Source organism: Scophthalmus maximus, chromosome 10 (assembly GCF_022379125.1).
Source record: "Scophthalmus maximus strain ysfricsl-2021 chromosome 10, ASM2237912v1, whole genome shotgun sequence".
NCBI classification, from domain to species: Eukaryota; Metazoa; Chordata; class Actinopteri; order Pleuronectiformes; family Scophthalmidae; genus Scophthalmus; species Scophthalmus maximus.
In genome coordinates this window covers 22,185,737-22,290,038 of record NC_061524.1, presented here as the reverse complement: position 1 = coordinate 22,290,038, position 104,302 = coordinate 22,185,737, and the positions used below count along the sequence as shown (strand labels likewise).

General features: G+C 41.1%; 5 protein-coding genes across 7 annotated transcripts; 2 read left to right on the top strand and 3 right to left on the bottom strand.

The window, feature by feature from the left end:
* Positions 1-593: 593 nt before the first annotated feature.
* On the bottom strand, positions 594-10,206 carry nes (nestin). The gene is made up of 4 exons (XM_035608770.2): positions 9,228-10,206; positions 8,300-8,424; positions 4,585-4,658; positions 594-4,102 (listed from the first exon to the last, which is right to left on the bottom strand). Exons 1-4 carry the CDS (start codon positions 10,053-10,055, stop codon positions 1,257-1,259), a joined length of 3,873 nt encoding a protein of 1,290 aa, XP_035464663.2. The 5' UTR covers positions 10,056-10,206; the 3' UTR covers positions 594-1,256.
* A 2,045-nt stretch (positions 10,207-12,251) lies between these two features.
* capn7 (calpain 7) lies at positions 12,252-36,241 on the top strand. The gene is made up of 21 exons (XM_035607481.2): positions 12,252-12,632; positions 12,743-12,851; positions 14,418-14,575; positions 14,705-14,772; positions 15,380-15,619; positions 16,279-16,365; positions 16,648-16,774; positions 18,263-18,348; positions 19,096-19,189; positions 19,428-19,574; positions 19,843-19,949; positions 20,076-20,196; positions 20,622-20,766; positions 21,702-21,801; positions 22,487-22,622; positions 22,746-22,821; positions 26,005-26,150; positions 27,977-28,039; positions 28,168-28,298; positions 30,180-30,272; positions 32,189-36,241. The coding sequence occupies exons 1-21, from the start codon at positions 12,531-12,533 to the stop codon at positions 32,331-32,333; spliced, it is 2,481 nt and encodes an 826-aa protein (XP_035463374.2). The 5' UTR covers positions 12,252-12,530; the 3' UTR covers positions 32,334-36,241.
* A 4,130-nt stretch (positions 36,242-40,371) lies between these two features.
* On the bottom strand, positions 40,372-72,717 carry sh3bp5b (SH3-domain binding protein 5b (BTK-associated)). The gene is made up of 9 exons (XM_035607482.2): positions 72,335-72,717; positions 70,779-70,841; positions 62,687-62,815; positions 47,103-47,267; positions 46,683-46,813; positions 45,296-45,338; positions 44,429-44,648; positions 43,041-43,394; positions 40,372-42,191 (listed from the first exon to the last, which is right to left on the bottom strand). The coding sequence occupies exons 1-9, from the start codon at positions 72,410-72,412 to the stop codon at positions 41,941-41,943; spliced, it is 1,434 nt and encodes a 477-aa protein (XP_035463375.2). The 5' UTR covers positions 72,413-72,717; the 3' UTR covers positions 40,372-41,940.
* A 16,756-nt stretch (positions 72,718-89,473) lies between these two features.
* On the bottom strand, positions 89,474-94,944 carry mettl6 (methyltransferase 6, methylcytidine). 3 transcript variants are annotated; one of them, XM_035607945.2, is made up of 7 exons: positions 94,775-94,944; positions 93,848-94,427; positions 93,290-93,424; positions 92,617-92,787; positions 92,268-92,409; positions 91,515-91,670; positions 89,474-90,723 (listed from the first exon to the last, which is right to left on the bottom strand). In XM_035607945.2, the coding sequence occupies exons 2-6, from the start codon at positions 94,163-94,165 to the stop codon at positions 91,516-91,518; spliced, it is 921 nt and encodes a 306-aa protein (XP_035463838.1). In that variant the 5' UTR covers positions 94,166-94,427; positions 94,775-94,944; the 3' UTR covers positions 89,474-90,723; position 91,515. The 3 variants fall into 3 exon arrangements, with proteins under 3 accessions (XP_035463838.1, XP_035463839.1, XP_035463840.1); XM_035607946.2 differs by having other exon boundaries at positions 89,474-90,712; XM_035607947.2 differs by lacking the exon at positions 89,474-90,723 and having other exon boundaries at positions 91,098-91,670; positions 93,848-94,166; positions 94,259-94,427.
* eaf1 (ELL associated factor 1) lies at positions 94,579-102,414 on the top strand. Its single transcript, XM_035607948.2, has 6 exons — positions 94,579-94,859; positions 95,878-95,972; positions 96,602-96,738; positions 97,351-97,523; positions 97,709-97,921; positions 101,234-102,414. The coding sequence occupies exons 1-6, from the start codon at positions 94,757-94,759 to the stop codon at positions 101,281-101,283; spliced, it is 771 nt and encodes a 256-aa protein (XP_035463841.2). The 5' UTR covers positions 94,579-94,756; the 3' UTR covers positions 101,284-102,414.
* Positions 102,415-104,302: the final 1,888 nt, after the last annotated feature.

The window sequence follows — 104,302 nt, the reverse complement described above, 5'->3', positions numbered from 1 at the left end:
TCTATAATTGTCCCTTTCACATTTCACAGATTTACAGGACAGTATCACTTTGAGAATTTTCTGGGACATTTCCTAAAAAAGATTATGTAAATTAGTACCTATTGTTAGGAAAAAGCTATTTCTTGAAATAATGTTCCTATTAGACAAATGGGAATCATTGATCTTTATTTTTAAACTTTATTTTCCAAATTCTGGATTATATATTAGCTTACACACCTTTCATTATTCTTTTCCTGTGCACTCTGAACGAACTGTGACTGATTGACTGTGGGGGACAAAAGCAAAAAAGTGTAGAAGTGTACTAAGTCAATGCTGTTTCTGCTGTATTTTCACTATAATTGATATACAATTATATAGTGTTTTAACTGATTCATGCGGTGATTTGCCAAAGTTTGTATTTGCTAAAGAAAAGTTTACCAGATGCTACCAAGTCAACACAAAAGTCAACTCTGACACCAAAATACAGTTCAGGTAACAGTGGGTTATATTTGTCATCAGTTAAATCTAAGTGAGTTTCAGTCTGCATACCTGTACGTTATTCTGAAGGTAGAAGAGCTGTATTTGTAAAATAATCAGGCAAAGAGACACTGGAGTGTATCACATAATCTAAAGTTTATTTTGGACTCTCAATGTACCGCAGCAACAATACAACTTTTTGGATGGAAATAAAGAGTAAAACCAATTGTCTTCTTCTTCAGACCAATTGACAGAAACAAACAAAAAGTTCTCTTATTTAATCCGGTCATCTTGAACATAAACCTTATGCGACCAACCATTCATTCTGTTACAGGCAAAGATCAATTGCTGCCAGATGAAATTAGAGAACTCACAGGCAGAAGACACTAGCTGTTTGTTTGATACAATGTGAAAAGAATTCTTCCCTCCTGGTCTCATTGATTTCCATCAGTCAGTAAAATCAGATTAGGCAGCGATCAATAAACTCTTTGACCTTCAAATGACATTCTTCTGTTCTGTTCTCATGCCATTCGCTCATGCAGAAACTCCCAACCTCCTTCCACAACATGCACTCTGAAAGACTGAAAGGTCTGAATAATCAGGAAGATGAAAAAAAATTATATATCAGTTTACGGAAACAAGGCTCAGGCAAATGGCACATTGGTGGTTAGTGTCACAGAGGAGCGCACCAAGGCACGACTTTGGTTTCATAGCAGCTGCATCATACAGAAAATTTAATTTTCCTCCAACTAACACTGATTAAGTCTAAAACTTGTTGAACTCAAATTCCCGCTACATTTTTAAACTGTTTCCTCCCCAGACGACCAGGATTCACCCTCAACCTCAGATTCCTCAGAATGGACAAATTCCTCTTCAACAACATTTCTACTCAACACCTGCTTCACCTCAGACTGCTTTGGTTCCTGCTCTTTCTGAGCAGCCAGGGAGTTCCCATTAACCACATTCGAGTTGACTGACTTCCCCCAAACTAGGTTCTCACCAAAACCTAGATTCTGATTGGTTTGTTCATAACAGGCATCGTCTGGTTGATAGGTGGCACCGGTCTCTGAGGAGGACACCCAGAGGTCGTCCCCCAAACCGGAGCTGAAAACACCAGGGAGGATCTTGTCTTGTCCATTTGTGTTCAGTAGTTCAGTAGCAGATGTGTCCTTCACCACAAAGATATCCTTTTCATCAGGTACACTGTCGGGGGTGATCTCAAGTTGCTCCTCTTCACATGTCATAACACCCTCGTCAGAGCCTCCGTCCTCATGGAGGTGACTTTCAGCTGAGTCAGGCACATCATCACATTTTTGATCAGGTTCATTCTGATCTCTGATTTTAGAGTCTTCCCTCAGGTTTTCCTGGACTTCCCATTCGGCTGTTTCTGGAACCTCAGGACACACTACAATATCCTCAACTCGATCATCCTGAGACTCAGATGCTTCCACAGGTGCAACTTCTTTCAGGTTTTCTTGAGGTGCAGAGTCTGGGTCCACTGAATTGCTGATTTCCTCTGAATCAGGCCTGCTGAGAAAGTCTCTAAAGCCAGGGAAATCTTCTGTTACATCAGCATGAGTCAGCATGGACACATTGTGTTCATCCTCTTCCTCGCTTTTCTCTGGCGCACTTGTAACCTTGTGGTCATTATGTTGGACCTCCTCTTCAGCCAGAGTTTCTGTCTGAGGCATCACCACTGACAAATCACTGACATACAGGTTCTCATCAGGTGGATCTATAATCTTTGTGGAAGATGCTAGCTGGCCGTTGTCCCTCACTCCAGGTTCTGCACAGAACGACATATCATGTGTTTTTCCAGCTTCTTCTAGAAGCATCTCGTCATTATCACTGACCTGCTGCTGTGCAAAGTAAGCACTGTAGCTGTCTGTGGATAGGCTTTCTAATTCCTGTTCCACAAGTCTGTCCGTCTCTAACTCCTCATCGTAGTCCACATTTGCTGGTGCCATGGGTTTGGTAGATGCTTCGGTTCCTTCATCTGAATATTCTTCACTGACTTCCTTGTTCCTTTCTTCTGCACATTCTGTATCATACACTGATGTTACATGCTCACTTACAGTCATGCTATGGCAAACATCCCTGTCCTCACTATGAATATATCCCAGGTCATATTCCTCATCCAATGCTTCCACTTCAACTTCCTCGCACAGATCTTCCATAGTTCCAGATCGCTTAGACTTGCCCTCGTTCCACGTTGCACTTATCGTCTCTCCGATCTTCTTTTCCTGGTCACCTTCACTGGACTCGCTCTCATCCATGTGTGAGGCCTGAGCGTTTGCGTCAGTCTCGTTGCTTTTGTATCGAATCAGAGGACGAGTGTCAGCAAGAGTGTTATCCTGAGCGTAGCTGTCGCTCTCCAGCTCGGTCCTCCATGACACCGAGACATTTTGAGAGTCCTCCTCTTCATCATCTTCTTCTTCTTTGTCAAGAGGCGGGACAATCTCTTGGTATAACGCATCACAGTGTTCATCATCATCTACTTGTTTGTCTATCTCTGAATTGGCCACATTGTCGTCTTTGTGTTCATCCGCGGTGAAATCCTGGCTAAGCCCTCTCTTTCCCTGCCCATGTTCTCTTGCTGATAAGTCCTCCTCTGGTTCAGCATGTTGTTTTATTGCTTCATCCTTTTTTATGCCATCGTCTGCCTTCAGATCGACCTTCCTTTCAATTACACTATCCCACGTATCCATCTCTTCTCCATCAGGGTACAACAACTTATCCTCAACATCCGTCTCATTTGTTCCCACCATAGAATTGCTTATTTCCTGTCTTATCTCAACAGCATCATCATCTGAGCAGTTTTCGTCTTGGCTTAAGTCTGTCCATCGATTAAACACACTTTCTGCAGGCTCACATTCAGACGCTGGACTGCTCGTCCTGGATTCAAAGGTTTGTTCAAGTACTGCGTGAGTTTCCAAATCCGAGGTCTCCTCTTGCACATTCTCTACTGCTTGGGCAATACATTCTTTCTTTCCCAGTGCTTTAACTGGAACGTGTGGCTGTTGCACATCTTCTTTTTCAGCAGGACTTTCGGAAGGCACTACCTTATCAGATTCATCTGAGAAAACGCAGGACTTCTCTGTTATTCTGGCATGGTATGGTGTAAGGTTGAGTGCTGCACTCTGAAGATGGCTAACTTCATCAATGAAGGCCGTCTCATCACTGCTATGTCCTGACTCAACCTGATGACTGACAGCTGACTCCACACCTGGTGTTTCCTCTGGAGTTTCATCATCCACATTGTTCCAATTCACTTCACCTTCTTTGCCGTCTGATGTTATTTGAGCACAAGCCTCCTGCTCATTTGGAGGTGACAGAGGCTCAGCGTAGGTGACTTTCTCCTTAACCTCCTGTGGTCTGAAACTTTCAACAGCTCCATCCTGCAGTATTTTGGGGTAAGGGGCTTCCCAAGTTGCTGACTTTGTTACATCTTCTTGCCTAGGTTTCTTTGAAATCTTTGGGATGTCGTTGAAAGTTGTGGGTTTTCTGCCGCAGGGTGGTGTTGCAGTTATTGCTGTTGGTGCTGTTCCAGTTAGAACAAGGAGAGATGAAAGAGACGTGGTCTTGTGGCCGGCAGACATCTGCCTTCGGTATATCTTTTTAACCCCTCTGGGACAGAACGCTGCATCTGTGGAGGACAATAGCCGGACTCATGAATACACTATGAACTATGACAATGACGTACACTAATATCTGCAAAATATACAGTATCAAATAGCCCATAGAAATCTTAACATGACAGTGATACTGTGAAGAACCTGCCTCCCCAATGCATTATTAAATCATATGTTCTCAAAGGGGTTTGGACACTAATGGGGAGATATTGATTGCCCTTCCCTTTCACTGCTATCTGAGTTACCGGAAAGTAAAGCCATATGGCTCAATAACCTTTGGGGACCATCTTAGGTGCCCCCCACCCCCCACCCCTACCAAACCAGCACTCTACATTTAGACTAATTAAATTAAACATTGTAAAGACCCCCACTCCACTTTGAGGGGCTTTTCGTTTGTGAAATTGAAACTTAAAAAAGGGCGAGTATTAATTTATCAAGGAGTGTGGAAATAAAGGAGGGGATTTATTCAGCCTGTTGAGGTACTAAATCTAATTACCTGTGATGGTAATGTCTCTTGAATGGTTTGACAGAGAGATGTCCCCCCTGAGGCTCTCACTGTCCAGCAAAGCTCTGCAGAGATAGACGACAACAGAAACACAAGGTACAGACGTATGAATTGAACATACGTTCAGGATTTGGATGAGCCATATGATGCTGGCATGATGCGGCGCACAGAGCCGTGGATGGAAACCTGGAAGGAAGGGTGACTTCTTTTTTTTGCTTTTGAGCAGCAGGAACAAGCTGAGGTCTGTTGTTATGGTAATGACGGAAAGGCCTCGCCATTGAGGAGCCATCTGCAGCGCACAAACCTCTGCCATCAATTCCTCACACACACACACACACACACACATGTAATGACAGCAGATATTATGAGCAACCCATGCAGCACTTATACCATTGTTTCCATTCACACATGCACCACACCAGTCCCCATTCCAACACATACTCTCATAATCAGCTGCAGCATATTAACTCAACACCCCTTTATATATTAACTCCAAACTAGAAAATATACTTTAAGGATACCAACAGTTTCATGTACAGTGGATGACATTGAAATTTGTCCTCTAGTCCCCCCCCTTTACATTTCCCTCTGTTGTTATTCTAGACTCCCATTGCTCATTAATCGGTAGCTCTTTACCACAGGGTGAGGGTCAATTTTCTGAGGAGGTGGGGGAAGGACCAAGATGACGCCACCATAGAGTATAGAGCTGCATAATGGATAAGTTACTCTGTCCAGGAAAATAGAGGTGGCTGTTTCTATGGGACGACCTTCAGTCCAGACGTCTGCACCCCCGAACACCAATCTTTACTTGAAGGCTTCTCTCTGAGTTTCTGAGCAGCAGCCTTTGAATAGGTTCTAATCATCTAATCATCTGTATCAGAGTTGGCGTAGAAGTGATGATAGCTCAGCCGGATAAATGTTGAGCATCACTTTGATAGTGTTTGAGAACAAATATCTGATTCTGATACTAAAAGAAAAACAGCAAATTAGCCTATATTCATTATTTAAACACTAGAAATATGGCTGGATCTGCAAGATGCAGTCTTATTTACGTAAATAGAAAAATAATTCAAACAGGAATTCTTTAGGGAAAGATATAAATGTATAAAAATATACACAATGGGTGTCACTGACTGTCAAGACACCCAGAGGAAACAGATGTGCTGAGACATGTTGGTGTAGCTTTTAATTTACTAGCCCATATTTATACAAGGTCTTGCATTTTTAATGATCCACTTTACTGTCTGGAACTGGGGGGTTTTGTGGCAGACCATCATGGATGAGGGGAATAGTTTTTCATCTTTAACTTATATCTCCTTTACACGTTATATCCTTAGAAGTGAGCTACAATTTTTTTTTGTATCAATTAACCATTTTGATTGTTTTTCAATTAACTAATGGACACAATTGAGGAGGTGGTGGAGAGGAGGATGTTGTGCCAAGCTGACATCCATCATGGACAATCCCTCCCACCCCCTCCACGAGACTGTAGAGGCCTTAAGCAGCTCCTTCAGCAACAGACTGCCACCCCAATGCAAGACGGAGTGCTACCACAGGTCCTTCATCCCGACAGCTGTCAGACTCCATAATAGCAGTATTTAATGTAATACTCTATATTCAGAACCATTCCATGTATAGTATATTTCCTACATCCACCACATCTATGCAAATTCCTGGCAAATTCCTGGCATTCCATGTATATATATATATATGTGTGTGTGTGTGTGTGTGTGTGTGTGTGTGTGTGTGTGTGTGTGTGTGTGTGTGTGTGTGTGTGTGTGTGTGTGTATATGCATATTTAATAATAAGAAGAAGAATACTTATTATTTTCAACCCACTGCACATTACTTTCGCACTCTGAATATGTACATAGCTTTTTGAAAACAGTTTGTTCCTGTATTTTTAATTTTATTTTTAATACCCTATGTGATACTTCACTGCTGTGAATTAAGTGAATTTCCCCCAGCGGGATGAATAAAGTTTTCAATTCTATTTTATTCTATTCTAATGACTGTTTTGTCGATAAAATCCTCTTGTACTCTAAGCACTATACAGGCACAAACATGGACTATGGAAGGACTTTTTGCTGCCATAACATGTCTTCTTTCAGATCATTGGAAAGGAAACATCCCAAATACACATTAAGGTGTTTATTTAACTTCATTTGTCTGTTTGTGTCTGTAGATTTTAATTAAAATACCAATATTTCATTTATTTTATTTATTTTAGTTTTTCCTAAAGTTGGAAATCTCCACTACAGTATCACTTATATTCATCAAACCTTCCAGTTTTATTCATTTTGATATTCTGAAGGTTTTTACTGTTCCTGTCATTCACAGTATGATTTATAGAACATTTGATTGCTAAAAACATTAAGTCTGTTGATAGTATTGTCTGATTTATGGAGAGATAAAACAGATATCGAAATCACTTGAAGCATTAAACTCTAACGTGAACAAAAATGGAACAAGAATTTTCCGTCTGGCATTATGATGACAGAGGTTAGTTCCTCAGAGCATCTTCCTTGAAGATGCAGCTCCTCCTTTTTCACAGCGACGTCACCAACACAAAGTTATCTCAGTCAATACTCCATCTGCTGTTAGGGTTTTAAATGACAACGATCAAATCAATAGTCATGTTAGAATGGCTCCATCCCATCATCTTATTGATCACAATATATTTGATGGAAATGCTCAAAGAGCAGAATGTAAAGACATGTGAGTAGATCGTCAATATCTGGATAAATCAAACATCCGTTTCCCTTGGGATTTCATGGAAGCAAAACATACTTGACTGCGAGTGGGTAGAAAGACTGATTGCCCAATTTTAAAGGCGAGATATACAGCATATAAATTTAATGTAAAGTGAGTGTGTTGCAAGCATACCTCATACCGCAAGCATTGTAGAAACAGTAAGCTTTGTAAGCAAATCACAAACACATCTGTCAACCCCTAACAATTACTAGGTGTAGGATAAATAATCAATACAGCAATATTTTGCAATAGTCATCAATACTCTGTCACCACTTTAATGTTATTTTCTTTTGCGCTACTGAGGATCAAGTGTTGGCCTCTGTAGCAGTTTGAGTTTACATTACGTATTTTTTCTACACTTATATGTGATGTATCTGTGGTGAAAATATGGGAATATCATCATATCTTGGGTCACTCTGTGATCTCAACACGTCTGCCTACAACTACGCCAATTTGTCGAGAACAGCTCTGACACATAATACAGCTAAATTACTGGTCGTTGTTTGTACATTGCTGTAAAATAGCTTGATTTAGAGCAGTTCATGGATGTAAAAAACGTTTTTTTCACTTTGGGCCAGATCCCAGCAAGATGTTTCACCCACTGTGACCAGTCCTAATGCTAAGCTAGGCTAAATGTGTTCTGTCAACTACTCCATTACTAATGCACAGATGTGAGACTGATATAAATCCTGTTCTCTCACTCATTTTTCCAGAATACAAACAAATTGGGGTATAACAGATGGGATTTTTGTGTGTGTTGTATGTCATTCTAAATCTATAAGACCAGAGATGGTGACTTTGTTTTGGTTGGTCGAGGCACCAGCCTCCTCAAGCCTGCACCAGATGAGCAAGTGTAGATTGGAAAAGCATTTTGTGTCAAGTCTGTTAATTGAGGGGGCTTTAGGAAACAAAATTCCTTGAGCAAAAAAAAGCTGACAGTACAGCTTCAGTACCTGTACGATGCCACCTCCAGGCCTAGAGACATCTTCATCTGCAGCAGGCCTTGGTTCTCCAGGTGGAGATGGTCGATCTGCTGGCCCAGCTCCTCTCTCTCCACCTCCCGGCCTTCCAAGTGTGCCTGCCAAAACAGGAAATGAATCAGGAAAAGGAAGTGGTTAAAAAAAGACATGAAAACACTCTCCCATTGTAGTATATTGAGTCAAAATAAACCTGTCCCTGTTAGTCATATTCTGTGGTTTGTTCAAATGTTGGTAAGAAGAAAACATCTTAATTTAACCTGTGCCGATCTAAAGTAGGGATTAAGGTTGAGAAAATTACAGGAATGCTGTTTTAATGCAGTTGCACAAGTTAGTACATGAGGTTTGACTTGCCACTCTGGTTAATAATTAAACTTATTCTTACAGTCCATTAAACCATGTTACTGGTAAACCATGACAGCAAGAAAGCAGCATTGTCCTATAAAATGCTTGCTTTGGGTGCCTTGCCTCTAAGACTCATCCACTCTGGTCCTCAGCCCACAGCTGTAGTCTCTGTTCATACATGTGCAGCCATACATAGCAACTACATCACATTTGCAGATGACACCCAGTTTTTTGTTCTGATATTCAATGATGGCTAAATGGAGCACAGAAAACAAGACCAACAGCCTTGATTAAATATTTGACCTTTTAAGGCTTGACCTGTCTTATGTAAGTGACATGCAATAGTTGGTGTGTCTAAACAGTCACTGGCATAAATTGTACAGATACTGATTGCTAAATTAAAACTATAACACAATGATTACAGATGCATACATGTATAATATATTAACTCATTCATTCCCAGGCCTCTTATTAACTACATCTTGAAGATGAGTTTTTTAAGGCAAAACTTCTGTTTAGGTTCTGATTATTTGTGAGCACTTAATATATAATTTCTTACCTGCAGTTGCTGGATCTCGTGGCTGTGTGTATCTCTCTGTTGGGCTGCAGTCTTCTCCAAATGCAGCCTGACCTCCTGAGCTGAGGCTATCTCCTTCTCCAGGGCTTGGAGCCTCAGCTGGCTTTCACTCTTCTCCTGGCTCACTTGGGTCAAATGGATCCTGGTCTGGTTAAGTGACTCCTCCAGCTGAGCTAACTGGCCCTGATAGGCCTTTGTGGCCTCCTGGCATGCTCTGGTGGCTTTCTGGGAGTACTCCTGCCCCAGCTGAATGAGGTTTGGTGTTTGGTTGCACCTTTGAACCATGGCTGGCATTGTGGCTCTGGAACGGCTCAATGTAGCCTCCAGGTGGGCCACATCCTCCTGGTGGGTTTGAATCAGGTGCGTCATCTCATGCTCCAGCTGACTGACCTTCTGTCTCAACCAGATCTGTGCCCTCTGTTCCTCCTCCAGCTCCTTCCTGCTTTGCTCCACCATCGTCTTGGCCTTTGCGTGAGCTTGAGCCTCCTTCTGCCTCTGCTGGTCCAGGGCTTGGAACTCCTCAGTCAGCCTGCCAACCTCCATCTCTGTGTGGACCCTGTCACTCCAGGCTCCATCCAGATCCCGTCTTGCTTGCCGCAGCTCTTCCTCCAAGCCCTTCCTGCAGGTTGAAGCTCCATGATTACTGCGTCTCAGAGCTCCGATCTCCTCTGCAAGCATCCCATTTTCCTCCTCTAGGTATTTGACCCGACTCAGGTAGGTCTCCAGGCGTCGGTTCAGGTTCAACATCTGGTGCTTCTCCTCGCTCAGGTGGCTGTGATGGAAAGTTTTATGTACACTGTGCAGATCCATGTCAGTGTTCAATACCAAGGCCTCACTCAGAGGTAAACTGATTTTGATTTAGCTGGCAACTGCGACTCTGTGCCCAGGCCTTAGTCAGTGAATGTGTGTGTGTATGAGTGAGGCTCCAGTGAGGATCTGGTAGTGTGACTGCCAGTGAAAGGCTTCCCTTTCATACTAGAATTAATGAAGGGGCTGGGTTCATGGACCGTAGGGGAGGAGGAATGGAGAGGGAGGAGACTAGAGGGAGGGGAGGGGAGAGGAGATGAGTGAAGGATAAAGAGGGAGATATGAGATGAGATAGAGGGGTGGGTAGAGCAGGAGGGCTGAAAGAGATGTGGAAAGGCAGAGAGAGTGGGTGATGTAATTTCCAAGGTTAACTCTTTCACCACTGGCGCTTCTTTTTCTAAATGAAGATCTACATCAGGGTTCCTGCCACTCAGTTTGACTTACAGTATATCACTGCGAGTATGAAACAAGCATTAAGAGTTTTAGATATCAACATAGCAAAGATATGTATGCAGCAGATACAGGGGCTTTATATAACACATTAGAATATCAAAATTGAACTTGACAAAAAAAACATTTTTAAACCTTGCTTTTAAGGTACACAATGTTGGAGGGCAGGGAACTATAGCTTCGGGAAGATGCTTCTCTTCTTGTAAAGTTTAATAGAAAAACAAACATAAATTTGCAAAATGGTATGATGTGTTCAGTTTTCAGTTTTCTTTGCCTCTGTTGCAATAGGGGCACATGAGGGGAAAAATCATTAGCCTACAGTATGTTAACCCCGCTGGAAATGAAAGTGAATACACAATCAATAAAATCAATAGAATCAAATTGATTGAAATTAATTGTCCCACACAAATGTTACTTACAATAATAAAAGTCTCACATGTTTTATAGGCCTTGCACTGTTAGTTTGCTTCCTGAGTGATGCTAGAGAAAGCTACAGTTTGCGTTCCATATCTCCATCTAGTGGACGTCTCACAACATTGCAACAGTCTGTCATTACCCAGTTTTACTAGGTGATGCTGATAGCTGCATAAACAAAAGGTATCAACAACTTGCAGTGCATATTGCTTTATTAATGGCTTGTGATTTATTTGTGGATATTGCAATCCATAAGATGAACCAGTTAAGGACAACCAAACCACTTTACAGGCTAAAAATCACAACCTGACAAACGTCAACAACAAACTCTTGTGGAGAAAGCGAAACGATCCGAAACCACAGTTTGACATCTCGACACAAGCCTGTGCTGTCTTGGAGGGCAAGATAACAAACCTGACTGTGCAAAGCCATGACTGGTCAACGAGAAACCAGGAGCTGGAGACATGAAACCAGGAGGAGCTGGAGACATGAATCCAGGAGATGGAGACATGAATCCAGGAGGAGTTGGAGACAAGAAACCAGGAGGAGCTGGAGACAATAAACCAGGAGGAGCTGGTGACATGAACCCAGGAGGAGTTTGAGATCAGAAACCAGGAGGAGCTGGAGACATGAAACCATGAGCTGGAGACATGAATCCAAGAGGAATTGGAGACAACAAACCATGAGGAGCTGGAGACATGAAACCATGAGCTGGAGACATGAATCCAGGAGGAGTTTGAGACCATAAACCATGAGGAGCTGGAGACATGAAACCATGAGCTGGAGACATGAATCCAAGAGGAATTGGAGACAAGAAACCAGGAGGAGCTGGAGACAATAAACCAGGAGGAGCTGGTGACATGAACCCAGGAGGAGTTTGAGATCAGAAACCAGGAGGAGCTGGAGACATGAAACCATGAGCTGGAGAAATGAATCCAAGAGGAATTGGAGACAAGAAACCAGGAGGAGCTGGAGACAATAAACCAGGAGGAGCTGGAGACAATAAACCAGGAGGAGCTGGTGACATGAACCCAGGAGGAGTTTGAGACAATAAACCAGGAGGAGCTGGAGACATGAAACCATGAGCTGGAGACATGAATAGGTTGTTATGGCTTTAGCTGTACCAGCAGGTGTTAGTGAGGGACTGTGATGTGCCATTTTTTTAAAACTATAGAGAAATAGCTATTTTATATGTCACCACGCTCAAATGTTAGTGCATTTAACGACTGGATGAGTCGTTCGTTAATGTTACGAATGACTGGTAAAAAAATGACAATGGCACATGAACGCAACACTGTGTACACTGCGTCCTAGACTGCGACTGCGACTGCGCTAAATGTGTTTCCCGGAAATAGGGTTGTTTTGGTATCGGCTAGTACAGTAGTTATCTGTTACAAGGTAAAGCAGAGCTTTAACTTGACCGTTTTGACGACGGCAACCAGGACAATCGTCAGGATTTGTTTCACTATGCTTCGTCCGAGTTGACGAAGCCAACCGCGCTGTGTCCGAAAAGCAGATTTTGCTTTAAATTTGGTGAATTACGGGGGCTTGCGGTTAGCTAGCCTGCTCGCAAGCTAACCCGGAGCCCGTCCCTGTCAACAAGTTGCCTGCAGGATGGACTCCGCGGCGCTGGAGCTCGATGCCGTTAAATTTGCCAAAACTGCGGTCACATATGACCAAAATGGCAAATACAACGAGGCAGTATTTTATTATAAGGTAAGTGGTTATATTATTTGGACTCGGCAGGTGTAAACGGCTGCCACCTGCCAACGTTGGCAGTTAACTTTGCCTTACCTACAAGTTGCGTTTACTGTGTGTTGCAATAGGAGGCAGCCCAGGCCCTGATATATGCTGGCATGGCAGGGTCCAAACTGGACGGAATCCAGGACAAGGTCAATGAATACCTGGACCGGGTCCAAGCCCTCCACAATGCTGGTAAGCTCACCCGACCAGAGACACGGAGCTGGCAGTTAACACCATTGCTTCATGTACATTCTATTCTGTTATACCTTCCTTAAGCAAGGAGCAGCTGGTTAATCATGTTGCTTGATATTTACACGAGCTGCACACATTCACAGCGTTCACGCCCGGATACAGTTGTCCCTTTTCTGTCAGTTGTGCAGCTCAGTGATGCACATGAAAGGGACGGTGAGCAGTTCTAAGGCAACACACGTTTTGTAAAAATCTGTGGATATTTCCTCACCCTCCGTTGGGTGTAGCCCCGGAAAAACATATTTCGGCTCAGCCCAGGCTCCGTAAATCGAAAACAAAAGAAAGACACCACACAACACTGTGAGTGCAGTTTGTAGACATCACTCATCGACACATTTAGAGACGTGCTGGCGGGTGGCGCCGCAACTCTTGCAGTTCTGTCCTAGTGGTTTGAGGACGGACTCCCATACCCAGGGTCCCGGGGAATGGTCCGCAGGAGTTTTCACTGTCTTCTCTGCGTTTCCACTGCTTTTCAGCTTCTTTCGTGTGACATGTTACTGTTCGTCTCTCCTGCTCTCCTGCAGTTTCTCAAAAAATCTTGCAGATTTGAAGTGATTAGTAATAGGTTTAGAAATGAGGCGGCTGCAAGACATTTAACCCTAAATTGCCTCTGACGGCCCTTCCGACTCTATGAATGTGTGTGAATAGGTGAATGTGCCTTTCCTGTAAAGCGCTTTGTGCGGTTTCTATGACTAGAAAAGCGCTATATAAATACAGTCCATTTACCAAATGATTCAGAGGACTGCTGCTGAATGCAGCCTAAGGACATTACTTTCTCAGTCGAGTCTGACAACTTTTTTCCATGACTCTCCTCACACTGTGTGTGGGTGTGTGCGCGCGCACGCACATGGGTGTGACCACAGAGACTGAGGCAAACACTGGATGTCATTTAGAACTGTGTATATCTTTTCAATGTTTTCTTTCAGATAAACTTTGAACTTTCATCTAACAGCTGCTCTAAAACAATGAATGTAGTGGATGTAAAATAAAATAGTCCCATAACTTCTTTTTCGTATAATTTGTCATTTGTGTTTCTTCCCCCACCTCAATTTAGTTCAACTGATACACAAATTACATCCTCCACAATGGCCATAAAGTTTTAATAACACCTCCCTTAAACAGTAAAACTGAACTGGGAGGATGTACTTCAGGACTACGTTTATATTATCTGATCTTAAAGAACTATGTACAGGTAAAGCAAGGAGAAACCCAACTGGGCCATTATGGGTGAGAGTCGAACAGATGGAAAGACTGAACAAGCCATCAAACACACCACCCTGTCTTAATCTGGATGCCTCTCCAACCAGTCTAAATTTTCTTGAATTTGTCCCAAAAGCCACTGTTTATTTAAAAAAACCTGCTGAGAAAAAATTGTCCCGATGATAAAAAAAATTCTGTTTGTGGTCAATCAAAGTTACATCAACAATAACTGATAGAAGCAATTAGCAATCAGATAGTTAGAACGTTTGATCTGTTTTGGGTCCAAACCATTTCTTCCTTTGACCCCAGTCCAGGCACAGAAAAGCGACCCGTTGAAGTCCCGGCAGCAGGTGGACATGGAGCGCGCCCACTTCCTGGTCACGCAGGCCTTCGAGGAAGACGAGAAGGGAAATGACGATGAAGCTGTTGAACTGTACACTCAGGCTGTGGAGCTGTGCATTAAGACGGTAGCTGTCTCTCTCTCTCTCCCTCTCCCTCTCTCCCTCCCTCCCCATAGTGACTACCTTAATCTCTCTCTCCCCTCACATTATTCCTACTCTCTTCCTCATTTCTTTCTCTTTCTGTGTTTCCCACAGTCCAACGAGACATCGGACCAGGCGCTGCAGACCAAGCTGAAGCAGCTTGCACGCCAGGCTTTAGACAGGTAAATGTGTAAATCTCCTCTATCCAAAACCCGAATGTCCATCGGACAAGGCTGCTTGTGCCCCAGCAGTGGTTCCAGCAGTTGACAGGAAGCATTTCAGGTTTATGCACCCTGTTCTTCAGTGTACAGATTTTAAGTTTTGTTCGTTTTCCTTATGTTTGACTATTTGTTTTGCACGTTTCCTGCTCTTTATTTTTCTTTTCAAAGATTCAAACGATGGTTAATTGTGAATTTGTAAGAACTTAACTAGCAGATTGTTTTTGTTAGCAGATTATAACTTAATGTAATTTTTGTGACCAAGTGATGACCTTAATTATGAGCAAAACTGTTTGTTTATTGATGAAATCATTTTTGACAGACTTTGCTGTGATCGTTTAGATTGCAGAAGTTCATTGACAGCCACAGTTTGCTCAGAATATCAGGGTAATTTCTATATTGGCTGTGAATGACAAACAAAAGACCATGTTATTATATCTGTATTTTTCATTAACTTATTTTTATTTTTTTACTGATTCTTAATTTCATAGATACTTTATGAGGTACACCTGTGGTAGTTTTATGGGTCTTTGTCATAAATTTTTTTTAAAAACTCATGCTTTAACTTTAGAGCGGAAGGTCTTAAAGACTCCCAGTCCAGATCAACTCCAGCCCAGACTCAGGACAGGATGGGGCCCTCTGGAGCTAAGAATGCAATCGGTGGAAGTTCTGGGGGACCAGTCCGCCAGTTTTTCCCCCTCGGGCCAGACTTCTCCCTCCACGACCGACCTCAGCCCCAGCCGGTCCGGGCAGTCCAGTCGAGCGAGCCGCAGGGTCAGCGCTACACGTCTGAGGAGATCGAGGTGCTCAGGTGAGCCGACTGGTGGAATCCGTTGTCCAGTGGTACATTAGATCCTTAGATTTAACAGTAATTTCCATTGGGGAAAAGTCTTAGAAAGTTGACCAGAATGTGTTTGAAAGCAGTTCCTGCTCTATAAACAGCCACCAATTTTATTTTTGTCTGTTTGAAAATTGGTTCATTTTATTTTCAGTGTTTGAATATGTGACTTTTCACATATGACAATAAAGAAGAAATGACAATAAATTTGTGCAGGACATCTTTTGAAATACTCCCCTGATGTCATCTTAAGTGTAAACTAAACTGTCCACGTGTGTTTGGTCATTGAAAATATCCTTAAAATATATGCGTTGTGTTTATTTATCCCACGCTGGGGAAACTCACTTGTTACAGCAGCAGCAAGATTGAAAGGCATCAGGGAAGAGGTAGAAATATAACAACATATAGTAAAATATAGAATAAAAAAAGAATACCTATAAAAGAAAAGACGGTAAAAAGAAATGTGTTTAATCTCAAAAATCACGTAAAATTGAGAATATGCATGTCTAGTAACTTGATGCTAGCAACACCAACACAGATGAAAGAAATGTACAACCACCACTGGTTAATAATAGTTAGGTTTTTTTAATTCTATTTTTTTTCTCATTTATCTTGTCCTTCCTAATTTTTAGAAGTACATCTACAATCAATGGGATCGCCTACGTGCCCTTCATGAGTGTGGACCTGAAGGAGCGATTTGCCTTTCCTGTCCCTTTGACGTGAGTTTGGGTTCTGTTATTTAATATCATTTTTCTTTTTGATATTAGCATGTGTCAAAGCTAATATATGGCATTCACATTGTCAACTGGGGCCACTTAATGTTCAGCTTTACATTGTGAATTTCCCAACTTATTACAGTGGAACAACTTAAATTTTTAGTATCATTTTGAAATTGTTAAATGCAGCTTCAGCTCAGTCATGTCAGTGTCATCTGACAGAAATCAGATGACACTGAGAGACTACTGACGTAAACACAGTTTAATTATCTTTCCTCCAACCAGGGACAAAACAGGAAAACTGGCACTTTCACCCAAACAGAAAGCCATCTTCTCCCGCTGGGTCCGTCCAGACGAGATCTGCAATAACCCAACCATGATCATGTCTGTGTCAAGCTTCAGTATCAAACAGGTCAGAGGTCAGCACCCGTGTGTCCTGCACCAACAGATTCTCAGCTGTTTTTAATTGTAGTGTGATGAAACTTAGTCTGCGTCTGTGGAACATCTAATTTTAACCAATTGCTTAATGTGCATGTATTTTTTGAGGAAGAATGTGGCCCTGTTAACACCTGTTATTAGCATCCGTCCTGAGGGATCCGATCACAGGTGGACAGCCCTGTGCTTGTCAGTTCACACCTGACACACTGCAAAAAGAAACTGTCTAAATATAAGAAAGACAATACTTAATTTGAGAAAATTAGGACTAGAAACAAGTGAATTTAACTGCCAGTTTAGTAAGATAATTACACGTGGTAAGATTTCTTGAAAAAGGCAAAAATATCTAGTCATTAAAAGTTAAGTCAAATAAATGATTCTTTCTTTATTTGAGTGGAAAGATCTGAAAACCAGAGCCACTAAACAAGATGATTCTGCTCAATTCAAGAGTTGTCATTATTAAATTTTCTGTCTTAAAATGAGACAAAGCATTTACATTAAATTTAATAAAGAACACAGAATAAACATAGTCAACAATAATTTTTTTAAATACACAAAATGGCTTCATAGTGTCTATGTGACAGTCAGCTTGATGTACATGTCAAAAAAATCTTACAGTCTGCTCTTGCATTTAAATTATTCAATCATTATTCTTAATCAATACAACTAGTTATAAGGTTGTTAGTCTTGGTTAGATCAGGAGTTTTTACAATGCACATTTTGTTTTTTCTATTTTATTGACTATGTTATACAACAGTCACCTAAGCAAATTCCTTGTATGTGAGAACCTACTTGGCAAAACACACGAAGTGTCAAAATACTTTGGGTTTCATTATAAAACTGTAATCGGTCAGAGGACGTCAGGTCAGTAGTGGGATTTTTAAATGTGGTCCAGGACAGATTCACATTCACACAATGAGTGAATGTGACAAAAGAATGAGGCCATGTTCGTCCCAGACCACCTCTTAATGTGGTCAGATCTCAAACGTGTCCTCAATGCATCTTGGGCGAGTTCACATCTGAAATTAGAGCTGAACACTTGTGATGATATCACTGAGGACGGACGTTAATACCATGTCTGAATGAGGTCAGAGTTGTTTCATATCCCTAATGTTGCCAAATTCGATTATTTTTCAAACTTTCTATCCTTCTCTTATCACTTCTACCCTACCCAGAGTTCTCACAGGTGTTCATGTCTTTAAATGCAGCGAATAGACATCAGAATAGATGAGGGTCCTCATGGTAGACATGGTGAAATAACCGTTGGCATGTTTGAGCTTGTAAACAGTTTAGAAAATTATATCATCCAAATGCTGTTAAATATGTTCAACTGTCAGGCTCTTTTCTTTGCTTGCAATATTAAATGTGTGTTGTATATGTGTAAATATTTGCACAGCAAATGATCTTTGTTCAACACATCATTCCAACTTGTATAATGAATGTGACCTTCTCTCCTGTCATGCAGACGGTGGTGTCTGACTGTTCTTTTGTGGCGTCACTTGCCATTAGCGCGGCCTACGAGAGGCGTTACAACAAGAAGCTGATCACCAGGTACTGTGTGGTGCCTTTAGGATTTCGTCCGTCTCTGTTGTCCAGGGCAATCTTACATAAAACTTGTTTTTCCTTCACAGTTTTATGCGCGTCAGGGTAGAAATAGATGTCAAATGGTTTTTAATTCAATAAGAAACTAAATTCCCCCTTAAAATTGCTTGATCATTTTGTCATTAACTGGTAATCAGTTAAAAGGGTTCTTGTAGATGGCCGTAGTGGAACGGACAAGCTAAACAGAGCATTAACACTCTGTAGAACGCATACCTCCACCAACAGTGCCCTTAAATTCAGTCACGCTGCCCTAAATGTCACACACTCACAGAATCAGTCCACTAAATATGTCTTACTGTTTACATCAGATCCCAGATGATTCCCTGGGAAATTGTTGATAATGTCAAAAACGTCCTGCAATTTTCAAGAAAGTGATTAAAAAAAAAAAGTTCTTTCTTGAGTCCTGTTCCATCCTTCCACCAAGTTTCATGAAATCTGTTCAGTGTTTTTTTTTTCTGTAATCCTGCTGACAAACCAACGAACAAAATATAGTCTAGTAACAATCTTTCTTTGTGTCTTTTCTGTCTGTATGTCTGTGTGCTGTCCGTCTGTATGTCTGTGCCCTGTCTTTCTTTCTTTGTGTCCTGTTTGTCTTTCTTTCTTTCTTTCTTTCTTTGTGTCCTGTCTGTCTTTCTTTCTTTCTTGCTTTGTGTCCTGTCTGTCTTTCCTTCTTTGTGTCCTTTCTGTCTCATACAGCATCATCTACCCTCAAAACAGGCGAGGGGAACCGGAGTACAACCCTTGTGGGAAGTACATGGTCAAGCTTCACATCAATGGAGTTCCCAGGAAGGTAAAAGCCCGTCTCTCTGTTCTGTTAGAAGACCACAGGCACAGTATAGAAGCTTTACATATGCGCAGTCACATATTTCAGAAACAGAAGTTTTACTGTAGTTTTAATGCTAGTTTGCTAGTCTGTTGTCAAAATGATTTGACGATGATACATTTAAATATGAACAAACTAGCCATTGAGTAAATCATGATCGTCTATACAATGTCTGTCAAATCAACAACCCAATTCTCTGTTGCAGGTGATAATAGACGACTTCCTGCCGGTTGATCATAACGGAGAGCTGCTGTGCTCCTACTCCAGCAACAGGAACGAGCTCTGGGTGTCTCTGATAGAGAAAGCCTACATGAAGGTGATGGGAGGCTACGACTTCCCCGGCTCCAACTCGGTGAGTTAAGGTGGAGAAGCCGCAAATGCTACTACTTTCAAGCTACTGTAAAATAAGTAGGTGAAACTGCTCAGTCCAACACTGTCCGCAAAGACTGGATGAATCAAGTGGAATGGAAAAATATGAGCTTCGACGCTGTGATATTTGAAAAAAATCTTTATTTTATTATTAAATAGACAGAAACAGACATCCTACTAACCAGCGCCTGTTGTTTCTTGAGGAATTAGGCTAAAGCCTAGGCTAAGTCAAACTTTGTTGTGTGTTGCAGAACATCGACTTGCACGCACTCACTGGCTGGATCCCTGAACGCATCGCCATGCACTCTGACAATCAATCATTCAGCAAGGACGACACCTTCCGTATGCTCTTCCAGAGGTGAGCGTTCATGCAGCGTCACAGACAGAGTTGTTTTATTAGTTTAAAAAAACGTGTAAACTCCTCTCTTGGTCAGTCATGGTCTTGGTTACCTTGTTCTCCATCTGTATCTGCCTCTCGCTCCAGGTTTCACAGGGGTGACGTCCTCATCACCACGGCAACAGGAGTTATGACAGAGGAAGAAGGGGAAAAATGGGGTTTAGTGCCAACACACGCCTACGCTGTTCTTGACATCAGGGAATACAAGGTTGGTGTAATTAAAGTAGAATTAGTTTGTCATTATGAACACTAATAAATATGATGATATTCTTCATTTCATTTATTCATTCATTAATATGTCAAGATTCAATTTTTGCTTGTCATTCTGCAACACAAGATTGTATAATTACAGAAAATCTGCAAAGGGAATGAAAATTAGATGGAGATTTTTATCAAGCTCAGCCGGAAACAGGAACATTGTTTTTTTTTTGTTGTTTGTTTTTTAATTTTGTACTTTTTGAAATTTGATTCTTAAAACCCTGCTGTTGGTTTCGGTAACTGAGGTTTAAGTCTGGTAGATAATGAAATCTATTGGTCTCTTTGACCTGTGGATAAATAAATACATTTTTCGTCCTTCCAGCCACTTACATCCCTTATAATTGACACCTGTGTGCGGGTTTGTTGTCTTTGCAGGGGATGCGTTTCCTGCAGCTGAAGAATCCATGGAGTCATCTGCGGTGGAAGGGGCGCTACAGCGAGCGAGATGAGAAGAACTGGACACCCGAACTCCTCAAATACCTCAACTTTGACCCCAAGACGGCACAGAAGTTCGATAATGGTATACTCATTTTTTTCCCCCTGTCTTGAAGTTTATATTAAAATCAATCTGTAATTAAAAACATGCTCCAATGTAGAGCTTCTTCAAATCTATCAGAATAAAGCTGACAGTTGGATTGACTCTTCTTATATCCAGGGAAAGCAGAATGACTGTAGAAATGCTTATCCTTTGAGGGTCGCAGCTGGAGCCAATCCCAGCTGACATGGTGCGAGAGGCGGGGTTCACCCTGGACATGTTGCCACCCAATCACTGGGCCAACATACAGAAACAAACAACCATTCTCATCGATGGGAAATTTATAGCTTACTGTTAACCTAACCCCAACCTGCATGTCTTCGGACTGCGGGAGGAAGCCAGAGAAAACACGTTAACATGTTAACTCCATACAGAAAGTTCCCAGACTGAACTGGGATTCAAACCAAGAACCTTCTTGCTGTGAGGCGACCTTGCTAATCACTGCACCACTGTAAAGATGGAGGTGCTGCGCTGTAGGCGACCTGGACAACTGTGCTGCAGCATAAGTGTGTTTAATCTTATTGAAAGAGTAGACAATATTGTGCACACAACTTCAACCAGCTGCAGAAATTGGTGGGTTTGGGTGGTCATGCCGAAAAGATGCTCCATCACTTCCATTAAGCAGGTGTTAGTTTCCCAAGAGGAGAAACAGATTACCATCAGTGCAGAGTTAAGGGCCAGATGGCATAAATGATATGGAACAAGACATCATGAAAAGTTATTTTTTCTTTAAAAACACACATGTCACACGTTTTGTCCAGACAGTAATATCATTTCTACCATAGATGACCTTCAAAAGTGAGATCATACTCGATAATTAAAAATGTAGGTCATACTCACGAGTGGTGTCTTTGTAAATAATATATTTTTTTTTACTGAATTCACATTCCATATATTTTGCTGCCTGTGTTGCTTGCCAGGTGTTTTCTGGATCGCATGGGAGGACCTCTGTCAATACTATGATGTCATCTACCTGAGCTGGAACCCTGCGCTGTTCAAAGACTCCTCATGTATTCACAGGTGTGTGTGTGTGTGTGTATTTGTGATGTCTAGAATCAAATTTTTAAAAAAAAGGAAATTAAATTATTTTAGCCATAATTATTACAAAAGATAAAATATAGTTTGATTTCAAAAACAAATATTTCATCAACCATTTTGTTTACCCGGTACCCAATTGACCCCATCTTGAGGAGATTGTGACTGATAAGCGACGGCATCGCTTGCAATTTTTTAGCACCACAGGAAACATTGAGACATGTGCATGTAGGCGGTGTTTTTTTTGTGATCTAGCTGAAATTAATATCCAGTGTTCTTCAATCAACTCAAGCAATTATGGGGGTCGCAGGTCTCCGATATTTTGTGGGTCGAAAGCTGAAAAGTTTTGCAACCCCTCCTGTAGATTACTGCTCTCAGATATCTCACAGATACCTGTACAGGACTTTGGTATCTGTGAGATTTATTTTTACATGAAAAAAGAGTGCTTCTAAAAGCTTATAAAAAATACTTTTCTGAAGTGTCCAATATCCACATTGTTTTCAATTTGAGATGAAAATGTGTGAGTGTATCTGCTTGTACATGGAATTGCTCGCTAACAACCAGAGGAGCTGGCAAAAGAACAAAGTCCTGTATGTTAGGTACCCTGTATAGAGAGTTGACAGTCCCGACAGTGAAGTGTGTGTGTTGTGGTTCGTGTTATCGTCTGCAGCAGCTGGGATGGGAAGCAGGGCCCGGTGAAGGATGTCTACAGTCTGGCCAACAATCCCCAGTTCAAGCTGGAGGTCCAGTGTCCAGCAGGTGGAGCTGCTGTGTGGGTGCTGCTCACCAGACACATCACTGACAAGGTAGAGACACAGACTCAATGTATCTGTACTTTGCTCAGACCTCGATACCAGAAATGCGGTGACCTGATAATGCAATGCCTCGCTTTTTATCTAATTACTGTTTAACTTTGTTTGTTCATCCAGGATGATTTTGCACAAAACAGGGAGTTTATCACCCTTGTTGTTTACAAGACGGACGGAAAGAAGGTTTACTACCCAGGTACGGTTTGTCAGATGATTCAGAGGAGGATTTATCTCTCTGCGACACATAACAGTGAGATTTGTAAGGTGGCAACAGGGTTGTGAAGGGGTTAACTTGTTAACACACCCCTGTTGCTATATGTTGATAAAAACTAAAACTAGCATCGGAAAAAAATAATAACTGAAGTAAAAATGGACCTGTCTGGGGTGTGCCTCCCCTGTCGCCCAGTGTAAGCTAGGGTTAGGTCCCCCCCTGCGACCCTTAAAGGATAAAGTGGTATAGATAATGGGTGGATAAAATAAAAATGAAACCATATTAAAAATGGCAATGAACAATTCAACACAAACAAAAACAACTAAACTGAATTGCAGCAAAAATCGGCTTTGTTTTTACACTGTCCTATTCAACTTGACTTCTTCATACACACCAGATGAAGATGACACAATAACAGACTAGTTCCAGAGGGGGGCAGCATAGCGGATTCCAATCCAATTCCAATCCAATCCAGAAGAAGAAGACGCTTCGCTTGATGTGTAATCATAGACTGTACTTAAAAATGTATATAGTCACCAGGGGTCTCATTTATAAAACTGTGAGTAGGATCCTTACTGAAAGTGTACGTGCGCCCAAAAAGCCGAAAATGGCGTACGCCGAAAAATATTCAGACTTCTAAAACCGTGCGTACGCATACCTGTGCGCAATTCTCCCTTTATAAATCACATTACCTACAAGTGTGGGTACGTGACTCAGCCTCATATCCCGCCCTGTACACGCCCATTTTAACCATAAATAGTCGATGCAAATCACCTCATGAATGCTGATCCGACCCTGGCATCCAATTGTTCTTTCGTTCCTGACAGGTGAGAAGAATAAAAAACTTTAAGACACTGACATAGACTCGCCTGTAGGGAGGTGGAGGCCCGGAAAACAGCGTTATTTGGTGCCACAGCAGCGGGATCACTAATAAAAAGAAGCAGTGCGAGTGTTGCTGCGGCTGTCAACTGTCATTTGGACAGAGCGGACAGTGGGAGAAATTAAGAAAAAGTGGTTTGATCTGAAGCTTCACTAAATTCTACTCCTTTACCAACATGTATTTAATTTGTGTTGCTTGAGTATTATTTTAAATGGGCGATATAAAGAATCTCATTCATTCAAGGTGGAGGGGAATGTGTCCACAGTGACCCCCCCCACACACACGCACACACACGCACACACACGCAAACACACGCACACACACCGTCAATTTAGAGTCTCCAATTAACCTTACCCCGTTCTGCATGTCTTTGGACTGTGGGAGGAACCCGGAGAGAACCCACGCATTAACGGGGAGCACATGCAAACTCCACACAGAAAGGCCCTGGTTGGTTTGAACCGGGATTCGAACACAGAACCTTTTTGCTGTGAGGCGAAAGTGCTAACCACTACACCAGAAACAGAGTTGCAGTAGTGAATTTGCAGTCTGACTAAATGCTGCAATGTCTCAGGGCAAAGGGAAAGTTTCTCTGTGTTGTGCTGCTGTTGAGGAAGTAAAAGGAGTTGATCACCGGAGCGGGAAAAAAGAAATGCGAGCGCTGTGTGTGAGCCGTCAATCGCTATTCTCACATTTACTTTCTACAATCTGACTTCAGTTCACTACCTCACCATCTGTGTCGCTTATTCCCCTTGTCTCCAGAATGTGTGCACCCCGTACACATGGGTCAGAGTTTGCTTACGGTGTGCATTCTCTCGTCAAGTTTGTTTTTTATAGATCACAACCTTTGCGTGGGAAGTGGCTTACGCACGTTTCCAGCCCTGTTTTACGCCACGTTTATAAATGAGACCCCTGTGGTGTGGAAATGAAGCCAAGGCTGAGGTGCCTGTCACCTGTATTTTCTGTACTGAGCAGCAGAGGACAACTCCACCAGTTGTTTCTAATGAAGTCTATGAGAAAATGACTCTACTTCTTAGGTTCAGATTCAGGTTACTTTATTAACCCTTTAACTAATCCCCCCCAAATTTTTTAACAGACCCCACAGTTTTTTAATTATATGCCTCTACAAAATGGTAGAGATGTCGCGTCATGGTAAAAGTACCGAAATACAAACATATACCTTAAATAGGGAAACAAGTCAAATAAAATGCTAACTTTTCGAAGAAATTAACAGCAAAAATGTTTTGGGGCATAAATTAGATCCACTTTGTTTTTGGTGGTATGCTACAAAGCATTCCTGGTTGCTGTCAAACAGGGTAACATTGCATTTCTGGTTTTCATTTCAAAAAATTATAATATTGCATAAACAAGAAAAATTGTATGTCTAAGATTTTTCACATTCACCTCTGATTGTATGTTACAATATAAGACATTGCAGGTTCACAGAAAAAAAGGAGAATATCGCGCGCACACACACAGTAAAACATTTAAATTTTAGCTTTTTTATCTCAATACTCAACGGTGGAGCAACCCTATCAAATATTTTGTGGGTATCAGATTTACTTCTGAATCTATGCTGCAATTCAAAAACATTGCTGAATCGCATTAAAAAACTGGAAAATATTGCAAACACAGGACAACATTACATTTCTGCACAATAGCTTTTTGGGCAATAGAAGCCCCTTTATTTCTGAAGGTAAGCTGCAAAGCATTCTTGATTTGTGAAAATTTCACCAAGTCTGGGGAGATTTTCTTGTTTCTGACTTCCTGGTTGGAGGGGAATGAACAGGCTGAATGGTGGAGATGGCTCAATCAGGTTGATTTAAGTTCTACACTACTTTCAATAAGATATGGTGGCTTAAAATGTGCTATACCAAACGGTTGAGCAGGCAGTATTAATACCCATAGGTAGAGTTGTTTTGCAGTTTACATGAGTTTAAGAGAGCAGGCATCCATCTTGAACATTTAAGACCGCACTGACAATATTCACAGAGACAAGACAGAAAGACACTTCAGGCTTCACTAAAACCACAACTTTTGAAACAACAGTAAAAATCCCTAACAATAAAAACAACTCAGAGAATTTATAACGTCAGTAAACATTTTCCTTTGGAGTTTATGGTTCAATCTCGAGTTTCACGTCTTCTTCAATACAGCATGATGTTCTTTTTGTAAATTATGATCCATTTAGAGTCGAATAGACGATAAAGCACCACAGCGAGGATATAAAAAGAAATGTTTCCCCTCACCAATGTCACTGTCTGTTAAGTCTCTATGGTCTCCCTCCACAGCGGACCCCCCTCCTTTCATCGATGGCATCCGCATCAACAGTCCACACTACCTGACTAAGATTAGGCTGACCAGCGCCGGGACGCACACTTTCACACTGGTAGTGTCCCAGTACGAGAAACAAAACACCATCAACTACACACTACGGGTGAGGAAAACTCCAAACCGTCAATTTCTTTGTATTGTGATGCAAAGAGCACTCCCACACTCTCATCTCCTACACTCTTCTCTCCTCTTTTCTCCTTTTCTACACTCTCCACTCCTACACTCTCCTCTTCTCTTCTACACTCTTTTCTCCTACACTGTTCTCTCCTACACTCTCCTCTTCTCTCCTAAACTCTTCTCTTCTCTCCTCTCCTACACTCTTCTCTCCTCTTATTGCCTCTCCTCTCCTCGTTCATTGGTTCATATTTTAATATTTTTGATATCAATTTATCTGCAGATATATATTCTGCAATGAAAAATTGGCAATGATTCCTAAGAATTGAGGCTTGATTTTTTTGTTCACAGTTTAACCATAAACTATATTACAAAGAACTTTAAAGAAAACACAAATACAAATAAATACATAGAACTTGAATGAAGAAAATCTACATTTTTATATAAAATCCAAACCTCTTTTCTGCATTGTTTATTCTGTTTTCTTATACACTGCATATTGGCAAACCTAAACACATTCAATTTCATGGTGAAGACATTTATTAAGGCTAGAACAAGTCCATGAATGTCAGTCAATGCAATGAGCAGTTTATACAGAAAATAACTCTTTAATAAACGTGCACTCTTTAAATGTGTCTGCTGTAAGATGTGTGTTCACTGAATATATGTGCGTGTATGTATGTATTGTGTGTGTTAGTGGGACTGCCATTCAGTCTCCACCAGGCTAACTGTAAACGATCTCCCCTCAGCTCAGATCAGCGTTTCTCTTTGAGGAGAACTGATTCAACTCTCTGCTCTTGTACGCTGAGTTTTCACCAGAGATCAAAGCGAGAAGCAGGGAACGTGATGTCCTCTATAATGTTTCTTTCACCAGAACAGCACTAACGTGAAAGATCTATTATGTGAGCAGTTACATAATGAGCAGAATTAAAGAACAGCTTTGTTTTAAAGTGAGATACGCATCAATTAGAAATACGTTACACTTTGTACTAACACAAAAGCTGATCTATTTGGCAACCATTGGGTTGTATGTTCCTTTACATTTACATTACACTGATTTAGCTGACACCTCAGCTCAGTCTGAGCAGGTGAGTTTTCAGTCTGCGACTGAAAGTTTAAAGGGTTTCTGCTTTCCTGATGTCAATGTGGAGCTCGTTCCACCATTGAGGAGCCAGGACAGCTACCAGACGAGAATTAGTTGAGTGGTGGCTGCCCATCCCCCGCAGTAAGGGCGTAGCACCAGTTTGGCAGTAGCAGAGCGAAGTGGATGTAAGGTTTGACCATGTTCTGCATGTAGGACGGGCGTGAGCCATTCTCAGCCGGGTTTGCAAGTACCAGTGCCTTGAATCAGATTGGACCCCCCTGCTAATAGCCAATGAAGGGTGAGGAGAAGCGGTGTAGTGTGTGATGAATACCAGATCAGTTTGATTGTCAGCAGGATTACCAAATAACTACTGATCAGATTTCCATGACACTTGGTGGAAGGATGGAACATGGGTCAAGAAAGAACGCAGAGAATTTTGGGGAGAATCTGGACAAAGGTGCAGATCCAGGAATTAATTATCACTTGGTTTAACACTGAAATAGTACACATTACCAATTTCCTAAAAAATAATTAATGGTTGTTGATGAAAAAAATCTGACGTATTAAGCAGACTTGATTGAATTTAATGGTACTGTTGGGCTGAGAGATATTCTTGTTTTTATCTTGTGTCCTCTTTCTGTTTTTCTTTTTTCTTAAACCCCACCTGCTTACCAGGGTTCTTTTGTCAGACCAGCTCAGTGTAACATAACAGGTTTGTTTTCTCTACCCAGGTTTACACTGGATGTAAATTCACCTTCTCCAAGATCCCATATCCCTTCACTCACACCAAACGGGTACGATATCATCTCACACCTCTGTCCAAGTGAAACCGGCATACGTTTTGTATTAAGAGAGCCTATTTTCAATAGTTCCATGCCTAATTGATTGATTATCGTGTTCTGGTTTCTGCTTCTGTCTTCAGATCAACGGCCAGTGGAAGGGTGTCAGTGCTGGAGGTTGTGGGAACTATCATGACTCGTACAAACACAACCCGATCTATCAGATCAACCTGGAGCGGTCAGGACCGCTGCTCGTCGAGCTCCGAGGATCCAGGTCAGGCTCAACGCCAAGAACAGATTGGCCAGTGTAGTTTTCCAAGTGTCTTTGTATGTCACAGTATAATGCAAAAGAGGTTAAGTGTGCTTTTACATAATTATAAAACAAAATGTAAACTTTTCAAACAATGGCCAGTCAATATGCCTTCATAGATATAATGCAAGATTTCGACCAAACATTTTGACATTTAGATGGATATAAAAACCTGAGCGGCCATGATGCGCATTTGATGCTTCCACCAGTTCCATTTGATGTCACTTAATTTTAAATGAATCTCTCTGACTTATTAAGGAGTTAATAACAGGATGACTCAGAAACTTCTCCTCTGTGACATTAACAACAAATGATCTTATGGCTTTTTCTCTGCGTCTGTCAATTGCACGCATGCACACACGCACACAAACACACACGATTCTGACTCAACTCCAATGAAATGACAAATATTCTGCTGCACTTAACATTTCACACTTGAGTCATGAGGTCGTATTAATGACGAGTCTGTATTTTGTACAGTCATAAAAAATGAGTGCGACCGTGCTGCTGACCCTACTGTAGCTTCCTATATCCCGACTCTGCACCACAGCAGAACAAATAAAGATTAGGACCAGGCGACTTTTGGGTCGCGACCCACACGAGGGCTCGCTTGGCGGGCAGACACAAGATCACAGGAAATTTCTAACAGTGACGCATTTACAGTATTTGTCTTGTGAAATCTATCAATCAAATAGATTTGAAATGTTCTGTCACAATTTTTTTCATAGTGTAGAACTCCCCAAACAGATGTTTTTTCCTTCCACTGTCACCAAGTTTTTGCTCATTGTGAGATCTCTTGGGCTCCTCAATAATATTTTAAGGTCTTGACCTCACTATGTAAAGCGTCCTGAGAGAATGTATTGTATGTTGTGATTTGGTGCCATACAAAATGAAGCTGAATTAAATTGAATAACCGGTACAGATTTGGGGCTGTGTTGCAGGGCCACAACCCGATAAGAGATCTTAACGTGATTGCTTGTACACTATTCTTCGTCGTGCATTATTGGCACCTTCTGCTCCAGAGTTTTCCGTTTCCTCTCTCAATGGCAGATATTTAAATGTGGCGGAAAAAGCGAAAGAAGAGAGGAACCTACGTTGACCAATATATTCTTCATATTGATAGGTCATAAAAAAGTTGTCGTTTGATGTTCACTTTAGTTTGCAACTACAACGAACCCTGACCCCTGACCAGATTGAAGGTAAACGCAGTTCCAGGAATCATGACAAAACGCATGCGCAAGCAGTGAAAGAATGAACGACCTTGTTCTTATCGTGTTGTTGGTACCGTGTTGTCGGCCTCAGACATACCTCAACGAGGTGTTATGCTGAGTTGTGTCTGCCTGCCAAGTCCCGTTAAAAAACTTATGTGGCAGAAAGAAAGAGAGACAGTGGGGTGAAGAACGCTGCACACAGCTCTACGATCAAGCAGCGTTGCAAAACGCCCAGAGACGTTTTCATGTTGTTATGAGAATAATAATTAATTTGGACAATATTTGGAGTATGGCAGGTTGCCACAGTGTAGTAAAAGTATGGGAAACACATTAAAAATCAATCAAGTTTTTTTCCCCCTACACTGAAGAAGAAGACAATTGCGACACTGGCTTTAGGTTCAACCTGTTGAAGTTAGTGGGTATTCACTCACCTTGGTTTTCTGTGTGTGTGTATGTGTGTGTGTGTGTGTGTGTGTGTGTGTGTGTGTGTGTGTGTGTGTGTGTGTGTGTGTGTGTGTGTGTGTGTGTGTGTGTGTGTGTGTGTGTGTGTGTGTGTGTGTGTGTGTCTGTGTCTGTGTCTGTCTGTCTGTCTGTGTATATGTCTGTGTATATGTCTGTGTATATGTCTGTGTAGGCAGTACAGTGTTGGCTTTGAGATGGTGACCGTGTCGACAGTGGGGGATCCGGGTGCAGCAGCCTTCCAGAAGAAGAACAGTGGAGACTACAGGTACGGTTCGTCTCAGAAACGGGCATCAGTGTGTGAAAAAGAAGCAGCGCTGTAAAAGTTAAAATTCAGAGTCATCTGCAGGACTCTGTCCTGAGCTGAGCCATCAGCACAGAAATTGTCACAGTCCATCATTACACAACAATAACGTGAAATCAATTTCCAAGCTCAATGTACAGACACAGTGATGTGAAACAGATACAAACATATATGTTCAACTTTTGATTAGCAAATGGTCATGACATTGAAATGCTTGTAGCGATTAAACATCCCAGTAATTAACATTACATTATTATGAAACCACACAGAGATACCAGGGCTCCGTAGCCGGTAAAAGCGATGCTGCACTGTGATGGAAAATAATTTATACTGTGCTTTTATTTTTATTTTTCTCTTGGTAGTTCATCTCTCTCGTGAACACGATATCACAAGAACGTGATAGAATGTCTTCAAATTTGGTTAAAAATGGTTCACTGAGACAAGAACAGTGCCTGTGACGTTTTCACAGGATGTCACACAGGTCAGACACACGTCTGGAGAAATAACACGTCTTCATGAACAGAACATAGTGTTGTCAGCTCCTCTTCACATCAAGATAAAGTAATCAGACGGGACGGAGAGAAATGCTTTTTCATAGGAGTGAGTGATCACTTTACTGTACAACCACCAGTGTAACAATGCTGGTTACATACAACAGTTACACAACTGTTCCTGGTCTCACTCTCATTGTGGGAACTGTTGGGTTTCTCTGTAATAATGTCAGGTCTCCACCTCACTATGTAAAGTGCCTTGACGTAATGTATGTTGTAATTTGGGGCTATTTAAACTAGAGATGTTCCGATTCCAGTATCGGAAATGTCCCCTATACTACTGAAAATGCTTGATCGGGCATTGGCGAATGAGCGAATCAATGTCCCGATCCGATACCACGTCTCTAGTAGTTCCAGACTAGAATGTCACTTGATAGAGCACATTACTGCCAAAGCCCAACAGCCCACCAAATTGTACACTCTCCGATATCAATCCACTAAATATTAGGGATGCACCGATTTATCGGCCGTACATCGGTTTCGGCCGATTGCCGTCATGTTGACTGCCACTGGCCTACCAACAATAAGGATAACATTCACCGATGGTCGTGGCCAATGTTTATCTGTTGCGTCGCATTCATTTTGTGCTGGCTACATGTTGCGTTCGTTATTTGCGGTCTGACTCTGACAACAGGCCAGCTGAGATCCGTGTCTCTCTGTGTCGCAACGTGTGCTGTGAAAGGGGCGTGGCCAGCTCTCACACCGCAGTGCAGACGGAGACCTGCTCCGTGTGACAGCGGCAGAGTGAACTAGTCCAAAGTCTAGTTGTACTTCACCAAAATCAACGGAGACAATGGTCGTTGCCACAAGTGTGACAAATGTTTTGCAAGTAAAGGCGGTAACGCAACCGATCTGTAGAAACAATTAGTGAAAGTGAAAGTACATCTAAGCCCAAAAGCCCTTCACAGCTGCAGCTTTTTGGAAGGATACTAAATATGCCAGATTTTTTTCATTGAGATTCATGAATTATTCCCTGGAAATTGGTGAAAATGTCAAAAACAAATGCACCATCTCCCAATGTAAAAGAAAGTGATGAATAATTCATGGATCCGATAGGTTCTTTCTTGGCCCATATCCCAACCCTCCACCAAGTTTCGGGGAAAAATCTGTACCGTAGTTTTTTCATAATCCTGCTGACAAACAAACGGACCGGGGGGACACATAACCTCCTTGATATGGAGGTAATACAATTTAATTTCCACTCAAGTTGTGTTGCCTCCCTCTCTGAACTGTCAACTTCTGCTAGAGCCTCACAGCATCTCACTCTCTGTCTTTCTCTCTCGCCCCCCCCACACACACACACACACACACACACACACACACACACAGGTGTGGTTTCTGCTACATGGATGCGGACCACGTGCCAGCAGGCATCTACAACGTCATCCCCACCACCTTCCTGCCCAAACAGGAAGGACCCTTCTTCTTGGACTTTGCCAGCACCGCGCCCGTCAAGGTCTCCCAGCTCCAATGAAGATGGAGCTGAGGACGAAGCAGGGATTAGAGCAGAGGGAGGTACTTGTCAGGGGGTCGAGGGAAACTCCTGATAATTTCTATTTGAATGTGATGAGGTGTCGTGGCCTCCATGAAGCCCAAAGAAGTCCGAATGTGACTGGTAGCCTGAACTAAGCAGCATATCTGACGGCCTGTCCCTGTCTTCTACCGCTGACGTGAAAGGACATATTGTGGGCTTCAACTTCTACGTTGACTTGATTCCACATTGTTATGTTGTATCTTCATAATAAGGAGTCAACAAGGGGATCTTGAGTTTGGAGTAGTACCCATCAAACGTCAAGGAGCTTTGGGACGGAAAAAACATTCTTTTGCCAAAAAAATTAAAAGGAATTGATGAAAGTGGTATGTCTGTATGCCATGATAAGATAGACACCGTATTATCTGTATTTACCTCCACCAGATCAATTCATCCGCATCAACGTCGTGCAAATCTGACCGATTTCATGAGACAACAGTGATCATATAACCACACATTGGAGTCGACAACAGGGTTGATATGAAATCCAGCTGCCGGCCAAGAGCTGAAGAATCTGCAAAGTTCTGTTTTATTGCTGCAATGGGCATTTCTTTTGTACAGAATTTAATCCATGGTACTGTTACCTGGTGTGCCACTGGAATTTGAGAGATGTTGAAATTTTTAACATAGTTAGTCAGAGCCCCTTATTTCCAGGAGTACATTATGCAAATTGTCACCACATGCGGAAGTATCAGCCGGTTTATTGAGGAGCAGTGTTTTCCAGCTCTCTCTACTGGAGACTTTGGACTTTTTAACTTGGCAAAAGGTTTACTTACATACAAAAAAAAAACTATAACACACTAGAGGAAAAGGACAAGTATAATAAGTTTCCTTTAATGCCACAACGTACGTTGATATCTTGAAAATGCCCCCGTGCAAAATGCCAACCTACATAAAGAAACGTTTTTCCCGGCTGGTCTGCACTGACCCTTCACCTCAGATCCATCCAACAGAAAGCAGAGTCACCAACAATTCAGTATGTGTTTCAAAGCAGAACAATCGACAGACCCTTGTGATGATGTGAATTGCGGTGGAAAAGTTACAGAATATGTCCAGGATCTTTTTATCATGTTTGAGATGCTCATTACAGCAAAAACTACTTGGATAAGAAGCAGCTGCTTGACTGAAGGCCTCAGTTGTTCCTATCCCAAACCTGGTCAGACTTTCTCTCCTTCCGTTCGTCCCCCACAAGTTGAAATATTCTGGAGTCGCTAAAAAGCAATTAATTTATTGAGCCTCTCGACATGTTGAAGGGGACAGTTTGTTTCCTCAAATTACCTTGAAGATTGTTTTTTTTTTTGTAAAATCTCAGGAGCAGTGCAGCAGAGCAGCACCACAGCACAACAGGGTATCCAGTATAGCAGCAGTTGAATTATTTCACTTCCTGTTGTCTTTGGATGTGACGGCTGAGTGAGAAATATCAGCCTGATTTCACTGACAGGTATCACACACCTTAAGTGTTAATACCTGTGTGTGTGCGTGTGCGTGCGTGCGTGCGTGTGTGTGTGTGTGTGTGTGTGGGTGGGGGTGTGTGTGAGAGAGGGTGAGTGCATGTGCATATGTTTTTATAGAAAAAAGTTTGAAATGTATTGCCAAGAACACATCCACTGTTTACTTTTATGTAATTGAACTGCACTTTTTTTTTATTATTATTATATAATTTCTCCCCTGGTTTATTGTCACAATCTGTGTAAATGAATATGTCACTTCTTCAACACAAGCAGTTCCAGCAGCTCATCAGATTTCTCCTTGTTTGTTTTCAACATGAAAAATCTTTTTTCCGATGATTTCTTTTCTTTGCATCAATAGCAAATCTTTGAAGTTCCTCGCCAACAGTGTTTGTTAAAGTGATGGAAGTGCCCTGGTGGATTTTGCTGAATGAAACTTGGACTATTTGTCCTAGTCCGAGTCTGTCCGATGGCTTTGGGTGTTATATCTATAATGACCGTTATGTCGCACCAGTTGTACTGTCTTTTTAACCGCGGAGCGGAGGGTCAAAACTGAACTTCAGCCTTCTACTCTGTGAGGATGCAGGTCACGCTAACCTCAGCTGTTACTCCCTTAACACCAAACGTCAAGTGAATTTTTGCATTGCGTTAATCGTGCAAGTTTGGCCGCCTGATCATTTATATTTACTAGTAAACATAACTTGAGAATACCCGAGTACGTACAGACTAAACACAATATAAATTTTATTGCTAACATTTTGGTAAATTCTAAGCTTGTCACAAAAAATCGCAGCATTCAAATACTGATTTGGACTTCTTACCATGGCAACGGTTGAAGCTTCGAATCTTCAAGACAATTGTTACTTAAGGTACATTAAGTTAAAACTGATGCAGACTACTACAGCAATCCCGCAGTGAATCCTCCTTTTATGATCCAGTTTTTGTGGAAAATGTTTGAGAGAGGTGTTGATTCAGCCTTTAGACGTGCTGTCCTATTGTATAGTTACAGAAACACCTCTCTGTATAATGTGATGCAGTTCAGAAACACCACAAGCTACGAGCTCCAGAATGATCACAAGACTAAGTCAACACCTCACAAACAATTTCACCACAAACTATGAAACCTGGACTGGTGTATTAGGCTGCATCAGGTTTAGAGAGTTGTACCTAATAAACTGCCACCTGAAAGTACTACCGTGCTATTTATTTATCTTCGCCACATTGAGTAGATGAAAAATCTACTGGTCAGTTTGTTAAAAGGTCTTGAGTGTAAAAAGTCAACTCTCACCTTTGAAACATAGTTCGTCACAATCATCTCAACTCATTTAGAGATTTCAGCTGCATGTCCCTTGTCGTGATGTGTTTTTTTAGCAATGAAAAGTGCTCTATAAATGAAATTTATTATTATTATTATTATTATGTTGTTGACAACTGATGTGGTGATGCAGTTGAAAGCTTAAGGAAAAAAAGCACAGATTTGTCCTTCTGTCACCTTATCACTGTGCCTTATTTCCTGTCGCTGACAGCCGACCTTTGTGCACTGCTCCCTGGTCACAAATGTTCCCCCCTTAGCGAAGCATATCTGATCGCAGTAGGTGACGTTGCCCAGCGTTACATAAGCGGGGAGACTCCATGTCCTCACAAACCTTTTCTGTGTTTACAGAGCACGGTCGTGAGCCGCCGTCAGTAACAGCTTCCACTCCTTACTCAATAAAATATAATAGAAATAATAAACCAATTGACGGTGATATGAAATGCAAATTATCAAAATTGTTCTTGATATTTGTTTGTTTAAATTGCTCGATTTTCCTATTTCGATTAGTCAACGATTTGTTTCAATGCATGGGCCCCGTGTCATTTCAGTGCAGATTGCGTTAATAAAATGCAATGCAGTGTATCTGGACAACATGACACAAACATTTTCAAAATAAAGTACACAGAACCTCATTTTAGGATTTTACCACAAGCTTTGCTACACAGCCGTTCGTTTTAAAATCCAGACGTCACACAGTTGCTCACAGAGACTCGACACAGACGAACTCTGCGTGGTGACACTTTTCTCACTTAAAATCACTCTGAACCCACGATTCAGACTAAAATACATTAACGGGTGTGCAAAAAAGGCTGTGATCGTCCTTTCGGAGTGATATAAACCTTTACATACCCATCGCCAAGCACTAAAAGTTAAAGTTAAAATTGATGAATTTGAACTTTTATGAGTTCCCTTTCTGTGTTTTCAGCTGTGATGATTTAACTGACGAGTCAACTCATGTAAAATATGCAGCAGGACAATCTTGCAGTGACCTGTTATGTGAATGACGATGTAATGTTTTGCAGAACTTGCACTAAATGTAGGGGGAAGACGTGACATGTTCACACTTTGAATACAGAAAATCACATCTGCGTCCGTCTGCTCTTTTTGATTTCTGAGGGAAGCGGTAAAACGGACAGGATTCTCTAGTCTGTCGATCACTTTCCAACGTATGTCTCACACACTCTCACACGCACACACACAGAGCATCATGAGCAGTCTTATTTTTAAAAAATCCATCTCGGTCTGGCTCTAGTTTGGGGTTTTGTGTCTCGGTCACGGACATGTCGGAGGAGCCAGGGGCCTCCTGATGATAAGATTACCGCTCTACCTCCATACCGCTTTCTGGGAGAGGAGTAGACTTATTTTGTGTGTTTTATTAAGTGCCAACATTCATTACATTACATTCATTTGGCAGACGCTTTTGTCCAATAAGTGCATTCAACCATGAAGATATGACCCATCACGTTTCATGCCTTGTGTATATGTTGTCACTGCGTGAGGTAAATCTTATGTTTGTTACGACTTTCAAAAGGGATTTTGGTCAAGCATCTGAACATGCTAAATGGCCAATTGATGCTAATTTATCCTCATGCCTGGGGTTGTTGGCACCATGGGACTTTCGATCGTTCATATATTCAAGCATGATACAAAGCAGTCACACATCAACACCGCCCTCGTAAGTGATCACAGGTTGTCTCCTTGATATTTCTGCCCACAACAAATGTCCGTCATGCTAATGCGGAATGAAAGTTTGAGGGAAGATCAAATCAGAACTAAGCGTCCAGCAGGGATGGAAACGGTAAAGGCAGTAAAGACTCGACCTCCTGCGTGCGTTTGCTCACTCCATTCATTTTCGGACGACTCTGCAGTGGTTGGGTGTATAAGGGATGGACAGGTTCGTGGAGCAAATCACCTGCCGCTGAATGTGGACAAGACCGGAGAGATGGGGATCGACAGCTTCGCGGCCCCTTTTCATTTGGAGTCAACATCGACGACAGACTGAACTGTAAAACCAGCAGCATGGCTGTACACAAGAAGGGGATGAGCAGACTCCGCTTCCCGCTAGAACTTTTCTGCCAGTCGGTTGTGGCCAGTGTACTTTTCTTCACTGTGGTCCGCTGAGGGAGCAGCATCGGGGCCAACAGACTTAGTGTTTCTCGATTGCTTAGACGCATTACTTGAAATTATGCTCCATTTCCCAAAACTCTAAACACCATTGCATAACTGCACACTCGTCTTCACAAAGTTTCATGTCAAAACCAAACTCCCCACTCAAAACCATGTACTCTTACATCAAAACCAAACATTGCCTTTAGACGTCACACAAAATCCAGCAAATTCACATACACCACAAACTGCCATTAAACACTGAGATCAATTCAAAACACTCAAAACCTGTTGCTGTAATGAATGTCGCCTATGGATTTAGCCCTGAACCCTCCTCTAAATGATGAACGCAGTATGAAGACGGAACCAATGTTTACATTTTGAACATTTTAATTCCTTACAGTAATGAACTGTAGAATACAGTAGAACCATTTCCTGGCCAAGAACACACATTAACCTAATACTGTAATGAATAATAACCTAACATAATAAAATAAAACAGTTTGTACGTGGAGGAGAAAACTTAGTCTGTCTCCTCTGTAAGCAAATCATGTTGGCTATGACATATTCACAATTTCCCTTTCTTGCACTTCTGAACGTGTCTCAGTTCTGCAAAAATAGAAGTACTGATGGGATACCATCCAATTTACAAACTAGGAGCATAAAGCAACTACAAATTGCTGTACCTGTATGTGATATGGTTCAGTAATTCATTGCATTTCAGACAGCATAGCAACAGTAGCAGTACATGTATGTGCTGTAACAGCGCAGAGTACGGGACTGTAAATTACTTAGCTCTTATTCTCTCTGAAGGTTCATATTACAGTAAAGTTGCTCAGATTTGGCTGCACTGCCTCCCTTATCCACATTCCATAGACAAGGACATGGTCAACAAGAGTTGCATGAAATTCATCGGAAACAATTTGTCTCCTTCCTCCTCTTCCTCCTCCTCCTCTTCCTTTGTGGATCCATTGTTCCAAAACTGCCCCATGGCCCTTTCCTCTATCTATCCTGAGGTTATGATTGGTGTGTGAACAATTTTGACTCCTGAGGAACTGTGTTCAGGTTGTGATGAATTGAGTTAATGATATTGAATGCAGTGCTTCTTGAATGAGCACATGGTGTAACCAATGATACAAAAATGATGGGATTTGTGTTTTTGTCTTTTGGTACATGGCGTTTTGGTTTGGGATGTTTAGTTAGTGAGTCTAAGAATAGTGTGTAAGCAATCAAGAAAAACTGTAATGAACTGATTAAGAAGGCTGGTTCCGTAATAGGCTGCAAGCTGGAGACTTTTGAAGCTTTGGAGGAGAAGAGGACACTGAACAAACTGTTTCTTCTCCTAAAGACTCATTCAGCTTCGCTGTCACAAGGACCGTTACAGGAAGTCTTTCCTGCCACAAGATATAAGACGTCATAACACTTTGCCTCTGTCTGACAGAGACTCTGGACTCCAATGTTACCAGGTTGCACATTTCTGGTAACTGACTGATTGCACTTTCTGCACTCTTTCATGTAAATTTATTTACTTCTTTTTTTCTTCTTTTTTTTTCTTGCAACTTGTATATTTTTAAATTCGTTTTTTTGTATTTATTGTATATTTTCTAAGGTGTGTTGTGTGTATCTGCTGCTGTAACACCTGAATTTGCCAGCTTGGAATCAATAGAATACCTATCTATCTATCTAATAGTCTGGTTGGCGGTGACTGACAAACATTAAAGCTGTAGTGTGTAATATTTAGAGGAACCTATTGACAAAATTTGAATATATTGTCCATAACTGTGTGTTCATATATGTATAATCACATGCAACGCAGAACCGCTGTTTTCCCTTAAACTTTCAATGAGATGATTATAGTTACATAGGTGAACCAGACTTCCTTGTATGCCGCCACGTTTGCTCCGTCATATTGATTATGGTGGCCCAAAACGGACAAAAGTATCAGGCATGCGCCTTGAATTTTCTGCACTGTCGGAAAAATGGAAGAGGAATTAGCGGCCGCGCGTCCTCAGTGTGTCTGTGTTGGTGGAAAGTACAGGCTAACAAGTTTGAGATGCCAGAGTTGGCGGAATGGAGGATCATACTCATTATCTATTGAAAAATAAGGTAAGAGAGCAGTAATCCTCGTGAGAAAAGAAACGGACTGAAATCACGACCGGCAGCGGCAGAAAACGACGCAACACTTGGCGTAGTTGAAAACAAAATCGTGGCTGGATTAGTTGGTTGCGTTTTGCAACTTCACCATCAGATGTGGCCCAATATTACTGTGGCTTTAAATTCAATGTTTGACACTTTGGAATTTAAATAGATTTAAACAGCATTTTGGATGTAAAGGACACCCTGCACAAAACCTGGGAGGATTTTCAGTAATAACACCAATCATAACATAATCTTGTTCCCTGGGAAAATGTAACATCGATGAGTTAAAGCTTTTCTTAAGATGTAGATTCTGATTGATGTTAATGATATTCTGACTGGTTGCTAAGTCATCACGCTTTTATTTTAAAGTATTTGGAGGAAGTGTGCTGTGCAGTGTCACACTGAATGGTCTCTACAATAATCACATTAAACCGTGACCCCAGCTTTGGAGCATTTGTAGTATGACGCCCCATGTTACTTGCATTGGTTTACTTTTCAATATTGTTCATGTTTTTTATAATGATCGGGTGTGCAGGACAATGTGGGGACTCCGGCATGGAGCCCTGAAGAACGTACCACGATGAAGAGAGGCTGAGCATGTCTCACTGTTTGAAGGCTCAACTCTTTGACGTCACATTAAGGAGCAAAACTTATAGATGAGAAGTCAGAGTGTTGAGAGAATTAACATCTTAATTCTCAGTTTATGATCCACTTCCCCTTGTAGTTGTGCACCCAAATCCTGATTTGGCAACTTGTAGTTACAGTTCAATAAAATATGTATCCATCTACTGTATCTATAAAATTAGCAATATTACAGTCAAAAGGGCCTTTTGTACATAACATCACTAACGATTATTTCTTTCATCGATTCATCTGTGAATTATTTTTTGGGTTAATTGATTTAAAAAAAATTTGTCTATGAAACGTTGCAAATGTTTTTATGTTCAACGTGACAAAATCAATAACTACCAGCCAACTTAACCCAAACAGTTTATTTATGAACAATGATATGAAACTGAGAAAAGCAGCAAATTATCGCTTGAGAAGCTGCAACCAGAAAACATTTGGCATATTTGAACCTTAGCGGGAGCTTATGTTACCTTCTGCTGAACTGGACAACCGAATAAATTCAGTGAGAGACCTTTTCTTTTTTTAATTTTCTGTGACATGATTTAATGTAACAGAGACTCAGAGAGAAGAATCTTAGTCGGTCAACTGACTCGGTAACGTCGACACACAAAGACCGGAGTGTGTTTAATTTTTTATTAATTTAACTTTTCATTTGTAAAAAGAAAAGAATGCGTTACATTATATCTTCTTTCAGAAGTTACACATTGATTTTCTAACATCAACAGCTTACACCAGCTAACTTGCTGCCGTCGTATGCTACTGGTCATACCTGACCAAACAAGGCTGTAGCAGCAAAACACCAGAAATTATTGATTTCATTTTGTGTTGCATTTATTATAAATGTAACTTTTGATTTGTGAGAGAAACTGTTTCAACAAACAAACAGTTACATGGCCTCACTTTAAAGCAGAGAGGGAAGCCAAACACAGGTTTTCAGCTTAATTATAAGAGGTAACACTTTGCTTTGATGCCCCGTATTAAGCACTGAAAAACAAAATATAAAATTTAATGAATGTTCATAGCAGACTAATTATAAGCAGAACTGTTAAATATTTAATAATATACAGTCTGTCTCAAAAATTTTAACTTCTGAAGGCATTTAATATATTATTACAACTGTGTTTGACTATATTATTATGAATGAGCTGTTTATTAAGCAGCCTGCATGTATGAGTTTTCACAGAAGTTAAAGTCTTTGACAAATACATGTATAGATGCTTAGATTTAATTAAAGCCAATGCTGAGATGTGTATTTACTGCTGATCAATGCTGAATGGGGAACTTGAATTTAATGGTACCTAATCACATTTGGCCATTTATGTGTAATTATACGCTCATTATTATTGTAAGGACACATTGTGCTCAAATATCAGTGACTTTGCTGAATGTGCAGCTGAAATCATGACGATGGTGCAAAAATTAGGAAGCTCAAATATACCCGAATTATACGTCATGTAGCCAACGTGTAACAGTGTAAATGTCTGAAGGATCAAATTCACACACAGCTTGAGTACAATACAACATGATCATATCAAATACGGAGTGAACAGCAGGAGGTTAAGAGACCAACTTCTTCAATGAACATATCCAGGTTCTTTTGACCGGTGAACCAAGCCGAACATCACGTCTGTGTGGTTTACCGCAAGCCGAGTGCCATTTAACAGAAACAGTTATACCAGATGATCCTCTAGTCATTGTTCGTGCGCAGGCAGCCAGGGGGTGGAGGTGGGGGGTAACATTAATAACATTAATAACAATTTCTAACTATATTTTTCTTCCATCACCAACACAATTTCAATAAGAGCGGGGTTTGGAAATGGAGTGCAGTTGTGGCAGCTTGCGTCTTAACAGCTCATGAGAGTTTATGGTTGGGTCAGAGTCAGAATCCAGCCAACGAGTTGCTACCTGTCCATCAGACTCCTTTGACCAGGACCCCGGCCTGCCCGGGTTCGGCCTTTTGGGAACAGCTGTCCAGTTTTTTTGCATTGTCGGGGCGAGGGCGTCGCAGATTGAGAAAGCTGAAGCGTGTCTCCAGGCTGAAGGTCCTCTTCGCGGTGGGAGCGGAGCTGCTGCTGCTGCTGCTGCTGCTGCTGCTGCTGTTGTTGTTGCTCGTGGTGGTGGGAGCATTATCCAGATCCCCCTCTGCACCTTCTGCACGGTCACCTGCAGCAAGGAAGGTCAGTGAAGGGTTCATGGTTTTCATTTGTGTTATCTCATCAAGAGCCTGGGTGGGAGTAGTCAAAAACGCCTGGCAGGTGAAAAATCTAAATTTCAAGCAAAACCTCACTGCAAAGGAAATGCATTATTCCAACAACACGGACACTGAACAATGCACAGACCCACCGAGCTCCGAGTTATTCACTGAGCCTGTTGTGAACGTGTTTCACCTCTGCAGGTGACACGCACTTGGCTCGCTGTCACTTTGAGCAATTTCCCGCTGCGCTGGAGCATTTGTGAGTCGAGCACGACGCATTGCACATCTCACCCAAAATAGATTCTCAAACATCATCCAGCTGTGCTCATCTCTTCTCCTGTGTTACTGCACTTGCTGCACATGGACTTATTTTACAGCTGATAGTAAATCTAACATGCCCCAAAACAGTCGATGTAGAATTTCATTCAATCATTAATAAATTGACCTCCTCTTTAATTCAGAGTTTAGTTGGTAGAAAACTGAATAGTTGTTGAAGTCATCTACTGAGCACAAATGACAAATATTTGCTGATTCCAAGCGCTCAAATTAGAGAATTTGAAGCATTTCTTTGTCAAGTGATAGAAAACTTTTCAGGCGGTCGTCTTTTAACTCGCACAACGGGATGGAGACTAATGGGTTCAACCAAACAAATTGACTCCATGTCAGAGAAGTCTAAGGTGCAGTAGCCTTTTCTTAAAGCGGATGACCAAAAATTCAAGTCCAAACTTTGCGAATAACAAAAATCTGAGTATCAGATTTGGCATATCTCACAAAGACGCCAAACCAAATATATTTGTAAGTGTTTTTTATATGCCCACCTCTCTCCAGGTCGCATTCAGGTGACGACGCTCCGCTGCACTCGCTGCGAGGCCCGAGCACCGGCGAGATCAGGCTGAAGTCGGACAACGACACGGTGCTGGGAAGATCCAGGCTGCAGGGCCTGAATGGAGGACCAGGAGAGGAGGAGGAGGAGGAGGGGGTCGGTGATGGAGAGTCGGAGGAGGACGTGTAAGAGGAGGAGGAGGAGCTGGCAAAGGGGCAGGGCGACATGAGATCCTGTGGGCTGCTGGGAGACGAGCCCAGGCTGCAGGTGGACCGAGTCTCTGAGTCTTCTTCGGACATGAGGCTGCCACTGCCGCCACACGCCTCGTCATCGAAACACACCGACGCCACTGCAGGAGGGAGATGGAGTTACGAGAAGGAAGGAAAGAGGTGTGGAAAGAGAAGAGGGAAGGTGTTGAGAAGAAAAAGAAAGTCTGAGCAAACAGGGATACAAAAAGAACTGAGATGCTCTAAACTGTCACATCAGATCCAGCACAGTGTTTAATTTGCCCCAACCAAAATCAGAGCACACGAACACACCGTCAGTATCTCTCATATCCTTCTTTTAAAGGGCTAACGTGTTACTTGCAATCACTTTTTAAGGCTTTGGAATCGGATGGCTCCACTGCTCCGTGGTTACCATGGTAACGTCACCCTATTTCTTCCCTAGTCAAGGCCAGCAGGATGCAAAAAAGGCAGATTTCTGTTTTACAGACTTTCTGTAGATTTGCTTCAACATGTTCATGCAATTTAGGAAATATTTTTCTTATTTTCACATATTCATTCATTTGAAATAAACTGCCTCGATTAAACTAACTGAATTTAACTTAATGTGAATGGTTGACCTTGTTTTCTCTCTTTTTCTTGGTCCATCACTTTCCATGAATCACAACCAGGAATTCAGAGAAGTAGACAAGAGCTCTTTGTCTGTTTGTGTTTCCCCAAATATAGGGATGAAAGGGCTGCTCTTCAAGAGTCTGTCTATACTCCACAAGTGCACACGCAGCTTTGCAAGAGCCAGAAGATCTTATCTTTTCATTACCGCCAAACAAAAAACTACTTCAGCTTGAAGAAAACGTTTCTAACATGTTTAGTCTGTTTTGCTCTCCAACTCTAAAGGAGGTTAATGGCGACACAACAGTGACTAAATCTCATTACATTTCTCTGACATTTAGAGTCACCAGGTGAGCAGCTGCTGCCGTGCAGGTCGACAGCTGAGCAACAGGAAGGGGAAGTCTGACCTTTACTAATTGGCCTTTTACCTCATCAGGAGAATCGATTGAGTCACGCTGAAGACCCATGATTCAATCCAACATTTGAAGTTTATGAAACAAACACCCTCGTCAGACTGTGTTTGACGTGAGAGATGTCGCACTGTACTCACTGGATATTCCATCAGACTCCATTTTGAAGCTGGCGATGTAGTCGCCGGAAACACTGTCGCCCTCTGAGCCCACGCCTCTCCCCCTGGGTCCCATCACGGAGCTCCGTCGTCGCTCATGGATCTCGTCGGAGATCACCTCCAGGTTCCGGAGGGCCCCCTTGTACTCGCCTTTGGCCTGAGACAACTTGGCCTGCCGCTCGTCCACGTTCTTCTTCAGGTTCTGGAGGGATGAGAACGAAGAGGGAGGAGGATCGTGAACAACAAGCGGCCATTTTAATGAATGTTAATAGATGACCTAGACGTAAAATAAATGTTTCCAAAGATGGTTTCCGTCATTTGAGGTAGTTCTTATCACGCTGATGTTTGTTCAAGTGTCCATGTTTCTGATCAGTTTTCTTTTCATTAGTTATTTAATGATATTAAATCGGGCTGAGACGTCATGATTGACAGCTAAGACTGACTCGTGATTTGTTGAGAGCGTGTATGGGCGGGGCCTCTATACCACGGCTCCACTCTACGATCACTACTGCACGGATTCTGACTCAAAACGATGTCATCAGCACAAGATGGCGGAGCCTGTATCTGAGATATTTTAGCTATATTTTTTTTAGGAGGAAGTGGAGTGTTCATCTTTATTTACAGTCGAACGCTACCAGCTCAGCAGTGTAGCTCTCTGTTCTTCAAATCAACTCCAATCTGATCGCAGCATTTAACGAAGTTAGGACAGGAAGAACACTGGCATTTAAGCGCCGATCGAGCTCCAACAGCGCACACACAAACAGTGGCACCAGAGAACAGCGTCCTCATGACCTTCAAACTGTGGGGTCAAGGGGTCGGGTTAGTTAGAGCCGAGCAGTGGCCACGTACCTCCAGCTGCAGATAGTACTTCGCCTTCATCTCAAAGTAGGGCCTGCGGAGGAGGAGGGGTCAGGAGGGAGGGAGAGAAGAGAGGAAGAGATTCGATCAGAGGGGAAAACATATAGCGTAACCCAGAAAAGAGCAGTACCCACATCATCACCATGGCAACCTGGAGTTAAAGGAGTTGTGATGCTGGATGAGTGAGCGATGCAGAACAGGATGGAGATGCTGCCCGGCTGCAGCTGATAATTCAAAGCGACGGGATTCAGAAAAATAAATGTGGTGGAACAGAAGTTCAAGTTTGGTTGAGTAAAATGTTCATTCCTCTTGAAAACATACTAGCAGTGCACTCGGAGAGCAAATATCTTGTGTACTTTCATACCTTAGATTCTGTTTCTTTTCTACTTTATTCTATTATTACATTTTCCCTCTCCTGCTACACTTATGTGCTGCTGTGTCAATTTTGAATTTCCCCTTCGGGGATCAATAAAGGTTCATCTCATCTTATCTTATCTAATCTTATCTCCGAGGCTAACACGCTATCTGTAATTTAGTGTCCCGGAGTTTTGATTCATTTAAAATTCTATTTCAAAAGACGTCAACTGGGAACATTGATGCTTCTGAGCTTTCTGAGGAACTTGAGATACTGTCGGAGGAAATCAACTCGTGACTGCACCAGATTTAGACACACCTTTAAAACCTGACTCTTGAAATGACAGTTTGGTTCTGAGGTGGTTATGAGCTATGACAGAGTTTCACTGCTTCAGCTGCAGAGAGAAGAGCAATCTGACAACCAGACCACATCAGTACTCAACATTGGATTTGAGAACCGTTCCAGGTCTCTCAGTGTTTCAGGAGAGTGACTGTCCTGGATCCGAGGGAGACTCGTGGGCTGCTTATCTTTCACTCCGTGGTGATGGTGCTGGCAAAAGCACAAGACATTACTTCTTTGTGAGCAGCGGAACATTTGGCTAACGTCAGCCAAGGGCAGTGCAGTGACAGTCTGCGTTAACAGGCTCGGCAGCCCGGCCCCTCGTTCCAGCACAGAACACAATCAATGTCCAAATATTAAAACCAGGCAGGAAACAAGAGCTGATGAAAACACTGTTGTACAGTGTGACTAGTGTGAGAAGTTTCACTGCCTGTTTGATCAGGTAGATTTGTCTCTAGATACAAAACTGTTTTGTTTATCTGCACTGTGGTTTAGAATTTTTTGTTTGACAGGTTTGAACCAATAACTGTAAATGATGATGGACGACATGACACCTCCCAAAAGTGAAGCCAAATCATCCTGATCGCCCCCTGGTGGCTGGCTGTAGTATAGGTCATAAGCCCCGACCCCTCCCTGTTAGCAGACGGGACTTGGACCGAGGCAATTTCAAACTGAGGCTCTTACTTGGATTTGTTGATGGTGCGTTTGAGTTTTTTCTCCAGCTGCTTCATGTGACTGATCGCCGCTGTATATTTTGCTGCCGTCTCCTTGTGCAGCAGCTCGCTTCTCGTCTTGGTGTGCTCCGCCTCCATCACCTGTGACAGCCAATCAGAACTCTCTGTCAGCAGCGCACTGAGGCTGAAAATATTCTGTTCACTTCACTCTTGCAATGTTCCATCAACCTTGAATTTTGTGAAAAGTCTTAATAAGCGAACAAACTAAGTAGAAGTGTCCCATTAGTGGAAGGTCGCAGGTTTTTTACAATAATAAAGTGAAATGTGAGTAGTGTTTAGTAATAATAATAATAATAATAATAATAATATTTGTTTGAGTAGAGTTTAGTAATAATAATAATAATAATTGTAAGATTTTTTTGCTCCTCACCCTCTGGGTGGCGTGGTTCAGCATCTCCTGCCACGCCGAGTCAAACTGCCGGTTGTCCTCCTCCAGGAGCCTCTGCTCGGCCAGGGAGATGGTCTCCTTCGCTGCCCGCAGAACCTCGGTGGCTCTCTGGAAGTCCTGCGTGGCCTTCTGCGCCTCCAGCTGGGCCTGCAGGAAAGCCACCACAGAGAGAATCATTAACAGGTGGCCATTATCACATTATATCTGTTGTAGATTCATTTCAATTCACTGACTAATCGCTCAAGCCTCCACACATGGGGCGCTGGCGCTACTAAGCGGGCTAACCGATGCCCTGATTTCTCCATATTCTTTTAATTTTAAACAGTTGCCACCTGAAGTAATTACGGGAAATGTATATTTTTGAGGTTGACCCAGGGAAAAAGTCATATTTCCAAAAGGAATTCACATCACACGTCAGTCAGTCTGACTTTTATTTCAGCAGCATCACTTTTATAAACCCCTCAACTCCATCTGAAAGCAAAAATCTATTTTCAACACTTAAAGTCAGTATGAATATAGAAGTCTTCTACTGTGTACTTAAATAAAATGCCTTTGTACGGTTACAATAAAGTTAAATACAGTACTGTTATAATAAAATTACGTATAGTACTGTTACTGTTATGGTAAAGTTAACTACAGTAATGTTATTATGAAGTGAAATGAAGTACTGTTACAGAAAAGTTAAATACAGTAATGTTATAAGTTGGGTATAGTACTGTTATAGTGCAAGGGGCTGTTACTGCAAGGCAAAAGTTAAATCACGTGATAGCACTGACTATCACGTGATTTCTTTCTCTCTATATATCAGCAGACAAAAAGTCAAAGTACGTCAATAAACTTTTCCCCAAAGATGGTTTCTATAATTTTGGTAGATGGGTTATTGATGACATTTCTGTAAATCCAATCAATTTGCATCATTGCCAATAATGAGTTTATTTACAACCAGGGATATTAAATAAATACACACAACCAATGTGTCTATGGGAGTATCCTCACATGAACAAATTGTCTCTTTGCCAGTTCTTTTCATTTACATTATACAGCACAACCTTGATTGAAAATACATTGGATATGCGCAAAAAAGGTGTTAGTAGTCAGCTGTTTCAGTCCACAGCTGAAAGAGCTCAGCTCTGCAGATGCTCAGACATCATCCTATGCTCGGTGTAATTTCATTATGGACTAACATCAACGTGCCAGCATAGCAGGATCCACACAACCTCAGCATTGTTGCCGTCATGTGGTCGGCGTTGTATTCCGCGCCGCCTGGCTGCTTACCTACAGTAATGTCTCCGGCATTGTATGTTACTATCTGCCATGCTAGGGCCCGGGCAACATTAAAGACAGCAATTATTCTGGCAGGTAATACATTTATTTCCTGTCAGAAAGAAGTGAGTTGACCAACAAAACTCAACTCGTCTCCTGTTTTGTGTGGTTTGTTACATACTTGCATGGATGCGACTAGACGTGAATGGCCTGACACGATACATGCGTAATTTGCCTTCACTTGAAAATATTTCAACTCGAGCGAATATTCGCTAAATACAATTGGCGTTGAGATCCTCCCTACATCACTGTCGTCAGTGGTCCTGACGTTGTAACAGACACGGAGGACAAAACTATTGTGGCTGTGTGTGGGCAGCCCAAGCTTTTGTGACGCGAGATGTTATTTGTATCGTGACCGGGTGAAGAAGGAGAGGGCTTGACAGGATGTGACCGAGGAAGTTGGACACTAACTTTGGCCCCAGTTAGCACAACCACTTTGTGTGGCTTTCCCATCAGCATTCCTGTCTGACTTTTAAGATTTACATTCAATAGTTCATGTTTGTGTGTGTGTGTGTGTGTGTGTGTGTGTGTGTTTGTGTGCGTGTGTATATGTGTTTGTCGGAGTGGAAGGAAGAAAGTGTTTATTGCCTTATTTCATACGAATAAGCACAAATGATTAGGAACTTGATACAAAAATTCACTTTGCGTTTGGAGTGACCACCAATAGTGAAGTTGGAAGTGAACTGCAGGCATCGATTCATGATCCCCAGAGGATATCATCATTTTCATCAGTGTCGGGGAGGTTATTTTTGATTGGGACAGTTAACAGATTAAAAATGACCTTGTTAAAACTGTAAGAACAAGGGGTGCTCAGGGGTACTGCACCCCTCCTACTGGCAAGGGGCTGTTACTGCAAGGCAAAAGCTAACTAAACAAACCAATACTTTTTATACTATCAGATTTCATTTCAGAACATTAATTGTATTTCCTTTTCATTGCCAAACTTTCCAGCCCGCTGGTGATAAAGGTCTAAGAAAAGCAACGAACGCTGTTTTTCTCTTCATTCGTCATCCCGCTGAACGATCACAGTCTCACATGGACACGTGTGCTGCAGTTTAAGTCTTGTTTTCCCTCCTTGTCCTCCTCGCCTGTCACGTTGCCTATGAGAATTCCATCCCACACAGGCTCACCCACGCTCCCGCCATCCATCCTCCCCGCTCCGCCTGCCTCATTCCGTCACACTCTGCTCGGGGGGCTTGATAAGAGGAGAGCAGAGAAAATAAATAAGATATACCACAGGGTCCTTTAACTGGACAGATACACTTCTTTGTGCTGCATATTCCAGCAAAGCAAAGCGTCGGTTTTTCATGGTTATTGACTTTTATAAATGAAAGCAAAAGAGAAAATAAAAGCATGAAGCGTGTCAGAAGCGTCGCAGGAGCATCTGAAGCACAACAACTGGCCAACAACTAAATACAGTATGAACAGAAGGGATTTATTGTTCCATTTTCGTTCCCTTTTATGCCTCTTTGTCCTACTTTTTTCATCGCATTGTCAACATGTCAGCTACACGCGATTTAAACATCAGCGCCGTCCTCCTTTAGCCGGCGGCGGGTTGACAGGGGGGCTTGTGACAAGATGAACGAGTGGGAGAGAAGAGTGGAAGGGAAGGCGAAGCAAAGATGATGAAAGAAATTAAAAGCTTAAAACGTCCGTCACAGAGTCCATTTGCCCCCGGCCACACCTATTTCTGATCATAAATATCAATGAGCGGCTCAGAATCGCACGGTTGGCCTATTCGTCTAAAAGTAAGGTCCAATAGCTTCTGAATAATCATGATGGGCAACGATCAAACCAGAACACAAACCAGGTGAAGGACTTCATCTCGACTGTCAGCACCTAAGAATTTTGCAGTCGAATCAGATTTGGCCGTTCAACGCCTTTCTTCGACGACCTGTTCCTCTCCTTTTATCAAGACTATCAAGCACTGATTTATTGGACTGCCACATCTTTGAACAGGGATCAGCTGGACCGCATTGTTCACGTAGAGGAAAGTTATTCTCAGAGCTAACAAGTGCCAACTAGGCTAACGGCGTATTAAGTTGCTGTGAGCAGACAGCAGAAAATGACATTATCTCGGAGCATGACCGTGCAGCTACATCCGTCTCTCCCAGACTCACCCTGGGTCCAGGTCCCTGGCTTCCTTGACCTAAATACACCCAGAGGTGGAATGCTCGATTTGAACAAAACCTCAGTCGACTGAGAATTTGATTCCTCTACTTTCAGGGGGGAAACCAAATTGCCCCTTGGTGACATCAAAGCTGTATTGCCTTTTTGTGCAAAGGGAAACAGTCTTATTTCAAATTATTTGTTTCTTGAGCACCAAGATTCCACTTCACCGGAACTAACACAGCCGCAGACCAAAAATACAACACGAACATCATCACAAATCACCAAGCGGGACTGGAGGACTAAAGTGTCCTATTTCTCCGTCTTTTCATTTTTTTGTTTCACTCGTCCTGTGCCTTTCCTGAATAAGCTCTTCCTTTCTGTCCCTTTTCCTTTAGTCACTCAAGATGTTTTTCTTGCCCTCTTTCTTCCTCCTCCGTCACTGATCCAGTTTTGCCCATTTACTCCCTCTTTTCTTATTGGCCCGTCTCTTCCACTCCATCGCTCTCCCCCTTCATTTCTGTCTTTTACCTGTCTCCTTGCATGTTCCTCTATTTCCTTCCCGTCGTCCTCCGCTCTCGCCCCCTCCTTGTTCCTCTCATTTGCACTTCGGCTTCATGTTTTAATCGCCATAGGTGCCGCCGATGAAACTTTCAGAGAGACGAGTTTCCAGAGGGCAGCGGTTGCGTTAAGTAATGCAGTGCTTCAAAAAGCTGAGCTTTGCTCAGGGCAAAAAAGATTGTGTTTATCCTTCAGATCTAACTGGGTCAGGTTTACATTATATTTATTATTATCAAATCCTGGTTAACTGTTTCTTTTAAATCAATACTCTTTACGTTGAAACCACCTTCATAAAGAAAAAAAAACAACCTTGCTGGTTTGTTTGCAATTTTCCACGTCCGTCTCATCTCTGATTAAACATCAGCATTTTCATTCACAGGTTTATTATGATCTCTTATGAATGTTGTCACCTAATTATCTCTTACATAGAAAGAGGATTAAAAAACATTTGTTTAAAATAACTAAATGAGCCAATTTTAAGTTGTTGAGGAGATTCTTTTCATGTTGGATTAGTCCAACAATGTGGGGCAGAAAAAAAGGGAAAACCCTCATACAACGATCTTTATTTTTTTAGGTCAGTGTGTGAAATGATAAATTATAGCACGACTGACACTGGATTTGGATTACGTAAATTATGTTGACAAACTGGTGACGATAAATTGGCTTTTAGTTTTTTTGGGGTCCTCGGAGAGTAGGCCTACATACCTCTGCCAAGGCTATCATCTACCTTGCCAACTTAAAGAAAGCGCCGGATCCGCACGTATGTTCAGATCCCCTGAAGGGGTTCTTCGCTGGGTCATGCCCTAGCCCTCCACAAAATTTAACGGAAATCGCTTCTGTAGTTTTTGCGTAATCCTGCTAACTGACATACAAACAGACAAACAAACGCTAATGAAAATGTCAAATTTTTGCGAGGATCGTTTTTAAGACTCGGCTGAGTGGGACATTTTAAAGTTGAAAGAACAAACTTGTAAGCACCCTCTGGTGAACAAGCTATTTTCTGACCAGGGCCTTTATTTACCTCAACTGGAGAAGCTAATGGGCATTTATTTCTAATTCCCTCCAATCGAAAATGTAATAATTGGTAGGTAGTCTTGGTTTGATTTGGCCGACCTACTAAGGTGAAAACATAACCTCACTGGCAGAGGTAGTAAGGTACTGATGTTAATGTATGTACATGAAAACGTACACTCATTAGCATCACCACCCAGTGATGCTGCTTCCATTTCACTTTGGAATATTCACCTAGTCGAACCAAATTCACCAAGTCAAACCAGATTTTTCCTCTCATCTTGAAACCAAACCTTTTTCTTTTTAATACATTTCAGCTCTCACAGCGGAGCTTTAATTTCTTAACATTAATGGCAAAATTAAAGTATATAATTACTGTCACATCTGAAGCCAGACTCGCTGCTCAAGGACACATCACATCATTTTAGCCAAGATGGGAAGTTTTCATTAGATAAAAGTTAGTAAATCCTTGATATACATAGTCAACTCACTTCAGTTGTATAGCGCCAAATTACGATATACTTTATCCAAAGGCACTTTACATAGTGAGGTCAAGACCTTAAAATAATAGAGATGAACCTTTATTGATCCCCTGTAGGGCAGTTCCAAAATCTGACACAGCAGCACAGAAGTGTAGCAGCACAAGGGGACAATGTAATAAGAAAATAGAGAGTGAGCTGCTCAGTGCCCTATACGATACTTAGAGCAAACTCGATGATGATTACAATTGAAATTACAAATAGTGATCCTAACACTAAACCCAAGATGATGTTGTCCAATGTGCTTTTCCCACAGCGGGGATTCGTCGGTCCTCTGATATGTGCTTGAAAGCACTCAATGATGACATCTTCCACACACAGATCTTGTAGAAGTAGCATGTATTTAAGCGTCTTGCCATACTTGGCCCGAAGCTCGGTAACCACAGCCTTAGCCACTTCCTTGCTGTCCCCATTGGGAAGCTGCAACTCCATGACAGGGAGTCCCTGCATGGTCTTGAGTACCAGTCGTTGAATGTGGCAGAGCAACATCTCCATGTTGGAGTCCTTTAGCGTGCCAGACTTCTTCAGGACTTGCATGATCACCAAGACGACAAACTCACAGAGCTGCTTCTCCGTCTTGAAAAATGGAACTTCATCTGTTGTGTCCTCCACGTTTCTTTCCTCACTTGTCACAGACTCTGTTGTGTCCTCCACATACTCCCTGTCTTTTCTGTCCTTGCACATCCCAGAATCTGTTATGTCCTCCATAATCGCGGCATTGTTTTGGTTCTCCATAATCTCGATTACTGTGTTGTGTGCCACTCTCTCCATATGCACTTTCTGTCTGCTTTGAGGTCTACCTATATATACAGCCTTAAAATGTATTTGATCTCACGTGTAATGTGAAATCAAAGACAGATTAAATTACTGTGTGAATGCTGATTGGCTGAAAAGCAGTGAAGATCAAAGGAAAAGAATTCTGTGTTAGTGGGATTTTTTAAATATATAAATGGTGGAAAACAGCATTTGTATAGCCGTTTTGGGGGGGTTCAAAATTTCTGTCTGGTTCCATAATTTTTGTGATTTCTCCTGCTGTGCAGCTCCACTGCTAGGCGACAGCAGTAAGGGTGAAAATGTTGACCTTTACACTGCGTGCACAATTATTAGGCAAGTTGTATTTTTGAGGATTCATTTTATTATTTAACAACTACAGCGTTCTCGCTCAATCCAAATGTTAACAAAGCTCAAACCTGAATATTTAAGAAAGTAAAAGTGAAGTTCTGTCTTTCTTAAGAGAATATCTCAGTGTGCAGAATTATTAGGCAAATATTGGTGCGCAGAATTATTAGGCAACTAAATGAAAAATGAATATTTTCCCATCTCACTTGTTTATTGTCATCTGTTAAAGTGAAAATAATGAACAAACAACTCTAAATATACAAATAAACATTTCTTACATTTCCCCCCAAAAAATCAGTGACCAATATAGCCACTCTTCTTTTCAATAACCGTCACAAGCCTTCCATCCATGGAGTCTGTCAATTTCTTTATCTGTTGATGATCAACTTTTAGTGCAGCAGCAACCACAGCCTCCCAGACACTATTCAGAGAGGTGTACTGTTTTCCTTCATGGTAAATCTCCCATTAAGAAGAGCCCACAAGTTCTCAATAGGGTTTAAGTCAGGTGAGGAAGGGGGCCATGTCATTTTCCTGTCATCTTTAAGGCCTTTACTGGCAAGCCATGCATTGGAGTACTTTGATGCATGTGATGGAGCATTGTCCTGCATAAAAATCATGGTCTTCTTGAAAGATGCAGGCTTTTTTCTGGAGCACTGCGTGAAGAAAGTGTCCTCTAAAAACTGCAGTAGTTCTGGGAGTTGATTTTTAGTCCATCTTCAACCCAAAAAGGTCCAACTAGCTCATCTTTAATGATACCAGCCCATACCAGAACCCCATCTCCACCTTGCTGGCGTCTGCATCGAAGTGGAGCTTTGTGCCCATTACTGATCCAGCCACGGGCCCATCCATCTGGTCCATCAAGAGTCACTCTCATTTCATCAGTCCATAAAACGTAAATCTTTGGCAGTTAATTTGCGTCTTTTTTTCTCTCTACACGTTTCTTTCGACCCCGTTGACTTTTTGCAACAAAACGTTTGATAGTTCTGTGATCACACCCCAATATCTTTGCAATGTCAAATGGCTGCATCCCTCTGAAAGATTTTTTTACACTTGTTGACTTTTCAGAGTCAGTCAAATCTCTTTTTGGAACCATTTTGCCTAGGGAAAAGAAGCTGCCTAATAATTATGCACACCTTGATATAGGGTGTTGATCTCCTTAGGGCACACCCTCCCTCATTACACAAATACACATCACCTGATATGCTCAAATCCATTAAGCACTCAAGTTTATACAGGTTGGAGTTGGAAAATATGCATACAAATTATGATATGGTCAAAATACTCACTTGCCTAATAATTGTGCACGCAGACCAGACCGCCTAAGGTTCGGCCTTCTCGGTGTAGCTACGTCCTCCGAAGGAGGAATTGGGACACAGCTATAGTGAAAACTAAGTGGAATTCAATGCAGTCAGTCCAGAATTGGTGTTATATAGTCATGTTTTCTTGAACTAGTAATAATCCTGGCAGAACTACAAAAGCCTCGAACCCTCACCATGTACAGAAGTGGGCCATTTCATCTAAACTGAGTTGGGAAAATGATGCAATATTCGTATCTCACATCTTCTCCTGACGCCTGGTCCACCTACATTCATCCATGGAGGGATGACAAGAATGCCCTCCTTTCATCACAAACCTCTTCATCTGCCACAAATAACATAAAATGAGGAGGAGGGGAGTGTAGGTGACAGTATCTGTTTTCAAAGTGACCTGATTTGAAAAAAAACATTCCAGGAAATCTGATCATTTTCTATCTCTGCTCCTGCACAGTCTGGGACAGTAATGCCAATTAAAGCCGGCCCTCGGAGGCCATGCGACCGCTGTAAACACTGCGTCTATATCTTTCCCAGCAAACCCCAAATTTAACGTTGCTGTTTTTTCCCCCAGAGAGGAGGGCAAACTGTGTCTGCCCTAGATACGGCTATGAGAGAGCTTCAGGGTTGGACATAAGTTTGTCCATAGCAGGGAGGAAACCTCGGCCTCTGATGTCCGCTTCACTGTGTCTGTGAGCCCAACCACATCCATCATGGTACACGTGAAATACTGACTTATAAAAGTTTAAAAGAAAGTGAGACTGACATATTGACAAATTCTCTTTTTTTAAATATATTTTTGGGGCCTTTTAAGCCTTTATTGACAGTAGAGTTGTTAGCCTTAAAGGGGGACAGAGTGGGGAAGACACTCAGCTGCTGCAGGAGGACTAAAGCTGCTGCTACCACCTGAGCTATCCGCTGCCGCCGACAAAATCAATTTTTTGTAAAAACAAAACAATATTTTTGATAAGTATCTTTTAAATTGGGCAAACTAGAAGGGCACTCAGATAGGGGATAACTCCGCCAGTAATAACATCCTATCTCGCCATGTTAAAGAAAGTGATAAAAAAATCCTGTTCAAAATTCGATCTATCTAAGTTCAATATGTTTGGTTGTACTTGTGTTTTCTTCTTATTTATAGTTATATATAATAACAATTATGGTTAAACAGCAAAATATCAAGCCACAGTTACATTTCTTTGTCCTTAGAGTTTGATTATGACACCTTAGGGATCATTAACAATTATTTTAAACATCGTATCAGATTTTTTTTCCTTCCAATATCAGTATCAACCCGCAAAAAATTATATCGGCCAGACTCTATTTGTTTAATGCACCAAAAGTTCCTGGGAGGAACTCCAGTGTCACTTCTCGCATGTGCTTTCGTGACATAACGTACTTTGGAGACCAGAGACACCTTGTTGAGGATTTCTCCGGGTGAAGGTTTGTGTAGTGTGCGACCCCCCTGTCGCCTTTAAGTCAGGTAGTGTGAACAGCAGGAGGACTGAAAGCTTCACGATTAGAGGACAGCAAGTCGTGAAGTATGTACAGCGATCTTACGACTTTGAAAATTGTGTGTCTGAGCGACGATTAACGTTCAGCTTCTTGAGTCATGGCCCAAAGAACCACCATGATTGACAGTCACAATGACCTCGGAGAACAGAATTCTCATCGGCTCTTGCTCGAGTCCAATTGGATGTTTGTGCAAAATTTGAACAGCGGTCGCCTGCGTGGAGGCATGAAATTCTGAAATCATCACCTCTTCATATCCATGTTTAAATCTTTATTTATTCCGTTGCAGCTTCTGTTCGTAATGACATTTTCCGTTTTGAGGTGTTTAATAATAAAGACATTTCATATATACCGTAATTTTGTGATTGATAGATAGATAGATAGATAGATATATAGAAATAAATACAGGGAGGTATTCAGGACACAAACCCCCATGCACAGGTTTTTGTGCTCACCACCAACACCGAGCCAAAACACTCACATCCATTACAGCAAGTGAAGCATTTCTCTGCTGCGCTTCCCTACAATCGCTCACTTTATCCCTTTTTATTCCTCTCACAGCTTTCCGCTCCAGCTGCATTCCTCTTCAAATCGAGCATATCATCGTCTCAACGGCCGAGGATTTGCTAATCACTGCCCGCCCGCCCATCCCTCCTTCCTTCTCCCTAGATTTTCCCTCACTAATCTGACGTCTGCTCAAACTCGGGCGACTCTGAAACGATGTGCGATCGCTTCACAAACTTTTTAGCCTCGTCACCCTGACCCACTTCCTCAGTTAGTGTTGGGGCCTTCAATTGAGTGAATCTACCATCATCAGGGAGATCGAAGGGAAAAAGAGGAGGTTAAAGGCTTTTAGATCAGTGTATAGAGACGTGTTCCCCTCACAGATAAGTCGTACGTTTCATTCCTGCAACGTTTAGTGCGACCTTGAGAAAAAGAGTTGAGTTTAATCACAAATTCTGGGTCAGGCTGGGTCACACAGCAGAAAGAGCCGAGTCTGTTTGTGTAAAATCAGCAGAATCACTGGATTTACTCGGTAAATTCACACAGTGCTTTTGCTTCGTATACTTGTGTCAACAGCAAAACATTGTGTGTCAAAGTTGAACAATTATATATTCAAAAAGGGAGGAAGTCTTCATATTAGAGTCTCATCACACGTCACAGTGGCATTTTGTTACCAAGCTTCCTGCATCACTAAGTATGTGCTAACCTCTGGCATGACCAGATTGGTCTGAAACTAATAACTGTTTTATATAGCCTGTCGATGAGTCTCGACTCATCTTGATTAATCAAGTACCCAAGATGGCATCTTCAAATTACTCATTTTATTCAACCAACTATGCAAAAAAAATTTTTAAAATGACATAGAAAAGCAGCCAATCTTCACATTTAAGGAGCTGGAGTTTCAAGAAAATGTTGCTTGGAAAAGACTGGATGTAGACTTTGCATGCATCTCCGTTTAATCAAGACCTTGTGTCTGGATGTCTGACACTTGCACGTGTTACATGATGTCACCGTTTTTAAGAAGCGTGCTTGATGAAATACATGATGATTTGCTGAAATTAACTTCAGCAGGGGGAAAAGCACTTGGATGAAAACAACAATGACGAGTTAGAAGACTGAGACAAAGAATACGTCTGCCATGCAATGCGAATGTATATTATCCAACGCTCTCAGAGTTATGTCTGTATTTTATCTGCTATCTGGAGTCAAAGTTAAACTGCGTCGTTTGTCTCCACCCACCACTCCCTGTACTGCCTGCTGCTTATCTGCTACAGCAAATAATGTGTTTCTAATCCAACTGAGTGGGAGAGCTATGGACGGAGCACGGAAAAGAGAGAGAGGTTTTCCAAAAACGCAGAGAAACATGAATATTTTGTTACTACTATGATAATGTAGACCAGGCAAAGATGGAAGACAAACACAAAAAAGAGAGGAAAGAGTCTGATAGGGGAGATAAGAGAGGGGTCAAGGAAAGAAAGTGAGCAAGTCAACAAAATTAATCTGAATCCAGGGTGACCGACGGAGGACAACACAAGGTCAAGGACCTATTGAGCATCTTTAATTTGAAATATCAAAATCATTAAAACAAATGACATCAAGGCATTTTGCGTGAGTTCTGCCTAATTGTGGCAAAGACTATTTCCATGATTGTCACAAGCCGATAACAGCTTTGTTAAAGACATTACCATAATTGACAAGAAAAATAAATATTCACAGCCTCAAACACTCAACTGCATTTACTTGTTGACGGCTTTTTCCATTCCATAGCCTCTTTATTTACAGTATTTTCATAGGGTGCAAACAAAATCTAGAAACCATACTAGTCTACAGTACTGCAGGGAGTCAAAGTTTTCCATCTTCTTGTTACATACCTGAATGTCCTAAATGCCAATCCCTTTAAGCAAACCTTGTCTTTAAATGCCTAGGTGCAGCAGAGATCTGATAATAACTCCACCGCAGTCTGTAGCCACCAAAGAAAAGATACATTTAAAAGAAACTGTCAAGAGGTGGAAAGAGAGTACAAGTAATGATAAAGGTCTGATAAAAGAACAAGTCTGGCTTACCAAAACTGACATTTATCCCTCTCTGTTGATAAAGAGCATAGCAAAGGCTCAATCTTCATTTGGATTGCAAGCATAGCACAGACAGATACACCAGATGGAAAATGTTTAAATAGGTCAATGGACTATGCTGTTGGGAGGTTAGAAAAGCTGGCTGTGATTTCAAAGTCAGCGGTTTACAACTTCAGACCTGCTGGGAAAATCTGGATGGAGCAGATTAACGACCAGAGTGCCTATGAAATAAATCAAATAGACACATCAACACTGCAGATTAACAACTATATAAAAATGGAATAATACTCCATTATTACTGCTTGTTACTCATGGAGAAATTAAATGTAGTCTACTAACGTTAATTTGAAAAATTTGAAGTCGGCACTTATCGAACGTAGAACAGATAAATGTATCCATAGTATTGATTACTGTTTTGTTGAACACAGAGATCCAAGTTCCCAGTTTTCATTTTCTGTTTTCAGCAAAGATTCAAGAAATCCATCCAGTTCCCAACGTTATGGGGCCTGTACCTCTGTTCAACCAGGACGATGTTGGTGCAGGTGTCAGTTCAGAACTGGCTAATTTTGAGACCTTTCCCGCATTTCAACAGGTTTCCGAACAGGATGTCCAGTAGTTCACATTCCACCGTAACGTACCAATTTGTTGTTGGTTTACCACCAATAAACCTCAATCAAGTAAGAAGGTTATTACTTGAAAGTTGAGGTGATTTCCTTTGGAAAGAAATCATGATTATAAATTTAACTGAAAGGTAATTACATCTTGCATTTGCAGGTTTCAGAAAGCATCTCACTGCCAACGACTTACATTGAACACACATGGGAATGTATACGCTAGCATCTCCACCGAGTATAGCTGAGCCCGTTTCACTTTAAAATTAGAATAGGGGAAGAAGTAAACCAAACATCTTTGTTTTTTACATTTTAGTTGTCACAGCAGAGGTATAATTTCTAAAGATTAATGGTAAAATGAAATGATAACAGTCCTAGTCTAAAGCCAGACACCATAAAGACAAACGTCCTCATCATTTCAATCAAGAGTGGAAGTTTTATATCAAAAATACTTACACTAATGGGGTTTCCATTTAAATCTGACCTTGAACCCAACTTTAACTAGGTCCAACCTATAAAAGTTACACTTCTTCTATTCAATACAAGTGTCACATAGCAGTGCAGCAGAGTGGAACTCTTCAACTATTGAATTGTTCATAGTGATTCACTGTCATAATTTAATAAAATCCAACAGGAATTCCTTCTTGCCTAAATCCCCAAACATTTTAACTATCTTTTAAATCAGTCTTAGCTAAATTAGTCTGGCTGATCATGCAGAAAAGGAAGGTGCAGTATAACTGACAGTCAAGTAAAAACTACAAAACTAAAGAACTTATACAAATGCTTTTGCTTACAGAGTAGAAAAAACAAGGGTGGGTAAAAATTGTGATTTTAAAAGTCTTCAGCTCTGATCTGTGATTTCAATCTAGGGCCATAAAAATTTTAACAGTCAAAAGTCGTTCCAGACTTGTTGCTAAGGAAGCGAAAGAAAATGTCATGAGGAGACAGAAGTAAGTCAGACCAGCAGGTGAGCTGACAGGTAAAAGGAAGTACAGCAATCACACGCTTCCTCATCTCAGTTCCCATCACAGTCGCGACATTTAGGTTCACCAAAACCACAGGGGATAAATCTTCATTGGGATAGTTTTACAAAAAAAAAAAAATTTAGATAAATTTTTATCATTTACATCTTTATTCACAATTGATTAAGATTTTTGTTAGTTACAAACACACTTGAAGAAGCATGAACAGCATTAATGGTAACAGGGTTAGTGGTTTGACTCCCATTAGGATCCCAGATGCTACAGAAAAAGCCAAAAAATGGGTTTGGATATAAGATCATCAGTGTTAGAGTTTTGTGACACCGCTTGGATTAAATACAAGAACCTGAGGTTAAAGGCCAAAGAACAAGAGAAATTACTGTTTGGATGACAACGATTTCTTCAACGATTTTGTACTTTTGGCCACAAATCGAGTTAATGCCTCCTTGAACATTTACCATTTAATAAATAAGTTAAAAGGGAAATACAGCTGAGAAAGGGGAAGTCAAACTGCATCATCACTTCATAGAAACCCCTTCCTCATTGCCTGCATTTCAGCACAAAAACAGAAAGCTAGACAATAAAGGCTTTCAGAGGCTCAGTCGCTCCCTGTACTTCCTGACTGAGCTTCTACAGCTGCAAGGACGCTTATCGAGCTGTGCAGGTGGCTGCTTCCCCCTTTATTTATACACACACATTTTGCTGAGGCTTAGCTGAAAAGGGAACGGAGATCTAAAATTACTTTTGAGTTGTTCCCAATTTCTGCATTTTCTTTTCTAATCAACTAGCAATTAAATGGCATGCGTGGAAATTCTCCATCTAAGAGCTGGACAAATGTTTTCGGACGGAAAGGCAATCAATGAAAATTCTAGAAGGGAAAACATTTGCAGGAAAACTACAAATTAACAACCCATTTAAAAGATTTTTTTTTTAAATACTAGAGCCTAAGATATGTTCAAAAATACAACCTGGAACAAACACGGACAAAAAAAATAGTGCGATGAGATTCCAAATAAAGTTAATTAAAAATGCTATTAGACGCAAAGTTCGCTTCGCGCAAATATTTGCATGACGTGCGTCGAGATCCTTCCTACATCACTGACATCCGCGTCCAACGGAGAACGGGCGGATATACTTGGGTTGTGTTTACTCTTGTTACTTGTGTGATTAATTATAAATGATCCAGCGGCCCAAAAATATCAATCTCATCCGTCCAGTCCTTCCCCTCCCTGACTTAAGACATGGACTCGAGGATGAATAAATCACAATTAAAAGGTCTGTGTATTCAGAAAACTTGGTATCAGCTCTCACAGGCCTTGAAATGTGTTTTTGAAGATAGAGCTCTTTACTGTTTCAAAATGTTAAACACAATCCGACAAAAGTACCCTGGAAAACTGATTCATTATCCATTAACAAGCAGCTGCAGTCAAAAAGATTAGCAATAGAATAAGAGTGTTTCAAGAATGACTGAAGTCGCTGTGTTTTTTAATTCCAGAACAAATTTGTTTAAATACTTTGATGAATGATTTCTAAAAATAACTGCAAATCCTATTTTCACCTCATCAAGCAAACAAAAAATATTTTGTAGCCAAGTGGGTGACGGATAAAATAGAAGATAATAATCTTCTAATCAATTTAACGTCTCTGAATCAAACCCAAAATGTTATTTTTTCATGCTGTGAGTCTGATGTACCGTGTGACCAGACCTAATAATGAGGACACTAACTAATCTATTCCGGGTGTTGAGGCATGTTGATACACTGACTAATTGCAGCAAAATGACCCTATCAGAAATGGGTCAGCTGGACCCACAACTCCACCTGAGACCTGCCTTTGAGTTGGCCCAACAGATTTCACTTAACATTTCTGAATGTTTCTACCACACCACGTCATGATCTGTGCATTGCTGACTGACCTGTCTGGCCAACCTGCGGGCCTCCCAGTAAGGCTTGGACTCCTCAACAGCTTTGCCGATCTTCTTCACCAGATCATCAAGTTTCACCGTGGCCTCCACCAGAACAGAGCGGAACTTCTGCCTTGCATCCTGATCCAAAGAAAGAAAGAAAGAAGTCGGATTTTAAGTAAAATCAATATCAACAGTCATACATGAAAAATCCATGTCCAAGATTCAAGATTCAAGATTTGGTTTATTAGTCATTTCCTTGTGCATTTACATACAAAAGAGACAAGATTTAGTTCCTCCAGTGCCAAGCAGTGCAAAAAAGTATAAAAATGATGATGATGTCTTGTTTTGTCCAAACATCAAAGATATTTAGTTTACTGTCCAGGAGTACCAAAGAAAACCAGAAAATGTTCACATTAAGAATCTGAAATCAGAGAATTTCAACCTTTTTCCCATAAAAACAATTTGAAATGATTAATCGATTATCAAAATAGTTGATGATTCATTTAGTTATCGACTACTAATCGATTAATGTTGCAGCTCTAAAAAACAATGAAAACAAAATGAATCAGCAGCAATAGGAAAAGCCAAAGTGACGTGCAGTTCATCAAGTAATATTCTTGAACAGCAGGAGTGTTACATAGGTGTATGTGTTTTTGCTGTGTGTGTGTGTGTGTGTGTGTGTGTGTGTGTGTGTCTCTCCTCCCTCCCCCTCTTCCCAATTTCTCCAGGCTGCTGCCACTGTGGCTGATTGATTCCAGGATGAAGGACCTGCAGGAAATCCTGGGTGCTCGCTCTCGTCTTGGTCTGCGTGGTGTGCTGGCAGGCCAAGGACTGGTGTTTACTGTGACCTATGTGACCGGATCGGCCTCTGCCTTTGTGTGGCAAGCCCGCCCTAAGTTAATGTTTTTTGGCAGAACTGTCATCTGCATTATTGTTTTGATTATTATTAATAAATTGTACTATATACTACTAACTATACTTTTGGCTAAACCGTGTCTCCCATCCCTCCTTCCGTCAACTTAACATCCACAGTTACCTCCTTTTTAAGATCGGGACGTAACAAGGAGTTATTGTATTATTGTTGGCTACTGTGTGTGGTTGAATTGGTGATGAGGGGTTGATGTCCAAACAAGGACACCAACAAAACTTGAAATCTTAGAGGGCTCAAGGGTATTTAGATCAGCTATCTAAAAAAACTCAAAAAATTGGATTTAGTGAAGTAATCACACCCTCTCCTAATGTACCCTCTGATATATGACTACCAGTTGCACCTTCATAATGTGGGAATTTGATGGTTTTGCTAAGCACAAACCCGAAAATTGTATTATATAATTCCCCTAAGCTCTGCAACAAACACAACATAATAAAAGCTCAATCTGAATTAGACGAAACCTGCCAAAACCCCGCTTACTGAAAACTGCATTAACGCATCACTGAGTTGAAATGCGGCAAAGGGGCTCAGATAAGAAAATAATCAACTGACAACAGCTCTAAGTTTTCACCGCGAGCCATCTCACCAGTGTCTGTTGACAGATTAAATCAGAGGTTTCTTCTCCAGCCTTTTAAAATATTTCTTGCTTACTTGCCGAGCATGTTTATGAGAACAAGAGTGTCCCAATAAACGCTGAAGAACACAAGACTCCAGCCAATCTGTTTAAAACGCCTATAAAAAGTATTAATGTCTGATATAACTTTGTTATATGGTCGGAAGCGCACTGTTTGTTTCATATTAGAGAGCTCTATTCCTTCACTTGTATTTGTCTCCGACTCTTGATTCAGCTCTGAGATTTCATCATGGTCATGTAATTGATCTGAAGGGAATAGAATTTTCTAAGCACTAGAAGCAAATAACAAAAAGACCAAGAAGAAAAACAAGACAGAATCTTGTATTTTTCACATCACATCCACATTCAGCAGGGTCAAATTATACTGGAGGCAAGATGTTTGGCAACAGTGGGCCCAATCCCAGGTGCTTTTACTGAAAGACATGGTTCAACACTCTGCTGTCCCCAAAAGTACCCTTAAGCTTAGTTTGTAAGCTTGTAAGCTTGATGCCCTACTGTTTTTAGGGTATCAAGGCAAAAAACAGCACAAGCAATGCCCCTAGTGTCGTCTCTACAACTGCAGCTAAGAACCATGCAATTTTAGGGATGTCAGTCAGTTTATTTCCTGACACTAAAGGCTGCACGTGTTAAAACTCGTGGCACCAAATAATTACACAGAAAAGCCTAGCAACGCAGGTTTCAGTTCTCTTTGATGTTAAGATTCTTAGTAGCACAGGTTAGATTGTAATTACTTAGGAAACAACCCTAAAGGTCAAGATTTGATAAGAAGTTTAAAAGTACAACAGCAGGTGAATTTGCTATTTAAGATGATGATATTATCCTCGTCCAATAGGCAATTCTCCAGTGAGGGGATGACTTTCTTAACTCTATGAACCATTCCACCATGGTTCACTAGCCTCGCTACAGTCCTTGGAATTGGTGCACAGATCTCTGATTTCTTCAAATTGGTGTGATGTTGTGGTCACTGATGGCCGAGTCGAGATACGACCGACCAATCTGAGCTCTGTAAACAGAAAACATCATCAACAACCCATCAACTGCTCCTGGCAACATCAACAACTGCCTCCATGTTGAAGCATCCGAGGACATTTCAGTCTGGGACCCATTTCACATAAGCTGCAGATTGGAGTTGGTTTTACAGTAGGTTTTACAAATTACTGCTCACAATCTTTAAGCAAATCAAGCTTTAATCTGCAGCATTAAGTTCGTTTTGACTCTTGACAGGTGTTAGAATGAGAAAGAGGAAGTGATCTCATGTTGCAAATTTGGTGCAACGGGGCCAATGTAACCGCACATACAAAGACATTGCAATGGCTGAAAACCTGTTCTAATGGTGTTGTTTCCAGATGAGCTCTTGTTTATTTATTTTTTATAGAAATTAGTCTCTGATGAATGATGACTATTTGCTTTGCCTGCATCTAAACGAAGTTCTTCTGAACTTAACAATAACAACAAGATCTATGCTGGTGTTTTTGGATATTATCAGGCTAAAACATCTCAGAACTTATCATATGACCATTTCAATGTGTTTTACAGATAAGCTTGATTATATGTTGTTTTTTTGGCCTGATTCTGAACAATGGTCAACAAAGTCAGACAAGTTGAACTCGTCCAAAATGTAGGCTACTACACATTTTACTACATTAGCATTTCTAGCTCTCCGTCACTGAAATCACCAGCAGCTTGAAAATAAAATTAGAATAAAGGTTCAGATTCAAGGGCAACCAGATGAAGGTTATGCAAGGTAGCAAAGAGTGTCACTGGTGGGAGAATAAACAGAGTAGACCTTGACACTGCAGTATTTTATATTCTTACATAACGCCACAAGGCGTTTGTTTATTGCTCTGTGGTTCATTAGAAATTCTGTGGACATTAGATGTGGCTGAGAGACAGATTCATACTTGCTGTTAAAAACAACCTTTCGGTGAACTTTTAAACTCAAACCAGAGAAAAGGTCTGAGGCCAGTGACTCTCTCCATTGTGCCATGTTTTTCTCAGGTCTGATGACCTCAGTTTATCCATGTTAAATGTGGTATGTAAAAAAAAGTGGATTGGATAAAAGGCTTAATTCAATTACATCTGCTCAAAAACAATGTTTAAAAGGTAAATTGTTTAACTTTAAAGACGGATGGATAATAGGAAACTCGTCACTCACTTAAGAGTCTTTCTGTTGTACCGACAAAGAAATGCATTTTCCCTCAGCATTATTTTAGTCACCACTAGTCATGACTGATCTACGGCATGACAAAAAAGAGTGGCAGTTAGCTGTAAAACCTCACAATGTGCAGAATATTTCATTTAAATTTTAGTTTGTCACTTCTGTAGGTCAGTGTTGGAGACAGTCTTTTATTTCCCACGAGGCATTATGATGTGACAGGCAGCGGCAGTCCGACATGTTAGATCTGCAAAGGCTGCTGAAACGACGTTACTGTACCTCGATGACTGGATTTTTTTTTATCTCGACTCCAATCATATCCTGCCCTCCAAGGCTCACACAGTCTGTTAGTCCTTTCTTTTCTTCTGTAATTTCACCTTTAGCCACTGGCTGCTCTGTCAAACTTAAACACATGCATGGCCCCAATAGGATGAATCCTATTGACTTTGGTGATCGTCTGACTTTTCCTTGAGCAGAATAAAATAGGTTTGCATCTTCATCTTAATATCAGCTTAACTTTTACTTTATACTGTGGCAAAAACAACAACACTAGAACAGCACCTTATGATTAATTTCATCAGCTTCCCAAAGCTCAAGGGGTCATCTGCAAATGTCTTGTTTTGCCCAAAAAAGGGGAAGACTTATTGTTTGAGAAACTTGAACCAGTGACTGTTTGGCTGATTGATTCATAAATGTTTTACCATTTATCAGAATTATTTTACATTTATTTCTCTTGATTGATGAATTAACTAATCAACTAACCAGTTTAGCACTGAAACAAACACAAGAGAAAACTAAACGAGCTACAGTACAGTTGGGTTGTTTTGACTCTGTAGTCGAGAGCACTCTGGAAGGTCACAGTGGTGGATTCCAGTATAAAGGGAAGGAAGAAGTGAGGACATTTTGTAACTGCCCAATTTAAAAGGGCCACAGTTTCCACACAGATTGTCTATTGTGGGTGTTAACACAGGCAGATTAAAACTGTAAGTCAGCACTTTAACCTCAGAGTCACAGTTTCATTTCAAACCCAATGTTGCACTGGAATTATAAAGCTACACAGCCAACATGAGACATTATGAGACAAACAGGCTTATAAAAATGAAATTTAGGTGAGCCATGAATGCATATCATTGTCCTCCCTCCTCTCTGTCCTCTCCTCTGTATCTCACCGTCTCTGTGATGATACTGCCGTTGATGCAGACTGCATCACACTGCAGTGCAGCGTCTCCGTCCTTTCCAGGCCTTGGACGCTCACACTGTGACGCACTTCACCACATCAAAACACATGTGTGCCCCGAGGCATTTATGTCTGCGACTTAAATTAATTGTCATCTGCATCGCTGCTTTGAAAGTGCATTGGTTTCTTCACGTCACCGAATTTCACGTAACACTCGCCCAGTTATTACTCTCTTCACAGTCTCCCTATCCCCCTCATGAGAAGAATGAAGACTGGGTCAAATGATTCAGTGATGATGTTGCAGCTGATTTCTGTCTGTCAACAGAACAACAGGAAGCTCTGCCAAACTGCTCTTTCAAATGCTCAAGGGGAAAATGGCATTTTGGAAACATTTGTTTTTAAAGGGAAATCTAGACAGGATTTAAGCAGTTTGTGTGTCCTTGTGCAAGACACTGGTATCTGCTCCCTCTAAACACTGAGAGTCTGAGACGCAACTAAAGATTATTTTCACCGTCCATTAGAAGGGGAGCAATGGTTCTCCAAATCCTTTGTTCAGTACTGACCATAGACTGTAAAAAATTATAGAAGTAGTTACTGGGTCTGGAAAATGAAGCCAATACTGAAGTACCTGAAGACCGATTCTTTGGAATGACCAGCAGAGGGCGACTCCACTGGTTGTTTCTCTATGTATATGTCAGTCTATGAGAAAATGAGTCTACTTCTCACTTGATTTATAACGTCAGTGAACTTTTTCCTGAGGAGTTTATGGTTCAATCTCTAGTTTCAAGTCTCTTCAATACATGATGTTCATTTAGTAAATTGTAGTCTCATTTAGAGTCAAATAGACAAAAAAGTAGGGCTTAAACGATTAATTGCATTTGGGATAATATCGCGATATAATGAAACGCGATTTTCTAACCACAAGGGATGCGTTTACACGGGTCACGTGACACGCGAGCGAATGGAGCACTCGGTTCCAAGAACAAGCATCAGTCACGCTGCACTAACCTGCTGCGCAATTGCCTCAAGCTCGACAGAACAGTCGGAAACTGATACAGTGGAGACTTTAGTTTAAAGAGGAACAGCACGTCGGTTTTAAAAAAGGACAATGCAGCGTCAGTTCTTGTGCAGAACATGCCGTGCTACCGTTGCTACTTCACGGGGCAACACCACCAACCTGTAGAACCCCGATGCAGAGCGCCACAGCAGCTACATGACGGGTGTACGGCCAACAAGTCAGTGACAGTAGTGACGAAAACAGAACCACGCGAGAGTTGTTTGAGACTGTTACTCCGTATGAAAATGTCTCACGTGGCACCGTGAGTTGACGAACACCACGACTATTCCCCTCGTTAAAGAAACAGGCTGCTGACAGAGAGAGAGCTCTCTCCCCTTCTCCTCTTCAACACATCTCGCTCTCTGTCAGTGTGCGCCCGCATGTGTGCGCGCTAATTATAATCGCAAATCAAATTGCAATATCTGTTAGAAAAATCGCAATTCCCTATTTTCCCCAAATCATTCAGCCCTACAATAAAGCACCGTATGCATTGCAGTATTTGATTGACAGATGGTCAATCCAATCGGTGGATGGTGGCAAGTGTAGGTGTGCACTCAGTGGACGAGCTCTCAGTCAGACCACGCACCCCGCTCCCACGTCTGGTTCCAAAGAAACCACGATGGCGCTTGTCAAAATGCGAAACTCGAGGCTGCAAAACGGCAGCGCACAAACCAATGGGTTCGGTTCATTGGTTTATTTTGAGGGACTAGCCAAAATGTTCCCAGACTACTCTGTTTGCTCTAACTTTAAATGGAATAATCATTTTGTGACTTTTGGGTTGTGGTATCGCGATTTCTGTCATCCTGTATATATAGTTATGTCAAACCAAAAGTTTTCAGTTTCATATCATCAAGGACAAAAAATGATTGATTAATTAACTGATTGTTTCACCTCTAGAGGAGTTTAAATGAGACGTTCACCACTGAGACAGTATTGTATCATATCGTCATTACACATCAGACATAACTGATTTTTGTGTTGGACTTGAACCCAAAAGCACATGAAGGACGATGTGTTGATGGATTTTTTTTAAGTTATGTGCGCGTGTAAATCAAGTGTGTCAATTTATCTTCTCTGGTGCTTTAAATTTTTGGAACAAATCAGTCTTTAAGCATAGAGTTATGAATCTGTTCAGGAGCATTTCTCGTTGTTTGTTTGACGGAGATTACCACCTGTTCAGATCCTTAACACTCGATCATGCCGCATCTCAGAGTGTTGACGTTAAAAATATCCACTGGCTGATGCTTTGTTCCCAACTGTTTTGAGGTTGTTTTTTTTCCTCTGACAGTGGCCGTCTTTAAAGCGCAGAAACATCAAATCTGTCAAGGTTCAACAATGGACACAGTGTTGATTCTCCTGTATCTACAGAAGAGATGCATCTGTCAGAATTTCTCACAGAGTATCAGATTTATCATTCAAAACAAAACTCTGTCGCGACAAAGTGAACTCCAGCTCACCTCAACCTCTGAGCTGCATGACTGACAGCGATGTACAATCTTCAAACTGAACAAGAACTTTGACCTCTGTAAAGCTGCACAGGATGCTGCTGACCTACATTAATGTAAGCAATCAACCTTTACTGTTCAGTTATGCAAGTTAACAAGCTCTGAGGGCCCAGGTGACTGCCGGATCTCCGCAGTCCGTACTCTGTACTCTGCTGTTTTGTTCAAAGGTTGAGTCTCCACACTAGTCCAGTTCCTTTATGTTAAAAGCCATTAAATGAAACTCTGAACCCTGACCCTGCTGGATCACTCCAAATTGCTCTAGATATAGGCGTCAGTAAAATTCCGGTAATTTAAATTGCCCAAATTGCTTTATTGTAACACAACATGTCAGCACCATGTCAAACCGCTGACAAACCATAAACTTTACATTTTTTTTCTGCCTGGAGTAAAGGTCAACCAAAGGTCAAGCTGAAATTCAGTGGGAAAAAAATCAGCTATTTCTGCTCACAGAGATGTCTTCAAAGCGGCACTCATCACTCGTCTGTCAACACTTGAGGTGAAGTTGTATCTGCTGCTGAGAGTTTTTACACTGGAGTGATTACGAGCTCTGTTGGTCAGAACCAGACACACGGGACTAGTACAAGGACAAACCCCCCCAAGACACATTCAATGCCCAGGCTCCCTGGGTGTGGACAGACTGACCTCCAGCTCCGTCTCGCATCTGTTGATGTCGTCAGTGGACTGGTTGAGTTTCTCCAGCTCACCCTGGAAGAGAGGGAATGAAATACAACACCTTGAATTACAGAGAGAGGGGACTGGAAACATCCTGAATGAATTGAGAGTAACACATTCACAGTGAAATGACGGTAACTGACTTAAATTTGCAGTGTTTTTGTCTTAATTTCTTATTTTACCCAAATCAGTCCACTAGGGCTATGACTCAGATTATTTTGAATAACATCCTCCAACAAGGAGGTTATGTTTTGACCCCTGTTCAATTGTTTGTTGGTTGGTTGGTTGGTTGGATTGTCAGCAGGATTACGCAAAAACCATTCAACAGATTTTCAGGAAAATTGGTGGAAGGATGGGACATGGGTCCAGACGAAACCCATCAACTTTGGGGGTGGATCCAGACAATACGGACAAAGGAGCCTTTTTTGAAAAAAGCAGCAATTACCCTCGGCTGGCTGGAATCAGAATATTTTTCTTTTTCAGTATTTTTGGCTAAAAACTTTTTCTTTTATCAAAATAGCTGAAGATTATGTTTCTGTGTATAGACTAATGTATTCCATCCATCCATCATCTACCGCTTAATCCACTTAAGGGTTGCGGGGGCCTGGAGCCAATCCAAGCTAACATTGGGCGAGAGGCGGGGTTCACCCTGGACAGGTCGCCAGCCTATCGCAGGGCCACATACGGAGACAAACAACCATTTACTCTCACATTCACAACTACGGTCAATTTAGAGTCTCCAATGAACCTAACCCCATTCTGCATGTCTCTGGACTGTGGGAGGAAGCCGGAAGGTGATTGTTAGTTTGCACCGTGAGCTCTACAATCAAATATCTCCTGTAATTAGTATCAACCTTTCATGGGCGACATGAAGAGTCATGATGCATGAGAAAACTTCTTATTAGCAGTACGCTGTACATCAGCATTATTAATTAATCGATTAGTTAATAGATAGATAATCGATCTGCAAGTGTTTTCAGTTATAAGCAAATGTGAGGTTTAGACTTGATTGGAGAAAGGAAACTTTTGGAAGACACAACCTTGGACTATTGTAGTTTCTCACCATTTTCTTACCAAACTAATAATCGATTAAGAAATTAAATCATCATCACCTGCATGTGATTGAGATTCACCCATTTGTATCCATTCCACTGTCCTTTCACCTCATTGTTTCCTTGTATGTTATATAAAGATAGTCGCGTCACCTTAAAGAAGTATTTTATTCATGCTATGTGGAGGAAAACGTGAACATTTCTGACTGATCAAACTGGAGCCTCTTACTGAATGAACACATCAGCCTGAACAGGGTTAGGGTTTCTAACACATCACGTGTTTCCGCAGGACATAGTCACATTTGTAGGAATCATCTTAAATACATCATATAAATTAAACAGTTGCTGAAAGTGGGACAATCGTCCAGAGGCTGCATGATGCTAAGGGACCGTGTTCCCTGCTGTGAGCTGCAGACGTGCAGATCTGCAATGACACACACAAAAAAAATACACCAATCAATAAAGATTGGAGACCTGGATTCTGGGGTCCACCTCCTCCTCCTCGTATTCCGTCTCGTCGTCCGACCTGTGCTCCTTCTCCTGGTGGTCCATGCCGCGAAGTGAGGGACAGGTGTCACAGCCGAACAAAGACACTCGAGCCTACAGACACCACCGACAGACGGAGCAGGCTCATCTGCCTCAGCCGGTCACCGCACGTCGGATCCACTCGGCCGATGGTGCGGGCGTCTCCAGAGTTACTTGATTTTTAAAAAAAATTATCTTCTAAATAAAATCCTGGATTGTATCCACCGGGCCGGATCGGGCGGCAGCTATGTGTCCTAGTGCGGCTCTCCCTTCGACACTGAGCCCGCAGTTGAAATGACCCGAGCCCTGCTTCACACCGGGAACGCCCCCTTCTGCGAGGATGTATGAGGGGTGATTAGTGCCATGTAGCGGTGACGCATGAGGGGTGGTTAGTGCCATGTAGCGGTGACGCATGAGGGGTGGTCAGTGCCATGTAGCGGTGACGCGTCAGGATGGACGCCTTCGGTCGTTTGACAATGACAACATGGAATATTGCAAAAAATCCGCCAAGACTTCAGTAGCTTTGTCATTGAACATTTTTCAGAGGCTTTGCTTTATTTCGTATTTAGTTTTTTTTCAACGCGGTATTTTTTTGTCACAAATATACTTATTATTTAAGAAAAGTTCTTCATTCACAAATGTAAATTTTGTAATGAAAAAAAAATTTAATTATTTTTTCCCTAAAGATGTGGAACAATTTATTAAACTTTTCTATAAATCCAAAAACAAAAAGGCTTTTCAAACCTTGAACATATATTTTTGTGTAATGTAACATCTAGTGAGATGTACAGATGTACTCGAACACACTACACTAGGTGGGTCACAGGTATTACGTCAGGCAGTGACGGACAGGGATCAACAAACGGCCCTGACACCACCATTTTCCTGACAAATGCCTCCCAGATTCCTGCTGTTATAGAGTTGATTGATGTTAAGGATTTTCACAAGCTTCAGGTCTCAAAATAAACATAGAAAAGTGAACTAATGGCAGTAAAATAATGTGATGTTTCAACTTTATGCTGGGGGGCTTTAAATTCCCGTGCCAGACTAACTATAAAACAATAAGGGCTTTATTCCAAAAAGAGATCGTTATTATTCCTTTTATAATTCCATATTGGAACAGTTTAACAGAGAATGTGCCTTGGAAGAAAATTTGGTCTTTGCCTTTCAAATATGTGCTTACTAATAAGAGAGAATTTCCATTTAAATTATTTCACAGATTCTACCCGGCAAAGTGTGTACTTAAGAGGTATATGACCGCCAATGAGTCTGCCGCTGTTTCCGCTCCATCACCGGACTTCCCTGGCATAGCCTTATTTTGTTGCTGTGTTTTGCTGGCAATGCAGCCTGCACTTCCACTGCAATTGTCTGTCCTCTTTCACGATGTCAAAATCCCTCACATAGTTTTAAGTTACTGCTGTTTCTTTACCCATCCGATGTGTCCCCAGGATGTACGATGGAGTCGGGAGACGTGTACAATAGTTGATGACAAATGCTAACTGTTGAATAAATATGATGTTGAGACCAACTCATCTGTGTGGTGATTAACGCGACATGGTTTCAGAAACACGGCCGGCGGAGTGGCAAGGAGGGCAGGGAGGTAAGTAAACTCACTTCTCTACGCTATGGGGAGAGAAGCAGAGCCAATTTATGAGTATTTCGTGTTTAACAAAGGGGAAGACAATCCAGAGTTAAACTACCAGACCATCATCGGAAAATTTGATGAGCACTTTGTGCCTAAAGGCAACCTTATTCATGACTGCGCTTGCTTGCATGAGCGCATGCAGAAGCCCTGTGAGACTGTAGAAGCCTTCGTGAGGAGCCTTTACGAGTTTGGAATGACCAAGGATGAGCAAATTCAGGACCGAATGGTCAACGGCATGCAAGATAATGATGTCTTTCAAAAACTGCGGCTGGAGCCTGATCTCACTCTGGAGAAAGCCTTCCAGTTAGCATGGCAGAGTGAACAGATTAAAAAGCAGATTTGTCATGCGTGCCGACTGTTCAGTGAATACAGTGAGACACAGGACGCAGCAACAAATGAGCAGGACAAAGAACAATGGCGGACGTCACTGGCAGAACAGCAAGAAACAGGTTGAGTCAAAACAGACAACTGTTCTGTTGCAACAGATTGCATGTGAAAAGTGATTTTGGATGACGAGGAAGTGACAACATAAGATGCAGGAAATGCAATAAAATGTGGCACTTTGAGGTAGTGTGAAAAACAAAAGTGGAAGGAAAGAAGTAATGGCAGTGACACCAGGGAATAAATAAATAATGATGAGACTCTCTTCCTGGGTGCTGTGACAAAACCTACCAGGGGGAACTGTTTCAAAGAGAATGAGCCTTGTAATGAGAGTGAATGCAATCAACACTAAAGTGTACAGTGACATATATGGGGGCATATGGCTCTTAAATTGCAACCTAGTTAAAATCGAGCTAAAGCCTGATGCTGAGCACTATGTTACAGGATCTGTTTTCCCTCTTCCCCAAATTTGAAGCCAAGCTAAAATGAATGCTAGCTTTGGGGATTATAGAGCATATAACTGAGCCCACTGACTGGTGAAAGGAGTTTTTTTTCCTCTAAAGATGCCAAGTGCTTGCTCATTGTGGGAACTGGTAGGTTTTTTCTTGTGGAAGGTTTGGCAGGTACATACAGGCACTGGACAGGTTCTATCTCCAAACAGATCATAAACCACTTGTACCACTGATCAATATATACGACCTGGACAAAGCACCAATTTGGTGCAAGTGACTGTTGATGACGAGGGTCAATGTGACAGCTGATCGTTGCTGACAGGCCAGAAGTCCTTTGAACAACAAAGCAGAGATAAAGACAGAACAAGACATTGTTGCGTACATTCAGGCAGTGGTGACAAACAAACCAATTTAATCGGAAAAGCTCAATGAGATTAAAGAGGCTACACAGAAAGATGCTGACCTCCAGATGATCATCCACTGCATACAAAATGGCTGGCCGCGCAGGATGACTGAGTTTCCACCCTCATCCACATTCTACGAATTGTTATGCCAGCATGGCTGAGAGCCAACGTCCTGAAACAAATTTGTGAGGGCCACCAGGGCCTGACCAAATGCCGTGAAAGAGCCAAAATGTATGTCTGGTGGCCAGGGATCAGTTGCGACATTAAAGGGTCAGTGCAGATATGCAAATTCTTTATTGAGCATGAACCACAACAGAAAAGGGAGACCCTCATCACCACCCATATCTGGCCCCAGGCCCGCCGCATGTCTTCCCCATGCCTGAGACAAGATAAAAGACTTCAGAGCCAAAAGGGCATATGAACATTTCTTCATCCGCAGACACTCTGTCCACCAGCTTCTATAACTGCATGCAGGACAGGCTGTCAGAGATAAGCTGGGTGGAGAATAGGGATGGACAACCACTCCTGAGGTGGTAGGAAGATCAGCAGAGCCGCTATCCTACCTGGTCTAAACCATGGGTGCAGTGATGCAACGGCACCTGCAGGCTCTTCCAGTGGAGTCCAGCTCACTAACCTTGGGCTGAGGTAACCTTGACACAGCCAGTCAGCAGCACGTGTCCAACCCTGACTGCCAGCGAGGTTGGAATGCCTCTTAGCTGGTCAGCTCCATAGACCCCTTATGGTCCCCCTTGCAACTACCAGAGGGTAGAATAATACCTACATTGCTGTGGACTGAAGGTAGTCTACCTCTAAATCCTAGGTTCTTGTTTGTGGTTCATTTCAAATGTTCAGATTATTAAGAAGAAAGAGTGTTGAAGTTTAATGTACACATTTGTCTTATTTTCATTAGCCTCATATCTGTCTCAAAAGGGGGAGATGTAGTGAGATCTATGGATGTACTTGAACGTACCACTTTAGTAGGGTCGCAGGTATTACGTCAAGGAAAGGACGCAGGTACTTTTCCTAAGAGCTCCTGAGGAAGTTGTGAACACCACTTTGGAGATGACAGAGGAGAAGGAAGAAGAATGTACACTAAAGCTCCTACTTCGTTTCTGGCTCCTAGCTTTAACTAACTCAATGCCAGCAGCCTGGCTACTGTCCAAAGCAGAAAAGAACCATAAAAATCCAATTTGAACAAAAACCTGGAGTTAAACGCCTGGTAGTATTAATAAGTAGCTGGTTGTGTTACTGATCTAGCATAAGAAAACTAACTGCATGTTGTTTTTTGAAGCCTCTCAAGTCTGGAAGCTCTCTCCACAGAGTGAATGTCCATCTGAGGTTCACTCAACACCTCCATCTGTGTGCCTTCTTTTACCGTACCTCCTTGTTTTATTTATCATCAATCTCTTGTTACCTTTTGTGAGGCTGGACCGCTTCATGGCAAGGTCGCCTTTTCAGGAATGTTTGCATAAAAGAGATGAAGCATTTGGATTCATCTCAATTTGTTTTCCAGAGAATCTTCTCTGTGCCGCGTTCTAATTATATCGCACTGTCAAATGACGTTCACCCTGATAGAAGACGGTATCTACATCAACACCCTGTGACAGGGTCAACATGTCTGTGCCGCAGAGATCCATTTTGAAGCCATAACTGTCTGGAAAGGCAGAGAGCATTTTATTAAGTTAGAAACCATACAGAGGAACAAGACTGAATATAATTATGGTGAATTATTTAATTATGTGCCTTTACATGTAGGTCAGATATGAGGCATCACACTCTGTGCAAAGTTCTGTGCTGAAACAGAGCAAAGATCTCCAACTGGGTAAATGAATAGTGTGTGTAGTGTTATCTTCCTCGTCATCCAAAATTTCATGAACACCAATTCAATTCTGAGATAATTTGATTTATATGTCTTCCTTGACTCCATTAAAGTCTTAATTTAAAAATCTGTCTGTTTTTTTTTAGTTTTTCAGTCATTACTGTGGCAGCAACAGTTGTTGTTGTCCAAGTTTCTCAGAATATTTTCAGTTGAATAACATCTCATCTACATAGAGAAAGAGTTGTCACATACCATTCAGACTATTCCAGTATACAGTGTGCACACTGGAATTTGGATCCTGCACTGCATTCAACAGCCGTTCATCACAATCAGGACGGGATTCATAAGTTTTCTCTCAACATAGCGGCATCACCCTGGACGTCTTTTGTTTGCATTCCTTCTGCTCAAGAGAGGAGAGAGACACAGACAGCACAGACGCTGAAAAGACAGATGCCTGAGGTGGCATTATACAGGTTGCCTTTTCAAATGCCTTCTTACCTCACGGATGGAGGCTGATGGAGCAAAAACCCTGCCTTACACTCCCAGCAACCCTATGGGACATTAGATTTATTTATTATCTCAAATTGTATGTTAGACTTCCATACTTGTTAAAGCCAAATGTGTAATTTTACTATTCCCTCACCTAAATACTCATCAGCATACAGAGCTTTCTGTTGTAAAATGAACTTTACAGGAAAATTAAAAAGCTGAAAATGTAAAAAATGAAAAGACTTCAATACCCATTCTGTGTTTTCTTCTGGTCAGAATTAAGCAGAGACTATTGGTGTGGCTATCAGGTCAGTATCTCTACAGCCCTGAGTCATCCTGCCAACAACATTTTGTCATGGTCCGCCAGGATTCTGAACTCATGTGAACTCTTTTGTTTCTTTGTGGACTGGTTTATGTTTTCTTTGATTTCCTTGATTACCCTTCCTTGTGTGTCTCTGCCTCAGTTAAGTTCCCCTTTTGTAATCACTCATGTTTTGTGCATTTTGAGTTTGGTATTTCTTGTTTTATCTTGACATACACTTCCTGTTCCCCTGTGTCTTGTTATTTGTGACGTAACGGTTTCTTGTGGTTCACGCCCTTGTGATTGTCTGCACCTCTCCACAATGTGTTTCATCCGTGTCCAACTATCTCTGCCTCCCTTTTGTATTAATTCATTTTCAATTTCAATTCAATTCAATTTTACTTGTAAAGCGCCACATCATAACATACATAATCTCAAGGCACTTTACAATATTAGAGAGAAACACAACAGTTCCCACAATGAACAGCACTTGGCAACTGTGGAGGAGAAAAAACTCCCTTTTAACAGGAAGAAACCTCTAACAGAACCAGACTCAGGCTGCGGTCAAATTGTCAAATTTGCTTCGGAAGTTTACTAAATCCGGAAATGACCCGGAAGTATTTCATCGGCAGCCATGATAAGAGTTTTTCAAATTTTTGTAAATGCTTAGGAAAGGTGCTTCAATGCTTCCTTTCCTATCTTGTTTAGCATAGGGTACTGGACCTTCCTACACTAAAGGAAAGGAGAAATAGACGCCCCACAATTCATTGCGTCATTAACGTGACGCGCCATGCACAAACGTAAACAATTAAAACCGAAGTAGAAGAAGAAGAAGAAGAAGAAAGAAGAAGAGTATGAATATGACCCAGAAGGGACACAAGTCATCTAGTACGTTACTGTTGCCTATGAATCATTTACATCTGATGACACAGTGTCATGTGGATAAATATGAGGGACAGGAGCGACATTCTCAATGTCACAACCTTTTCCTTTTAGTTTCGGAGCCTACATTATTGTTTTATTTCAATTGCAACCTTGGTAATGAATAAATATTTTTCACTGTGTTATCTGTGTTTAGTTTGCATGAATCAATGCGGGGGCAAAGTAACCTAGAAGATGCACATTTTGTAGTCCATCTTCGGAAATGTGTAGTTTGCCCACGGCAGACGCACGTCAATAGCATCGGCTGTCGCATAATGACGTAGTATATATAGAATCCTCCTTTACACCTTTCCTTGACCTCATGACATTTTCCATTGAGGGTCAAGGAATAGTAGATATGAAAAGACATAAGAAGGACAATCCCAATCCACCCTCAGTTGTGGGCGGCCATCCTCCGCAACTGGTTGGGATGAGAGGAGAGAAATGGGTGAGAGAGGAGAAGTGGGCAGAAAGAGGGAGACAGAAAAGAGAGAAGAGAGCGGGAACAGTTGTATTACCATTGCTTTAAGCTCTATCAGACTAATTCTTAGGACTACAATAATAATACCAACACTTATTGATGCAATGACATTGTTATTAATAATACAACCTATTTGGATCCTGCAGTCAGAGATCCATTAATGCTGCATTCCATTATACCTCGGAGCTCGGAATGATGTCGCACCCGAATGACCCGAGTTGATTGCGTTCCAGTTGCACATTTGATCGGAAGTCAGAGACACGATGGTCCCCTGCTAGCCATTTTTTAGCAAAAAACAGTTCATAATAACGATTTACGCGGCATTTCACGTACACTAACGCCTTAGTAATACGTCCACAGACAGTAATACGTCCACAGACAGTAATTGGACAGTGTGTACGACAAATTTAATGAGACACAAAGAAGGCAGAATTGCTAATGAACAGTAAAACCAACAGATTTCACTTACTGTTGGTCAGGTTCCTCCGCACTTAAGTTCCTTGTAAGTTCACCTATTTAGGAGCAAGTATTTTTACTTAAAGGCCTTTTCAAGATTTCATCCTCATTCCATGAAGGTGTACGCAAACATTCGAACCAAGCTTGTATCAAACACAGTTTCATTCAGTCATTGCAGCCCGGCGGTTAAGTCCCTCAATGTATGGGCGGATTACACCTTCAAAAAGCCACCTCCACAGTAACACTGAAGGTGAAGACTGGTAAACGCTGAAATTTTAAGTCCTACACCTTTCTGTTGGCTCTGCAGGGCTGGAGCCCATTACTGACAGAAACCATTGACCTGTGGAGCCTGAAGGATGTCCCCAGTCCTGTCAGTATGTTCCCCGTCTCCTTGGGCTGATGGCGATTTGTCTGAATATTGGCAAATGTCAAGACCTTTAGTTAAAAGAGGAAGACACTGACCTAAAAAATGTAAATATGAAAGAAAAATTACAAACGATTGTCTGAAGAAAAGAAGAAAATCCTGAGCTGCAAAGGACGCGATGCACGCACATTTTTGTTTTGTTCTGTACAAAGCGACGGTGAGACGACCATACACTGTAGGTTGTTTCTTTAAAGCAGCGTATCACAACCAATGTTTTCGTTTTAAAGACCGCAGACCTCTAGCGGTAGTCATGTACACGGCCCCCAGAGCTCAGCAGTAGACCTGGTAAGTCCGTCAAGTTTGTGTATTTCAAATTTGCTTATATTCTGTAAAGTAATAGCGTTGATTCTCTGCCATGTCACCCTAACCCTAACCATCACCTTCACCTTTACTAGCTCATCAACCGTGCGTTGGTAAAGGAATTAAAGCCCCACAATGCTCTGAGGCGAAAAACTATTTGTGGCCTACCTTTGTCGTATGGGTTGGAGGACTTGTTGACCTCCTTGGTGGTGGTGGTAATAAATAAAAGGATGTCACAGTCCAGACATCTAATAGTGATGACAAATGACAGACATCTCTTTGTTGTGTAACATGAAAATTAGGAGCTGTTCAGATCTAATTACATTGGATTTTGTTTTGATGCATCTGGCAGAAATGGAGTATTTGCAGCCACGTTCTGCCCTCAATTTATTGACATTAATGTCCCAAGTTAGCAGTCAGAGGCTGATGTGAACAAACCTTAACCAGATTACGAGCTAAGAAGAGCCAACAAGTTGGTCATGGAATAATTCTATGTGTAAGTAACTACTACTGATACTTTTCTCATTTGTAAATGACTTAAATATTTAAATAATTTCCTGAAGCCTTTATTCGTCAATGATTGATGCATTAACTTGTGTTTCTCTTATTTTAAAAGGAGCACACTGAAATGAAAATGAAAATGAAATACTGGAGATTCTGAAGTTAAGCAATATACAATCTTTCTTTAAATGTGAGTGTTGTGGAATTCTCCAAACATTTGAAATATTCCAGCCCTCGTGTGGACTTGCCGGGTGAGGACGCCGTCAGCGGATTCCTGGCATCTCCTGAAGACACGGCGTGTTTTCTTCTTGATTGAGGACACACTTACAGTTTCTGAAATGTACTATACACAGCATTCACTATGCTGATGCATCGTTTGATTTTGCCTCAATACACTGATGTTTGCCTTGTGCAGTCAGTGATGAAAGTGATAAAACTTCTGCCCTGATTGTGAGTTACTCTGGATAACGGTGTCAGCTAAATGGCTAATCTGTGAATGTAACTCGGTGTGTGCACTTCGAACAATGTGCCGGGTGTTGTTGTGAGGAGCAGACAGACAGAGATTGTATCCAAAGAAGAGGCGAAGCAGATCGTACCTATCAAGATGTATTCAAGCTCACTCTGCTGAGGCAAACGTTGTAAGTGGCTCTGGACAAGAGAGTCAGCTAAATGTCAAGATAGTGGCAGACACTGAGAATTTAAGCCCAAGCATTTGGTTCTCCAAAAAAACGTGCCAATATTTTTTTTTCAGTTCTAAATGAATTCCATATTATTATTTGACAGTGATGGAATAATCCATTTAAATGGAAGAATAATACATATTTTTGATCATATTTTGTGATTAAAATGTTCAATTTGGTTAAAAAAAAAGGGATTTGTGTCTCTTTAACAGCAATTATTCATGCAGGATCACTCAAATATCTACAGGCCATATTATCCTGAAGAATCTGCTGAGGATATTCCTGATCCCCAGATGATGATTTTTCTTAAGGATTTCAATGACTAAAGCATTTGGCCCCACCAACTTCAACTTGCATACAACAAAAATGCCAAAAAATGTAGTAGGCAGATTGATATGAAAATTACTGGGTGAATCCATTGTCCCCAGAGGATGAACCCTTTCTCATTTTGGATAACCACAGACGTTTTCTCACCAAAATGTCAACTTTGCACTAAAGATTTTCAACAAGTCCTTATAGCCATATGTAGAAAAATAAAACCCAACGGCAGCGTCAAACTTTTATGATAAGGGAACCGTTGTAATGATGGCAGATTTTTTTTAAATGAGGCTTGTGAGGTAGACCTTGATGTGAAGCTTCAACCCCTTCTCTTTGACTTTCCTCCCAGTTTACTTACAACAGTATCTGACTACTGTTCTGTTCAAGAACAGCTCCAGTCTCAGGATGTAATGTACATACAGATTTGTTGTCATTTAGCTTTAAGGGCAGACTCTGCAGAACAACTTACAGTACATGGAGAAGCTCTGCTCTATTGATTCGACCATCAACTTTTGAGATATTACATACTTTACACTCCTTAATGGATATTTGAGGTACAATTGTGGAGATCAAGAAAAATACCAAGAACTGGGGGATGTAGATGTAGACGGAGGTTTGGTTCTGGCTTCATGGGCAGATTATGACAGATTAAGTCAGATTTACTAGTTTGTCCTGGTTTTGATGAAGAGAGTATCTGATCAGTTTAAAATGCCATAAATTACAAGTCAGAGGCTCATTCGTCGTCATTCTTCAGTGGGATATAGAGAAAAAGACATGATTATCTTCACATTCATTCATTCACATAACTCAGCGATGAGACCGTCAACAACATTGGACACAGAACCTTTAGTTGCATAGAACGGATAGAGACATAAAACTGCTGTTGAGCTAAACGCTCCTACAGTTCAAGTTGGAGAAAATCTCAAAACCTACAAAGTTCTCACAGCGACGATATCATTCAGTGTACACGATATATGAACTGTCAATTGTAAGCGGAAGACTGGTTACAAAACATTTGCAAAGTCCTGTCTTCATCCCAAATGTCCCTGTTGTGGGACGAATGAAGGAATATATTGTCTTATCTTATTATCATTGAAACACATTCTATTGACATTCAGGGTACAAAAATATTGAAATACCACCTTCTAGTGGCCATCAGCAGGTGTTACAACTCATCTACAAATGAAGGATTCCATCCTACTTTACTGACAATTCCAAAGCACTTGAGTTTTATGAACGTAAAACGTGTAACTTTACTAATCTGAATGCTGCAAAACAGTGGTGCTTCCTTAAAGATTGAAGTTAGTCTCGACATAAGTTAAAACGGTTGTAACACAAAATTTTCATCAAGGTTGTTTTTCTTCTGAAGTTCACATTACACAGTGTTGGGACAACGTGTGGCTCAATGTGAGGCCTCAGACTACAAGGGAACCACATCGTTTTACATATCCATTAAAGAAAAGTAGAGCCCAACTGATATACAGCATCACTTGCCCGATATGAGACTTTCACAGACGTATCTGTATCACCGCTTATGTTTACCGATATGAAATCTTTCATGGTACAGAATAAACAACACAGATACAAGTTTTATTGTATTTTATGTTTTATTTTAACATAAAATAAATGATGTTTATTTTCTTGTGTCAAGTTGTAAATTTATGGTTGTATTTGTGTTTTTTTTTATCAATTTGTATTTATTTATGATAAAATTTTGTTTTTAACTAAAATATCAAGTCTCAGTCACATTTCTTTGTCATAAAAGTTTGAGATAACGACATCTTAGGAATCATTGACATTTATATATATATACATTGGAAATCTCTTACTCCATATCAGCATCGGCCCCAAAAAAATCCATATTAGTTGGGTTCTAAAGAATTTTAAGCAAAATGGATTTAGATTATGTTTTTAACATATTAAGAAACGCATGCAGACACAAACACACAAACACACACACACACACACAACACACACACACACACACACACAAAAACTGAGTCATTTCAAAAGGTCACAATAAAGTGGTTAGTTTCTAGTTTTCAGGCAGGATGGAAACAGAGCCCACCCATCAGCCGACACACTCATGTCTGCAGACAGTGGCGTTTTTCTCAGTGAAAGAGTGAGGTGATACTTTCACTTTGCCTCTGCCTTTTGAGGGTCTCTTTGCTCTTTAGTGTGACCGTTCCAGTGTCTTCTGGAGAATGACTTTGCTCGCTGGACTTACGGTGCTGTTGGTGGTGACTTTGTGTGTCCAATCGGCCCAGGACAAAGGTTAGTGAACAACCTATGACCTATAACCTTGTGGGATTCTTCATGCAGTCTTATTTTCCAATTTCATTATCAGGAGAAAAGTACAATTAAGCTAAAGCATCAAGAACGAACAGAAAACTTCTCAGAGGATGTATTAATTAATGAATGTTTCCTTGCTAAAGATTCAATTCAATTCATTTTGTTATACTTATTAATTACAATCACTGTGTTGAACTGTTCTTACAGAACAGTTCAATATGTATATACATATGGTACAGGAAATATGTTATCCATGTTAATTTCTTACACTTTAATGAACAAACTATGGGGGAAGCGTTGTTGAAATATTCATCTCACAGTAAAACTACTTTGCTGCATTTCTATATTTAGAGTGCTTTGTTTGTGTTATGTGCTTTGTTTACCACAGTGCCATTTACAAGATGTAACCTAAATTCTGCTACTACACCCCGAGACAGCCTCTGGCTAACCATAGACCGTCCTGACATGTCAAAGACAAGATGACCTCGCAAAGGCGAATGATACACTCATCTTAGCAGTCTCTCTGAGAGGAGAGGGGAGAAACTCCTCATCACTTTGCTGCATGTGTAGTTGAAATTAGTTGATGAAATCCAGAACAAAGAAATATGATCAGACCGATTGCACATATAGTGTTGTGATACATTTAATTCTCTCTACAGCTTATTTAGTTTGACTAATCATCCTTCATCATATGGTTTGAACGACTTCCTGATGTCATCATGAAATGGCATTATTACAAATATAAAAACATTAGCTTGGCCTGATTGGAGCTTTTACAACCCCCCCTGAAGTTTTGTCATGGATTATTCTGCCCTTTGTGTTCCAGTTACCTTGGAGGTTCTTTACCCGCAGAAAACCATCACTGTAGCCCGAGGCTCGTCCGTCACTCTATCCTGCGATGCTAATTATGACTCAGAGCAATGCGGCCTGGTGCGCGTCGTATGGTTACAGAAAGACACCGAGCTGAGTGACCCTGACAAGTACTTCACCACGGTGAACGAGACAGTCTCCGACGGCAACATGAGACGCAGACAGGTGGTGGTGGAGATTGTAGACCTGACAACAGAGGACACCGGTGTTTATCAGTGCAAGGGTGAATGTGAGAATGGAGAGACAGCAATGGGACACATCATCCGTATCTCTGTCAAAGGTACTGCTGAGGAAAATTATTACTATAACTTAGTAGATATTTGTCTGACGAGAAACAAAAAACAAAAAGAACACAAGCAAAGCATCCGAAACACTTTCAAATGTTCAGTTCTTGCCAAAATTTGCAGATTTACTTATTTCTATCTTTGAACTTATTTCTAGAATGAACCAACTTTTTTCAAGATTTCTTGTTAGTAAAATGATCTTGCTGCATGGACGGATAATTCCACTTCAGTAATTTTCTCCTCAAATTCACTGTTTATTATTATTTTTTGCAATACAATAGCTTCAAACCATGAAAATCTCCATGACATTTTGTACGATTATTATGTTAAAAAGCAAAAAAAATGGAGAGGCAATGACTCAAATCAGCAAATCAAACCAATATGGAAAAGAAATGTAATTGAGCTTTGATATTTTACACTTTAACCATAAACGTATTATGCAACAAATAATAAATAGCTATAAATAAAAAACACAAATAAAAACACATATAGGGCTCGAATTAACAAAATAATCACACATGTTTAACTTACATGTAAACATAAATGCTAATCTTTTCTGCATAGTTAATTTTATAAAATAAAAGCTGTTATATTGGCAAACATGAACGCTGATACTGATATGTCTGCAAAAGGCTCACATCTACTAAAATTATTGGCTCAGTCGGTTTCTACTCACTTTCTTGTTGAAGTTGTTTATCAGTTAAATGCTATGTTTAAAAAAAATTATCTATATATATGTATTAGGGATCGACCGACACAGATTTTTTACGGCCGATGCCGATACCGATTTTTTTTTCATCATCCTTAGCCAATGACCGATACGGACTGCCGATTTTCTTGAGCCGATACTACTTTTGCTCCCTCAATTTAATTTAATTTTATTTAGTCAAAGTGGGGTTATGGCCAAGGCCGTGGCTCGCCTCCCTGGGTTGAGGGAGACGAGGCTCACATCGACCGGATCTGCCCTCCCAAAAAAAAACTATCGGCGTAGCAGCCGCGCATCGGACGATGCCGATACACGTAAAAAACGCAAACATCGGCCGATATTATCGGCCGGACGATAAATTGGTCGAACACTAATCATAATCATATCGTAGGATTTTTATCATATTAACATCCTTTACTGTCTTAATATGTTGTTTATAAGCTTCTGTTGTTGTTTTATTTATTACGTGTAAAGCACCTTTAGATTAATTTATGAAAAATGTTATTGTTGACGAACCAGACTGATGTTGTTCTCCTCTGTTGGACTCTCTTGTAGGTTGATCACCTGACGATGCTTGAGCGCACCACGTTTCACAGAAGTTTATAATTTTTTTTTAAATTTTTTTTTATGCTTCATCACCTGTCGAACCCAATTGACTGGCTTTAACTCAGGAGAGTAAAGATCAATCATACGACTCTGTGTTAAAAGATCTTATCCAAGACAGCTAATGTTACTTATCTGTAAGTTAGTGACTCTGTAAAGAGACCCAGGCTTTACCATGACTTTATTTACATGTGCTATCTGCAGAATGCTAAAGAATTAAATTATTTTATATTGATAATAATGACATGATGGGTTTTAAATAGCTCTAGTTTCTCACCGCTAATGTCTAATGGTACAGATGTTTGTGTCATTAACATCACTGGTGGGTGATATAAATATGTCAAACAATAAAACAGTTTGCCATGTATTTATTAGAGTGTATTGTGTTTGAATTTTTAAGACTTCTGCATGAAGGTAATGAAGTCCTTTTCTATTGCACATATATAATTTGCTGAATTAGCGAGAAACGAACATTCCTGTGTCCGGGCATCTTGTCCATTCACAAATTTTCTAAATGATTTTCCAGGCATGTATTTAACAACAAACAGGATTTTTTTCAAATCCTCCAGTTCTGATTCACACACCGAGACGAAGACAGGTTTGCCCAAAAAGGTTTGGTACGGTTCCCAAAATTAAATGAAATATAATACTTTTCATGTCAATACATACCACTTTCATGTCACATGACAGTTTTTGGAAACAATGTCCTGCGTGTATTTCTAAAGTTAGTTAGTGTGGAGAGAAAATCTTCAACAAAGAGTCAGTGCAACAAACAAAAAAAGAAGCGGTTCATTTTCTTGTCGGTTTATCAGAAGCGTGAAAAGCCACGGCATTAATATCCGCAGCTAAAATTAGTCTCAGTGCTGCAGCTTGTTTGAAGCGCTCTGCCCTCATTGAGTTTCCCTCTCCGCTTTATTTTTCTGAAAGACAGACGACCACAAGTGGAGAGGACAAAGCCACGCCTGCTCGAGTAACAGCAGCAGAATTGGCCTTAAACAATGAGGTGATTTATAACTGGGGCAGGTTCAGCCACTTTTTCTATTTTTCAAATCAGGATTTGCAATCGTCTTCACATGATTCAGCACATCTCATAATAAATGAGACTGTTGTTGTTCTGCTGTCAAACTCCTCAAGAAACAAACTTAAAAGTTTCAACATACATTTGTTTTTTTTCCATCACACTAGTAAAGGGCTGCACAAACCAAACCACAGGACAGGAAACTGGTTTCGAAACCAAGTTCAAAGTAATGTGTACAGTCGGAAACTGTGAGTCATTGCAAGAGGTTGAGTGACACTGTGAGAACAGAACATTTAGTCAAAACTTATTAAGAATCCAGTATGAAAAATATTTGTCCCCTTAAGCCTGAGCTGAGAAGAATTTGCAGTTTTGCAGGCGCGATCAAATTTGTGATTAGAACAGTGATTTAAATAGAGATGGGAAGGTCGGCCTGTAGGCCACCACCTCAGAAACTATGGGATGGGCTGGCACGAAAAGGTCATGGTCCTCACACAAAACATTCCAATGACTTTGGTGAATCCCTAACTTTTCCTCCAGCGTCACAATTTATTGTTGTTTTAGATAGGGACAATGCTCATTAATTGACAGACAAGATGCTGTAAATAAGCCAGAGTTAGCTGTAGTGCTAATTTCCATCCATTGTCTCTAGCCAGTTCCTAAAAAGGCTAACTGGAATAAAGATAATGTTACAACAACAACAGCAACAAAATAAAAATAATAATAATAATAAATACATGAAAAACAAACACATATGACAAGGTAAAAAAATATCCATGCATACCTATCAGACAGATAGTACAGCAGCTGGCTTAGTGGAGGAGGTGCAAGTCCATGTAAAACCTTATAGATGAGGCAGGTTCCGTTTACACTGCACCTAGTTATTTCATGTCATATCTTACACAGGAGTTATGGGTGACGGCCCCTTGTGTTTTGTCATATTAAGGAAGATTAGGCCAGATAAATCTAAAAACACTGCATCTATTTTACCCCCCATGAGGTCAAACTTCCCACTTTTTTTCAGTGAAATTGCTCAACATCTTTCAGATGGATTGTTTAGATGTTCATGGTTCCCAGACAACAAATCCCACTCGCTTCTCCTACAGCATCAGCAGGAGATGAGACACTTTGGCTTCTCTGGGCTGCACGCAGGCGGATGTACAAGTATCGCATCACGTAAAAGATGTGACAGTACTGTGCTGAAATGTAACCCCATACAATAATGCAATTTCCAGTTAGGTCAGACCAAACAAGGCAACAAGGCTGATCACATGAAAAATGAATTTGTATCTTGTTTGTCCAGAAGCTCCGCCTTAAGACATCGCACACACCACACCTATTATTATTTGCATTAGTTAATTGTTAAGAGTCCAAACCACACCTAGTCCTTACCCTATCTGATATGTGGAAGTTCAACTTCCTTTCCATTTCTCTTTCACGGCTGAAGGTGGATATATTTGAGGAAATTTGCATGAAGGCAAAGAGTTGAGTGAATGTGACAACGACCAGGATGATTCCAAAGAGAAGGACTCTGACAAGCTCGTCCATAAGGAAAACGGAAAAGTCTGATAAGCAAACACCACAAACCTCTTTTACCACCAATGCAAAAACTACGGAGCCCCGTAGAGGACATGGAGAGAAGAAAAAAACGTTGGTTGGAAAAAACATTTTTTTGGTTTTTTTCGCATGTGGCAGGTTGAAAATTACAAAAACAAAAAAAACAAAACAAAAAAACAGACTCTGATATCTTTTGCCAAATAGCTATTTATTCCCTTATTTTGCAGAAATATGCTTATATCGTGATGTTTACTTATCTTGGTTTGAATTACCAAAAAATTGGGACGAGATTTTGGGTCATAACTGTTTCACACAACTAAAGATATATTTCTAAAACATATTGAGCACAAAGTGCCCGTCTGTTTTTTTAAATCTGTCACCTGTGGGTGATCAGATCTAACGACCTTCTGATGAAAAACCACCTAAAAGTTTATTTTTTAAAAGTCTGATTTCCTCTGCATCTGAGGTTTATCGTATTGTTGTTCTTTGACATTGGTAATAGCACCATTTGTCTGAGCAATATAGTTGATCAGTTATGACTATAAAACTATAAAAACTATCAAAGAGACTTTACATAAAACAACACACTAAAAAACTAATACAAATCACATAGTAATAATCATACAATAAAACCACACATATGTTTGGGGAGAGAGTTCCAGAGGGTGGGGGCAGCGATGGAGAAGGCTCTGCTGCCTCAGGTTCAGTGCTTGGGACTGAGGGGTGGAGACAGCAGGTTGGCATCAGATGAACGAAGGCTGCGGGAAGGACTGTGGTGGTGGAGCAAGTCGGTGAGGTAGGAGGGGGCCTGGTAAGTGAGCAGAAGGACTTTGAAGTGTATTCATTGTGGGACAGGGAGCCAGTGGAGTTCCTGGAGGAGAGGGGTGATGTGGTCACGGGGCGGGGATGGGTGAGCTGACGGGCAGCAGAGTTTTGGATGTACTGCAGTTTATTGAGGACTTTGGATGATGAACCGTAGAGAATGTTGTTGCAGTAGTCAATCCTGGATGTGATGAAGGCGACAATCAAGGTTTTCAGCAGTAGAGAAGGAGAGTGATGTGGAAAAAAGTCTGTTCTGGTGAGGTTGCTGTCAAAAATAACTCCAAGGTTACGGATTTGAGGGGAGGGAGACAGAGTGGAGTTGTCGATGTTGAGGCAGAAGTTATGAGGGTGAGGGATTTGGGGCCGATGATGATCATGATTCATTGTAGTTGAGTTGGAGGAAGTTGACTTGCATCCAGGATTTAATATCAGTGAGGCAGTTGGTCAAAGGGGAGTTAGTTGCAGAGTTGCAGAGGTGATGGCTTTAGTGGAGATGTAGAGCTGGACGTCATCGGCATAGCAGTGGAAGTGAATGACATGACGGTGTATGATATTGCCGAGGGGAAGAATGTAGAAGATGAACAGTAGAGGACCAAGCGCCGAACCCTGGGGGACACCTTGGGAATGAGGTGCAGTTGTTAGTGTTGATGAATTGTTTTCTGTTTGTGAGGTATGACCTTAGCCAGGAGAGGGCAGTACTGGTGATGTTGAGGGAGGATTCAACATCACCAGTACTGAGAGCAGAATGTTGTGGCTTAGTGGCGAAACCATAGAACTTTAATTAATATCAAAGTTACCTCGGGGAATCACCATTTCAAAGGAAGGGAAACAAACAAATCAACTGATTCTGTCTCATTTACGATATACTATCAATTTGGAATTTTGATTCATATTTAAAATAATAATTACAACCAAAGTCCCCATATTGGTAGTTAGGATTTGGAGTGGTTGTCAATACTCACTCTTTCGGAATATTAAATAGACCAGACTGTGTATTTTATAATATTTATTTAAAAGATAACAAATGTGTGTGTGTATGTGTGAGTAAATTTGTTTGCCGTTAAACCATTATATTTTTCCTGCAGCATAGATAGGAAAATATTGAGTAAATGCACATAAAGTTAAAATAAAAACCTAATATCAGCGGGGGGTGGGTAGAAACACAAACACAGGAGAAAGAAAAGTTGAAATGCTGACACAGAGGCCGTGAAACTTCTCATGGTGATGCTACCAGTGGAACTAATGTCAGTTCAGCATGTTCATCAAGCTCATTGTTCATCAAGCTGAGGACTTCATGTGTTCATACAGTTCCACCTATTTACACAAGGAAAACATTAACTTTTCGGCATCCATTTCAATCGTATGTTTCTCCAGACACCTCTGGAGATTTATGAGGAGACAGACGAACCTCAGGAGCCGTCCGATTGTCTGGGCTTGGTAAATTTGCTCTGCAGGAACACCCTGGGAACACAAAGCCCCTCCTTTTTGTTGACCGTCTCTCTCAGGACGTAGTCGTTAGCAACAGAACTGAAGCCTGCATCTGCAAAGAGCTCAGCCAGGAATTCTGAAATCAGACGAGACGAGCAAACCGACACTTTAGAGGAACGGAACCATACGGAGGGAAGGTCAAGTTTTTTTTCCTGCTGTGTCATAAACAGGAATAAATATGTAGAAAATCTCCAAAGCACTCAAGATTTGTAACTTTATTCCAACTAGTTTGTACTGAACAACTGACTCTTGTTTCTCAGAGTCTGTTTCATGGTATAGTTTCAGTACAAACAGCTATACCTGTTTATTTACCACAATAACTTTGCAGGAGTGGATCACGAACATGCAGAGGGTGGCTCTTGATTCACACAGCAATCATACCATTTATTAAAAATAAAATACTGCTAGTTGCAAGCTCCACACTTTTATTAAAGACACGGACCAATATAAATTTAAAGGAAAAAAAAAAGGAAATCTTTTTTGCTGCTTTTATTTTGGACAGTGGAGGAATATGCTCAACAAAAACAGCACAGTAGGCACCCCCACCCCCACACACACATCTGTTTCTGAGTATTTATGTCTGCCTCTATTATCGTCTATCAGTATCATTCTATCTATCTATTTATTATAGATATATGATATAAAAACAACGTTCCTAAAGCGGTTTACTGACCTTTGCAGAAGAAGTATGACCTGGTTCCGTCTTGGCGTACATAAAAGTTCTCCCCCAGCTTACTGCCAGCTTTAAATCGGAGCATGGCGTGGTCATACAGGCCGTAGTCTCTAAACAGGACAATGCCTCCAGGCTTCAGGACCTTAAAGAAATAATAGAATTCAAAGTTACAGTAACTGCCAACTTCAGCATTGCTACATTAAAATAACCTACTGTCCATCAGTCTTTGCTTGTAGTTTTGTTTTTCTATTTAAACTCTGTATGTAAATGATTGTGTAATTTTAGGAGAAGAAAAATGATCAAATCAAACATTTGAAGAGCTAAACATGGCCGTCGTCTCTGGTCTCACCCTGAAGATGTTCTGCAAAGCCAGCTTCATCTTATCGGGATGGACGGCAGACAGAACGAAGATGAGCGTGACGACGTCCACGCTATCCTCCGGCACGTTTGTCCTCAGATCGTCTTTGGTTAAATCGCACTGGAAGGCACAGCAGCGCTCGGGGCAGTACAGAGGGTTTTGCTGTAAATAGAAAAAAAAGGTTTTATTTCTGAAAGTGCTGTTTTCATTAGAGCTGAATCCATCAGTCGAATAATCATCATCATCATCATCAACTCGACTAAAAGAAAGTAACCCAAAACTATTTGGATAATCGATAACAAAATCAGTGGGCTTGGGTAACCTATGGAAGAGTTTTTTCAAAATATAGTAGAAACTCTATTTTTCATCATTTTACTTTTAACTCCAGGGCAAAGATTTGCCAAAATGCCTCACATTTTCCTTGTAATCGGAAGCTGTTGTTAACAACCACAGTCTTCAACAGTTATGAGCTACTATACAGATGTACTACCAGAAGCTAGGTGTCCACAGAAAAGAAGGGTTCACCAGTTTCCTGGACATTCTAACTTGTTTGAGTTGTTCTGTGTGAGTGTGAAGGACCTACAAAAGAGTCTGGAGCTCAGTTGACCATCAAAAGTAAAAACAGATGTGATACATTGGTACTGATGGGATGTATATATCTTACTTTGACAAATTCAACAGCTCGTGGTGAGAAGTCACAGGCATAAACAAAGATGTTGAGGTCGTCCTCGAGCAGGGGGAAGATGCAGTTTCCTACACCGCAGCCAGCTTCCAGCAGCACCAACCTCTGAGACTCAAACTGCAAACCAGGCAGGACAAACAGAGAGTAAAAGAACCGCCGGTCACGTTATCAGCTCAACACTTTCCTCATGTGTAACCAGATCTATGTCAGGAAGATGGGAACAAGGAACTTCTGACACTTCAATATGAAGTTTTTGCAGAAACATTTTTATTCCATTGGTGTTTTGAAATGAAAAGGTTGAATAGTTAATCTTAGCATCTGGATCACTGTCTTACTCCCAGAGCTTTCTTCCGCAGGTGAAATGTACTACTGGGTTGTCCTGCAGAGAGGCAAAATCTCATCTTGTTTTTTTAAATTTTTGCCTGGTGAAATCTCGGGTCCATACGCATACAAAACATCTATCTCGGGGCCAATTTACCTGCCAAGGATTAAGGACTTACCTAACATCTAGTCAAAATCAGCTGTCATTTTCTGCCTCACCTCTCTGCACGCCTTGAGCTCCTCAAATTCCCTGGTGGTCCAGTGTCTGTCCTTGAAAAAATTCGTCGTATTTCTTTTGTAAAACAAGTCCCAATTTTTCTTAGCGTCTGTCTCCAGCTTCATCTGTTTGAAGCCCGACACCAGAGTCCGCTCCCCGCTGATTTTGTCCAGCTCCTCCCGGGTTAAAACTCTAGCGGTGGTCATGGAAACATTTTGTCCTGCGACACACGGGGCCATTTCTCCTTTCGACCCCATCTCTTCTTGAGGAGCTGTCACTTTCATATCCCCGGGAAAACTTTCATTTTTTGACAGTGCCATGCTGCCTTGAGAAATACGAGAGTTTTACCACCTCACAGTTTCTGTTGGTAGTTTTATTAGTTGTAAATTTTAACAAAAGCAAAGTTGACGTACGTTTTACTTAACTTAATGGTGCTTAAACTAAATCATTGTAAAAATAAATAAAAATCTTGCTGAACAAGTAGGCGTCCATGTTGTCCGTCAATCAAATCCATCCGTGTCGCTGTTCCAATGCAGTCAGTTCCTCGCCGCGGGGCGTTAAATATTATCCACTACTCGTTACCTAATAATTCAAATACAGAAAATACACAATAAAAATATTTAGGTATTGGTAAATTCAATAAGTGGTTCATTTGTTAAGAGCTTTTGGGGGTTAAAAAAGTAAAGTTCCTAACTTGACATTTAACAGCCGGACCAAAAGCGGAAGAGGCGTGGTCGAGTGACGACAGCGATGTTTTGCTAAACGTTAGCCGCGGCAGGCTAACTTTGTCTCATAGTTTAATCTCGAATTCTCCTTCACCTCCGGGAAGTGAAACGGACCCGGTTCGACTACCCGGAGAGCCGCGGATAGATGTGAATTTCAAAACACTTCTCTGTAAAACACACGGAGACATGAACGGGAGCACGAACCCGCTGCTGGACAAAGAGGAGCATGTTCTGAGGCTCGGAGAAAGCTTCGAGAAGAGGCCGAAATCCTCGTTCCACACCATCAGATGTGAGTGCGAACAAAGGATTAGTGAACAAATTGAATGAAAGCTAAAGGTGTGAAATGAACTGCTGTCGCTCACATGGCAGCGGACGCTGCGTCTTACATAACTGGGCCAATAATGTGGATGGGTGAATTAAGTCATTTGCATAGACAGATCTAGTTACACCCACTGCGTTTAGACCTTAAAGAAACTCCCACGCACTCATTATAGTTTATGAGAATTGTTATTTTTTTGATTAGGCAGGGGAAAAAATGAGTGCCATTATTTTAAATTAAGTGCACACATACTAATAAGTCACTTTTGTCAGTACTGCTTTAAAACTGGAGTGCTGTTGCCAAGACGAGATGCACGACTAATGATCAGTTTGACACTATGGTTTGACACAGAGTAGAAAATGTTTTCACTTGAAATATTTTGTTCAGATTTTGTTGAATTTGTGACATGTTTTGCCCAATAATAATAATAAAAAGGCTTTACTGAACATTAAAACTCAGCTCTTGTGTGGTCCTGGTGTTTTTGTTCTTTTTTAGTAAAGGGAAGAGCCAGCAATTGTTTTGGGGTATGCAAAGTCACGCTTGCTCTTTGATTCAATTCAATTCCCTTTTATTTGAATAGCGCCAAATCACAACATACATTGTCTCAAGGCACTTTACACAGTGAGGTCAATATTACAATATTACAGAGAAAACCCAACAAACAAATCCCACAATGAGCAAGCACTTGACGATTGGGCGACTGTGGAGAGAAAAAACCCTTTTAACAGGAAGAAATCTCTGGCAGAACCAGACTTAGTTGTGGGCGGCCATGATTAGGAAAACAAATTACATGCATGTTTACTGTATGTAATGTAAACTTAGGCCACAGGTCAGGGGGTCAGAAGTTAACAATACAGAAATATCAGTATGTGTGAGTAGATGCATGAACGGTTTCTCACTTAATTTGTTCACCAGAGTTTGTTTTTCAAGCGTAAAAATATGTGTTGGCCAGCACCTGACTGAATCACCCCGTGTCCTTCTGTTACAGATGACTTCAAACCAGCATCTATTGACACGAGCTGTGAGGGAGAGCTGCAGGTTGGGAAAGGAGATGAAGTGACCATCACGTTACCTCACATTCCGGTAAAACTGCCGCATAGTGTTGACACCAGATGATTCAAACTGCATCTGCTCTCAGCTGCATTGTGATTAGATGCTGATTAAACATCCACGTTGAGGGTTTGCCTGTTAAATGTAAATCGACTGATATGAACTGAAACACAGTTGATGTCTGTAAAAGGTTAGAAACAAAACTAAAAACCTATTGTAGAATAGTCAAAAACATGAAAAGTTCCCATTATTATCCCCCCAATATGGATCACACCTCCAGCAAGATTGTCCTAATTTACTATAACTGATAAAGACATTAAATGGTACTTTAAGATTTTGTTGTTGACCATTTTCCTTCATTAAACACTTTGTTTGTGGAGGTCAATTGGAGTAGGGTTTGATTTCTGAGTTTATGGAATTTGACAGTGAGGTTAAAATAGTCTGAATCCAGTTTTCAGTTTCTCTAAACATACCTTTGAAAGAAAATTGTGGGTTAGGGTTGTTACAACTTTATTCAGGCAAGAAATGAAAATAGCAGAATTGAAGGATCTCGTCTCTCCTGAGATGTTTTTTTAGCATTTGACGCGCCTGCAGGTTAAACTTTAAGCTCTGGTAAATCAAACTTAGACGGAACATAATGAGATGAACTGCTCCTCTTCCAGGGCTCCACGCCTCCCATGACAGTATTCAAAGGAAACAAGCGGCCGTACCAGAAGGACTGTGTTCTCATCATCAACCACGACACTGGGGAGTTCGTACTGGAGAAGCTGAGCAGCAGCATCCAGGTCAAGAAAACCCGGTGAGAGGTCACAGCTGTTAAGACGCATGGAAACAAATTGGGAGAGATGTGATGGAAACACGTGTACCTGAATCGCTGTCTTTAGAGAGAACAGTGTAGCAGGTTAATCTTTGAGCTTCTGTTGAGTTATACTCGTGTAAGCTTAACTTTTAACTTGCAGGTTTTGTCAAAATATTCTTAATTTACAGCCATCATTCAGAATTTTTTTCATTTTTTTTCATAGTCACTCAAACCTTTAACACTGCTACCTGATATATTTGGCCCCACCCTTTGGACAATGAGTAGTACTACACCAAATTCAGTCCCGAAAAATTACACGGCCATTTTTGAGGAATAGTGATCATACATTTTTTCACCAAGACTGAACATAATTATATATGTATTGTAAGCTGATGCTTAGCTTTGCAGTTTTTTCAAAGCTTTGTTTTCCTTTTTTATAAAACTTGACTTGATAACACACTTGTACACAAATGTGCTTTCATCCTGGTCACTTTTAAGAAGATCAGAAACTAACAGGATGAATCACCTGTACACTTGCTGTGTGTGTGTGTGTGTGTGTGTGCGTGTGCGTGTGCGTGTGCGTGCTTGCGTCTGTTTGTTTGTTTGTTTCAGGGCGGAGGGCAGCAGTAAGATCCAGGCCCGAATTGAGCAGCAGTCGGTCCGTTCCAGCCAACCCAGCTCTCAGTTCCGGGCCCCCACCAAGCCCGGGGCCGGGGTCAAGACATCCCCCTCCCCTTCTAAGGATAATCCCTCCCCAGAGCCCCAGCTCGACGACATCAAACGAGGTTAGGAGCTACGACCATAGCCTGTGATGGAACAGAATTCTGGACATAATCGTAGCACACGGAACATAAAGTGTACTATCTTTTATTATAAATATGTTGTGATTTCACAGATATTTGGGCAAATTCATTTTAGATTTGGAAGATGAAACGTAACCGTTAACCCACGCTGCCCGTGCTATTGACAGAGCTGCGAGCCGAGGTGGATGTGATAGAACAGATGAGCAGCAGCGGCAGCAGCTCCTCGGCCAGCGCCTCAGGGAGCGGCGATGACAGCAGCAGCAGCGACGGCGAGCACGACGCCCCCCGGCCGCTCAGTCAGACGTCGCCCAACCGCCAGACTGTGGCCAACGGAGGAGCCGACCGGCAGCAGGGCAACAACCAGCTCATGAACACACTCAGTGAGTCACTCAAGCTTTTGCCTCAAGAGAAGGAACTCATGCTGGCACTCATTTTCTGTGCTGCTCTTTATCCTGTTTAACGTTTGCGAGAGGCCAGAACGTATCCCAGCATGCATTGGGAGAGAGGTGGCAAGACTGACTGAGATTGTATCGTTTTTGAGCAGATATTCTGATAACATCGTGCCGCCACATTGTTTTGTTGTTAACATATGTCGTTATTATCTGTGACACCAATGTGTTTAAAATATTCCATTTTTTATGATCCCTGAATTATTCCCTGGGAGATCTGTGAAAATGGAAAAAAAACAAAAAACTGTTCTATCACACCATGTCAAAGAGAGTGGCAGAAAAAATTCTTGGACAAAATTGAATGGATTCTTTCTTGGCCCACGTCCCATCCTTCAATAAAGTTTTCGTCAAAATCAGTCTGTAGTTTTTGTCGCAGCGCCAAGATCAAAAAATGGCAGGCGGAATTATGCCGTGGAATAAGCTTTTCACTAGTGATATGTGGCTCGTGTTCCACCGTATGCCGGTGTTAGCGTAAAGTTAGACCCACGAATAAATGACTGTATACGTCTCTCTCTCGTGTTTTGCTGCTGTGATGTGTGTCGTGTATTTGAACTGACGGCACAATTAAATAGTTTTGTGTTGTATTTCTGACTTGGTGTCATTGCTGATGTACCCAAAGTTACCAGCCACTCGAGCCAGTCTGATTAATTGATAACAGTTATCCAGAGCCAAGCAACCGTGTACTGGAAGGTCGTAACATCCAGACTTTCTTATATATAATTGGATCAAAACGAAAATGAAGTCATATTGAAACAAGGAAAACCTCCAGAAACAGGTGAACAACATGGAAACTTGTAGTCACATTATTCAGACCTCAGAGTAAAATGAAGAGTTTAGTTCCGCCTCAGTCCTCGACAGCTCGTCTACTAGCAGCGGATTGGTCCAGTGACGGTTTTTAGTTTAGTTTTATTAAGATCCCCATTAGCTTCTGTCTGTCTGAAACCATAGTTACTGTTCCTGGGGTCTCAATTATTATAAAAATATTAAATAAGATATACATCCATAACTTTCATACTCGCAACATAACAAAAATCAAGACAATGCATCACACAACAATCAACACAAGCTCAAAACCTGTCTAACACATACAGTAGCTCAACATGATCATTAATCTCCTCAATAATAGAGCAAAGAAAATGAAACTACTAAATCACAAAATAATGGATAGAAGCTCAGAGTTCAATTCCAAAATTTCAATTCAAATCTTCAAGATCATTAAAAATATATGTAATCTATAGCGTTCTACACTTTCTTGTGTAAATAAATACAATTAAAGTTAAAATTGTATTTATTTATATGAAAGCATGTTTTATCACTTTCTTAAATCAAAAAACTGGCGAATAAATTTCATGCCACCATTGCTTGATAATGCACTGTTCTCTGTATTAAACTAGTTCACAGCAGGGGTGTCAAACGCACCCTGGGCCACATCAGCATTATGGTTGCCCTCAAAGGGCCCACTGTAACTGTATAAATGTAACTACTCAACATATTGTTAAATATGTGTCTGCATTTGATAATTATTTATTCAAGTGTACAAATATTGTATATACATTTACATAAATGAAAAAAATTTAGGTAAGCACATTGGTCTGTGTAATTTTAACATAAATCCCTTTAATTTATCAGGTTAAGACCCACATTACTCCTAAAATCAATGATCCCACTTTTCAAGTGAATAACAAAGACAAATATCATCAACACAAGTTTTTACATTAACTCTGTTCTTTTTTTGTCATAGATGAGACGGGCAGAACTATGGTACAACAAATAATTGTGAGCTGCTAAGAACATATGTGACAGATGTCACATTTTACAAAAACAAATGGCTGCTGAGAGCCTTGCAGAGGGCATATGTCACAGGGGTGATTTGGTGGAATAATGAATGTAGAGTTTTTGTTGGAATAGGTTGGTGCTGGATATCAGATGGAGAGCAACACTGTCAGTGATCAAGGACGTACAGAGACGGTTTTACTGGTGCAAACACAATCATTTATTCCAGGAAGTTTGATGTACATGGCACCAGTCAAAGCCCACTAAAATGGATAAAAGGGCTTAAGTCAACTTAAATAATAATATTAAAACGTGTGGGCTAAAGGTTTTAGTAAATAGATTAAGAACTAAAAGTCCACAAAGTCATTCAATAAAGAAGGGGAATAAAATAGCCAGGCTGAGGGTTCTCTCCTGTCGCACGCCCTGAGCGGTTCCATCCTGGGTTCCACTGCACGTGCACACACCAGACACCACGCCTGAGGCTAGTATGGTGCAGACACAACAAGTGTTTTAGAACCGCCGTGTCCAAGCTCTAGTGTGTCACAGTTCCCAAAGCGTCCTCACACTGCTTGGCAGAGCTCCTCACTCTGCCGCTGCTTGTTCGTCACGTTGCAACACTCTGGTATGTCTCTTGCGACTGTTCCTCAGTCTTCCTCCTACCTGTCCGTGTTCCCTTTTGTTTCCGTAGTGACCGCGGGTCACAAAATCGACATGCATTGTGGGAGATGTAGTTTGTGGTCACTGTATGCTATAAAGCAGGCACAGCATAGACTTTTATTTTTAAGGCAAACATTTACCTTTTAAGCCCTTGTGTGAGTTTGACACGAGTTCTACAGGGAGGCAAGAGAAAACAACTCTGCTTACTGTCGAGTGGAGTACTGACGTCTATCCCCCCAAAAAATTACAGTTTGCCATAAAGTATTTCTGGAGTTTTGGTTATAACAATATTTCTAACAAAACAATCTAAATAATAATGTAACCTGCTTATCACACTTAACCAGGCCAAACTATTATTCATTGAACTCACTCTTGTTCTTTATGGGCAGTGAAGAACAATGCGAGCTGCTTTGTATTGTGCAACTTGCAGTCTATTTAAATAAGTTTAAATTAGTATTAGACGGTCTCTTAGCCATGAGACCCGCGGGAACACAGGGAACACACCTCGCCAGACCGAGTCTGATTGATATATTTTAACTCATATAATCGGTCAAAATTATTATTGTGGTTTTAACTGTTTAACAGTTAATTATCAACATCCCAACTCACCACTAGTGAATCATATTGTACATGTTATACAAACTGCTGTGATATTAACTGTACTCTACACCTGTTTGGTAAAATTTCTCAAAACAAATTCCTCAATCAAAACTGACAATCGTCAAGTTAATACTCCACATGTCAGCGTTTACAGAAGTCATATAAAGACCACGATTCTAACTCGTTTCATTCTCTTCTTCTCCTTCCTCACAGGAAATGACCTCCAGCTCAGCGAGTCAGGCAGCGACAGCGATGACGACTGATTCTCTGCTGGTCGATGTTTCGCTCAGTCCACACTCCTCCTCCTCCTCTCTGCCTGGCCCACTTGTTCCTTTGCTGTGGTAGCTGACCCCGGCCTTATATTTTCTTTTTTTTCAGTTTATCCTGAAAGCTGGTCAGCCTGGAACCTTAAGAGTGTATTTTTTATTAGATGTATATTTTCTTTTGTATAGCAAGACTCTAGAAAAAGAAACTTTTAACTTGAGAGGTTTTGGGAGATTATATATTAGAGTGCACATTCATATTTTCTGTACTTAGAGCAGCTACTTTTATCTACTTGTATCACCTTTCTTTGTGGACGAGGAAAGGATCGAGTGGGAATATCAACCCTCGCTATCTCCCTTCGTTTATCAGAGAAGATCGTCGGGATCGTCTCCACATTCTTATGTTTTTATCAGTTTGCTTAGAATACAAAAAAATTGCATATTTGCACAGAAAACCTGTGCAGCCTGTGAATGTAGAGATCAGGGTGGAGCAGTTTCTTTATTTTCCATTTTTCGAAATGAATCTCCAAATCAAAATCAACTTAATAATAGATGAAGTAAAGGAAAAAGGCTGGTGGTTGTTTTGACGCCTTACAGCGTCTACTAGTTTGGAAACAAAGGTGAATGTGTCGACCTAGTGCTCAGGTCGTCCTGTGCTCGGAGCAGGACCGGTGACTGTGAGTGGTGTAATCAGTGTGGTCAGTGATTGTTCCCTTTATCTGCTGGTGTCGGCGAATATCATTCGGTACACCTCTTACTGTATATTAACACATCTGCCAGTGAGATAATGTTTGTTTGTCAGCAGGACTACGCAAAAACTACCGAACTGATTTTTGGCTGATATCTAAGAGTGTGTGAGATTTGGTCCAGATCCAGAAGCAATTTCCAGATCTAGTGGATTTAAATTTTGTTTCATCAGGAGACTGACTGTCTTTCTAGTTTGTGTCTGTGGTGCAAATGATGCATCCCAGAGATTTGAATTCAAGATTTAAAAGTGTGTAGGATTAGCCTGGGACCCAGATGAATTCTGGGAGCTCATTTCATTTGCTCTGCCAGACTCGGTCTGGATCTGCTCCATTGGAAAGTGATTTCCCACCGGCAGAAATCTTGCCGGTCCAATCACAACCAATTATCTGATAAAGGGCGGGGTTTATACCATGACGCAGAGTGAAGCGACTTTTGTAAACAACCAAGATGGCTGCTGCTAACAAACGAGCTTTTGACTAAAAGTACCTGATATTTTAAAATGTCTCCCACAAAAACAGCAACACAGACATTGTGGAATCATTAATCACAGACATCTCCTCTCTGCTCTGGTCTGTTGACATTTTCACGTTGCTCAACAGACGTCACATGATTCATTGCTCTCACTGGTTGTAGGTCTATCCAATTGTTATCGGAGGCATTTTGCCTCCATTGTCCATTGGTAATGTCCCCTGGAAATCGAAAATGAACTGAACTCTTAGTCTGACTACGCCAGGCTAGTGTAGGATAGAAGAAGCAAAATAGAAATGTAGAGAGAGAAATGGGGAAGACAAGTTAATTTGAAAGATACTGGATATGAATATTAAGATGCACACAGATGCATCATGGCTGGATGGCAGGAGATAAAACACTCAAAGATCTGCTTTAAAACTGAATCATTCCAGCTCTTTACTTACAGCATTGTGCACTTAATTATCTTTACAGTTGAGACATATAAGTCAACCAAAGATCAACCTGATATTAAGAGACGTCCCGCAAACATTCGGTTAAACTAACTTGGATTAAAACACAATCTTTAATGAAAGGTAAGACCTCTGTCCTCGTGCCGTCAAATGGAAAAGAAAATCCAATTAAAAAGATGAAAACGTAGGGTGGTGGGATACTTCCAACCGCTGTTCGGAAACGGAGTTAGGAACCTGTACATACCACTAATGTGGATTCAGAAAGGAATCAACCGTTGATAAAGAGATGAACAAACATTCTCAGAATTATCTGTCATCACACAGGACGTCAACCTTTGTTTTATATCGTAGCCGTGTTTCTCAAGAAGCGTCTTTGGATGGAGTTTGACTTGGTGAACGCACAGGACAGAACAGACATGATTGTAAGTTACAGTATAAGATGCCTGAATACGGTGGCAGTCGTAAAAAAACTTAAGTCAGATATCAAGCTTTTCAGACCATTAGCGTATTTCTTCTTTTATGTGAGAAATGAGACGTCCGCCAGAGATCGACGTTTAGTTTCTCAACACTCTGGTCCTTCAGCACACTACTGTTGTCTAACGGACTCTGGTGTATTTGGTGCTTTAGTTATGTTTTTGTTTTAGTGATGTGTTCATAAGAAATATGTTTGTACAAACTTGAAGTGTATTAAAAGTGTGCAAAAGTATTTAAAATGATTTTAATTGTTCTTTTTTCTTTGGCTGATGGATTTTATTTCTTTTTTTCTTAGAAGGGTAAAGAGTTTTACTGTGTAAATATGGTGCCATAAGAACATTTTTTGTTTTCTTTTTCCTCAGTGAGATTGCGAAAACATCATGAAGAGTTAAAGAAAGATTTGTAATATTCGTCTTTTCAGTCACACACATCTAACAAAGTCACTGCAGACCTGCTCATTGGGATCCTTGCTCTTCATGTTAACATAAACACATGGATGAATTTAAAGAGCTATCAGTGTGCCAGGAAAATATTTAAAGCACAATATGAAAATGTAAAAAAAAATTGGACCAAACCCAAAGCTGAACTATGATCAGAGCTAAATTGGTCTTGTGTCATATTATGGGTCGAGCTTCAACCTCCATTTCCTTCACTTTTGTTTTTGCTTTTAAAAGTAAAGCTACACATCCTTTCAAATTGAGCCCGACCAATTCATCAATATGCTTAATGAAGTTTTGTATTTTACAGAATAAACAATGCGGTACAGATTTGCATTAATGTTGACATTTTATGTGAAGAAATTACATTACTTTCTTAATTCTAGTTCTACATATTTGGCTCCATTTGTGTTTTCTAGTAGTTATTTAGTTATTTATAAT

What these genes read in the sequence shown, in the direction of transcription:
- nes (XM_035608770.2), bottom strand. Translation starts at nt 10,055, where the DNA reads ATGGATCTGCACAGTGTACATAAAACTTTCCATCACAGCCACCTGAGC. An exon ending in ACGAGATCCAGCAACTGCAG is followed by an intron (nt 8,425 to 9,227) that starts GTAAGAAATTAT and finishes CTGTTTTGGCAG; the next exon opens with GCACACTTGGAAGGCCGGGA. An exon ending in AAGAGACATTACCATCACAG is followed by an intron (nt 4,103 to 4,584) that starts GTAATTAGATTT and finishes TGTCCTCCACAG; the next exon opens with ATGCAGCGTTCTGTCCCAGA.
- capn7 (XM_035607481.2), top strand. Translation starts at nt 12,531, where the DNA reads ATGGACTCCGCGGCGCTGGAGCTCGATGCCGTTAAATTTGCCAAAACT. An exon ending in AACAAGAAGCTGATCACCAG is followed by an intron (nt 18,349 to 19,095) that starts GTACTGTGTGGT and finishes TGTCTCATACAG; the next exon opens with CATCATCTACCCTCAAAACA. An exon ending in GACTCCTCATGTATTCACAG is followed by an intron (nt 21,802 to 22,486) that starts GTGTGTGTGTGT and finishes TATCGTCTGCAG; the next exon opens with CAGCTGGGATGGGAAGCAGG.
- sh3bp5b (XM_035607482.2), bottom strand. Translation starts at nt 72,412, where the DNA reads ATGGACCACCAGGAGAAGGAGCACAGGTCGGACGACGAGACGGAATAC. An exon ending in GATGCGAGACGGAGCTGGAG is followed by an intron (nt 62,816 to 70,778) that starts GTCAGTCTGTCC and finishes TCTTTGGATCAG; the next exon opens with GATGCAAGGCAGAAGTTCCG. An exon ending in GGAGTCTGATGGAATATCCA is followed by an intron (nt 43,395 to 44,428) that starts GTGAGTACAGTG and finishes TCCCTCCTGCAG; the next exon opens with TGGCGTCGGTGTGTTTCGAT.
- mettl6 (XM_035607945.2), bottom strand. Translation starts at nt 94,165, where the DNA reads ATGGCACTGTCAAAAAATGAAAGTTTTCCCGGGGATATGAAAGTGACA. An exon ending in CTTTGCAGAACATCTTCAGG is followed by an intron (nt 92,410 to 92,616) that starts GTGAGACCAGAG and finishes TATTTCTTTAAG; the next exon opens with GTCCTGAAGCCTGGAGGCAT. An exon ending in GTCATACTTCTTCTGCAAAG is followed by an intron (nt 91,671 to 92,267) that starts GTCAGTAAACCG and finishes GTCTGATTTCAG; the next exon opens with AATTCCTGGCTGAGCTCTTT.
- eaf1 (XM_035607948.2), top strand. Translation starts at nt 94,757, where the DNA reads ATGAACGGGAGCACGAACCCGCTGCTGGACAAAGAGGAGCATGTTCTG. An exon ending in TCACGTTACCTCACATTCCG is followed by an intron (nt 95,973 to 96,601) that starts GTAAAACTGCCG and finishes CTCCTCTTCCAG; the next exon opens with GGCTCCACGCCTCCCATGAC. An exon ending in CCAGCTCATGAACACACTCA is followed by an intron (nt 97,922 to 101,233) that starts GTGAGTCACTCA and finishes CCTTCCTCACAG; the next exon opens with GAAATGACCTCCAGCTCAGC.